The sequence below is a fragment of the Cervus elaphus genome, chromosome 20, assembly GCF_910594005.1.
Source record: "Cervus elaphus chromosome 20, mCerEla1.1, whole genome shotgun sequence".
NCBI classification, from domain to species: domain Eukaryota; kingdom Metazoa; phylum Chordata; class Mammalia; order Artiodactyla; family Cervidae; genus Cervus; species Cervus elaphus.
The window spans coordinates 128277951-128389184 of record NC_057834.1 but is presented as its reverse complement, the minus strand read 5'-3'; the positions used below and the strand labels follow the sequence as shown (position 1 = coordinate 128389184).

Sequence of the window (111234 nt, the reverse complement as noted above, 5' to 3'; positions counted from 1 at the left end):
TTGTAATAACTTATAAAGGAAAAGAATCTGAAAAAGATTCTATATATGTGAATCGCTTTTCCGTACACTTGAAAGTAATACAACACTGAAGTGCTTGCTTCGGCAGCACATACACTGAAAGTAATACAATACTGTGAATCAACTATACTTCAATAAAAAATTAAAATTCTAAAAATCCTACCTCTACCACTGATGAGGCTGTGCCACCTTGAGCAGGTAGCTAAATTTCACTTGTCTCAATTTCCTCATCTGCATAATGGAGGTAATAATAGTGCATACCTAATACAATTGCTGTAAGTCTAATGTTGTTATGGAAAGCTTGGCCTCTCCGTACACTTGTGCCAAATCAAATCTTGGGAGACAGAGTTTGAGTGAAGTAGAAAAGGATAGCTCTATCACTTTGCCAGGCAAAGGGGAGACAAACTGGTCTTCTGTCTCAAAAAACTATGTGTTCCACCCTGGGAGGATGTGATGAAGGGTTTTATAACAATAATTCAGAACTACTCTCTAATTGTGGTGCTAAGGCTTCTCCTTGTGGTGGCTCCTCTTGTTGCGGAGCACAGGCTCTATCTAGAGAGCTCAAGTTTCAGGAGTTGCAGCACATGGGCTCAGCAGCTGTGGCTCCTGGGCTCGAGAACACAGGCTCAGCAGTTGAGGCACACGGATTTAGTTGTCCTGCAGCATGTGAAATCTTCGTGGACCAGGAACCGAACCCGTATCTCCTGCATGATGAGCGGTTTGAGTGTAGGTTGGTAAAGAACTTCCAGACACACAGTATTCCAGCAGGGAGCAAGTATATTAAGAACAAAGAGCAGAGATAAAGTGGGTACTGAGAGCGCAGTGGGCCAACCTCCTGACAGACCAGGGAGAGTTGACAGCTTTTGTGGGTTAATAGCCAACTTTTATAGCCTCAAGCCAAAGAAAATTCCTCCTGGAAGGTTGGTGTTAGGTGATTGGTTGGGGTGCTATAGGGTGTTTGCTGAAGTGGACATCTTTGCCTAATTGGGAGTCAGGAAGTCGGGGGGCTTTTGGAAACAAAAGGGGCTCAGTTACAGAGGGGCTCAGTCAGCTTCAGAGGTGACCTTGGTTCTGGGCTCCACTTCTGTGGCCTTGGGGGCAGGACTCAACACTGCATTGGCAGGCAGGTATTTTATCACTGAGCCACCAGGGAAGCCTCTATTGATTTATTTTTGGTTGTACTGGGTCTTTTGTTGCTGCAGAGGGTTTTCTCTAGTTGCAGTGAGCAGGAACTACTCTTACTTGCAGTACACAGACTCCTCACTGCAGTGGCTTCTTTGTTGCCGAGCGCGGGCTTCCTAGTTTGGGCTCACAGGCTCTAGAGTGTGGCACACGGCCTTAGTTGCTCTGCAGCAATCTTCAAATCCTCCATTGGGACTTTTTTAAATAGACAGTCATTTCATCTGCAAATAGGGAAGTTCTTTTTCCCCCCTTTTCAATCTATGTGCTTCCTATTTCCTTTTCTTGTCTTACTGCGCTGGATAGACTTCCAGTACTCTGTTGAATAAGAATGGCCAGAGCAATAGCCTTGACTTATTCCTTAAGAGGAAGGTATTCAGTCTTACCAAGTTGAGGAAGTTCCCCTGCATTTCTGGTTTACTGATAGTTTTTTTTATCATAAATGGGTGTTGAGGTACTTTTCTGGTGGTCCAGTGGCTAAGAATCCACCTACCAATGCAGGGAACACAGGTTTGATCTCTGGTCTGGGATGATTCCACTTGCCAAGGGGTAACTGAGCCCATACCCCGCAACTACTGAGCCTGCGTACGCTAGAATCCATGCCACACACGAGAAACCCTTGTTCCACAACAAAACAGCCCATGCGCAGCAATGAAACCCAGGGCAGCCAAAGAATGGGTGTTGAATTTTGTTATTCAAAACTAATTGACATGATCATATGATTTTTATTTATCTGAAGCTTCTTGATACAATGGATTACTACATCAGTATATTTTCAAATGTTAAATCAATTCATTTTCACATGTTGAACCAGCCTTACATATCCGGAATAAACCCCTTGGCCATCTTGCATAATTCTTGTTATGTATTGCTAGATTCAATTTGCTAATATTTTACTGAAGATTTTAGTAGCTAAGTTCATGGGATATTGATCTGTAGTTTTTTGTTTTGTACTGTCCAGTCTAGTTTTCATATCAAAATAATAATGGCATTATAAAGTGAAAATAATAATGGCATTATAAAGTGAGCTGACAGGTATTCCCTACTTTTCTAATTTCTGGAGATTGTATAGAATGGTGCTAATTCCTCTTGTAATGATTGGTAGATTACTTCAATGAAACTATCACCAACTGGACCTGGATTTTTTTTTAAGTTTTTAAATTACAAATTCAATTTTTAAAATAGTTACAGGATTATTCAGATGATCTATTTAATATCAGGTGAATTTTGGTAATTTTATGGGTTTTGAGGAATTGATCCATTTTCTCTAAGTTGTTAAATTTACGTGCATGGATAATTTCTTTTGACCTATCTTCCTAGTTCACTAATTCTCCCTGAAGCTTCTGTTAAAGGAGTTCATTGATGGATTTAGTTATTATATTTTTCATTTCTAAAAAGGTTCTAGTTGGTCTTTTGAATAACTCTCATTTCACTCATTGCCATTCTTGTTCCCTGTGGGTATTTTTAAGCTTGTCATATATTTCTTTGAAAATAGCAACCATGAACATTTTATATATAGTACCTTGAATTCAAGTATTTGAAGCCTTTGACAATCAGTTTATTTTATCCATTAGTTCTGTTGGCAATAATCTTTACTTGCATACTTTAAAAAATAATTGGTTCTTTGCAGAGTAAGATGTGGAAATAACTGGAAGGGAGATAATATATCTCTTCCTCCAAAGACTAATTTCATTTATTTATTTATATCAGACATCTGGAGGCACAAATAGTACAGGGTCATTTTCTTTTCTTCTTTTTTTCCTTTGTATTTAGTACAGGGTCATCTTAAGCCAAGTTCAAGACTTGAGGATTTCTGAGCTCCCAGCCTGCAAATCCCTGGGAGGATTCAATTTCTGATCTGCTCTTTTATTCTGAAAGATATAGCCCTTTGGTGTGCCAGATTTTTGTTGGAAAGATGCTCTATTAGACTCATGCTATGTGTGCTCTGAGTTTTGATGTTTGTCCCATTCCATCCAGGGTAAGGTCTGATATGCTGGAATTGAGTACGGTTTGCCTTTATATTGAAAGTGGTTTCCAGGCGTCCGTGCTCCATTGCTGTCTGGATTAGTATCTTCACTTTGGGCTTGATAACTCTACTTGTCAGTTCCTGGATGCCTTAAGAAATTTTTTTTAAGTTTTTTTTTTTTTTTTTAAGTTTCTTTTATTTTTGGCTGCACTGGGTCTTTGTGGCTGTGCACAGGATTTCTCTAGTTGTGGTGAGTAGGGCATACTCTCTACTTGCAGTGCATGGGCTTCTAATTGTGGTGGCTTCTCTTGTTGCAGAGCACAGGCTCTAGAGCACTGACTTACTAGTTATGTCCTCAGGCTTAGTTGCCCTTTGGTACGTTGGATCTTCCCAGACCAGGGATTGAACCTATGTCCCCTGCATTGGCTGACGAATTCCTAACTGCTAGACTACAAGGGAAGCCCAAGAGATTTTTTTAAATTTATCTTTTATTCAGAAATTTTAGCTGTTTTCAGCAGGATTCATAAAAATAACTTAGGCAGTCATTAATAGAAACCAGAAGTCTCAATCACCTTCTTTCCCCTACTGAACTTCAAGTGCTTTCAAAGCCTCACTGAACACCTTAAGCATTTCTGAGTGCTAGTCTCTGTCTAGAAATTGTTGGTGTTGTACAGTCATTTCCGACACTTTGCATCCTCATGGACTGCAGCATGCCAGGCTTCCCGTCTTTCACTATCTCCCAGAGTTTGCTCAAACTCATGTCCATTGAGTCAATGATGCCATACACCATCTCATCCTCTGTTGCCCCCTTCACCTCCTGCCTTCAGTCTTTCCCATCAGGGTCTTTTCCAATGAGTCAGCTCTTCACATCAAGTCTAGAAATTATTTTCCTGTTTTGGCGTCTGCAAAATATAATGATAATAGAAGCCCTACTCCTAAGGTTATGTGGGTGAAATGAGTTAATGTATGTGCTTGTTGTGCACATGTTAAATGCTCCATCTAGTCAAGGCTATGGTTTTTCCAGTAGTCATGTGTAGATGTGAACACTGGACTACAAAGAAGGCTGAGCACCGAAGAACTGATGCTTTCAAACTGTGGTGTTGGAGAAGACTCTTGAGAGTCCCTTGGACAGCAAGGAGATCAAACCAGTCAATCCAAAAGGAAATCAACCCTGAATATTCATTGGAAGGACTGAGGCTAAAGCTGAAGCTTCAATACTTTGGCCACCTGATGCAAAGAGCCAGCTCATTGGAAAAGACCCTGGTGCTGGGAAAGATTGAAGGCAGGAGAAGGCAGCAACAGAGGATAAGGTGGTTGGATGGCATCATTGGTTCAATGGACATGAGTCTGAACAAACTCCAGGAGATTGTAAGGGACAGGGAAGCTTGGCATGCTGCAGTCCATGGGGTAGCAAAGAGTTGGACACGACTGAGAGACTGAACAGCAACAACACACACACAAATACACACACACACACACACACACACGTATATATATAATCTTTTTCAGGTTATTTTCCCTTATAGGTTATTACAAAATATTGAGTATAGTTCCCTGTGCTATACAGTAGGCCCCTGCTGGTTACCTGTTTTATGTGTGTGTGTATGTGTGTGTGTGTACAACTGAATCACTGTGTTGTACACCTGAAACTAACATTGTAAATCAAATACACTTCAACCAAATAAAAACTAAAAACAAATACCGTCTCTTTTACAAGCTGCATGGCACCTCCAACGTACTGCTCTAACTCAGCTGTACGCCAATTGCTAGCATAGGAATTTTATGCAATCATTGATTGGATTAATTCACTTTAACTTCAGTGTAAAAGTGTGAAAGTGTTAGTCGCTCAGTAGTGTCCAACTCCCCGTGACCCCATGGACTGTAGCCCACCAGGTTCCTCTATGCATGGAATTCTCCAGGCAAGAATACTGTGGTGGGTAGCCATTGCCTCCCCCATGGGATTTTCCCAGTCCAGGAATCGAACCCGCGTGTCCTGCACTGCAGATGGTTCTTTATTGCAGCCACCAGGGAAGCCCCAACTTTAGAGTAATATAAACAAATCAACTGTCTTTTAAAATTGTCTCCCACTTGATAAATATACTGGAAAGTTGACCCAGGAGACTGAATGAAGCTTTAAATTCCAAACATTTGATTTAAATCAACAGCACTTTTATATAAACTCACACATCCGGGAACCCTGAGGGTCCAGAACGTTCTCTCACAAGCAGGCATTACTGGCGTGTTACGTGCGTGTCACACTTAGACTCTGATTAACGTGGCATCATTTCACTCCTCGTCAACTACTAATTTCCAAAAATGGAAGGGTGTTAACAAATATACCCGTGTGTGTACACAAAAATAAACTCAAAATGGATTAAGGATCTAAACATAAGACCAGAAACTATAAAACTAGAGGAAAACATAGGCAAAACACTCTCCGACATGAATCACAGCAGGATCCTCTATGACCCACCTCCCAAAGTAATGGAAATAAAAGCAAAAATAAACAAATGGGACCTAATTAAACTTAAAAGCTTTTGCACAACAAAGGAAACTATAAGCAAGGTGAGAAGACAGCCTTCAGAATGGGAGAAAATAATAGCAAATGAAACAACTGACAAAGAATTAATCTTAAAAATATACAAGCAGCTCCTGCAGCTCAATTCCAGAAAAATAAAAGACCCAATCAAAAAATAGGCCAAAGAACTAAACAGACATTTCTCCAAAGAAGATATACAGATGGCTAACGAACACATGAAAAGATGCTCAACATCACTCATTATCAAAGAAATGCAAATCAAAACCACAATGAGGTACCATTACACGCCAGTCAGGATGGCTGCTGTCCAAAAGTCTACAAGCAATAAATGCTGGAGAGGGTGTGGAGAAAAGGGAACCCTCTTACACTGTTGGTGGGAATGCAAACTAGTACAGCCACTATGGAAAACAGTGTGGAGATTCCTTAAAAAACTGGAAATAGAACTCCCATATGACCCAGAAATCCCACTGCTGGGATTACACACTGAGGAAACCAGAATTGAAAGAGACATGTGTACCCCCAATGTTCATCGCAGCACTGTTTATAATAGCCAGGACATGGAAGCAACCTAGATGTCCATCGGCAGACAAATGGATAAGAAAGTTGTGGTACATATATACAATGGAATATTACTCAGTCATTAAAAAGAATACATTTGAATCAGTTCTAATGAGGTGGATGAAACTCTAGCCTATTATACAGAGTGAAGTAAGTCAGAAAGAAAAGCACCAATATAGTATACTAACGCATATATATGGAATTTAGAAACATGGTAACGATGACCCTATATGCGAGACAGCAAAAGAGACACAGATGTATAGAACAGTCTTTTGGACTCTGTGGGAAAAGGCGAGGGTGGGATGATTTGAGAGAATAGCATTGAAACATGTATATTACCAATTGTGAAACAGATCGCCAGTCCAGGTTCGATGCATGAGACAGGGTGCTCAGGGCTGGTGCACTGGGATGACCCTGCGGGATGGGATGGGGAGGGAGGTGGGAGGGGGGTTCAGGATGGGGAACATATGTACACCCATGGCTGATTCATGTCAATGTATGGCAAAACCACTACAATACTGTAAAGTAATTAGCCTCCAATTAAAATAAATAAAATACTTTAAAAAAAACAAAAAAAAACCATGTGTGTACCATATAAAATCATAATTATATATAAGAATATATAAATAACTTCTAAGACTTTAAAAACCAAGCTATACTGTGGCACCTTAACACAATAATACAAAAATTTTTTTTTTAATTTTTTAGATACACGCGAGGGAGGAGCTAGGATGGTGGAGGAATAGGACTGGGAGACCAATTTCTCACCCACAAATTCATCGAAAGATCATTTGAACACTGAGCAAACTCCACAAAACAACTTCTGATCCCTAGCAGAGGACATCAGGCACCCAGAAAAGCAGCCCATCGTCTTCAAAAGGAGGTAGGACAAAATATAAAAGATAGAAAGACAAAAGAGTTAGGGACAGAGATCCGTCCTGGGAAGGGAGTCCTAATAGAGAAAGTTTCCAAACACCAGCAAACCCTCTCACCGGTGGGTCTGGGGGAAGTTTTGGAATCTCGGAGGGCAACCTAACCGGGAGGAAAAATAGATACATGCGTATGTATCACTGAATCACTTTGCTGTAAAACCTGAAACGATCACAACATTGTTAATCATCTATACTCCAAAATAAAGTAAAAAGTTAAAAAAAATTTTCACAGTTATCTGAATTGATTACTCGGCTTTCCCTTATCATCAGGATACAATGAGAGTATTTAAAATTTAAATACTTTTAAACTTTCAAATAAGTAAAAGAGTATTTAAAAATACAGTAAGAGAATTCCCTGGCAGTCCAGTGGTTAGGACTCTGCCCTTCCAACGTAGGGGGGCACAGGTTTTATCTCTGGTCAGGGAACTAAAATCTCCCATGCTGTGCTGCACAGTGGGGAAAAAAGTTATATCACTGGTTACACTTAATGAGCTATCCTTTGTCAGCGTCAGAAAGAGGAAACTAGAAGATGATTGGAACGAGGCTTATGGGGGAAATCTGAAGATTCTGTCCCATACCTCGGCAGAACCATAGACCACAGAGGATTTGAGGGAGGGGCTCAGAAGCACAGAGTTGTTCTGCAGATGGCTCGATTTTGACAGCTGTGACTTGCAGACAAGGACGCCAGGGTGGAGAAAGGGTGGGGAGGAAAGCCATTGCCAACAGCTAACATGAACATGAGTTTCTAAGCAACGAATTAATTCAAGAAGAAAGCTTTAGAATTAGGTCCTCCCTGGTGGCCCAACCTCCAATGCAGGGGTGACGGGTTCCATCCCTGGTCAGGGAACTAAGATCCCACAGTGCTGCACCTCAGTTACTGAGCTCACACTAGAAATCTGGCACTGCAATGAAAATCCCATGTGCCAAAACTAAGACCCAGCCAAAGCTAAGTTGTGGGTTTTTTTCTTTTTTTAAAGAAACCTTTAGGATTAACTCATCAACTTCAGATGAGAGGTCTACTTGCTGATACCTGGCCTGGCCTCAGAGATGAGTAGTTTTTTTCTTTCACGCTCTTAAAAAAAAATGTGAGTATGGGCAGGAAACAACGTCCCATATATTTGGCATGAAACATCTCTTAATCCAGGAAGCAAAAGTTAACTATACAACTGGCACCTCTAATTGAAAAATATAAGCAAAGTGGTCATCGATCAGTGTCCACCAGGATGGTGCATGAAGTCAAGCCAAAAGCTGCCAGGAAGCAGAAGTAGTTGCACAGACTGAACAAGAAGGCCCTGGAATGAGATGTCAGGTAAGTACCTCATTCCAGGAGGAGAAAACCATTCGTCAGGATCAAGAGAAAAACTCACCCAAACATAACCTTTTAGACCTGCACGCATGTAATATGCACATCCACGGGCCAAATTAGAGCACTTTGGGTGAGGATGCTAATTGCTCCTACATTGCTTCTTCCCTCAGGTAAGCTTCTACCTAATTAACCCTTAAGTATTCACTCTTCAAAGGGGATCTTTTTTTTTTTTTTTTAGTTTTTGCCCCAAGTCATGTGAGATCTTTATTGTGCCCATCTTCACATGAAATGTTGCTTTGAGATCTCCAATTTTCTTGGAGATCTCTAGATTTCATGCGAAGATGGGCACAATAAAGGACAGAAACGGGGAAGACCTAATAGAAGCAGAAGAGATCAAGAGCAAGAATACACAGAGGAACTGTACAAAAAAGATCTTAATGACCCTGATAACCACAGTGGTGTGGTCACTCACCTAGAGCCAGACATCCAGGAGTGTGAAGTCAAGTGGACCTTAGCAAGTACTGCTGCCAATAGAGCTAGTGGAGGCAATGAAATTCCAGCAGAGCAATTTAAAATCCTAGATGATTCCGTTGAAGTGCAGCACTCAATATGTCAGCAAATTTGGACTGGAAATTTGGAGATTGCAGTAGCCACAGGAAAAGGTCAATCTTCATCCCAATTCCCAAGAAGGGTGGTACTAAAAAATGTTCAAACTATTAGACAGTTGCACTCACTTCCCATTCTGGTAAGGTTATGCTCAAAATCCTCCAAGCTAGGTTTTAGCAGTATGTGAACCGAGAACTTCTAGACGTCCAAGCTGGGTTTAGAAATGGCAGAGAAACCAGAGATCAAATTGCCAACATTCACTGGATCATACAGAAAGCAAGGGAATTCCAGAAAAACATGTTTCATTGACTACGCTGAAGTCTTTGACTGTGTGGATCATAACAAACTGTGGAAAAATATCTTAAAGAGATATTATCTTAGACAGATAATATCTTAGACAGATCATCTTACCTGTCTCCTGAGAAGCCTGTATGCGGGTCAAGAAGCAACAGTTAGAACCTTATATGGAACAACCGACTGGTTCAGAATTGAGAAAGAAGGACAAGGTTTATCTGTCATCCTGTTTAACTTATATGCAGAGTGCGTCATGCAAAATGCCAGGCTGGATGAGTTACAAGCTAGAATCAAGGATTCTGGGAGAAATAAACAACCTCAGATATGCAGATACACTTTAAATGGCAGAAAGTGAAGAGGAACTAAAGAGCCTCTTTATGAGGGTGAAAGAGAAGAGTGAAAAAGTGGGCTTAAAACTCAGTATTAAAAAAACTAAGAAAAAAAAAAAAACAAAACTAAGATCACAGCATTCAATCCCATTACTTCATGGCAATTAAAAGGGGAAAAGGTGGAAGCAGTGACAGATAAAATCACTGCTGATGGTGACTGCAGCCATGGAATTAGACAATGATTGCATCTCGGAAGAAAAGTTATGACAAACCTAGATAGCATATTTAAAAAGCAAAGACATCACTTTGCTGACAAAGGTCCATAAAGTCAAGACTATGGTCTTTCCAGTAGTCATGTACGGATGTGAAGTTGGACCATGAAGAAGGCAGAGTGCCAAAGAATTGATGCTTTTGAACTGTGGTGCTGGGGAAGACTCTTGAGAGTCCCTTGGGCTACAAGGAGATCAAGCCAGTCAATCCGAAAGAAAGTCAATCCTGAATATTCATCGGAGGGACTGATGCTGAGGCTGAAGCTCCAATACTTTGTCCACCTGATGGGAAGAGCCGACTCACTGGAAAAGACCCTGATGCTGAGAAAGACTGAAGGCAGAAGAAGAGGGAGACAGAGGATGAAATGATTGGACGGCATCACCGATTCAATGGGCATGAACTGGGGCCAACTCCAGATGTTGACGGACAGGGAGGCCTGCAGTGCTGCAGTCCATGGGGTTACAAATAATTGGACACGACTTGGTGACTGAACAATGTGGGATCTTAGTTCCCCCACCAGGGATAGAACATGTACTCCCTGTAGTGGACAGGAGAGTCCTAACCACTGGACTGCCAGGGAAGTCCCCAAAGGGGATCTTTTCTTTTGAATAAAATTAGTCAGCTGCTCCTCTCCACACTAGGTACTAGTCAACATTTAATGTTGAGTACATACAGGTATGAGACCTCAATGGAAATACAATGGTAAGCAAGATCAGCTAATGTTAATGTTGTCTAGTCACTAAGTCACTTGTATCCCGACTCTTTTGCAACCCCATGGACTCTATAGTCTGCCAAGCTCCTCTGTCCATGGGATTTTCTAGGCAAGAATACTTGAGTGGGTTGCCACTTCCTTCTACAGGTGATCTTCCCAACCCAGGGATGGAATCTGAGTTTCCTGCATTGGCAGGTGGAGTCTTTTACCACTGAGCCACCAGAGAAGCCCAGTAAGATCATTAGTTTCCACCCAAGAGGACCAGCTAGCAGCAGCACTGACTGACTTGCATCATCTCTCCTTCCCATTCTCACACCCCCATCACCACCTGAGGGTGAGGAAGCAGGGACAGGTGTCAGCGGTAGGAGGCCCACGATGGATACCCTGCCCCAACTCTGACTCTTCTGGGAAGGAAAAGCCCTCCACTGCCAACTCAGAAAGCGCTGCTGCTTCATCAGGACCACCACTCAAGTCGCTGAGATGTGAAGATCTGGATTCCAAGGCAGGTGTGGGCCCTATCACTCCCACAACACCCTCCACGACTGTCAACTTCTACTCCACAATACTGACTCAGAGATGTCCTTAGCACCAGAATACACCTGTGAACACAAGGTCTTCTGTGCAAGCAAAGAAGTACATTTTGAAAGGGGGCTATATTTACAAATTTTATTATTTTTTATTCCAAAAATACATATAAATGAAAACCTGCTCCTCAAATGCAGGGAGGCCTTTGCCTATAATATTGTATTACATTTACGTCACAAAACATTCTCATAGGAAAATCAGTATGCGGCTCTTTCACACAATTTTTTAAATATGTACATATATACATACACACAACAGATGTAAGCAGTTGTGACTTTTCTACTTACACATAGTCCTCTGGTGGAAAATGAGAAAACTGGGCAATTCCCATACTTTCCAGCCTTGGGAAGGTAAATACAACCTCTCTGAATGTTGTTTTAAAAAGATGAAACGTGTAAACCACACAACCGTCTTTTGACATGTATATGTTGTTAGGATAAAGCAAAGACCCTGCTACAAAAATGACTGCTTCTCTCAAAGAAGAAAGAATGGAGATAACCTCTAAATAAAAATGTGAAGTTGAAGAACAGCTACAATGATCAAAATTGTTCTGTACATGTTCCATGGATAAGTCAGAGTTGTCTCCCAGGAAACAGATCCACGACCCATCTCGGCCTCCTGTGACATGCAGTCAGCACGCGCTGGCAGTGGCCACGGTCCTCCTGTACAGTGGTGAGCTGAAGCAGGCTCCATAAGTATCTGTTTGAGTCCAACAGTCAATAATGAGGTCATGTGGTAAATCCCACCCACCCACCCAAACCAACCAAGTGCAAAATCAATTTCTATGACTCAAGAGCTCAACCAGGTCAAAGCTTTGGTATATTCTGGAGGCTATTTTGGTGATAACCAAAGCTTAGTAAGATTCTCTGTTCAGGGGTTTGCCCCCGAGATAAAAACAAACCCGGTCCATAAAGCTTAACAACTATATAAATAAAGTAACTGTACAAAGAAAACAAGCCACAATTCCCCCTTAACCAAGGGTTTATAGTTTCCTAGGCAGCAGTTCTGAAAGCACCAACTCAAGCCACGATGCTTCTACTAAAACACGATGTGTCGGTGAGACTGTTCGGGAAATAAATGCCCACAGGCATGTGGCCAATGTGTCACAGAAAGAAGTTCAACCAAACCTAAGTCATTTTTTTTTACACTAAAACATAAGCTGGTCAGCAACAGAAGAAAGACTTAAGGCAGTAAGAGGCATTACAGAGAGCACAGTGGTGCCCCGTGAGTCAGTCCCAAAGCCTTCGCACAAAGAAAAGGTCTCCCGAGAGTCTGGGTTGTTTTCAGTTTGCTAGCTGTCAGACACCTCCTCCTCTTCCTCGTCATCCTCGTCTTCTTTCCTGTCTACTTCAGAGGTGTCAGAGGACTCGTGGAGCAGAACATACTCTCTACTGCTGAACCCAAACTTAAGGACATCCTTTTCCTTCAGTTCATAGTATCTCTGTGGCTCAATTCGCTTGTTGTTCAGGAATGTTCCATTGCCTGAGCCAAGGTCAATGATGTAGGGCTTCACCCTGCGGCCAACTGTCCCATCAGCACGGGTATACTCCACAAGCCTAGTGGAGGCAAAGTAGAGAAATCTGTGAGGGAAATCCAGCCTCAGATCCTCCAGCTCTTTGCTAACAGTCTGGACAACGTAAATACCTGGCTTAGACTCAGTTCAAGTTCAAACTGTAGAAATCAATGGGAAGGCACAGTCATGGATTTTGAAATTGGGAGCAAGTTAAATCAGTGAGAACTGGTCACTGGGAGGAAGGGATTCATGGTAGACCAAAGCTTAAAATGCAGAATCCAAAGCCTCTTGCCATGGTTAAGAAATACTTTTTTTTTGTATTTTTAAAAATTTGACATTTTTTGTATTGTTAATAATCAACATAATGCTTCTTTTACCTATATTTCAACATATTTTAGCTTCTGTCCCAATAGGAATAAACCAGTGTATTTGGACTTCGGAGTCAAGGGGACAGATAAGATGATCAAAATTGTTCAGATCAAAACCAATTTGAGCCAGCATGCTACCTCAGTGATTATGTATTAGGCAGGCCACCTGGCTTTGCTGAGCTTCATCGTCTCATCTGTTAAATGGGGTATTAATACTAGTCCTCGCCTCCCCACAGGATTGTTGTGAGCATCCAACAATAACAGATGTACTACAGAAACTGCCAAGAGAGAGATTCGGCTAACATATGCCAGGCATTCTCAGCTTTATTTCCATTCTCAGCTTTATTTCCATTTACCTATCATAACAGCCCTGCGAGGGACGTAGAAACTGAGGCCCAGAAAAGCGGCTGGCCCCAGGTAAGTGGCATTGGCAGGATTCAAAATCTGGATTTCAGACACCAACTTCAATCCTCTTACACAAGTGTTGGCAATTATTTATATAAAGTGATTACACATTAGAGGAATAATACTCCTTAAGACTAATATTAGAAGGAATTCCCTGCCAGTCCAGGGGCTAGAACTCCACGCTCTCACTGACAAGGGCCTGGTTTCGATCCCCGGATGGGGAACTAAAATCCCATAAACCATGCAGGTTCAGCCAAAAAAATAAAAATTAAAAAAATACTATTAGGTATGAGGGATATGGGCTTCTTGTGCACACACACGTGCACAGATCTCAGTAATCCTAACTAGCCAAGACGGCGGGCTTCTGCTGGCACCTTGGTTTCCTCCGCAAATGGACACTTACCGGTACTGAAAGACGGCATGCTGCTTTGAGCAGGAGGGGTGATCGATGGGAATGTCTGCGATGCGGCGGTGCCGGCCCAGGAGGTAAGCGCTCTGTCGGTGGATGTACATCACTGGAAGCACTTCATCATTTTTAAAGGGGTAGAGACGCCACCGTTTTTTGGGGATACGTGCTTCCGGGGGCTCGCTGTATTTAATAACCACACCCCGAAAAGTGTTAGTGTCCTCAAGAAGTGCCCCAGAAAGTTCGAAGCTTGGCTTCTCTTTAACAGGTGCCTCTTTGTCCTTGCTGTTGCCTCCAGGTCCAGGCCGGGGCAGCGCGTCCTGAGACGCGTTACTGCCAGCGCTAACTTCATTCTTCTGGCGGTGCTCGCGGCGCCGGGCGTTGTGGAACTCCCGCTCGGCTTCCTGAGCCTGCAGGTTCTGAGCATCGCGATCACGCCCCTGAGGCTGCCCGCCGCCAGGCCCCTCTGCCGAGCTTCTCCTCTGGTGGGAATGGCCACGGTGCCTGTCCCGGTCGCTGTTCCGAGCTCGCCTGTGGTCCTGTCCTGAGGGGTCTCGGTGTGGCCGATCCTCCCGGCCTCTCCGAGGATGGTCCTCACGTTCCTGAAATTCGAACAGATTCAGGAAAGTAAAGGCAGTTCACGGTCTCTAAACAGAGCTGCATTCGAGAAGTCATCTGTGATTTGGTGTTCAGAGCAAAATGTCCCACAGAAATAAGGTTACCGGTGGTGGTCATGTTCCCCTTGCAAGGCCACCACCCAGTCAAAGTGTTAGCCGCTCAGCTGTGTCCGACTTTTTGCAATCCCACAGACTTTAGCCTGCCAGGCTCCTCTGTCCATGAGATTTCCCAGGCAAGAATACTGGAGTGGGTTGCCATCTCCTTCTCCAAGGTACCCCAGGCTGCTGCCCAAATATAGCTCTAACAGTGCACACCCATGTTCAGAGCCTAAGAAACAAGAATACCTACAGGCAAATTTAGGGAAAACACAACTCACAGAGAGAATTAAGTAGTCACATACAAGATAATTACATAAAGAAAAAAGCTACCTCTCTCTTATGCCAGAAATAAAAATGTATTAATAGTAATTTTGAAAGATCTTATTTCAACAGTAACAAAGATTACTCAATACCTAGGAATAAAATTAAGAACTATATAAGAAGAAACCTGTAAAAATTGACTGCAGCTGGGGCACAGGGGAACTGACCCTCCAGGCAGCTGTCGTTGGCGATCTGTATATGTGGTCCCTCTGTATATGTGGTCCCTCTGTATTTGAGGGTCTGCATCCGCAAATTCAACCAACTCGGGACACGGAGTACTGCAGCCTCTACTATTGAAAACAATCTGCATATAAGTGGACCAGTGCAACTCAAACCCATGTTGTCCAAGGGTCAACTGTAACAGATATATTTTTTAAAGATTTGAAGAAATGAAGAAACATACCACAGCTTCTTTAAAAACAGTACTGATAATCACCTAGTAGATAATGGGCAAAGGATAGTAACAAGCAATCTTCAGAAGAAGTATTAATAAATATTTAATGAACACATGAAGATAGGTTTATCCTTACTAATCTTATAGCTAAAGTATCAGAGTTCAAGAGGGAGCCCTGCCACTATGAAGTGAGGCTCCCCTCCTGGGAAGGGGTGGAGAGGAAATCCCGAGCATCAGGACTGGGACCTTGCCCCCACTTCCTCGCCGACCCTCATCCCTAGCCCCTGCCTCAAGGCCTTCTCCCTACCAACCACAGAGGTCAAGTAGGGGTATGCTTGCTCGGAGCTGGACCCAGTTTTCCTAGACTTCCTAACCTCCAAAGACAAGTACCAAGAAGAAGGGAGCCTCAGACACCCATCCCTCCTACCCCAAGACAGTCACAAGCTTGCCACCACCATCTGCCTTGAGTTCACCAGAACTAATCTCATTATGCCCTTTATCCCTGATTAAATGAGTCACTGTAAGACGTCACAGACTCCAGGCCATCACCGCCACCTCCCTTGTACTCTAATTCCCATAAGGCTCTATATATGAAGGATTCTGTCCCCAAATTCCACCCTTTTTCAACTCCTAAAGCCACTGTACTTTCTATTTCCTCTGGAAATGGGAAGCTTGGCAAAACCAACCTACATCCTCCGTGTCTTCTCAGATAGTTCCCGTCTCTGTTCCCCCCCAGCTCTCTCAAAGGAGCTGGTTTTCTCCTTCCAACCTCCCCTCAGCTCCCAGCATCTTCAGGCCTGGACATACGGCAGGCAATGCCCTTTCCTCTCACTGCCAATTCTAGAACACTCCCCACCTCTTCTTTCTCCCTGGAAAGATGCGGCAGTGACTCTCATGTAAGACCACTATCAGCCACCACTCTCACTGTTGCTGTCATTTACTAACCCTAAATCACGCCCCTTCAAGTCACCGTCTCACTTCTAGCTCGTCACTCTCTAAAGCACTGCCCTTGCTGATTTCAGTACCACGCTCACCTGTCCACTCTTCACGTTGCTCTCTCCCCATTATCTTATCTGCCAACTCCTTTCTCCTCAGCCACTCACCTCACGGTTACACAGACCTTTTCACTTCTAAGAACTGCAGCCCCTCTATAATTTCAATTTCAAGCAGTCCTCTTTCTGCCCATCTTTCCAGCTCACATTTTACCCAACTCTAACAATCATGCCAGTAAGACTCATCCAAGCCTTTGCTCCTCTTACCTCTGCACAGTCCCTCACTCTCTTGATGTGCTCTCTTCCCTTCCCCTCCAGCTGAACTTCCAGAGTCAAGCAGTAGGATCACTCCCTCAATCCCCTGTCCAATGCCATTCTTGTTGCACTGTCCCGGCAAAACCACAACCAGCATCTAGCACATCAAAGTGGCAAGAGAGAAGCACAAGCCATTCTGACGGGTCCCACTTCAGAAGCATGCCCTAAGCCTCCTTAATGATGCCCAGCAACCATCCTACATTTTCTTGATCTAGTCCTCCTCCCAGATGACTGTTTCACCCCTTCTCTCTCATCCTACATGGTCCTCTACATGTCTTATTTACTCAGAAGGGGTTTTCTATGTCTGCCCCCTTACCACTCTCTACACCCATATACTGTTTCCCTTCCTGTGCCCATAAGGAAACTATGTGTGCTTCTCAGTTCAGTTCAGTTGTCACTCAGTCATGTCCGACTCTTTGCAACTGCCCCATGAACCGCAGCACGCCAGGCCTCCCTGTCCATCACCAACTTCCGGAGTTTACCCAAACCCATGTCCATCAAGTCAATGATGCCATCCAACAATCTCATCCTCTGTCGTCCCCTTCTCCTCCTGCCCTCAATCTTACCCAGCATCAGGGTCTTTTCCAATGAGTCAGCTCTTCACATGAGGTGGCCAAAGTATTGGAGTTTCAGCTTCAACATCAGTCCTTCCAATGAACACTCAGGACTGATCTCCTTTAGGACAGATTGATTGGATCTCCTTGCAGTTCAAGGGACTCTCAAGAGTCTTCTCCAACACCACAGTTCAAAAGCATCAACTCTTCAGCGCTCAGCCTTCTTTATAGTCCAACACTCACATCCATACACGACCACTAGAAAAAACACAGCCTTGACTAGATGGACCTTTGTTGGCAAAGTAATGTCTCTGCTTTTTAATATGCTGTCTAGGTTGGTCATAACTATCCTTCCAAGGAGCAAGTGTGTTTTAATTTCATTGCTGCAATCACCATCTGCAGTGATTCTGGAACCCAGAAAAATAAAGTCAGGCACTGTTTCCCCATCTATCTGCCATGAAGTGATGGGACCGGATGCCATGATCTTAGTTTTCTGAATGCTGAGCTTTAAGCCAACTTTTTCACTCTCCTCTTTCACTTTCATCAAGAGGTTCTTTAGTTCTTCCTCACTTTCTGCCATAAGGGCGGTGTCATCTGCATATCTGAGGTTATTGATATTTCTCCCAGCAATCTTGATTCCAGCTTGTGCTTCCTCCAGCCCAGCGTTTCTCAAGATGTACTCCGCATATAAGTTAAATAAGCAGGGTGACAACATACAGCCTTGACGTACTCCTTTTCCTATTTGGAACCAGACTGTTGGTCCGTGTCCAGTTCTCACTGTTACTTCCTGACCTGCATACAGATTTCTCAAGAGGCAGGGGTCTGGTATGCCCATCTCTTTCAGAATTTTCCACAGTTTATTGTGATCCACAGTCAAAGGCTTTGAAATAGTCAATAAAGCAGAAATAAATGTTTTTCTGGAACTCTCTTGCTTTTTCGATGATCCAGCGGACGTTGGCAATTTGATCTCTGGTTCCTCTGCCTTTTCTAAATCCAGCTTGAACATCTGGAAGTTCACGGGTCACGTATTGCTGAAGCCTGGCTTGGAGAATTTTAAGCATTACTTTACTAGCGTGTGAGATGAGTGCAGTTGTGCGGTAGTTTGCACATTCTCTGTGCTTCTATCTGAAGCCAGTCCCCACACTGGGGAGCTCCCCTCGCACCCAGAGCATTGCTGCAGTGACCCCTGCCCCCCCCCCCGCGCACAGTCCCCTTTCCTGGTCTGCACTGGACCAGCCGTCAGCACCGGCATCTGCTCTTCCCAAAGCCCGTTTCCCATGCTGGCTTCCACTCTATCTCTTCACTCTCTGAGTAAAATTCCTTAAAGAGTTTGGTTTTAAACAGTCTCCAATTCTTTTTCCATCTTTTTCTGAATTCTCCAATTAGGCTTCACCCTTACTACTCCACTAAAATTGCTGGTCAAGGTCACCAATGACCTACATATTGCTAAATCCAATGGGCAATTCTGTCTTCGTTTCCAGTACATGTATGTATACTAGGCAAAAATCAGTAGAAGCTTTGGAGAGAATATGACAAATTACATAACCAGACAACACAAAATAACTAAGATTTCAACATACACTCTCAACTATTGATAAGTCAAGTAGGATAACAGATACAACATGATTCTTTTTGTTAATTAACATCTTTGCACAGAATACACACACCCACCAAAATATAAAGGAAAAGAAGAGAACATAAGCATTATAGAACGCTAAAGTATAAATACCAAACTATTAAAAAGGTGACCTCTGGGGACTGAGGTGGTTTTTTTTTGTTCATGGGGAGGGGTGTGATTCTGGGGCTAATGAGAGAAGTAACCATATACTATGTAAACCATACTCTCACTTTTTTATTTTAGACTTCTGTGTTATGATGATGAATAAGCAATTGATAAATTTTTTCCTCAGGTTTCCACAATCCTGTCCCCTACCTCCTTCAAAAAAAAAAAAAAATCGAAGTATAGTTGATTTACAATGTTGTATTCATTTCAGGCATATATGCAAAGTGATTCAGTTACACACATATACACATTTTTTCAAGTTGTTTTCCATATTAGGTTATTAAATTATATTGAATATAACTCTGTGTTGAACTTTTTTTTTTTTAATGGTGGCTGAATAGTGCAGAAAAGGATATCTCTAAGTACAAGTCAGAAGCTGTGTGTGCTCTTACAACCCAGGTGAAAGTCACTGATTTTCAACTGCCTGTCAAGTCCTCAATCCCCTCTGCTTGAGAGCCATTTACAAGTTTCTAGCTGATACAACGAAATCAGCTTTTTAAGAGATTATTTGAGGTCAGGAAGGAAGTTAGCATAGATAGGCAAACTAAGCCACTCCAAAGTAACAATAATCACAAAACAGTTCCATATGATAGGCCCCAGGATTTACTATAAGTTGCTGATTTAGAAACCAGAGGTAAAAAACTGCAAGCTGAAAAAAGTCTCACACACACACCTTTCTCCAGGGGATCTTCCTGACCCAGGGATAAAACCTAGGTCTCCTACACTGCAGGCAGATTTTTGCTGTCTGAGCCTCCAGGGAAGCTCCTTTATATCTATCTCCTATATATATAAACAGTCAGGGAGGAAAATGGTGGTCACCAGAGATGGGAGGCAGGAGGATAGACTGATGGTATTTAAGTGTACTAACAGTAACGAATAGCAAATAAGCCACAGACAGAGATCTAATGCCCAGAAAAATGAATATAGACAGTAGCACTACTCTATAATGATCTAACTTGGTAAATACTGCTTCCATGGCAGTCATATTACAATATATCAATGTATCCAACTAACAGGCTATATACTGTACCTTTTAAATCTACAAAATGAAAAATAAATAAATAAATAAATCTACAAAATGTTAACATGCCAAAATTATTAAATCACAACAGTGGCAAGCTGTACACACATACACACACACACACACACACACACACAAAGCTACAAGTGGTTTGAGAGGTTTAATCTGGGTATTGTGGTTCCAGTGGCTGAATTCTGAGATAATGAAGGTGATGGCTGACCAACTCATACAACAGATCATCAAGACTGGCTCTGAATCTTTTTAGGTAGCAGGAAGTTGGCTCAAATTCATAGGAAAATACATTTCTTAATGCCAGTGTCTCTATTTGCACTTTGTAACCCAGAGGCTCTTTAAAAAGAAGACTGAGGACTTCCCTGGTGGTCCAGTGGTTAAGAATCTGCCTGCCCATGCAGGGAACACGGGTTTGATCCCTGGTCCGGGAAGATTCCACATGCCACAAGGCAACTAAGCATGCATACAACAAGAGTATAGCCTCTGCTCACTGCAACTAGAGAAAGCCCACACGCAGCAACGAAGACCAAGAACTGTCAAAAATTAAATAAAACTTCAAGGAAAAAGAACAAGACGATGACTGAATGCCTGGCCATCAGGACTGAGGACACGGCAAAAGTGTCTGCTCTTACTACTCTTATTCCACTTAGTGCTAGAGTCCCAGCCATGCGGCAAGAGGAAATAAAATGAATATACACTGTAAAGGAAGACAAACAAAACTCTCTCTTTGCAGATATGATTATCTATGTAGAAAATCCCAAGTTTTAGGTTGGGATTTATTTAGGTAAAATAAATGAGTTCAGTAAGGTCACAGGATATAAGATAAACATACAAAAATCGATCATATTTCTATGTACTAGCAATGAACAAGTAAATGCTGAAATTCAAAATATCACTTAATGATAACTTAAAAAAATTACTTAAGTGTAAATCTAACAAAACGCATACAGGACTTGTACACTGAAACACTGATGAAAGAAATCAAAGATCTAAATAAAGAGAGACACATCTATATTCAAAGATTGGAAGACTATATAATGTTTTAAAAATTCTCAAAAAGTACAAGTTTAAGACAATTTCAATCAAAATCCTAGCAAGTTTTTTTTATAGATATAAACAAGATTGTTCTAAAATGTATATGGAAAGACAAAGGAACAAGAATTCCTAAAACAATTATTTATTTATTTGGCCATGTCCTGTGGCATGTGCCATCTTAGTTCCGCCCAGCAGGGATTGAACCTGTGCCTCAGAGTCTTAACCACTGGCCTGCCAGGGAAGTCCCAACAAGTTTTAAAAAGAAGAAAGTGAAAGAATCAGTCTGTCCAATTTTAAGACTTATTATATAGCTACAGTCATCAAGACTGTGGTACTGGCAGAATGACAGATCAATGACACAGAACAGAGGACCCAGAAATAAAGGCACACACTACTTTTGATTTTTGACAAAGAAGCAAAAGCAATTAAAGGGAGGAAAAATAGTCCCTTCAACACCTAGTGCTGGAGTAAATGGATATCCATGGGTGAAAAAGGAAATTCGATTTAAAGCTCCTGTCTTATATTAAAACAAACTCAAAACAGATCATGGACTTAAATGAACATTAAAAAAAAAAAAAACATATTTTCAGGTTCTAGGGCCAGAGAAGTTCTTAGACATAACACCAAAAGCATAATCTGTAAGAGGAAAAACAGACAAGCTGGACTCCAAACAAATCAGAAACTTTTGCTCTGAGGAAAACTCTTTTAAGAGAATAAACAGACAAGATACAGATGGAAAGAAAATATTAAAACCTCTCACTCCAAAAGGCCTGGTATCTAAGAATATATTACAAAAAAAAAAGAACTCTTAAAATTCGATAGTAAAACAAAACCAAAACAATCCAACTAGAAAATAGGCAAAAGATATGACGAGACATTTTACCTAAGAGGAAATATAGATGGCAAATAAACACATGAAAAGATGCTCAACATCGTTAGCCACCAGGGACATGCAAATTAAAGTCGCAGTATCACTATCATACTTGTCAGATGGTCAAAATAGTCACAATACCAAATGCTGGATCACTCACATTATAAAAAGGGACAGCCACTGTAAGGACTAAATTGTGCCCCCTCCAAATTTATATACTGAAGTCTCAACCCCCACATCTCAGACTGTAACCAGATTTTTTGCAGGTAAGGTCTTTGAAGAACTGATTGAGTTAAAATGACTAAGCCCCTAATCCAATATAGCTGATGTGGTTAAAGAAGATGTGAGTCACAGAGATGGGAGCGCACAGAGGGAAAGACTGTGAGGACCCAACAGAGAAGGCAAGCCAAGGAGAAAGGCCTCAGGAGAAACCAAACTGCTGAAACTTTCATCTCTGACTTCTAGCCTCTAGAACTGTGTGAAAATTATAGTTTCCACTGCTTAAGGCAACCAGTCTATGGTATTTTGTTACGGAAGACCTGGCAAACTAACATAGCACTCTGGAAAACAATTTCTTAGGAAAAAAAACAAAACACAACTACCATACCATCTAGAAAGTGCACTCCTGGGCATCTATCCCAGAGAAACGAAAACTTATGTTCACACAAAAACCTGTAAAGAAATGTGTACACAGCAGTGTTATGTCTAATAGCCAAAAACTGCTAACAACCCAGATATACTTTAATGGGCAAATGGTTAAATCCATATGACTGAATACCATTCAGCAATAAAAAGGAAGGAACTACAGACAGAAGCAACAATATAAATGAACTCCAAAAGAATTTAGCTGAGTGGAAAAAGCCAATCCAGAAAGGCTACATACTGTGCAATTCTATTTTCACAGCATTCTTGAAGAAACAAAATTACAGAAATGGAGAAGTGATTAGAAGCTGCCAGGAGGTGGAGGGGTAAGGGTGGGAGGGAACTGGGTGTGATATAAAAGAACTACTTGAGGAATCCTTGTGGTGATGGAAATGTTTTGTATCCTGACAGAATTGATGTCAACATTTTGGTTGTGATATTGTTCTATAATTCTGTAAGATGTTACCATTGGGACAAACAGTTACTTTTGTATTACCTTTTACAACTGCATGTGAATCAACAATTATCTCAAAATGAAAAGTTTAAGTTAACAAAGAAAGAACAAAAAAGGGAAAAAAAAAAAGCCCAGTTTTTGGAGAAGCCCGTTGCAGGTACAGGAAAACACATACATAACACTTTAGCTATGATGGAGAGGCTCCAGGTTTGGAGCCAATATGAAAACACCTCAATCCACTTACCTGCTTTACTTTGATTGCTGAGTGGTGAGGACTTCGGCTTCTCTTACTCCGGGGAGACTTGCTCCTTCTTCCTGAGGATTTGTTTTTCTTTTTGGCTGGGGACCTGTTCAGAAAATGGTACACACATTTATCTCAACTTTCATTCCCTCATACAAAACAGCTCCAAGTGTCAGGCATACTCACAAACACCATGTCTGTGTAAGTCTTTGCTGATCACACTAAAAGGATCAGGAACTTCACTTTTCTGGTCCTATGTCTTCCACATACGTAACTGCCTACTAGAACTTCTCACTTAGATAACAACTGTGGATTCCCAACCACCCAAGCCACTTTCCTCTGTTTTCTGCCAGCTGGGTAATTAGTGCCACCATCCACCCTGTTCCTCAGGCAAAAAACCTAGGAGTCACCCTTGATTATTTTTCTCCCCTTGATCAACAGCCCTCCATGCTCCTTCCCCACACAATCATAATCTATCAGCAAAGTCTCTGGCTCTATCTCCTCACTCGCCAATCTCATTCTTACCACTCTCCTTGATTACTACACTGGATTTCCCCTCACCCCGTTTTCTAGAAGAACACAATTAATTCCACTTCAGGTTCTGTGTATGGGTTGTTCCCTCTGCCTAGATCTTCAACAAGGCAGATTATTCCTATCATTCAAGTCTTAGGTCAAATAGTGGACTTTCCAGACAGCAACTCAGGGAAAACCACCTCCCTCCACTCTCTCACTATCACATTAACCTACCCCCAAATACTTGTTACTAACTGAGACTACTTTTCCAAATTTGCTTGTTATTTTGTCTCAGGGCTACAGCACCATCTAGGAGCACCATCTAGAGGCAGACCATCTAAGTTCACCCTTGCAGCCCCAGAACCTAGGACTCTCTTCTTCCCCAATCCCCCACCATTTTCACCATTATATTTCTGCATATAATTCTATACTATTTTAAGTCAAATTCCACATATACGCTTGTATTTTTTTAAATGTTGTATATTTTCCCACATTATTTTATAACCTAGAAAGGTCTTTAGCACATAATAGGTCCTCAGTAAAACTACGTCGAATGAATGAATAAATGAAGGTGTCTATAAAGAGACATTCTCCCCCCGCAAGAATATCAGGTAGATTGCCTAAGCCCTCGATATGTAAACTTCTGGGGACAGATAATTGAAAAGATAACGCCTGCACTCCATTTGCAGGCAGATGGGGGAAATCTTTCAACTTAAATTATTACTGCTATCAACTGGACCATACTCGGTGAAATGCTGGGTACACATAAATGAAGGGGCGAGAGACTGCGCAGCAGGCATTGAGCGCTTAACGTCCAGCTGTAACCCAAGTGCTAGGTGCCGGAGTAAACATTCTTCCACACAAGCACAGCTGATCACTTCTATCGCTTTAGGATTAAGTCCAAGCTGCCGCGTTAAGGTGTGTTTCTGGCGCTAGCCCTGTCCTCCCTTCTCAACCAGCCCTATCTAAGACTCACCCCGAGATGCTTCCCACTTACCGGCTACCTCCTCGGGCTCGGTTCCCGCGGTGACTTGGGCGGCCCGACTCGCCGGCCGGTGGGGACGGGCTACCGCCGGAGGAATCCGGACGGCGGTGGACCGGAGGCGCGGACTCCGGGCTGAGTCGCTCCTGCTTCACCACTACCGCCGGCGCTATCCCCACCACGTCCCCGTCCCGGTGCCTTCGCCGACCCCCCCGCTCCCGCTCGCTCTTCACCTCCTTCATGCCGAGAGATCTGCGGAGCCAAGAAAAAAAGGTCCGTTGCCCTCCTGTCCCAAAGGAAATGACGGACTTGCCTCCAGGACTTCCGCTTCCGGCTGCGCGCTCTCCCAGAAGTCCTTACAGCGGAGATAACGTGACAAGATTCCGGAGTGGGCGGGGCCTTAGTGACCCGTCTCGAGAGGCGGGAGATTCAAGTTTCAAAAGCAAACTTAGGGAAAACTGCTCTCGAGAACGGCTTCCCTGGTGGCTCAGACGGTAAAGAATCCGCCTACAATGAGGAAGACCTGGGTTCGATGCCTGGGTTGGGAAGATCCTTTGGAGAAGGGAACGGCTACCCACTCCACTATTCTGGATACTCCAGCCAGTATCCTGGAGAATTCCATGGACAGAGGAGCCTGGCCCGGCTACACGACTCAGCGACTTTAACTTCACTCACTTTCAAGGATGTTTAACTAGTAATTTACTAAACAGAGACAACCTGCACTCCTAGCGGTAGGAAAGATACTATGTCGCCATTCGCAATGCTATTTACAAGAAAAGTGAAAGTGTCCGACACTGCAGGAAGATTCTTTACCGCCACCGGAGAAGCCCATTTGAATTGCAGTTTGCTATTTACAGACTATATGACAAATGGAAAAAAACCTGACTTGTTAAACAAAACTGTGCACAGATTGTGATTACATTTACGTTTGGAAACACCAAGGAAAGAGGAAGAAAACGCAATCACAGATGGTAGCCCGTGGGCAAATCATTAGCATTTCCTCTGTTCCTGCACTGTCTGATATGTTGTCATTTCTCCATTTAATTAAAAACAAATACCTTTTATAACGTGAGAACTTCAGATGCCTTCCACTGAGAATCTTTCCCAACCCTTCGCTAAGGAGTCAGACGACTCCTCATTTTGCATATGACAAAATGGAGGGTCAACGAAGGTGGTAAGCATCTAATTGAAATTGCGAGCTAGACGCAGCCCAGGGATTCAGAACTGATGTTTTTCTCCCTGCTTCCAAGAGTACAGAGGGACCCTGTTGAGCAGGCGGTCTGATAAGCATTGGAAAACTTTCTGCGAAGGCAGAGTTTGAACTCGCGCGCTGCTGGCCCCACCCCGAAGCCCCGCCCAGGCCATGAGGGCGGAGCGGAGGTTTCCATGGCGACGGCAAACAAGGCCCTGACTGGAGGGCGGCTGCTGGGCTGCTACTCGCGCCGCCACCATGATTCCCCCAGCAGACTCTCTGCTTAAGTATGACACCCCGGTGTTGGTGAGCCGGAATACTGAGAAACGGAGCCCCAAAGTAAGGACGAGTCTCAGAGGGTGGGGGAGCACGAAATTCCGTTGGGGTAAGACAGGGGCTGCGCTGAAGTCGGGAGTCCCGAGGGACAGAGGCTGCAGTCACTGGGAGTAAAGGGAACTGGAACCTGAGGAGAGACGCCAAAGAAGACCAAATGCTGGGTGATCCCAAAGGGCAGATTAGTATGGGGAAGAAAGTCACAGGGCGATGTGACAAGTCTTTTTAGGGTCGCAGGGTCCCAGAATAGATCTGATAGTGATGCCCCATCACTAGAGCAGAGGCCTGAGCAGCTGGGCCAGAAACATCTGTTCAAGGAGATGCAAGCACTGGGTTGGGGTGGAACCAGAGACGCTGCATGGCCTCCTTCAGCTCTGAAACATAACTTCTGCTGAGAGGACAGATGGGGAAAAGTGAGCTGGGGTTAGGGGAGGGATGTGCAGGAAACCTGGAGCAATCCAGGGGCCCAGGGAGTGTGGAGCTGAGTGTCTGAGTTGCCTCCTGCCCCAACTTGTCCCTCCTTCTCAGGCTCGGCCACTGAAAGTCAGCCCCCAGCAACCTGGACCCTCAGGTCCCGTCCCACAGCCACCCAAGACCAAGCTCCCCTCAACTTCCTGTGTCCCAGATCCTACAAAGCAAGCAGAAGAAATCTTGAATGCCATCCTGCCCCCAAGGTAAACAAGTAGTGGCTAGGAGGAGGCCCAGGCTTTTGCTTCCCGGAACTTGGGAATGTGAGAGGAGGCACCCTGACTCTGTTTCTGACTGAGATTTCTTCCCAACATCCCAGAGTTTCTAGAACTTGCAGATGGCCAGATCCTGGGAGGGTCCAGGGAGACCTCTTCTCTATTTGCCATCATTTCCTGAGTGCTCTCACCCAGGCTCATGGCTTTAAATATCATCTGTATACTAATGGTTCCCACAGGTCTTTTTGCAGCCCTGTCCTCCCCGCTAAACTCCAAACGTATATATTCTACTACTTACTCATTACCTTCATGAAGATATCCAAGGAACATCTCAAACTCAACATGTTCAAATTAAATCACAATGTCTTTCTTCCCCTAACCAGCTCATTCTCAGTCTTCTCCTTTCCACTCGGGGATCAGGCAAATTTTCATTCCCCTTGATCTCTCCAGTCACATGTCCTGCCCTTCATCACATTCTCTTGTCTCCATTGTTCTTGTTTTCAGACACTAAGTCATATCTGATTCTTTGTAACCTCATGGACTGTAGCACGCCAGGCTCCTCCGTCCTCCACTATCTCCCGGAGTTTGCTCAGATTCATGTCCATTGAGTCAGTGATGCTATCTAACCATCTTATCTTCTGCCACCCCTTTCTCCTTTTGCCTCTACCTTCAAATTACTTTCCAAATCTGACTGCTTTTCACTTTGCTGCCACCGTCTTATTCCTAGTCGCTGTCACCTGCATTATTGCGATGGCCTCCTACCTGAAAATTCTGCTTCCACTCTCTGCCCCTACAATCTATTCCCCATGCAACCCCAAAATCACAAGTCAGACTATCCCTTCTCACTCAGACTGAAATCCAAAGTCCTTACAACAACCCAGAAGACCTGGCACAACCTGGCCCCTGAGGTATCCGAGATCGTCTCTCTGGTTATTCTCTTCCTAGTTTACGGGGCTAATGCCACGAGAGCCTCTGCTTGCTGTTTCTGAAACACATCAATGACTTTCCCACCATAGGACCTTCTCACCGCCAGGGATCCTCTTCCCCTGATATCCTCCTTGTTCCTTCACTCAAGTCTTGCTCAAATGTCCTCTCCTCAAGGAAACCTTCTGCAGACTCCTTTATAAAAGGAGAGCTCCCCCCAAAAAAAATATAAATAAAATAAATAAACAAAAATAAACAAAATAAACAAAAATAAATAAAATAAACAAAAATAAACAAAACATAAAATATAAATATAAATAATAAATATAAAAAATAAATAATAAAAATAAAACAAAATAAAAAAATTTTGTAAATAAATAAATAAAAGGAGAGCTCCCTTCTTCTTACCCTGCTTCTTTCTTCTGCAGCCACATTGATCGCAAACATCCTTTTCAACTATTTTTATGTAATAAGGTGATAGAAGTTCTGAGGGTGATTTTCACTTTCTTCCCTCTCAACAATGCATGGAATCCTCTCCCTCAAGGTGACTCTGCCCTCAGACTGCCCCTTGTGATTCCAGAACCTGGCTGGGTCTCTGATACAAGGTTCACTATGGGCGTCCATATAGGTACACCGCCCCCCCCAATTCATACCTTCACCTCTTTTTGCTGACACAAGGCTTATGGTCTCCTGTGTCTCCTACCCCCCAAGTCAGTGGGTATTGCCGCTGGGCCTCCCATTCAGATCAAGCAACATCCACCATAAATCTGTGCTCAGCATGTTAGGAGTGGGAGATCTGGAACGTGGGTGATGACTTCACAGAGGATCGTGGGAGAATGAAGACTGTCCAGCCCCAAGGTAGGGGCCCTATGGAGGTGGCACCGTGGGTGTGGCTTTGGAGCCACACCCTCTTCATGGAAGAGAGAGATGGGGGATTCCGGGGGGTCGGGGACAGAGCTGCCCCTCCCTCCTCTCAGGCAGAGAGTGCCAAGGGCCACCTCTGCTCAGGTCCTGAGGACCTTGTGTGGTGAATGGGGCTGGCTCAGCCTGGCTGTGTCTATCCCGCAGGGAGTGGGTGGAGGACACGCAGCTATGGATCCAGCAGGTGTCCAGCACCCCCAGCACCAGGATGGACGTGGTGCACCTTCAGGAGCAGCTGGACCTGAAGCTGCAGCAGCGGCAGGCCCGGGAGACCGGCATCTGCCCAGTGCGCCGGGAGCTGTACTCGCAGTGTTTCGGTGAGTGGTCCGAGAGGGAGGCTACACAACCCTCTACTGCCTCCTTCCCTTCCCTTCAGTAGAGACCCAGGCCCTGAGTCCCCCCAAGCTGAGCCCATCCCATCCTGGAATGTCTGTCTCCCCCCGCCTACCCCACCCAGCACCGTCTTCCCCCTCCTGCCCATCTCTCCTACCAGTCCCCACCTTGTCAGTCACCGTATTCGTGATGACTTGGTTCCTCACCCCTCAGCAACTGCTTGGAGTAAGATGAGAACTTCCCAGTTCCATGGGACTGCTTCCATTTGGTTCTTTTCAAAGGTTTCTATAATAAACAGAGATTAATTTTTTAATCAGAAAAATTTCATGTTCTATATTTATATCCACCTATCAACATCAGGCCTTGGTCCAGAAAAGTATTTCAGGGTGATTCGTTGTGACTCAACAGACCCAGGGACTTTTTGTTTTTTAGCCCATACCGTGTGGCATGTGGGATCTTAGTTCCCTAACCAAGGATCGAACCCAGGCTCCCTGCGTTGGGAGCATGGAGTGTTAACCACTGGACCACCAGGGAAGTCCCCAGACCCAGAGATTTGAGATCTCCCTCCTTGGGTGCTGATGTCAGATGACTGGCCCTCAGTCAAGTCTCACTGGCCCACGTGGACTTGGACATGCAGAGCACGTCCAAACCCTGCTGCCGGGGGGCCGGCAGGTTCACTTCAGTTTGAGGGTGATTCTGGCTTGTGCTCCCCATCAGCATTTATGGAGGAGATGTTTCCAGCCCCAAACCAGTCCAGCCAAGTGGGCACAGAGGATTTCCCAACTGCTTTAAAACAGCCACCATCTTTATATTGAAAAAGTCAGATTGCTTTGAATAGTACCCAGTCTCTGCCTAAGAGTGGACCAGAAGAGCCCCCTGGCTGTAGACACACACAGCTCTTGTCTCCGTTTGCCCTGGCCAAGCCAGGCCTGCTGATGGCCTGTGCTCCCAAGTGCCGAGTTCAGAGAAGTCATGACAGGGCCCCCGAGACCTGCCTGTCTGCAAGTGAGGACACACCATACTGCCCTTCCCGGCAGGAAGGCGGTTTGCAGTAGGACGGTTGGCATTTCCCCTCCCGCCTGCTTTCTCCCACCTCGCTGTGTGCACCTTGGCAGATGAGCTGATCCGCGAGGTCACCATCAACTGTGCGGAGCGGGGGCTGCTGCTGCTGCGGGTGCGGGACGAGATCCGCATGACCATCGCCGCCTACCAGACCCTGTATGAGAGCAGCGTGGCGTTCGGCATGAGGAAAGCGCTGCAGGCCGAGCAGGGGAAGTCAGACATGGAGAGGAAAGTGAGTGGGTTCACCAGGAGCCCCCCGAGCCTCTGCGACTCTTCTGTCCACCTCGGGGCCACAGCTCTCCAGTCACCTCAGCAAGGACCTTTGGTTCAGTGTCACGGCCGGTCCTGGGGTGACAGAACTGTCTCCCCTTGGACAAGCCCTGCCAGTCACTGGCCTCCCACTGGGTGGCAGCACAGATCCTGGCAATGCCCTGGGTCGGGCAGCTGTGTCCCAGGTCCCCTCTACCCAGGGACTCACACCGCCCCATCCACTTGGCGACGTCGCAGGATGACTGGCGCTTCTGTCCGCAGATTGCAGAGTTAGAGACGGAAAAGCGAGATCTGGAGAGGCAAGTGAACGAGCAGAAGGCAAAATGTGAGGCTGTTGAGAAGCGGGAGAGCGAGAGGAGACAGGTGGAGGAGAAGAAGCACAATGAGGAGATACAGTTCCTGAAGCGGACGAATCAGCAGCTGAAGGTAATCGTTGCACCGGCCCAGGTGGAGCGCCCCCAGCCCCAGCCCCAGCCCCTGCCCTTGCTAGCCAAGCAGAGCAGCCCAAGCATTTTGTCCTACACTGACTTTCAATACTGCCAAGGAGTCAAGGAAGCTCTTTTGGGGAGAGGTGAGGGATCAGAACGCAGATTCTCTGTCCATCTGGTTCTGGAGATGGGTTCTGTTCTCAACTCTGAACCCCCATGACTCCTCAGCCTGGCTCTCCTGTGGATTTTTGTTTCCCCTTGGGTAAAAGTTGCCTATCGTCTGGGAAAGGTGGGTATGTCAAAGGTGGAACTTCTGTCCTGTGGCAGCTGGCATTTCAGAGCCTCCTCAGAGGGGGCTGGGTCTCCCCAGTGGGCTTTAGTGGGTGTGCTTTCCTATTGCAGTCGCCTAGAGAGGAGGCACTGCATTTGGGAGGGTGGGGGGTAAGGGAAGGCCCTTTGAGAGGGAAGAACCAATCAAATCATGAAACTTCTCCTGGTACATGATCAGAGAACTCAGGTGTAGGTGTTTTTCATCAAAGCCCTTTTGCTGACAGTATACTTTAATCTGACAGAGCTGAAGGGAGGGAGGGGGACTAGTGAAAAAGGCTGGGCAGGGGGCCAGGCCTCTGAAACTCCAGGCTGTCTGGTCGAGAGGTTCTCAGAGGTTGGGTTCCAGACAGCATCATCCTCATCACCACAGCTTTTAGAAATACAAATCGTTGGGCCCGGTCCAGAGCTGCCCAATCAATCAGAAACTTTGGGGTTGGGGGCCAGCAAGCCAGGTGATTCTGATCCTTGCTAAAGTTTGAGAACCACTGCTCTAGACAAATGGCCTATTAGTGTATAACGTCCATCTCCCATGGCCCTGGCTCGGAGGGGCCCCTGGATGTATCTCCCTCTCCTCCCTAGTTTCACAGAAGCTTACATTCTTGCGATTGGCAGGCTTGTGGGTGCTACAAGCCAAGAAGGCCAAGCATTTGAGATAAAGAAGGGCTTGTGTTAATTGCTAGTGGAGGATGACAGATTTTCTCCTTGGCAAGTTGAACAAAACAAACTTTCGCAGCCAGATGTGAGTCTGTTTACTTAGCAGTCTCTGAGGCTGCCTCCCTTATCTGCCATATTCTTTCATCGTAAGCCCAAGTTCCCCGGTGCCTCCTATGGTACTGGCGGCAAGTGCAAAGCAGAATGCCTTGGCTTCTAACACTTACAAGCAACCCTGTTATCCCCAGGGCAAAGGGCTCTTTAGAAGTGCGTTACTTTTATTGGCTCAAAGCTGCACTCCAAATAAAGCACTGTTTGCAGTCCCCAGCATAGACCTACTTAAAGGTCTGTCCACACACTATGATAGTGAATTATTTTTCTGGCTGCCACAGGAGCAGAGTAACTCCCAAGCGTCTGAAGCTTCACATACAAGATGGACAGCTCCCTACTCACCGGTAGCAATTTTCTCTAACTGGGTGGCAAGTTGTCTCAGTGGCTGAAAATTTGCTGTTTCCCAAACCTCTTGTCCCAGCACAGAGCTCCCAGGCTCCCAAACGAGAGCCAAATGTTTAACTTAGCAGAAGTATTCAGGCCTGAAATGTGAGCCATGAAAAAACCACTATTTCAACAACTTTTATTCAATTTCCTTTTCAATGCCTTATATTATACACTGAGCAGCTATTGTATGGAAAGCAGGCCAGCTCTGATTTCTCCTAATGCAGCAAGACTGAATGCCAAGCCAGAAACCAGCTAATCCAGAAAACATGGAGTTGGGAATGAAGGGGAAAAATAATTGGAGTGGCGGCATTTGGATCATTCTTCCAGGAGACTTTTGTCACCTCTCGGCTATTTGTGTTAGGCTGCATGTTTCAAATATTAATGGAGTTTGTTTCTGTTTTTCAGGCCCAACTGGAAGGCATTATTGCACCAAAGAAGTGATAATTTCCATGTGGGTCTCGGCAAGCACCAACGACCCCATCATAAGCCCTGTGTAATAAAAAGCGTTTCCTGAGTGAAGAAGCCATACTCCCGCCCTTAGCACCACCTACATATCTGTCAGAAGTCACACCACTGCCCCTGAGTGGTGTTCAACACCTCAGGTCTGACAGCCAGGCTCCAGGCTGGACAACGGAAGGCAGTGCAGCCCAGGCAGTCTCCACACGCAGCCAACCTTGGGACTTGCCGGCTCCGACAGAGACTCAGAACTCACCCGTTTGGCTGTACCTGTCTCGGGCGGAGCAGCTGCTTTCTCATCGTCTCTCCACCCTATCACTTATTTCCAGTCATAGGAAGCTGCTTCTCTACCCCGTTTCTGGTCCACAGCTCACCTTGTCCCTTAACCTTGACCTGGGTTCTTCTGGACTCAGTCTTGTCTTTATTTAATGTCTTTTCATCCTCCATACTCCAATGAAGTTCTAAAACACCTCATTTTGGAGTTTTACTCTGCAGAAAATCAAACCCCAACCCTACAACCCTCTGACTAGCCCAGACCTCACATGCAGTTCTCATTATTAGTGACCGGGCCATGGTGAGGAGACAACTGCATTTTACTCTTCCTTATAAGCTAGACTCAAAGTTCGGAGGCTCAGAACTCTTCTGGTTTCACAGACCCAGAAGACTAAATTAGCGACATAAATCTGATTCAGGGCAGACTAGCAAAATGACTAAGTTCCATCATTCAAACTTCCCAAGTAGCATAACTAAGAAGGCACTAACATCTCCCCTCGTTGGAAGGCGTTAGGTGCTCAGTACTGCCATGAAGAGGTGCTCGGACCTGACGCCTGTCTGGCAAGGGCTTCCAGGCTCCCTCAGAGAACTACAGGCCAACAAGAACTGTGTTCCACTGAGTCCAACAAGCCCTGTACACTTTCATCTCAAATCTCGTCACAGCTTTTACCCTCATCCAGGTGTCCTGAGAAACTAGTCCCCAGATTCCACTGAAACAGCCTGTCTGTGCCCTGTCAACTTCATGGCAAAGAGCTGTGGTCATGGAGATGTGCTAGATCCACAACTCCCTGACTGTAGAGCAGTCACGTCCTAACTGGGTTCTCCTAACAGACCCAATGAGGAACATCGCAAGCTGCTGTGGCTTTTTCTTCATATTTTAAAGCCTAGGCTCTGTACACAACATCTACAAAATTAAAACAAAAATAAAACAGTTCCATTCCAAACTAAATCGCTCATTGCTAGTACAGAAGAAATATCACACTCCATATTTTCTAGACCTTGGCCCTATTTCTGTCAGACACCTTCATGCCAGGGTTATACTCTTAGGAACTCAGAGGACTAACTCATTTGTCAGGAGTTCGAGTGGACTCCATCACTGAGATCCTTGGGGGTGAGGAGTTCTCTTTACTTTCACTAGTACTGGTGGGTGGTTTCAACTGTCCAATCTCAGAATAGAGGCATTCTGGCCTTTGAAATGCCAAGTGGGCATGAAGACAATGAACAGCGTCTAGTTGCATGTTTTTGTATAATTTAATAAACAACGTTTAACACGTTACTGCTTCTGTCTGGCTTTCTTGTGCCTGTGTTTCTGCCCTTCTGGGTCAGTGGTCTTTCTGTTCCGGTTCCTGTTTTTCACGTTGTGTGTCTCATAGTAGCGGACACCGACTTTCTTGGATCTCTGCTGCCGTGCTTCTCGCCGCCTCTGCAAAAACAGCACACACACCAAGAGGCAAAAAACCAATCAAACAAACGCTGAAAGTCACAGAAGAGGCCCCTGTTTCTCTGTGCTCCGTTCCCAGACTGCTCCCACAACACCTGGCGGCAGCACTGACAACGAGCGAGGGTTCACCTCCCGGACTCAAGCCCGCACTTCCACGGCAGCTCCAAGTGACAGGCTGTCACGTGGCCCAACCCTCGGCCGGTGCCTGCGTCTTTTCCTCGGCACTCCTGCCAAGTGGTCCTCTGGTCTAAGGCTGGACACTCATAACAAGCTCTCCACCTCCCAAAGGGGACCCCTCCAGCTCTCAAGAGCCTGGTTACAGAGCTGAGCTTCACAGATGGCAGCAATCTGCCTGCACAACTCGGCTCATCATGTGTCACTTCCCCGAGGCCACATAAACCCAGCAGATGCCTCCTAACGGTAGTCCCCAAGTTTGAGGGCAGCGACTGGCCTTCTTGAAACAAGACATACACTCAGCTGACCTTCATGCAGTCAAGGTCAACTCTTAATCCTATTTCACTGACCTCAACCAGGTCACCTAGGACTCGGGTTCTGTGACTTAAACTCTAGAGCATTAATTTCATAAAGTGTGAGTTGTAAGAAATGTACTTCCCCTCTCTAAAACTGGGTGATGCTGAGGACCAAAACACGTACCTCCTTAGATGTAAGCGTCCTGCGAGTTTTGTCTGACTGCTCCTCTTCCCTCTGTGCTTTCCTCTTCTTTCCCTTTTTGGTCGGTGCTGGAAACAAAACACGCACACACAGAAAAGAAATGGGAATTTTTTATTTAAAATGTGCCTGTGAATCCTAAGGTGGGAAAGAACTTGATATACTGGAGGAGGAAGGCAGAAGGCTGGTGTGAATACAGTGTGGTATGAGACACAGATAAAACCAGGAAGACGCCAGAAGGCTGCCAGATTGGGGGTAGTAATCCCAGGCCTCCAGTTTATCTTGAAAACATACTTGATGTAGAAGTTATTAGAATGACTGCATAAAGAATAAATATATGAACCATCTGCCCACCCAAAAAAACTTGTCTTTGGATCCACGCGAATTACCAATTTAACCCCAAGAAATGTGCAGAATAAAAAAACGATAAGGACTCCCCTGAGAGCTCAGATGGTAAAGAATCTGCCTGCAATGCAGAAGACCCGGTTGGATTCCTGGGTCAGGAAGATCCCCTGGAGAAGGGATAGGCTACCTACTCCAGTATTCTTGGGCTTGCCTTGTGGCTCAGCTGGTAAAGAATCTGCCTGAAACGCGGGAGACCTGAGTTTGATCCCTGGGTTGGGAAGATCCCCTGGAGAAGGGAAAGGCTACCCTCTCCAGTATTCTGGCCTGGAGAATTCCATGGACGATATAGTCCATGGGGTCGCAGAGTTGGACACGACTGGGTTGAAGGGTTCTATGACTGATCTGGGAGGATCCCACAGGCCATGGGGCCATTAAGCCACCACAACTACTGAGCTGGAGCTCTGCAATAAGAGAAACCACCGAAATGAGAACCTGCGCATTGCAACCAAGAGGAGCCACCACGCGCCACACTAGAGAAAGCCTAAGAGCAGCAACAAAGACCCAGAGCAGCCATACAAAAATAAACGATAGATATTAAAAAAAAAGATAAAGACAATTTGTGTGATAAATAGTAAGTGGAACCAGGGTGATCTGCCAGATATGATAAATGTCAGGATGACAGTACAAAGATAATTCCCGAGATAAAACTTAAATTTCCCAAAGTTCTGAAGATGCATATTGCATCTACCTGATTTCAGTAATTTAACTGTACCTGTATTGTCTACATCTTCTTCAGCTTTTCTTTTTTTTTGTCCTTCAGATTTTGCAAAAACCATTTCACTCAGTCCCTTGGATATCCTGAAAAGGAAGAGTCCGGTAATGAAACTGTCTGACATTTCCCTCCACTGCCCACAGCTCACGCAAACGTGAGGATGGTGACAAGCTCCCAGATGAAAGAAACCTGCTCTTCTTCATGTATGTGGTTAACGCCACTGGTAGAAGCAACACCATTTCTGCAGCCCCTGGACATTTGTAAAAGACTCAACCACTAAGTTTCTCAAGGTTCAAGCAGCTGTACATTTTTAAAATGTATAGCGACACCTTCCCCTACCCTATAAAAAATTCCTTACGGCAAGTTTCTGGGAAAATGAATAAGCACACAGCAATCTGTGAGATCAAGAGGACGCTACCTGATTGCTGAAAACTTCTTAGCTTTGGCTTTGTTTAAAAACCTCTGGTACTTGGCGATCTTTTCATCCAGGGCTTGAATAACAGCCTTAGTGGTGCGTCCCGTGTGTTCCTCCTGAGACTCTGCGTAAAACTCGTCCTCATCGTCTCCTGGGTGCTCCTGTTCCTCCTCCTCCTCCCTCTCTGCAGAAAGGCTCTCCAGCTCGTCATCAATATCGGACATCTCCAGAGGAACCAGGTCATCCCCAGAAAACTGAGGTGTAACGTTGATCTTGCCAAAGTTCTGCCGGACCCGCGCCAGAATCTGCTGCATTTCTGAATCGATGCCACAGTGCTGGGGCTCCTCTTTTTCCTTCTCGAGGATGGATTCCGACTCCTCACCTACAATTTCTGTGACTTCCTCTTCTGGGTTGTTCTGGGTTGTTTCTGTGGCAACTTCCAAAGATGAGGAGGATGGAAGCTAATCAGGACAGAAGGGTGGGGGTGGGGAGAGAAATGGAATCAGAAAATGAAAACTGAATTTCTTTTAATTTTTATTTTGTTACATTGGAGTATAGTTGATTAACAGTATTGTGTCAGTTTCAAGTGTAGAGCTGAGTGATTCAGTTACATATATTCTTGTATCTCTTCTTTTTCAAAAATTTTTTTCCCAATTTATAATACTGTGCATTATCCCTGCTGAATTTCTAAACTTACACATCATGCTCTCAAATGAGGCAGTCCTCTTCTCAGGACTAAGGGAAAGTGTCAGAAACATGCACATCTCAGTCATGTTGTTAACGTATCATTAAGTCAGTGTGCATTAAGCCCTGAACCCAGCATGCAAGGATGAGAGGAATACAGCTACAATCCGAAAGGGTGCGCCAATCACAGTACTCTGCCATCAAAACCCAAACCGCTAGACACACTGCAGACACAGGAGGTCGCCTACACCACCCCTGAGGACTGGAGGAACGGGGGCTGCTGAGAAAGCACGTCACAGGGACCGCACACCCCGGGGGAAGAATGGAGGCCCAGCAGAATGCTGAGGGCCAAGGAGGCGCTAGTTTAGAAAGTGCTGAGGGTGGAGGAGAGGCACTGAGGAAGCGGCTCGAAAGGAGGGTGGGAGGAAATGGAGGGTTCAGAACCAGCCCCGAGGTGGTGAACACTCAGATGCCAAAGCATGTTTCGGGGAAGGGGCCGAGGGAAACGTGGGCTGGCAGTGCGAGGCCTCAAGTATGGACACTTACAGCTGAGGCTGGAACAACTCACGGAATTTTCCACAGGCGAGGTGGCTGCACAAAGCACTAAATACATCAGGAACCCATGAAATTCAGGAAACACTATACAAAATTCCTACGTATGTTTTCATACGTTTTTCTATTAAGGTAGTTTTTTAGCCTTGGGATTCTCAAGGGAGTTTCTGCCACCACCAAAAAGAGGGAAGGGTGAGTCACAGAGCGGGGGTAATTGCCTCAACTTAACAACTAGACACGGAGGAAGAGTGAGAGAAAACCCCGCCGTTTCCACACAGGGTCACCTGGGGGCAAAGATGGTCTCCTTGGACCAGAGGCCTCGGCCCCACCAGCCACAGTGCTGCCTACCCCACGGCCTCCCTCCAGAACCACGGCACATCAGGCTCACCTTGCCTCAGGTGTTGGGGGTACTGCTCCCAGCACCTGGAACCTCTCCTGTGACATCCACAGAGCTCCTGCCTCAGGTAACCAAGGTCTCCCCTAAAAGGCCACTTCCCCGGAGGCCAGCCCTAACCATCTCACTTACAAAGCACCCCTGTCTCCCACAAACCCCTCAACCTGGTTTAGTCTCCCTCATCGCAATCAGTACATCCTGACATCACATATTTATCTGTGCACTACATGTCTTCCAGCAGGGTAATAAAAATATGCATTTGGCCTTTGACCCCCAGTTCCTGGCACAAAAGCTCCTAAAACGTTTGGTGTCTCTTGTTATTCTTCCTAAGTCCCTCTGCCCCAAATCAGTTTATGCTATTGAGACGACTGTGCTGGGATCCAGCTTCAGACTAGGAGCTGGCCACCGAGAGCCCAAGCAATTGCTGAGAGGGCTGGAAATTGAGTTCAATCACCATGGCTAACGAGACTGTCAACCGCACCTGTAAGGAAGCCTCCGGGCTGGTGAGCACCCTGACGTGCTGGGAGGGTGGCCTGCCGGGAGAGGGTGTGGACACTCCATGCCACCCTCCACCCCACAGATGCCCTATGCACCTGACATTCAGCTATTCCTGACTTGTATCTTTTATAATAAACCAGCAATCACAAGCAAATCACTTTCCTGAGTTCTGCAAGTCCTTTCAGCAAATGATCACACATGGGAAGCACTGAATTCGCAGTCAGCTGGGCAGATGTGTGGGTAGCCTGAGAACCCCGTCTATGCTGGCACGTGAGGTGGGGGCAGGCTTGTGGGTTTTAGCCCTTAACCTGTGGGGTCTGCACTGACTCTGGCAGCTACCCAGCTGGTTCCGGAGCTTGTGTAACAGGTACAGAAAGATGAGGCCCATCTAGGATCAGAAACACCAGGTACTCCTCCACTGGCACGTGGACATGTGCATGTGTGTGCGTGTACAGGAGGGCGGGGCCTTGTCCTGCAGTACTGGTTGTCTGGTGGTTTTAGTGGAAGAGGAGAAAAGGTTGAGTAACATCAGTTTCAGGTATGTTGATTTTGAAATGCCAGATAAAATATTCAAATGGAAATTTCTAGCTGACAATGGAAACTCTGGGACTGGAGCCAGGTGAGAGGATATCAGAGAAATATGGACCCAAAAGACTAGCTTAAAGCAAAACTTAAAGCCATCTCTTCAAGAGACTTGGCTGAGCTCTGAAGAAGACCCTAAAATAGAAAGGCAAAGTACTCAAGTTGGAGCCTTGCGCAGTCCACTGCCGGGAGGGACATGAAACGGTTGGGAAGCTTCTCGGGGTAGCTCAGAGCCCCAAGACCTAAGACTTTCCCTGAGCATCCACCGTACCACTCTCCTTTCCCGCCTGATCACGAGCTTCCTGAGGGCAAGGACCATGTTACCTAATCCCGTGCTCCCAGTGCCCAGCACCTGATTGGGTTTGTGAAACAAAATAAACCTTGGAAACATCTCTGTTCTTCAAGCAGAACACAAGACACAAAACCATAAGCGAGCACTCACAGGTAACGAGCTCTCCTTTTTCAAAGCCCTGAAGACTGGCATTTACACTTAGTCTTCTATCACACCTCTACTTCCAGGTCACCCCCCCCCCAAGGTCACAGCCAGTAGCACTTGGGATGGGAGACACCGCAGTTGGAAGTTATACCCCAAAGGAAGATGATGGTAGTCCAAAGACATGTGGGTCCAGTAACCCCACTTCCAGAGAGGTGGGTCCACCTCTGTCTTACCTCAGGGGCTGCTGGGGCTTCTGCATTGGGCGGCTTGACAAAGAAAGGAATCCGGCCCCTCTGCCAGTCATTGAGGACCATCTTCCCCACAGTCCGCAGGTCAGGCTCTCCACCCTGAAACGTTGCAGAAAGATGCCCAATTCAAACCACAAAGCCGCCTCCCGCTTTGCTGGCACATCGCTGTCCCAGCTGTCCGTCACCACCTGCTGCCAAGGTTCATACTTCACACTGCTCACACACATGTACCAAAAAAAAAAAGGGCCACAGCACACACCGCGCACACAGGCCTGAAGCAGGTCCCAGTCTGAATTCTCACAAACCTTGGCTCACCTTTAGTAACTTCCCTGTCCGGAAAGCTAGCTTCTCCAGAAAGTCCTCAGCGTTCTCCCAAGAATCAATCTTGTATGTCTTGCTGATATATTCTGGTTTTGCTCGTTCAAGTACAGCACCAACGTGGTCTTCAGGAGTCTTAATTTTTTCAACTTGAACCTAAATATTGATAGGAAAGCTCCTGCTTACAAGCTTGACTATGGAAGGAGTGAAGCTCCGAGGGTTCTTTGTAATCGTGTCTGAAAATAGATTTCAATGCCTCAAAGCAAGCAGGGCCCAGAGGTGGCGAGACATGGTTGGCTGGAAGGAGTGCCATGGAAAGCCGACCGCAGCCGGGAACCCAGAACCCCTCTCTAAGCTGGCTCTAATCCGGCTCAGCACAAACGGACGGCATGGCTTCCGCAAGCACTTTAAACTCGGAATGCCCTGTGCTACTGACTTGCAGAAATGGTTAAAAGTCTGCCAATTACAGGACACAAAGAGAAGGGAATAAGTAGTTTAAGGAAGGAGGGGAGGAGCCGCCCAGGATGTATATAGCCAGAAACACTGGCGAAGGTTAAGTGGAATCATTTAAAGCTCTAGGTCGTCTTCAGAAACAAGTGAGGAAATGACCGAGTTCCAAAATGACTCAACCCATAAACCCACGAAGATGAATTATTGCTAAACATAAACAGGCCCTGCTTCCCTCTGGATCCCGTGTGTAAACGACAAACGCTTTTGTGGGATGACACTGACCAGATATGCCCCTCAGCCTCCTCAGACAGGCTGAAGTGGAGCAGGGAGGCCGCCCTGCTCAGTGTCACGTTCCTCCAGTCTGGTCAGACAGGCTGACCCCAAACTGCCTGCTGAATGAGTGAAAAGCAGAGGTCTCCAGAGCTCCCCACAGCACGCTCCCCTCGAAGGCAAACACAGAGCCTCCCGGGACCAAAACACTCACGACTCCTTTCAGCACAATGTCTGTCTCCGAGTCCTCGGAGGGGTAAACCACACCCGGACAGTCGATGAGGAAGATCCGACGCATCAAGGTAATGTACTGCCAGACCTAAAAGCAGAGACTTCTGTTTCTGACTGTTTCGGGTCAGTCCCGGAGAGGGGTTTCACAAAGCCCTGATGCTCATCTAACAAGAAAGGGGGTTGGGGCTGGGGGTCGGGTGCGGGGGCGGTCATAAGAGGAGCAGCCTGCTAGGTAGTGAAGCTCCAAGCCCCTCCTCCATATGCCGTGCACGAGGCACTTCCACGAGGCATAAACTATAGCTTCCATCAGCTAAGGGTCTAAAAATAATGCAGAGGCAGGCTCTCCATCTAGGATTGTGCAATAACGTCCAGTAAAGCGTTCTCTGACTTCTCGAAAAGTACTTCTGGAAGCTTCATGCTGCTTGGCCCCAGTTCCTTTCACCAGAACCATGCTGCACCCCACACTCCGTGTTCTAGGGTAGGCCCTCTAATCAGCACAATCTATCTTAAACTTGAATTGTTCTTTCTTAAGCCAGACATCAAATATTCTCCAGTTTTGTTTATCAAAACAAAAGGCTGGAGTGACATGAAAACAAGACTCAAGGGGCACACAGCAAACCGTGCCAAGATCAGGCAGTGGCACCCAAAGGAGTCTTATCCAAAGGGCAGAAACAGCTCCAAGACATTCCCACTTGAGACAAGGGGACTAAACGCCCAACGGAGATCTCATCCAAGAGAGGCAGACAGACGTTTCCATGTCCTGAGTTATCACCCTCTGTGGAAATAAGTCAAAGTAAGACAGACCCCCCGAGCCAGAGGTACCTTTGTTTCACCTGCGATGGGGGCCACATTGCAAACCTTCTTGGAGCGCAGCGTGTTTATCACAGAGCTCTTGCCAACATTTGGATAGCCAATGAACCCCACGCTGATCTGTTTCTTGTCTGTGTGCAACTGTTCAAAAAAAAAAATACACACCACACACACCTGGAGTGAGTATCTTTGGGACAAACAGGTTGTGTTACTTTGCTGCCATAAAGAACACAGTACAAACTACCAATACAACTTGATTTAAAGCCCAGACACGCACCACCTGCCTAGTCTGAGTGGGCTGCATACACGTCCTCATTAATAAATCAGAGGTGAGTCAGCGCCTCAGTCACTCATATGAAATTATTCTTGAATGTTTTAAGGTTGAAAGTATGTAGGTTGAGAAACAAAGGAAGAAATAGCTCATCAGTCATCAGTTTAGAAGAATGCTATCCACTGATACAATGTCTTCAGGGAAGAGAACCTTACCAGATGCACCAATCCCATGACCCACCCCTCCTCTTCTCTGCACACATTTTGCATACTCACTGCCAAAAACAAACGACAAGAGAAAAGAAAGGCAGCATCAAAAGCTAGATAGCTGGGTGAGAGTCTCACGGAGGCAGAGCTCAAGAAGAGTCTACAAATGAATGGGGGCTTCTGAGTAGAGACAGAGGACTGAACATCTGTGACTGCCCCACTCCCTCCACAAACCCCTGGGACCACAGCAGTGAGAATTCACACACACCCTGTCCCCACAACCACAGAGACAAAAGAGGGAATTCACACCCCACCCCCATCCCCAGAGAGCCAAACACACAGAACGGAAGCATAAGCTAGAGATGAGACAAAACAAACTAATGTGTGATGTCAACAGAATACTACCAGTTAAAAAGTAGTATCTAACTTGGCCCACTACAAAATGTGAAAGCTACATGGCTGCAAAGGTAGAAAGGCTAAAAATGCAGCAAATACACTGCAAAATGCAGTGAATACAGGCCTCGGGAATAGGCAGTACAGCCCGCTGTAAGGGTGGGCCTGAAATCCAGAGGACTGACCAGTGGACTGTCTGTACAAAGAGTCACACCTCTCCCTCCCCTGCCCAGCACAGGGGCCCCAAGTTCCGTGCCCCAGAGGCTTAGAAGACAATAACTGCTTTGGAACCCTACATCTTTGAAAATATTTCTAATTTTCAGGCCTGACAAGGACCCCAGATTTACACAGAACTGTTGCTGAAAGCAAGTGTTCCCAGAGAGCTGAACATCTAAATACTGAATAGTGCAACCCCAGGCCCCTACTCCCACTGCACTCCTAGAATCCTGGCAACCAGGTCCACACACCCCTGAGCTGGAGACGGGAAGACTCCCTTCTAGGGAAACTCACAGGTCCAGGAGGAAGACCTACAGACGGGGACTCCCATGATGATTCAGTGCTTAGGGCTCAGCACTTCCACTGCAGGGGGCACAGGTCTAATCCCTGGTCAGGGAACTAAGATTCTGCACGCTGCATGGGGCAGCTAAAATAAGACGAAGAATAATAGACCTGCAGATAGCGCCATCTAGAGTGTCCCCCAATGAAATCCTGGGTTTCTTCCCAGTCACCCTACAGTAAAGCCTCTCAACAAGCCCACCCCCTGCATAAAGCTTCTATAGCCTTTTGTCTGTGGCTCACTCTTAAAAATGAATGGAGAACCAAGAATAACCAGACACTGAAGTGTGACTCTAGTAGAAAAAACAGCAAAACAGCAACTTGGAGGACACAGTGTCAATGTAAGAAAATGTAGAGGAAAATTCCCAAATACCACTATCCTCATCGTCCTCAGAGACAGAGAAGCTAGTGCATCCGTGAAACACGAACAGGCTATAAAAGGGGGGAGGGCGACTTGGAGTTAAACAAGGGCTTTCAGAAATTAAAAATTAAAAGTGAGAGGCAAAACACATTTCGTGATAGAACAGCTAAATGACCGAATCAAGGTAACTGCCCAGAAAATTAGACAAAATGTCATAAATGTACTGAAGCAAAGAAAATTCAACAATTGGGACTTCCCTGGCAGTCTAGTGGTTAGAACTCCGTGCTTCCACTGCAGGGGGCATGGGTTCAATCCCTGGTTGGGGAACTAAAACCGTACAGCCATGTGGCAAGGCCAAAAATAAAAAATGAAGATGCAATGGGGTACCTTCAACATTCTAAGAACAAATGGTGTGAGGGTAGAATGAAGAAATTTGCAGAAGGCAAGGTCTCAAAAAAATGTTCCTCCAAAGTACTCTTCCTCAGAAAGCTTTTGGAAAACACATTCCATCAAAAGGAGTAAACCAAGAAAGAAAAAGGATTCAATGAACAAGGGAGCCAACACAGGGAACAGCCCTGTGAATTCTCAGATGATGGTGAGAGGAGATCCCAGGAAGACCCAGCCGCAGTCTGGGACGTGGCCCCACCTGGACGGGAGGTGCTGGACACTCTGAAAGTTCCCACGCTATCGAGGATTTGGTGACACATCAGTGACAAATAAAGCGGAGCTACTTAACACCAGATAAAACAGAAGGTCCTGCTGGAAAGGAATTATAATCATAGCAGTGTGGATCAGCAGGGACTGACACTTCGGTCGTAATACTATAAACACTGAACAAATGGTAGTTTAGCCAAACGCCGTACAAGGACACAGTAAGTGGAGAGAGAGGACAGGGGTAAGAAACCTAACTCTCATTTTTCACAGCAGGAACTTAACAAACACGTAAAACTGAGTGGGGTGGGGAATGAAACACAAACTCATAAGCGTGTACAAAAATATGGAAGAAAATGCCAGAAGTTAAGAGCCATGAATTTCTTCTGGAAAGCAGGGAAGGGTAGGACAGAGGTCATGTATCCTTTGTTAGAAGCCAGGTAAGAAAAAAAAAAAAAGGCCAGGTAAGATGAACTGAACACATGAATACACAGTTGCAGGTACAGAACAGGAAATTTCGAGGAGGTTTGCTTTCAGGGCCTCCCTGAGGAACTAGCGTCTGACCAGGCATCAGAGGCTGGAGTCCAGCAGGGTCCCTTCTAGGCAGAGGGGAGAGAATTGCATGGCCTAGGAGCCCAGAGTAGAGAGAGTGCTGGGAGGGGGCAGGTCATCAACACCAAGCAGAGGGTGGACCATTCGATGCCAGGGACAAGGCAGAAAGGAAAGCGACGTTCGCTGGGGAAGGGGGTACAGGCTGAGCATCTGAGGATCCCCTGTAATCCTGAGGCTCTGTGAGTGGTTACAGCTCCAGAACACACCGTTCTCACTACTGAGAAGATGTAGGAGATGAGACACACTCTGGGAAGAGAAATTCTCAGACCAACCCACAGCCCCCCAACTCCAGGAGGGGAAGGCCAGGTTTCGATACCTTTCCAAACTGCCGCAGAAGCTGAATAAATGCTCCTTTGCCAAAGGGGTTAGTAAGACTCGCGTGGAAAGCAAGTGTCGGGTAATCCTGGGAGAGGACGGCAACCCATCGTTTCTAAAGGGAGAAAAGAAAGAAGCTGGTAAATTGGAAGTTGTTTATTTACAGCACAGGAAGAACCAGAGTGTGAATGACAGGACAGTACTTCACACGTACAGCTGTCCAAGGAAAATGTTAGCTGTACTTCTTTGAAATACTTTTTTCAAGTATGACAGTTGATGCTGTTTTCTGCCTTATAAACACAAAACAGTATTCCCAAAATGCCTTCACTGTTACTAAAGGCAATTAACCTAACATAATGTGAAACGGGCCAGGGGCCGCAGCTGCCGCCCCTTCTAAAGGCCCACACTAGTCCTCCCGTGGGCACCGCAGCTGTGCCACTGCCAACAACCAGGGATCAAAGGTAACTGCCCATCATCAATGAAGCCCATTTTAGTTTTGCTTTCAATGAAGACACTTCAGTGACTACAACCTCAACAGTGCAACACTGCTGCCCCATCTGCTGCCCCAAACCCTATCACGACACCTACTTATTCATGGATAACGAGCCACGTGGCCTTGGTCATCTGTTTTGCATTAGCAGCTGTACTTACCGTTGCCCAGGTTGGAACAAGGTCACATTTGTTAAGAACAAAAATGAGATGTTTCCAGGGTTTCTCTTTTTTCAAGTAAGTCTCAATGTGAGGAGAACGTGTACCCATTGGATCTCTAGCATCAAGAACCTGAACCACGACATCTGATGAATCTATCACCTGCAAATTCAAAGAGGTGAAAGTGATTTGCTACAGTAGTACACAGGCAAAATTAAAGAGAGAAGGCATTTAAGGGAACCTGGGAAAAATAAAGCAATAACAGGGATAACCTCTCAACAGTCTTATGAGGAGAGCAGGTTGAGCCAATCTCAACACCCAGCGATCAGTATTCCAAAAAGTGTTTTTCACTCTGTGGGTATCTGAAACTTGTCAAAATTTCAAACAGAACTGGCTTGGATGAAACCAGTCTATTTCATGACTGCTATGCAATAGCGAGTAGAATCATTTACTTCTTAAACCTCTTAAGTTTCTGTGTTACAAGTGTTTTGCATTTTACCAAAAAACCTAAGAAATTTAGTTTGCTTTCATGGTACTAGTTTCCTATTACGTTACCGTTTGATTACGTGACTATGCTTGAAAGACTTTGTTACTGAGAATATTACTCAAATGCAACTCAGCCAGCTGAACAGCACTGGACCAGGACTCAGCAGACACAAAGCCTCCTGCACTAACTACCTGGGTGAGCTGGGGAAGGTACTCAAGCTTTCAAGACATGCATTCTCGTCTGTAAAACAAAGACAGCTGGACGAAGGAACTCAAAAATTTTCATGCAGCTCTAACCATGTATAATAAATCTCAGCAGAAATTTCATTTCATCAAGTAATCGAAAGAAATATCAATATAAACAGAGAATATATGAATCCATGTAATGTGGTTGTTACTGCTATGAGTAATAAAAAAAAAAAAAAAAAACGCGGTTATCTACAACAACAGTAGTATGTGCAAAGCCATATCCATCCTGGTTTCTCCATGGAAAAAGGATGGGTGGACGGACAGAGCATCAGTAGGTCCAAGTCCATTTTCTCACAAGATCATGAAGGCCAAAGGAACCACTCAACGAGAGAAAATTTAAAGTCTTACCTTGTAGAGCTCACCCCATATTCTTTTAGACTGTCCCTTTTTAAATATCTCTTCTTGGGCTTCATTTCTAAACGAGAAAGCAACCAAAGTGAGCAACTGATGCGCTATAACGATTAAAGGATGTTTTAAGGAAAAATCAACCATGTGCCCAGGGAAAGGGGTATAAAAAGACTAGTTGTTATCAACACGGCTGATGATTAGAGAAATGCAAATTGTAACTACAATGAGGTATATCTCACACCAGTGAGAATGGCCATCATCAAGTTTACAAAAAATAAATGCTGGAGAGGGGTTTGAGAAAAAGGACCCCTCCCACACTGTTCATGGAAATGTAAACTGATACAGCCACTATGGGGAACAGTACATGGGTTCCGTAAAAAACTAAAAAGAGAGCCACCACATGACCCAGCAGTCCCATTCCTAGGCATCTATCTGGAGAAAATCGTAATTCAAAAGGATGGATGAACCTCAATGTTCAATGCGGCACTACTCACAACAGCCAGGATGTGGAAGCAACCTAAATGTCCACTGGCAGAGGAACAGATAAAGAAGGTGTGGTACATACATACAACGGACTACTGCTCAGCCACAAAAAGGAACAAAACAGTGCCATGTGCAGAGACGTGGATGTACCCAGAGACTGTCATACAGACTGAAGTAAGACAGAAAGAGATAAATACTGTATAATATTGCTTGTGTGCAGAATCTAGAAAAATGGTACAGATGAATTTATTTGTAAAGGAGACACAGAGCCACACACACAGAAAGCAAACTTATGGTCACCAAGTGGGGAAGGGGGGTGGGATGAGTTGGGAGACTGGGACAGACACATATACACTACTATGCGTAATACAGACAACTAAATGAGAACCCACTATGCAGCACTGGAGAGGGAAATGGCAACCCACTCCAGCACTCTTGCCTGGAAAATCCCATGGACAGAGGAGCCTGGTAGGCTACAGTCCATGGGGTCACAAAGAGTCGGACACAACTGAGCGACTTTACTTACTTACTATATAGCACAGGGAACTCTACTCAAAGCTCTGTGGTGGGACTTCCCTGGTGGTCCAGTGGTTAGGGATCTGCCCTGCAAACTAGGGGACGTGAGTTCAATCGAGGAACTAAGATCCCACATGCTGTGGGGCAACAAAGCCCAGGTGACACTCACTGAGCCCATGAGCTGCAACCACTGGGGCCTGCGCGCCCTAGAGCCCGTGCTCCGCAGCGAGAGAAGCCACCGCAATGAGAAGCCTGCACACCGCAACTAGAGAAACCTCCACTCGCCACACTAGGGAAAGGCCAAGCGCAGCAACCAAGACCCAGTGCAGCAAAAATACATAATAAATATATATTAAAAAAATTTTAAGAAGCAGCTTTAACTTAGGCAGTCTGTCACAGAGAATTATGAAAAGGAAATCAGCAGGACCTACAATGTAATTCACAAGCCACAGCTCCCAAGGAGAGTGAAACTCTGCTGGTAAGGTTGAGAATCTGTTTACTAGCCTCAAAGATATCTACCCAATGTCTCTGACATAAAAAAACAGTTTTGTCTCCCCTATTGCTGACTGAGGGCTTCCCTGGTGGCTCAGAGAGTAAAGAATCTGCCTGCAATGCTGGAGACCCAGGTTCAATTCCTGGGTGGGGAAGAACCCCCTGGAGAAGGGAATGGCCATACACTCCAGTATTCTTGCCTAGAGAATTCCATGGACAGAGGAGCCCAGTGGGCTACAGTCCATGGGGTTGCAAAGAGTCAGACACGACCGAGAACTAACACTACTGCTGATTGTGCCTTTTCGAGGTGGAAAAGGAATGAGTGGTTCAAATCAGTAGAAACATACAAAGTTCAAAAAGCTCTAGGAAAAAATGAACTCGCTGCCTCTTCCTGCTTGGCCTCAAGTGGCTTGACTTTACCTCCAGGAGTCCCAGCGCTAACGATGGGCTGAGGACAGCACCGAGGCGGTGGGGCTGAGGCAGGGACAGCATGTCTCCACCAGGGCACCTGAGGGACACGGGAGGGGGAACCGGGAGCATCAAACTGGAAGACCCTTCCTGGAGGGCAATGGGGCAGCCACCGATCAAAAACCTGCGTACTCTTGGACATTGTCCTTTCCCCTAGGAATTTATCCTTGCGGAACAATTCAGGATAAGAAAGAATTAGTCACACTGACGTTTTACCCTACAATCGTCTACCACAGGGGAAAACTCTGAACAGTGTAAATGTCCAAACATGCAACTGGCCACAACAAAAATCTACTCTGACATGAAACATTATACTGCTGTTGACTAAGTACTGACATGGAAATATATTCTTAATAATTGAGAAAAATACATTAAAGTCAAAGCAAGTTAAAATACAGTCTTCAAGTATCACATTTGTAAGTAAAAACGCCACATTAGAAACGTCTAGATTAATGTGTATGTGTGTGTGTGCTTCCCAGGTGGCAGTGGTGGTAAAGAACCAGACTGACAGGGCTGGAGACATGGGATGCAGGTTCCGTCCCTGGGTGGGAAGAGCCCCCGGAGGAGGGCATGGCAACCCACGCCAGCGTTCTTCCCTGGAGGATCCCATGGACAGAGACACAACTTAGCATGCACACACACACACATATATATACACACACACATATACATATACCCTTGAATGATTCTTGATCTCCTTTTGGGTATGAATGCCTATCAAAGTATGATGAAAGTTACGGATCCTTTTCCTCTCCCTCCTCTTCCCAAAAAACAACAAAACCTCACTACTTTTATGTATGCACAAAAGTTTTCCATATTATCTTCAGATGGTCACAGAAACCTCAAAGGCCATCCATGAACCAGAGACTCTGGTTAAGGAAATCCTGATAGTCACCAAAATATTAATAACAACAGAGGTGGAGGAATTAGGAGTGCTTCTTTTCTTTCTACTGTATTTCCAATTTAACTATATTTTGAAAAATTGCCTGTGACAGAATATACTGCTATTATTACAAAGAAAGTGTCACTTATTTTTATTTGGGGGTATTAAGAGGCCAATAGTAAATCATCTATCTTAAATTAACTTCCATCTGGCCCCAACCAATTTCACTAAATTTTCTAGTATAAGGGAAGAGGCTAACTCCATCTATGAGATAAATTACTGAGCTTCTTGCAGGTAAATAACTGTACAGAAGATGTTTGTTTTACAAAAGAGCAAACGATGAGATGTGCATGAACTTCAAAACAGTACCTCACACCAGTGTCTTCAGCTACCAAGTCACGATCCTTGCCCTGGTCATAGCTCTCAGTGGATGTTTCTGCATTTTCTATAAGTGACTGCATATCACTTGCAAATAAATTTGGCCGCTTCCTCTGTGCTTTAGGGCCAAATGTTGTTTCGAAGCTTTCAGTATCAAGGATGTGCACCTTTGCATTCTAAAGAGAGAGGAAAATTATAGGTAACACCAAACAAAGCACAGAGCAAAAGCATAAAGTTCAAAACCTACCCAAGAAAGGCTTTCTGCTCTCATTTTTACAAAGCTCAACCCATACCAAAATATGTAACAGGAATACAGCCTGACTTCTCATCAAAAATGCTTATTTCAATAGCAAACACACTTGTTCCCCTCTTCTTCAAGTTCTGTAAGCTTCCTTAGAGAAATACAAAATACAAATAAGCAAAGCAAATATGAAGAGCTGTGTGTAAGACTTGCCAAAAACTCAGCTTTATTTCATTTATCATAAACTTTTAGTCAAATGTAATTAAGGTTACAATACTGAAAATTAGCTTCTCTTTTCTGACCCCCTCTCTTTTTTTAAGTTTTCAAGTAAGTGCATAAAATTCGCCAAATTCACAGATTTTGTCAAGGACGATCATGCTCGAATTTGTGTTTTTTTTTTTAAACCAACTGTAAATGCCAACTTTTTCTTGGAAGTTAATTTCTTTCATGGCTAAAAGGAATTGCTTGTTTTGTAAGATGCATTTTAGTTTCAGATAACATTTTCCCTAATTTAGGTAACATTTTTTATTAAATGCACATGGAAAGTCTTCAGATGAAAAACATCTAGCAAAAGTCCAAAATAATAGTTTAGATGTGATAAAGGGAACCTGATCCTAACTAGAATTTGATGTGCCTATAAAGCAGTTACGAGCAGAGGAATTTTTGAAGCAGGATGAAAGTCACAGTCTGAGTTAGGATCTATCACATAACAGTATGTTGTTAATAGCCGGCAGAGAATATCCTCAGTTTAAAAAAAAAAAATCACCTTCTGCCCTCAGTACAGGCTCCTCTGTAAGCACCAGCTACTAAACTCAGAAGACAGAACAACCCCATGGCTTCTAAACAGAATCCCCTCCAACTCCTAAAGATCCTTAAGATATTAGCATTTTCTCAGAGTCTCTAACCCATCTCTTAGTTTACTTTTACTCACTACACTCCAACAAGGGAACACCCCCACACAGAACAGTCATGTTTCACATGAGAATTAGGTTCTAAAGTCACTGGGAAAATCATGACCAAAATTATCCTTAAAAATCTCTTAGCCTATAAAATACAGTATACCTGGATCTGTGTCTATAAACCTATACCTCAGGAAGTACAATGTAGTAATATGCAGGGTACAATAAAATACACAGGCAAAGTAAGTTACAGTATTTTGACTGTAGTATTGCCATAGAAACACTGGTACTGAACGAGGGGACGCAACAGAGGCAGGCCGGAGCCGTTGCATGACCCGCAGTAACCAGCGCGAGCTCGCCCGCCAGAAGAATATGAAAAAGCAGAGCAACTCGGTTAAGGGAAAGCACCGAGATGATGGGCTTTCTGCTGCCGCCTGCAAGCGGAGGGACTCGGAGATCACGCAGCAGAAGCAGAAAAAGGCAAACGAGGAGGAACCCAAGTAGCCTTGTGGCTTCGGTCCAACCCTCTCGCCCGTCGCCTGTGTGCCCGGAGCCAGTCCCACCACGCTCACGGGTCCCAGCTCGGATGGCACGCCCTTCGCCCCGAGTCTGCAGCGGGTCCCTTTTGTGCTTCCTACCCCCCAGGTAGCCTCCCTCCCCCTGGGCCACTCCTAGGGGTGAGGGGGTTACCCCTTCCCAGTGTTTTTCATTCCTGTGGGGCTCACCCCAAAGTATTAAAAGTAGCTTTGTTAAAAAATAAAAACCACAGTAATTATTATGCACATACAGGTGAGTGTGCAAAAGTTAAAAGTATATTTGATTTGCCTACATGTGTGCATGCATGTGCGAGCTCAGTCATGTTCGACTGTTTGCAGCTCCGTGGACTGTAGCCCACCGGCTCCTCTGTCCCCAGGATTTGACCACACTGTGAAGCCAATCTCAGAATCAGATTTTATGAGCAGTGGATACTGAAGTAGTACAGTGGAAAGTAAAGAATCCACTTGCCAATGCCGGAGATGCAAACGACTTGAGTTTGATCCCTGGGTTGGGAAGATCCCCTGTAGAAGGAAATGGTAACCCACTCCAGTATTCTTGCCTGGGAAATCCCATGGACAGAGGAGTCTGGAGGGCTACAGTCCCTGGGGTCACAGAGAGTCAGACATGACTGAGCGACTGAGCATACACAAACACACACAAGGTTTTTCAAGGCCAAAGCAGAAAACTCATCAGTTACTCTGAGTACTGGCACCAAAATACAAGCCGGCTGCTGCAGTCGTGGACCCCCCACTCTACACTATCAGGCATTTAAGCGCTGCATTTTAAAAGCACTGAACAGCCGGCATGTGCAACAAAGCAATAAATCCACAACAGAGCTTCTTCTCTGTTCTTCTCATAAACAGGATTCAACAGTTTGTTAAAAGATGGCTTTAGGGAGAACAGACAGAGAGAACAAGAGAAATGAGCAACTTGTCTGTGTTTCACGAATTACACTCATGTGTTTCCCTGACAGAAAACAGTCACTCCACTAATAGGTGCCATTCTTCTAGTCCGTCATAAAACAAAGCATAATTGACAAAACCTGGGGCAATAACCAGGCCCTGGGTTTTATTCTGTTCTGCAAGTAAACACTTTTCTTTGAACTGTTTAATTCTTCTATGTATGTCAATGTTTTCTTCCCCTCCTGATGCTGGAACCAAAGCTCTATGCTGTAACTGATGGATGTTTGGGGAAATTATTATTCAGTTCATGTAAAAATGTGCAGCCAAGCTTTAGGCCACTTCTCTGGTTCCCTGTGAAACTCACTCCACTCAAGCCAGATTCAGTCCTTTCTGCACTTTGAACTTCATCGATTTTAACAACCAATCTGACAGGCACCCTTTCCTTCAGGGGACAAGACTCTTAAAGGAATTCACTGAAGCTGAAAGTACTCAACACCAAAGTCTCCTTTCCTACCAACCCAGTCCTAATTCTACATTTCCCCAAAGTTTGAAGGAATTACCACTTAAACAAGTTTGCCTGCAAAAACATTTAAAAATGGTATCGGTAATAGCCATGATCTATTTAGCTCTAATTAACTGGTAGCCTAAGTGCTTGCTTTGTGCCAAGAGCCTTAATGGATGTTTCATCTGCATCCAATCACCCAAGGAAGTGGCCCATCCTGACTTTAAGGCTGCAGAAAGGGCCACAGCAAAAAGGTTAAAAGTCAGGCCTGTACTCTGGTCCACCATGCTACTGAACCTCTCCGACAGAATTCGATTCATGCTAAAGGTGAGACCCTTAATAACGGCGAAAGGAGAAGTCTCAGAAAGCTCATCAGTACTGCATCAGACACTATTCTTCATAGAAAAAACAAGAGCTAAATACGGTAGAGAGGGATCTGTGTGGTCTGCCAGGGACATCCTCCGTCTTACATGAGGCCGGATTCGATCATGGAGAAGAGACATGGGTAACTTGCTTTGCTTCATGACAACTTTGTATGGATCCTTCAAGACTGTGTCCATTTCCTCTTGAAATTTTTGTAATGATGACTGCTTAATCACACGTGTATTTCCTGTTTTACAAAAGAATGTTACCATTTAATAAATTGCTCCTTATTGCTTTCGCCTCCATGTTCCCATTGACACAGTGAAAGGCAAGATTTTTAAATTGCCCTCACTTACCCAAACACCTGACACATTTACCCTAAAGCCATTTTTAAACTTAAAAGGCAAACACCAAAAAACACAAAAACTGCCTCTCCTGCATTCATTCACTACGAACTAAATCACCAACCCAGACACACAAAGGGTTTCAGTAGTTTTCCAAGTCCAATTTCCTGACTGGACAAAACTGAAAAATAAACATCACTGAATGGAACTGGGATTTGACAGATGTTCTACTTCCGGCAAGAAGTGGCAAAGAAATATGGAGCCAATCACAGCTGATCAGTTAGTGTACTCAGAGGATCCCGAAGCACAGCGTCTCCTAAGAGTCATAGCTCCTGTTCTGAGGATGATGAAAGCTTGAAGGGACTGTTCCATCAACCAACCAAGCCCTGCAAGGGAACAAAACAAAACTACGAAACACCTCCTGGAGCACACCTTGGAAGTGAGAGCCTGTTCACTAAAAGGCACATGGCAGCACACATGCCAAACTCACAGTGAAGACCACACCGGCGGGGACGGCGACAGCGACAGCAGTTAATGCTTCCACTGTACTTCTTACTGGACACTATTCTAGACACTTTACATCATGGATTAACTCAATTAATTACCACAGCAGACCTACAAAACAGGTGCTACTTTTGTCTTCATTTTGCAGATGGAAAACTGATGAGCACACTTAAGAACTTGCTCATGGTCCCAGACAGGGTAGAATGAGGACTCGCACCCAGGAGGTCTGGATCTAGAGTCACAGGACCTTGCCACCACGCTAAAGGCCTCTTGAAGGCCTCTCAGACACTTTCCTGTGTTGCAGTTTTCTAGGGGATACCCGTCCCACCCAGAGATGTTAAGAGATGTTCAAGTACAGTTCAAACAGCAGGCAAACAATGGGGTCTGACCACCTGACATGTCCACACAGCTGGCAGTGCTGAGGGAAAGGCTGGGAGCCCCGACGGAGATGAACGTGGGGTTTCCAAAGGAAGACATTCTGCCTTCCCACTGCCTCTGGAGACACACTACTCACTCCTGGGAAGGACTAACGAGAGGTCCTTTCATTTTCACTCAGTCCAAATACAACTGCACTAAGAAAAAAGGCTTCAGAGGAACTTCAGGCTAAAGGCACAAACACACCTCAAGACACCTCTCAAACAGTCATCTCTCCAGGTGATCAGAAATTAGAAGAGGAGCATAGGAGCGCTCCAAGGTCTGTGAATGCTAGTCATTCAGGACGATCTCATCTAAGAGGTTCACTCTCAGTGAACAATGATGAGCTCTTTTCAAAAAAGGAAGTCATTTATGAAAGCCACCGGTACCACTTTTCTTTGCATTTTCCCCATGGCAGGGACTTCTTAGCTCATTCCTTTCTCATACTGTCCTTGACAGGTTCCCAAAACCCGAATACCTTTTAGACACCTGAACATTCTACCCTTTCCCAAACAGTGCACATTTTCTAGGGCAAAAGTAGCAGAGGATCATACTCACCAAACCACTTAATGTTCGGCTCCACTCTTGCCACTGTGCCAGATGCCACCGTTGACTGAAACTGCAGAGGCTTAATCACTTTACCACGGCTGTTCCTAAATGGAGGAAATAACAGATTTGGTTTGAGGACAGAAGAAAGACAAGGGCAAATTTGGGTTTACAGAATACCCTTCCCATCAAAAGGACCTCTTTTTTTTCCCCCTTTTCCGGGTTTTAAGCAATCATGAAATGCAGATTTTGGTAACCAAAAAGTCCTTTGACATTCAAAACAGACTGCCCCAAGCCATTTAACCTCTTGCAACAGAGCACGTAATGATATTTGCTCGATGAATAACAACTAATTCCCATGTCTAAAAATCTGTTTACTGTTTGCTTTAAAAAAAAAAAATCACATACTTGAGCCTTTTGGGGATAATTATTTGAAGGCTGGTTTAAATGAATTTTAAGTAGAGGGTGATTTATGCTGGAACTCGAAATTTTAAAACAAACTGCAGAGGAGGTGACTAAGGCAGATTAAGTTCATTGACGTTTGTGTTTTAGACACATCTTTTAGAACGGATGAAGAATCCAATTACCAAACAAATTAAGACCAGTTCACAAAATGTCACACTCAGCAAGTCCCTGCGGTCGAGGCTGCCTCAGCAGAACTCTGAGTTGTGATGAGTGTCCAAGTGCCACAGTGTGGTGATCTAAAGTCTGGCCTTAAAAAACAACTTTTTTGGCTGCTTTCATGACACTGCTCTATATGCCTTGTTCAAGAAAAGCAGATTTCTATCTGACAGACATTTACCCTGAGATGTAACACACCATTCGTGGAGGCCGAGGCTGTGAGCAACAGGGCTGTTGTAGGGTAAGGACTGTGATACGATCACTATTTCACCACCCACTACTCATGTCTCTAACTCAAAATTGACAGTTGATCATATAAAACAGTATTTGAAAAACATGCTCAGTTGAACAAATGCTGAGTGCCTGCTCCAGGCAAAGCATCAGGAAGAGTCTGTATGATTCTGACAACTAACTGTTCCTAATGTACCAGTTTCTTAATCTCCTAATGTTTGATCTTAGTTTAATCAACAGCAAAATAGACAGTAATTCTTGCTTTACATCTCAGAGAGAAAGAGAAGGACAAGTTAGGATAGCAATGCTGGCTTGGCGTCACATTTGGGGATGCCTATTTGGGGAAAGTGGAGGTGGGAGTATCAAGGACTTCACAGGTACAGCTACAAGTCCAGGGCAGGAAGGGAAGGGGGAGGGGATAACAGTGTCCAGGCTCACCTGCGCTCCTTCTGTCTGTACATATTCAGGCGTCGAATTGTGGCCCGGTCCCTCATGTTGTGGCCTCCTGCTCCCTGCACTCGATCTAGGAAACACAAAAGTAGTCTGAACACTATTTGATAACCAACAAGTCTAACTATAGCCATTGGTTTAAGCACACCAACCAGTTCATTTAAAGTAGGCAAGCTTCCACCTCAGTGCAAAATCTCCACTTTCTCCACCTGTTGCTCCAACAGAATCATTCCTGGAAGCTACATGGTATGACAAAGCTGACCTAATCTTGACTCCTCCATAGGACTGTTTTGAAAATGATAACAGGTAAGGTTTCTGAGCACTAGTTATGGCACTGTGCTGTCCATACTACTTGTAATCCATACAACAATCCTATAAAGAGGGTCACATTATCCCCATTGTGCAGCTTAAGAAACTGAGGCACAAAAAAAAAAAAAAAAAAAAAGAAACTGAGGCACAGTGGGCAGCCATCCTGTACAAAGAAGACAAAGATGGCACAGACAGAATTTGAACAAAAGCACTGGATCACCATCTCTGCTGTTAACCACTAAGATGCCTAGCTCTGGGTTTCAGTGGAACAAATATTGAGTACCTGCTCCAGGAAAAGCATTGTGAAGCTTCTGTATGATTCTGAAGCCTAGGTGTTCCCAATGTACCAGATTCTTAATTTCCTAATGCTTGATCTTAGTTTATTCAACAGAAAAATAGATAGCAATTTTTGCCTTACATCTCAGAGAGAAAGAGAAGGACAAACTAGCATAGTAACACTAGCTTCACATTTGGGGATGCCTTCCCTACAGTCCACAGGGTTGCAGAGTCCGACGTGACTATCAGCTGCGCATCAAGTCGCCTGTCTGTCTACTCCTGAAGTCATGCAGTAGAAAAGAGGCTGAGACCACAGGACTGGTGGGTCTACTGCTCACTAACTTGTCAACTGTGAGAAGCCACTTCACCTATTTTGGCTCAGTCTCTTCACCTATAACATCATGATCTCTAAGGGCCTTTTCAGGCTTAATACTGTAAGATGCCCGTCTCCACAAATTGAATAATTTAGCAGCAGTCCAGGGAAAACATTCAACATGAACCAAAACCAAAACCTTTAAGCCACATTTTAATATGTTTTATTAACTAAACCCAAATGGAAAGGACTCTCACAAGGGCTATCTTGTTCACTCCGTGGTGGAACCTCAAAATCCATACACATCTCCAAAAACATCTTTACTGACACGACCATATTTATTTATCCGTAACGTTTTCTATGCACTTGGACGATTCCAAGAGCCAAATCTACAGTCCTTTTCTCATTTAAACGGCCAAAGCTAAGGTGGCAGGCAAGTGTGGCAAAATATAAAAGGCCAGTTGGGCTGGCCGACATGACTTTTATCTGACTTTAACTTACTTCTAGCAATTCCTTGAGCTAGACTTATACAAGACTTAACTATATTGGGGGAGGGGCTCCAACACCCGACACACACAGGAAAACAAGAAAAGGTCAAATTTAAGTGCCCCTTCCAACTCTGAGCTTCCCAGTCTCACCTTGGAAACGCCCCAAGGCTGCTAGGCCCAAGAGTTCGCTTTCCCGGCTTTAGACCTGGTGTCCGGCATCTACGCTTGAAAGGCGGGCAAGACTCAGCCCTCCTCAGTGCCTCTGAACAAGGAATCACCTTCGCCCTTCTCATACCCAAAGGCAACAGCGCTTGAAGTCACTTCAAGCAAGGCACTCGGAGTCCCTAACCCCAAGCTTCCTCCAAGCCCCACCCTCCGCAAGCCCAGCCGACTGTACCGGGATTTGTGCTGGCATTAGAGGGGTTGATGGTGCTCCGTCCTTTGTACTTGGGCTTCACCATCTTGCCGACAGGACTGGTACCAGACCGTTGGGCCCGGCCTGCGTGGGGTAAAAAAGCTCGTAACTTCCCAAGCCGGACCGAAAACACCCGCTCGAACCACGCTGGACCGCGTGTGCGGGACGACGTCACTTCCGCTCGCACTCCTTCTATCCCCCGCGCGACTTCCTGCGATCGCGAGGCGCGCGCCGCCGCACTCCTAGTTCCGCCCCCGCCCCGCCTTTTAGACATTTCCCAGCGTCGAGCCCCGCCCCTCTGACTCCCTAGCAACCGCCAAGCTGCCCTATGTAGCAACCACCCAGTTACCCTGGACTTATGGCCTAGAACTCCTAAGTCTAGGAGTCCTGCCCGCAAACGTAGATCCCCCTTCCTAAGCCAATGACGCAAACTTAAGTTTAATTATCTTCTGAATTTGTCCTCTAAGCCCTTCCAAAAGTGGCCAACTACCCAACAGCCAAATACCAATCAGATCTTGTCATCCCTCCGAAAACTCCACTAGCCTATCATCACTCTCAGGGTTAAAGGAGAGAAAGAGAAACTCAAACTCTTTGCTATCCCTACAGAATTTTGCATGATCTGGTCCCTGCCTACTTATTTAACCTCATTTGTACCTTCCTCCCTCTGGTCATTTTTGCTGAATGTTCCTTCTGCCTGAATCATCATTTTCCTAAACCTTTGCGTGGCTACTTCCTTTTGGTCATTCAGGTTTCAGCTCAAATTTCACCTACAGGTAAGGTTGCAAGAGTTAGCAAATAAAAATACAGGATGCTTAGTTAAATTTGAATTTCAGACAAGCAATGCAATAATACATTTTAGTATAAGTATGTCCCATGTAATATTTGGGACATACTTATACTAAAAAAATTCATTGTTTATGTGAAATTCAGATGTGATTGGGAAGACTTCCTTGGTGGTCCCAGTGGTTAAGAATTTGCCTGCCAATGCAGGGGACACAGGTTCAAGCCCTGGTCTGGAAAGATTCCACATGCTATGGGGCAACTAAGCCCATAAACCACAACTACTGAGCCTGCACTCTACAGCCCATGCTCCAAGACAAGAGAAGCTACCACAATGAGAAGCCTGCTCTCAGCAACTAGAGAAAGCCCACATGCAGCAATGAAGACCCAGGGCAACCAAAAATAAATTAATTAATTAAATTTTAAAAATTATTGCATGATTTAATTAAAAATATGATACGGTTTTTGTTGTTCAGTCGCTCAGTCATGTCCAGCTCTTTGTGATCCCATGGACTACAGCATGCCAGGCTTCCCTGTCTTTCACCATCTTCCAGAGCTTGTTCAAGTTCGTGTTCATTGAGTCAGTGATGCCATCCAACCAACTCATCCTCTGTCGTCCCCTTCTCCTCCTGCCTTCAGTCTTTCCCAGCATCAGGGTCTTTTCCAATGAGTTGGCTCTTTGCATCAGGTGGCCAAAGTATTGGAGCTTCAGCTTCAACATCAGTCCCCCCAATGAATATTCAGGGTTGACTTCCTTTCAGATTGACTGGTTTGATCTCCTTGCAGTCCAAGGGACTCTCAAGAGTCTTCTCCAACACCACACTTCAAAAGCATTGAAGTTGTTTAGCTTTCTTTATGGTCCAACTCTCACATTCATACATGACTACTGGAAAAACCAGAGCTTTGACTAGACAGACCTTTGTCGGCAAAGTAATGTCTCTGCTTTTTAATATGCTGTCTGGGTTTGTCATAGCTTTTCTTCCAAGGAGCAAGCATCTTTTAATTTCATGGCTGCAGTCACCATCTGCAGTGATTCTGGAGCCCAAGAAAATAAAGTCTGTCACTGTTTCCATTGTTTTCCCACCTATTTGCCATGAAGTGATGGCAAATGATTGGGTATCCTGTATTTTATCTAGCAACTCTTCCTCCTAGGGTAAGTCTTTCCAGTCTAATCTGTCTAAATCACAATCTCTCATTCTTCTGCAATTATTCCATTATGGCATTCTGTTTTGTTTACTTCATGGCATTTATTACTAGCTGAAATTATTTTATGTACAAGTTTATCAGTTGCTTCCCCAAAACTAGGATGTAAGCGTCTTGAGAGCAGGGACCTTGAAAATTTGTTCACCACTGTATCTTCAAGACTTTGAAAGGCATTTGAAACATAGTAAGGACTAAATAAATATTCACTGAAGTAAGGAATGAATAGATGGCATCTTAGCTGGGGCTGCTGTAGCAAAATACCATAGACTGAGTGACTTAAACCACAAACATTCATTTCTCACAATTCTGGCAGCTGGGAAGTCTAAGGTCAGAGTGCCCATATGGTTGCCTTTCTAGTGGAACTCTCTTCCTGGCTTATAGACAGCTGTCTTTTCAGTGTCCTCACATGCTGGGGAAAGGAGGAGGGCTCTTATTCTTATTATTTTAAAAAAATATTTATTTATTTGACTGCATGAAGTCTTACTTGAGGCATGCAGGATCTTCATTCTTTAGTGGCTGCATGCAAACTCTTAGATGTGGCATGCAAACCCTTAGTTGCGGCATGTGGGATCTAGTTCACTGACCAGGGATGGGACCTGGGGCCCCCTGCATTGGGAGTGTGGAGTCTTAGCCACTGGACCCCCATCTTTCTCTTCTTATAAGGGCACTAATTCCATCATGGGGGCTCCATCCTCACGACCTCATCTAGACCTAATCTTCCCCTCCTCCTCCAAATACCATCACATTGGGGATTAGAATATCAATGACGTGAGTTTTAGGAGGACACAAACATTCAGTCAATAGCAGATGGAAATGTCTCTGCATTCCTGAGGGGGAATGAAGGCAATAAGACCCAGCAGTTTCTGTTTTTTACTGGTCAAAATAAAGTCTCTAGATGTCTGTGCTGTGACCAAGAAGCCTCCCTTTTTTTTTTGGCACCTCAAGTTGTCAGGAAGTGTCCCTCGCTCTGCCTTTACAGGAGGATTACCTGTGAAGAGGTGGTTAGGCAGGAAGAAAGTGGACCCTGGGCTCTGGGGTAGCTCATTCTGTAAAAACAAACAACTTGGTATAAAGCGAGGTTCTCTCATTGTGGGATGGATGATTGAGTCCTTATTTCTCTGAGTCTGAAACAAACAAACCCCAACTATTCTTTCTAGAGGAAAACCAGGCTATGTCCTAGACAAGAGCGGGAAATACCTCCCTCCCTTGAGACTCACTTTTGTTCCCCCCGGGGCAAGTATTGTGAGCTTAAACACAGCTTTGCTAGAATGTCCCTACCTCTGCCATGGTGTTTGAGGAAAGTTTCTAAGAGCTGGTCAGAAGCAACTTGACACCCAGTGAAGACCCAAAGGTGTCCCCATCTGCCTCACCCTGTCCCTTTGGTCCCTCAAACAGAGATGCAAGAGCCCATTTCTGGAGACAAGACTAGGATAATGTGTTTCTGATGCCTCAATTTGGTTCAAACAAGAATAAACACGAATGGCAAAAATCAGCCCATGAGCTCATTCAGGCTTTGATCAGAGACATAATTTCATTATGAAATTTTGAATCAGGCTGTTGTGAAGTCTTGCCAAGGAGTTTCATTTTCCCAGATGATATGGTGGGTTGTTTCTCTCCTGTTCTCATACTCTACTTGCATTTAACATATGAACTTTCCGTCTATTTTTATCATGTGACCCATCAATTCTTTTGCAGCAGTATTTGCTGATCCTGACAACCAACTTCAGTTCTACCAGCAGATAAAAAGCCTCATCAAGGAAGGTCAGGCTAAAGTTATGGGTTTGGTGTGCCTGCTCTGCTCACTGCATGTGTAATACATTTTTCACATACATCCTTCCTGATGTCATGGTGACCAGAAGAGGCAAAGCATACCTCCAGGCCTATAATTTCTCAGCTTTAAAACTGACATGTTAATTTAACTACCCAGCAAGACTGCAGTGCAATCATATGAATTATAATACATGAAAGCATTGTATACCCAGCACGTGCCATGTAGATGGAGGCTTTCTCTTTCCCTCTGGACCCAGGGTTAGCTCCTCACTCCCTGGAGTCTTGCTCCCAGTAAGCACAGGTTTATGTGATTGGGAAGATCCCAACAGGAATAGAGTAGGAAGGTCGTTCAAAATCAAGCTTTGTGCCAAGTGCTGACAGGAAAAAATGGACTGGTGTTTTCATGGGAAGCAGAGAATCTTTTTTTGGTTGTTGTTGTCATTTAATTTTTTTATTGGAGTACAATTGCTTTACAATTTTGTGTTAGTTTCTGCTGCACCACAATGTAGATCAGCATACGTATACAAATCCCCCTCCCTCTTGAGCCTTCCCCTCATACCACCCTCTCCATCATCAAAGAGCACCCATCTGAGCTCCCTGTGCTATATACAGCAGGGAAGCAGAGAATCTTGACCTCACTTCCTCCTTCATTCTGTAAAAACTTTTTCATTGGGATCTAATGGACAAGTAGCAGCAGCTTTTCATGAGGTGTTTTTTTCAAAGCGTGATCTGAGGACCACCAGCATCAGAAACACTTGGGGGAGCTGATGAAAAATGCAGACTTTAAAAAAAATGTATTTATTTATTTACTTATCTATTTGGCTATGCTGGGTCTTGGTTGTGGCATGAGGGATCGTTAGTTGAGGCAAGCAAACTCTTAGTTGTGACATGTTGGATTTAGTTCCCTGATCAGGGATCGAACCTAGGCCCCCCTGCACTGGGAGCAAGGAGTTTTGGCCACTGGACCACCAGGGCAGTCCCCAGACTCTTTTTTTTTTAATTGAAGTACAGTTGATTTACAATGTTGTGTTAGTTTTTGCTCTACAGCAGACTGATTTGGCCACACACACACACACACACACACACACGTTCTTTTTAAATATTCTTTTCCATTATAGTTTATCATGTGTTCACATGCCAGTTGCTCAGGCATGTCTGACTCTTTGGGACCCCATGGACTACAGCCCACCAGGCTTCTCTGTCCATGGGATTATCCAGGCAAGAATGCTGGAGGGGTTGCCATTTCCTCCTCCAGGGGATCCTCCTGACCCTGGGATTGAACCTGAGTCTCCTGCATTGGCATGCAGGTTCTCTATCACTGAGCCACCTGGAAGCCCATTATGGCTTTAATGGATATTAAATATAGTTCCCTGTGCTATACAGTAGGACCTTGTTGTTTATTCATTCTACATGTAGTAGTCTGCATCTGCTAACCCAAACTCCCCCTCCCCCCCGCCAACTCCTTGGTAACAACACATCTGTTCTCTATGTCTGTGAGTCCGTTTCTGTTTCATATGTAAGTTCATTTGTGTCATATTTCAGATTCCACATATAAGTGATATCATATGGTATTTGTCTTTTTCTTTCTGATTTACTTCACTTAGTATGATCATCTCTAGGCCCCTCCATGTTGCTGCAAATGCCATTATTTCATTCTTTTTAAGGCTCAGTAATATTCCATTGTATATATATATATAATATTCCATAATATATATATATACACACACACATATATATATATGTATATACACCACAGTCCTTTTATCATGTCTTGGCTATTGTGAATAGTGGTGCTATGAACATAGAAGTACAAATATCTTTCTGAATGATAGTTTTCTCCAGATAGAAGCCCAGGAGTGGAATTGCTGAATCATATGGCAACTCTAAATTATGCAGACTCTTGAGTTTCACCCAAGAGCTACCAGACCCTCTGAAGATGGAGTTCAGAGAACATGTACCTTAAAAAACTTCTGTAATGATTCCTGTGTACATAAAAATTTGAGATCTGAAAAGCAAAGTCTTTCCCCAGAGTCCCCCTGGGGTTTTCCGATGAACTGACCGGAACTGGTAAGACCAGTCCAAGTAAGACCTAGTTCCTTTCCCACCTATCTTAAATCCTCTCTTTTTTCTCAGCAGAGCAGGGTGAGAAAGGCTACAGCAATGTCTCCTGCGCTCTGAAAATATATGTCTTGGCTCTGCCCCAAATGCCTTGATATTTATGCTGCAGCCAGAGGGTCGGTATCCTTTGGCAATGCTCCATTTTAAGGCCATTAGCTCTTAATTAGTGCCAGCTTGTTGGTGTAGGCTTCCCAGCTGAACTGAGAGCAGAGGCTTCTCTGTTCAGCCTCCTGTGTCTCTCTGGCAAGTCCTGATGAAGTGACTCCTGCCTCATGGGGCCAAGAGTTGGGCCCCTGGGGTGGCTGCTTCTCAGTGTGAAAGAGTTACCAGCCCCCCACCCCATGCAGATGCTCTGGGACTCTGGAAGAACAGAGAAGCACTCTAAATAGATTTTTAGGGTTTTGTTACATTTGCTGAAAACAAAAAGACAGAGTCCTTCTTCAGACACCCTCAACAGTTTACAAGGGAATATAAGAAAAATAAGGTGTGTTCAACTGGAGCTTTATGGACCAAACTGCCCCCCAACCCCATTTTCAGTCTAGAGCTCCAGGGAGGTTTTAGACAAGCATATAGCCAGCTGATGGGCTGGGTGGCTATGGAAAGGTATTAAAAGCTGAGAGATTCACCCCTGGGAACCCCAAGAAAATTCTCTTCATGGATGATGTATCTGGTCACCACTTCTAAGGCGGAAAAACAGAGTCTATATTGTTCTTGGCATTCATCTCATTACTGGGTAAGGAGCTCTTCAAAAAGATCCCTAGATTAAACTTTGGAAAAATAACTAGCAGCATTTTGCTCCTTCCTATCAGTGAGTCCCTGTGGTCCTCAGCATATTCCACTGAAGAAAATCCGAGAAGTAATTTTTCGAGATGCTATTAATGGCCTCTAACTTTCAGCCTGGTTTAGATAACTCAAGATTGCTGACTGCATCCTGAGAAGTGGACCCAGAACACACACTGATGTGGGAATCTGAAGGATAATTCCAAATCGTAGATAATTGTTTAAACTCCAAGGAGACTGGAGGGCCCATATTAAGTCATCTCCCCAGGATCAGTGTGTTTCCTATTACACTTGATATCTATCTGTCCAATGATCCTTTTGATTTTTAAGCTGTTAGACTAAATCTTTGTGTAATTCTTTCCCCATTCTTCTCCTGCCCACCTCCCCCCTTTTCCTTAGAAAAACACGTTTTTAAAATGTTAACCAGGTACCTTAGATTGTTTCCAGAAGAATGTCACGTTGAAGCATCTGAACTCTACTCCTAAAGCCTATGTGTCAGGGGAACCTCTGTCTGTCAGAAGGTCAGCCTTGCCCTGGGGGAAGCTTCTGCTCAGCAAGACACTGAGGTTTTCCTTGGCCTCCTGCATCCCTCTTGCTCCTTTGTCTAGTCTAGACGGGGAACAAAATCTGACTTCCAGGGAAGAAACACAGACTGAGGTATGGAAGAAAGTTAGGACAAATACTTTCTCAAGCAGCGAAGGAAGAAGAGGTCAAAACCTTGATTTATGTAATTTTTTAGAAACTTGATTAGAAAAAGATCTGCCAACTTCCTCATCTCAGGAAAAATCAATCCTTCCAACTCATTGTATCAAGGCTGGAGGAATCTTCTAGATGCTTTCTATGTCTATTAGAGAGAATTTAGAATTGTCAGTTTCACTTCCAGCCAGGGATGGACAAATCCCTCAGATGCTTGGCCACTGTGCCCAACACTTGGGGACTCAGATTTCTACTGTGCTCCGCCCTCCCTCACCTCACCAGTGCACTAGGCATAAACCAAGTAGCTTATTTCTGAGGGCAGGGATCTCCTGTCAAATCCGCCAGGTGCCTGTTTTCACAGAGCTCACAAGCTAAAAATGGTCTTCACATTTGGCAGTGATCGAAAAAAATAAAAAATAACAATATGTTGTGACACGTGAAGCTGCTAAGACATGCAAATTTCAGAGTTCATTAATAAGGTTTTATTGGAACACAACCACCCAGTTTGTTTAAAAATGGTCTGGGGACTTTCCTGGTGGTCTAGCGATTGTGATTCTATGCTTCCACTGCAGGGGCTACAGGTTTGATCCCTGGTTGGGGAACTTGGGTGCTACACGTATGGCAAAAAAAAAAAAAAATTTTTTTTTTAAATGGTCTACAACTGCTTTCGCACTACATCAGCAGAGATGAAGAACCATTCTGCAAAGCCTAAAATACTTTACCATCTGGGTCTTTACAGAAAAAGCTTGCCCACGACTCTGTCCTGGTCTCTGGTGTGTGTTCTGTGCATTGAACAGGCATCCAACTGACTAGAGCTGACTGTGAGTTTCCATTACCTTCCCAGAGTGAAAGCTGCCTGTCTCAACATGGAGATAGTTATTTTTTTTCTGCCCTGGGAATTCAAACGATGGGGTTCCCTACACATCTGAGTGTAGCTGATGCTTTAGTGGGCCAGCAGGGGGCTCTCTGCAGAGGTTTACATTTCAAGGGGAGGAGGCAGAGGGAGCCTGCATGGAGGTGAAACCGGAGTCTGGGAAGAGCAATGCTGGCCTGTCTTTGTCAGTCTAAAGGAGAAGCAGCTTCAGGCAGAAATCCGAAGAGCCCCTTTGTCCAGAGTCTTTATGAGACTTGTTTCAGCGATCTTGAGGCAAACACCACACAAGTAGAGAAGAGAGAATCTCTGCTTTGTCCAGGGAGATTTAGGTACTTTGGGGTCTTCAAGGTCTGCAGCTAGGGTGGGCAGTTTCAGGAGCATTCCGAGGCAGCCCCCCTGGGGCCCAAGGCTGGTGCACATGCTGGCAGTCCTGCGGGTCAAGGCTGCCCTGAGCAGCCTCACGGCAATGACTGCTGAGGGTATGGCCAGAGAGGCAGGGCCTGGTGGGTGCCTGTAAGAACCCTGTGGTGTTGCTTGTGAGCACACAGGGTCTGTGCCCTGGATCTCCCTCCTCGATAAACAAGTGAAACTTGAACAGGCTGGGTGGGGGAAAGTGCAAATGTGAGTGCAAAAATGCAAAATGTGAGTTTTCACACAGCTCAGCAGCAGTGCAGCCAAACTCCTTGAGTTCAAGTCTTGGCTCCATTATTAGCCGTGTGCCCCTGCTCACTCCCCTTGACCTCTTCATGCTCAGGTGTCTCGTCTATAAAATGGGCACAATAAAGGTACCCAAGTCACAGGGCTGTGCTGAGGATGAAGTAAGGCAATGCAAGCAAAGGACTTAAGATAGTCTAAGTGCTATATAAATGTTAGCCATTGTTATCTTGAGTATGTCTCCAACTGTACCCATAGCTTTGTGAGACTTGGGAAATGCAAGAACGAATCCCACAATCTCTGCTCTCAGGAGCTGACATTGGGCTGGGGACACGTGGATGTGATAAAGGTTTATAGACAGTCCATAGGAAACACAGAGGGTGGGGAGCACCTTCACATGCAGATTAAATCTAAAGATGACATATGAATAGATCCAGAGAGGACAGCGTAGGGATCACATTTTAGGGGGAGGGAACAGCAAGGACAAAGGTACTTACATTTTTGAAAATTTGAACTAGGTACCACTGAATAGTTCTGGGTAGAAGAGAAGATGGGATGGGGGAGGGGAGTGAAGGGAGGTGACTCTGGAGAACTGAGTTGTCACACCAGTGGTGGCCAATGACAAAGAGACCAAGGTCTGGTTGCTTTGGTCCAGTGCCCTAATGAACTTTGATGCTGGTCTTATTTTTCCTCCCAGAAGGAAAAAGGAGAAAACCCTGTTGATAACTACCATCTCCAGGAATATCATGAGACAAAAGACATTCAAATGAGACCTTTTCATTCATTCACTTTTTTTTTTCATTCATTCGACAAACATCTAGCATGCAATAACAAGAGACGCATGCAATTGGTGGAAAATATAGGGGACATATGGACTGAGCAAGGGCTGGGTGTGAAGAACGTGGGGCAGCACATGGAAGGGAAAGAAAGACACAGGGTAGGGGTGGGAGGGGGCCGGAAGAGCTGTGGGGGGAGCAGAAATGTCACAGTTGGTCATTATGGAGAGGAATCAGAAGGACCAAAAGAGGGAAGAAGGATTTTTAGAAAACGAGAGAAATAGGGAGGGGGAAACCATGGGAATGCAAAGAGAATGTGTTTGTAAGAAACTCAGATGCAATGTCTGTGGACATTTTGTTGGTTTGGTGGCAAGAAAAGAATTGTAAATATGCATGGTCGGCAAATACCTCATACAACAAAATACCTTGTGAGAATGGATGTGAGGCAGGAGAGAAATCAAACACAGTCTTCAGCGGTGGTTCTGCCCTTGGGAGACAGGCCAAGTATACATTCAAGGCAGTTGCTGTCAGTCTCCCAGCCCCGGGGCAGATCCGAAGTCTGAACCAGATGGGTTTTCTGTGAATCTCAACTGGCACACGCAGCTGATGGGCCTTCGTGAGGCTTTTTGGTTTGCTCCCCTCCTTCTTTGTGGAGCTTGGCCCTTGGAAGGTGGCCTGAGAGGCCAGGATTCCACGTGGTGGCCAAAGACAGGTGGTTCCAGCTTCAGGCCAGTCCCAGAGTAAGGCTCACTTTGGACTTTACCCTGCCTTTGACTCCCCAGCCCCGTGGCACATCAGATCAAATGAGTAGAGAGCAGGCCAGTGCCCTACAGGATGTGGTTTCCTCATGCCCCAGGCAGTGAAGAGCACAGAGGAGGGACACTGGCCCAAACCAGAAACCTTTATCCAAACATAAAGCCCTCCAAGATGACTCTAATGATAGAGATATTCAGGTGAAAATGCCGAGTTCCGCAATCATGAGCCTGCTCTTCACTGGGCCTGGGTCCTCCCCCTTTGAATCTTCCAGGATGAGACAGTGGGTTCAATGGCCTACATGGCCATCTGCACATGCCCTCCTGGCAGTCCTGGGGCCAGCAGAGCCAGAGCTCTTGAGGCCACCGTCTCAACTGCCCCAGCCTCTTTCAAAGTCAGTGTCTTACTTCAGCTCCCTTGAGAGGACTCTTCTCATGATCCCTGAGATTGTGACACCCTCATTGTCACCACCATTGCCAAGGGAGCCATCCAGGGCTGGCCTGGGAAAGCACTTTTCTTTGTTCCTTGAGCTGCCAGCTTGTTTGACAGGCTTGGATCTGGTCTGGCTGTTCCAGCATCACTTAACCCCCTCCACTGCCCCCGAATCCCTGTTCCCCCTCCTCCCATTCCCCTGCCCTGAAGGCTGCCGGCTTATTCCTTTTGGAGATGAACTCATTGTTGACTTTAACTCACTTCGATGTTTCCCAGGGAAGCATGCTGGCGAGAGGCCCACCCCAGCTCCTAGAAGAAGACAGCAGGGCCAGTGCCAAGACGGGGTGCCAGGGGCCTTGGAACTGCCAAAATGCCTCCCATTTTTATGGACAGGCCTGGATCGACCTGAAGACATTCCAAGTATTTAATCAGCAGCCCATGGTACATATTGGGTTGCAGAGGGAGCCCTCAGAAGCCAGCCCTTTCAGGAGATGAAACTCAGCCAGAGGAAGGAGCCGGCCTTCTCCGTGGGCCAGGCTGGTGCTCCGCAGATGGAAAAAGTGCCTCCCAATAACAATAATCAATAACCAAAGGCTGGCAGCTGCTGTGGCCTAGCTTGAGGGGCCCTTGGGGGCTTGGCTCTGCCCTCTTCCCTGCACAGGACTGAGTCCAGCCAGGAATCCATCTCACCCACCACCCTGCACCAAGCTCCGGGAGAGCGAACAGGCGAGGGAGGAACCATATTTCACATACTTTCTCTTTCAAAATGTAGCCCTGTTTCGCAATTTCCTACTTAAGTTCTGGAAGGCTCTAGGGTAGGACCCAAGCCACCTTCTCCAGCCACTGGCCGGGCCTCTCCTCCTCCTCCTCACCACCGATGTTGTAGGCCAGAGGTAGGAGAGAAAGGTGCGGATCCAAGTTGAGCAGCCCTTCCACCCTCCCCCATCAGGGCTGCTGATCCATGGTCTATTTGATGCTGAAGCCAAGCGAGGCTTCAGACAAAACCTGTTTATTCCTCACCCTGTGTCGGCTCCTTCCCTCGGGAGAGCCAGGAAGGATGCCACACCAAAGCAGGTGCACCCAGCTCAGGTATGCTGGTCTCAGCAGCCCCTGGGGCACCTAATCTCCAGATCTTCCCTACTCCCCTGTAACGAGGCTTTTGTTCCGGCTCACTTTTACTAGTCAGGCAGCACTCCAGCCCCTTTGCAATAAATCCATCTAATCCTTCAAAATGGAATCTGTTCTTTCTGGTGGTTTTTCTCCTTTCTTACCACCCTTCACCAGGCTTTCCACCTGTTGTCTGTTTCAATGTACTCTGGATCACAGCTGGAGGAGTCAGGAGCAAAAAAAGCCCGCACCTGGATTCCTGGCCCTGTGTCAGGGACTTGAATCGGGGCCCAGGAAGCTGACCCTTTCCCTAAATTCCCTCTGTCCTTCTAAACCAAACTAAACACACGAGGGAAGGGGGTGGGGGGAAACCTACTTAAAAAACAACAACAACAACAAATTCAGCAAACACAGTCCCATCACCCAAAATGTTGAAATGGAAAACAAATGCTTTCCCTGGAGAATTGGTCTGAAACCTACCAGGGCTGGCATTGGGCAAGGTGGACAGAAATGTGCTAGTCTGAGAGAATCTGTGACCCTGCAGAGGAAGAAGCTAACATTTTCCAAATGACACTATGGCCAGATAACAGCCGCATACACATCCCACGCTGTTGTTGCCTAAACCTAGTAGTAGAGTTGGCAATCCTGACCTGACTCCTCTCTCCAGCAGCCCCTCAATCTGAAAATCACAAAGTGTGACTTCTCATCCATCCTGATGGTCTCCAGCCTCAAGTGGGCTGCTTCCAAGGCTGTGAGCAGGTAACCACTCCCCACCTTGAAAGCCATACCTATCTCCAGCTCAAAAACACATTGTTAGTCTTGAAAGGACAGAGTGAGACAGACCAGGGTAAGGATGCACTGGAATTGCACCTGGACACACCAGCCTATCAGCCTCAGAATTTGCTCCTATGGGTAATTCTATAGATGTGGCAGCTCAGAACCACCTGGAGCCCCTATTAAGTTCCCTCCTTTAACTGCCTAGAGCACCAGGAGTGGCTCGAGGAGAGATGAAGAGGAGCAGAATGCCTCAGCATCACCCAGGTGATGCAGGAGATATGGGAGATCCAGCTCCTTCTTTGAGTCTAAGATTCTGGGTTTCGGTTTTGATGTTTTAGAGGAAAACTGAAGGCAATGCTTCTGAAGTGTTTAACATGCATGTGAATTACCAGGGGGATCTGTTTCAAGCCAGATTCCAATTTCTAGGTCTGGGAGGGGCTGGAGAGTCTGCATTTTTAGCAAGCTCCCAGATGAGGCTGACGTTGCTTATACACGGCCACCCTTTGAGAAGCAAGGACCTAGGTTCTAGGAGATGAGGACAAATCAGTGCCAGAGATGGCCAAGATGAGCCTGATGCCTGGACAGAAAAGCAGAAAAACAATGGTACACATACGTAGAACTAGAGGCTGGGAACAGAGAAAGACACAGTGACAAAAAGCAGGACAGAGAAAGGACAGAGTCAGAGAAACAGGGAAGGGCAAAAGCAGAGAAATCAAATGAGAGGTGGGTGAGGCATAGGGCCAGAGAGACTGACAGAGTTGGGGCAGAGAGAAAAGGCAAAGTAACAGGATTGGGTAGAGGCTGGAGCCAGCCGTGGTCACCCAGACTCCTGACAAGCAGTGACGGGGCTCAGAGATCTGAGTGGGCCAAGCCCCACAGTGTGTTAGGTGCACAGATCTGAGACCCCCACCTTCCAAACCTTCCAGCCTTCCCACACCGGTACTGCCATCTCCTTGCTCCTGTAGAACCATCCCCCACTCAGAGCCTTCCACTACTGATTTCCCCCTTCTCTCTCCTGCGTGTTCAACCTCTACCTTTGAACTGCACCCTTCCCAGCAGGCTTTAAACATTGTCACGTCTTCCCCATCTAAAACAAACAAACAAGACAAACAACTCTTTCTTGACAACATATCTCTTTCTAGCCCCTGTTTTATTTCTCTCGGTTTCTGAGCTAAACTTCCAGAAAGAATTTGTGCTGAATTCTGCCTCCATCACCCTCTCCAAAAAGCTCTGGGGGAGGCCACGGTTGGTGCATGTGTTGTAAGTCCAGGGGTCAGTTTCTAGGCCTCATTCATTTGTCTCTAGCAGCTTTTGGTCCTCTTGATCGTTCCCCCTGCTTTGCTGGCTTTTGGGATATGCCACTCCCCTGGTTTCCCTTTGCCTGCTCCTTCTCTGACTCCTTGGCCTGCTGATCCTCCATTATCTGAGCTTTATCCTCAGAGGGCTGCAGAGCTGGGTCCTGAGACTTCTCTTTACCCAGGGCACTTCCCAACCCACAACCCCAAGGATCTTCTCTATAGCAGCCAGCATTCCAGCTCAGATGTCCCCTGTGTGCTAGGCCTGCATTTGTGGCAAGGCAATGTCTACCTTGACATTTCCTTTCTGGGAAAGATTGAACATGGGAGGAGAAGGGGACGACAGAAGATGAGATGGTTGGATGGCATCACCGACTCAATGGACATGAGTCTGAGTAAACTCAGGGAGTTGGTGATGGACAGGGAGGCCTGGCGTGCTGCAGTCCACGAGGTTGCAAAGAGTTGGACATGACTGAGCGACGGAACTGAACTGAGTGTCTACCAACCACCGTCACCAGGACATCATTGGTTTCTCAAATTCAACTTGGTCAAAACCAAAGTTTTGTTCTTTCTCTTCCTGAACTGGTCTTCCTCGTGGATTCCCCATCTCAGAACACAGCATCATCCTCTGTCTGGATGTCTGAGCCAGAAATGGGGACTTAGTCCTTGACACCTCCCTCTCTTTTCTCCCCTTGTCCATGTCCAGTTTATCACCAAACTCTGCCAACTTTGCTCCCCAAATACCTCTGACTTTGTCCTCCTGTCTCCATTACCACTGTCACCTTCACCAACACATGTCAACTGGATGACGACAGCCTCCCAAACAGCTTTTTGAAAACCTGTCTTCTATACCACAGCCAACATGCTCAGTCTTTCAAAATTTGCAAAACTTCACATCTGATCATGCTGGCTTGCTGCTTAAGTCTTCAGAAGCTTCCTTTGGCTCTGAGAATAAAGTCCCTACTCTAGGTGGACCTTTCTGGAAACATCTCACCTCCTTTGCCCTCCAGGCCTCCCAGCTATATTGGTTTTCTTTCAGTTCATTGAACACCAAGCTCCTTTCTGCCACAGGACATTTGCATGTTCTGTGTCCTCAATATAGGACTATGCTGTCCAATATGGCTAGCAAGTACTTGAAACATGGCCAGCACAACTGAAGAATGGAATTGTTAACATAATTTCATTTCAATTAGTTAAATTTAAACATTTTAAATGTATTCAATTCAGCTATCAGAAAATATTAATCTACTTTTTAAACAACTTGGGTATGTGGTAGGTGAATCTACTTTTTAAAAATTTTTTATTTCGGCTGTGTTGGGTCTTTGTTGCAGTGCTCAGGCTTCTCATTGCGGTGGCTTCTCTTGTTGTGGAGCACAGGCTCTAGGGTGTGAGGGCTTCAGGAGTTGCAGTGCATGGGTTCAGTTGCCCCATGGCATGTGGGATCTTCCCGGAACAGGATTGAAACCCTATCCCCTGCGTTGGCAGGCAGATTCTCAACCGCTAGACCACTAGGGAAGTCCTGAATCTACTCTTTAATTTGAATTTTTATTCAATCTAAATACATATCATGTATTTCTGGTGAAAATTTAGTGTCTGAATCGATATGCTGTAAAGGGTAAATATATACACAGAATGTTGAAGACAGTTTAAAAAAAGAACGTAAAAGAGCTCACCAATAATTTTTTATATTGATTACATGTTAAAAAGACAACAGCTTGCATACATTTGGTTAAATATAAGATAAAATGAACTGCACCTGTTTCTTTTTACTCTTTAAATGTGGCTACTAGAAAAGTATTAAATTAGATAAGTGGCTCACATTGTATTTCTATTAGACAGCACTGGTCTAAACACCATTCCTTGTCTTTGTGTTAACTCCTCTTCATCCTTCAGAGCTTAGCTCAAATGTTACCTCTTCTGAAAAACTTCCCTGAGATAGCTTTTATTTTTATTTGTTTTTATTTACTTTCATAGTTATGTGTGTGTTTCAGTGGTTGTCTGCCTTTAACTACACCCATCTATAACTACACATTTATTGGAAGGATTACTTGATTCACGCCTGTCCCTCACCAACCCCTAAGCTCCACGAGAACAAGGCCCCTGTCCAGCTCCCCGCTGAAAACCAAACATCCTCCCAGAGCTTGGTGGCCAGATGGCTGCCAGTGGATACTTCAGAATGACAAGAAAGGATTCCATTTACTCTTCTGCCATCCACCCCACCACTGGGGTCCATTGGTCCCCAGCCATCTCAGGGTCCTGGACACTCCCTCCCACTAAAGTGCCATGATAACCCTTCAGTATATAGATTCTACCGCTCCCAGATGGGAAGTCTTCCTTTAGAGCTGACCAGGATCCTTCCTGCTGCAAGCTGGCCAAGACCTCTATTCCATCCTTCGAGGGAATGAGAGTGGTGCTTCTCAGGCTTGAATGTACATGCCCGTTACCTGGAACCTTGTTAAAATGCAGGCTCCGGTTCATCAGGTCTGGGATGGGACCTGTAAATTCTCATTTCTAACAAGCTGCCTGCTTATAATGTTGATGCTGGTCTGCAGGCCACCCTCTGAGTAACAAAGATGTAGAGAATCTGGTTACTGCCCCGCATATCCGCACCCCCCCCCCCCAATTTTCCTGCTGTTCCAGACCTTCTGTGGAGGAGGCCAGCAGGGGTCTCTTAAAATTCAGCCCTGTCTCTTCCTGCTCTCCTACGCACTCCACCAAACCCTGTACCCAGAAAAGAAACATAGTACCTGTGGCTACTGTGGTCAGTTGGTTTTCGTTTTTAATTTGAAATAAACCTTTAAGCAGTTTTCAGAGTCAGGAAAGCCCTGATATGAATGTGTAACAGTACTCTCCAAGGATAAAGTCACACAGCTGGAGATGCTGACCAGTCCTCAAGCTTTGGCTGCTGTCTGCCATGCAGGCTGGTCCTATGAACTCCTCCAGAAGGTTCCACTCTGCAGAGTCTGGGCTTGGATGCTGGTCAACATTCTCTCTGATGCGTCCACTGGTTGCGTCACAAACCAAGTGTGTGCCTCCTGGACCTCTGAGGGGCAGAGATGACCCCTCTGCCTCCCCGCCCTGCTCACACAGTGATGTCCGAGGGACAGAGGTGTCTGCCAGTAGCCTCGATGTGTGTGTGTGTGTGCGTGCGTGCATGCACGCACACATGTTTGCACGTATGTCAGTTACCTGTTTGGACATGGGGTCTGTGTGCATGTGTCTGTGTGTTCCTGTATGTATGGAGAGGGTGTGTACGCATTGCCCCCAGTGCTCAAGTTCAGTGAAGCTCTCATCACACAGAGCGGCACTGGACTCCTTCTGCATGGACCGGGAGGCTGAACAGGGTCCCTAGGTGGGCCCCGTGGAGGTGACCGGTCCCACTGTCCCTTGCTGCTGCTGCTGGCCTTTGCGTCTCCGAGCGCCGGTGCCCGCCTCCTTGCTCTCCTTGCGGCCGGGGTTCCTGTTGGCGTTCTCCCGCCGGCCCTGGCCGCCCTTCCTCTTCTTCTGCCCTGGAACCCCAACAGCAGGAAGAGTCAACCAAGGGCGTCCTGACCCAGCAGGAGGCCCTGGGCAAGGCCAAGAGCGGGAGGAAGAATGTGGTGAGGAAGCGGGGCAGGGGGGCTGGGGAGGAGGCCCAGAGGCGGTCGGGGTACCCTCCGGGCCTCCTTGGACCAGCGGGCGCGGCACAGGGCCCTGCAACATGGGTACTGAGGGGGGTCCCACATGAACCTTTCCACTCTCCACCTAAACGGAACCGGCTCCTCTTTCCTCACGGAGAGGCCCGAGGCATCTCCCAACCAGTCACTGCAGCTCTGGGGACAGGCAGGACGGCTCCCCAGGCCTCCATCCCACACCACTGCCACATCATTGCCACGGGCGGGCTATGTGACCTCGGCCAAATCACTGCCCCTCTCTGGGCCTTCGCACCCCACTTCCAAGCTCCCCTTCTAAGGGCCGGTCCGGTGCCAACATCCCCTGAATCAGAAGCAGTGGTGAGGGATAGGACCACACAAGCTTCCCGCCACCCCACGCAGCCGCGGGCATCCCTGTCTGCCTGGCACGGGTTTGCACAGCATGGGGTCCTGAGTTGAGGATGCCTCATCTGGCCCTGGCCCGAGCACTCTTCTGGGTCACAGGTAGGAAACAGAGGCGCTCAGACCTCCCGTAGCTGGCCCCTGACCCCCAGGCCGCAGCTCACCCTCCGGACAGGGCGTCCTCCGCACCGTGCACCTCCGCGTCTCCTTGGTGTCGGAGCATAAGGCGTGGTCTCCCCCGGGGGCGTGGAGCACCCTCCGCGTCCGCTCCTCCAAGCCCCTCCTGAAGCCACAGAGCTTCTTCTTCTTGGAGCAAGGCCCCCACAGAGACCACTCACTCATTTCACATTGTGCTGGTGGGAGGGGAGGGAAGCAAGGGGAGGAAGGGGTCACGGCTCCTCGCCTCGCCCCAGGGTGCGCCCCGGGGAGCCTCTCCCACCTGCTCTCGGTCTCAGCCCCAGGCCAGAGGCATCCTGATAGTCCAGAGGGCATAAAAGTCCCCAGAGAAACTCAGGGCGTGGTGGTCATGAGCTTTCTCTGCACCACGCTCTCCCTGGGGGCCGCTCCCGTCCGGGCCGCCCCTTCTCCGGCCCAGACCCTGCCCCTTACCCGGGCTGCTGCACTCCATGGTGCCGTCCGCAGGCGCAGAGCCCTCGGGACAGGCGGGGTAGCAGCGGCCTTTGTGCAGGTACAGGCTCTCCTGACACTTGGTGCAGAAGTTGTGGCTGAAGCAGGCCTCGCAGTGCTCAATCTTGCATTCTGAGGGGAGGGCCAGACCGGGGGTGGGGCGTGGGGTGGGGCTCTGTCCCAGCCCCAGACGGACCCCTCCCCTCATCCCCGTGCCCACCCACCCACACAGGGCAGGACAGTGGCCTGGAGCTGCCACTACCGCAGTGGAGTCTTGGGAGGGAGAGAAATGAAAGCAAGAGGCGGGGAGAGAGCAGGCCAAAACAGCCCCTCCTGAAGGCCGGCTGGGACTCTCCCCACCCCCCAGCTGCCCAACCCAGCCCCCCTGCAGGCCCGGGAACCCAAGGGGAGGCCCAAGAGAGCTGGATTCAGAGGACAGGAGATTGGTGGGGGCGAGAGGAGGGTCCTAGCATCTCAGGGCACCCTAAGGACCACCTAATCAGAGCCAAACTGAGGGATACAATGACACCCTGAGAGTGGCTGTGTGGTCTCCTCTTCCCCTACTGCTGGGCATCCACAACACCCCAAAGCCTGGTTCTCCTCCTGCCCAGGGAAGCAAGAATCTGCCTGGAGGATGGGGAGCCATCCCGGGGCAAATTCCTCTGCCTCTGCAAGATCGAGTTCCAGGAACCACCTTGGTCAGACTCCTGGGTCCCTCCCTGATGCCCTCCTGCCAGCTCTCCCTCCTGCGGGGAGGTGGGGGGTGAGGGTGGCTGGGCTAGGCTGGAAGCCGGAGGGGTCTTTCACAATCTCTCCCCTCCCGGACTGTGGGCGGAGCTGACTTCCTCCCAGTCCCCGCCCCTGAAGCCCGGGCTGCCAGTTTCCCAGGAGGAGGCATAGCAAGGAATGCCCTACCCAGATCCCCGAGGACCGAGAGGGCAGTCCTGGGGTCCCACCTACATCCTCATAAGCTCCCCACCCCCACCCCACCCTCCTCTGTGCCTCCTGGCCTCTGAGTCCTGGGTTTGGTGGCAGGCAAAACACAAACAAAAATAAGAATAAGAGCTGCTCCATTTATTTTGTGCCAGACACTCAGGGCTGACATACGCCTCTCACAACAATCCTGGGGGTAAAAATGAACACCCACATTTTGAAGATGAGGTTTGGAGAGGCTGCAACTTGCCCAAGGTCACACAATGAACAAGCAGCAGAGTTGGGATTTAGAACCCAAGTCGGCTGAACTCCCCTCAGACATTTCCCTGGGACCTTGCTGTTATCAGCTATGAAAAGGGTACCATCACTTAGGTCTGTCTCCCTCCCAAGGTGCTCATGTAGCTGAACCGATAGAAGGTCTGGAAATGCATGCTAAACTCCAAGGCTCTGAACAAAATGAGAGGGTTACTGGCATTGTTTACAGGAGAGGGTTCACCACGTGGCCCCCAGCTGAGAGAGAGGTGTGACAGCACATGCTTCGGGGCACGTGAAACTGTAGCTGGTGTGAGAGAGCAGAGCAGAGTGAGATGGGGGGTGGGGAGGATGGGGAGAGAAGGCTGACCAGGGCTTGAATTTCCCTGCAGTCAGTGGAGCCAGCAGCGATTTCTTTAGGTTATATGTCTCAGAAGCATCTTTCTGGCTGCAGGGCAGAGGGAGGGTCAAAGGGAACGAGATGAGGGTTGGGGGACAGATGGAGGTTATTGCAGTGGTCCAGGAAAGAGGGGATGGGAACCTGGATAAGACAATGGCAGTGATGAAGGAAAGGAGCTGGAGGAGGCACAATGTGGTTATTGAATGGCTAAGGTGGGGGCATAGATGAGAGGCTGGCTCTTAGGTCTGTGCCTTGGGTGATGGGTTGGGACACTGAGAGTCACCTGTGGGAACACAAGTCAGTGCAGGTTTGGAGGGAGGAGATGCAGCTACGTTACAGGCTGGAAATGTGGGTGGATGTCTGGGGAAATGTCTGGCCAGCAGTTGGATATTTGAATCAAGAACTCCCCTCCTCAACATCTCCTTCACTCCTCTTGCAGCCCGTCAACAGTTCCAAGCACCTCCGCCCCATATCCAGAGTTTCCAGCACCCTTCCCCAGCCCTGCCCACACTCACTGATGCACTTGTTCATGTCAGGGTTGCGGGCATCAAAGTATCCAGGTGGGCAGGATGGCAAGCAGACGCCCACTTGGCGGATGTCGTTCCTCTCCAGCAGGATGAACAGCTTGGGCGAGCACTTGAGGCAGCCGTTGACCTCCGAGCAGAGCTCACAGCCTTTGGCACAGGCCTGGCTTCCCTCGGTGCTGACTGCAAGGATGGAGCAAGGGTGAGAGGCAGCTCTGGGAGAGGCCTCCGTCTTTCCCAGGCTCCCACAAGGATGGAAAGTGAGTAGACAGGAGTTTCAGCCTACAGAACGAATGTGCTTCTCCGAAAGTGCAGGCCAGGCTAGCAGCTCTCTGCAAGGCTCCTTTATAGACCTTCCCAGCATCTGCTTTCAAGGGAACTAGCACAACAAGAGCTGCCATCCACCCTAAATGCCCCCTTAGCTCCAGGAGCAACACAGGCTCACCCCCCAGACTTGCTCCATCATCCTCAGAGAAGGTGCTGAAGCCTGAAATTTACACAGCCCTGAGAAAATTTTAAGGACAAGAGGGATAATGAGAAAAAGGCCACCTACCCTGAGACAGGAAGACAACTGGAATAACCTATGTCTAGAACAGTGGTCTCAACCAGACATGAGTCTGCTCCTCAGGGCAGCAGACTTTTTGGCAAAGTCTGGAGGCATTTTGGTGATCACACCGGGGAAGGGGTTGCTAGTGGCCTCTGGGAGACAGAGGCCAGAGATGCTGCTAAACATCCTACAATGTGTGGGGCAGCCCCCACAACAGCAATCTGGTCCAAGATGTCAAAGGTGCTGAGGTTGGAACCATCCTTTGAGCCAGTGAGGTCCCCAACCCCAGGGTTGAGTTTCAGACCTACGATCTCGTTTCCTCCTTCACTTGTTCAACCAACACTCACCTGGCCCCACCCAGGTACCACAAGCAGTGCAAGTGCTAGGGACATGGAAGCAAAGACCCCTGGCTATCCTGAACTGATCTCTCCAAGGTACAGACAGACCTACAAACAGACACATGCTGGCAGCCACGAGGATCAAGAGAATCCAGAAAGAAGGAAGGAGTCACAGAAGAGGGGCCATTTGGGTCAACTCTTCAAGAATGAATAAGGATTTGTCCATCGGGAAGTAGAGACTAGGGCCCTCTAGGGGCAAGACCACAGAGGTGTAAAGTGACCTGAAGGAAACAGGAAGATTGGGGGTATAGGAGAGGTGGGGAGGGGAGTGGTGAAAGATAAGTAGTCTTATTTTTAAGCACCTTTTATGTCATGGCAATGGACTTGACTTCTATCTTGCAGCATTTTCCAAAGAATATTTCTTGGAACAGGATTCCCCTAAATGTTCATAGGAAGATGTGGAGAAAAGGCCATTGCATTAGATATATCTGAGAATATATCTAAGAACCACCGTGTCCAACAAGTCTAAACTGGATTTTTTCTACTCCAGGGCTTTTTGCAGCCTTTGTGGATCCCCTGGAGAAGGGAATGGCAACTCACTCCAGTATTCTTGCCTGGAGAATCCCATGGACAGAGGACACTGACTGGCTATGGTCCATGGGATCGCAAAGAGTCAAACACGACTGGGAGTGATTAATGTTTCATTTCATTTCATTATGCTTCTGTGATTTTAAGTGACTTTCTAAGAGGGAGACAGCATGAGCTGCACTTCCAAGACATTTTGGCCACAGAACCCTTGTTTCACAATGTTTTAGGGGGACCTTTCTCAGAACTGATGAAATAAAAAAGTCATCAGCAAGTTTTAAGGAGGAGCAAGATCCAGTCTGATTTACAGGTTGGGAAGCCTCCTCTGCAGCCTGGGGAGAGACCAGAGACTGGAGGACCATTTGGGAGGAAGCTGAGCAGATCATCCAGGTGAGAAAGATGAGAGAGTCCAAAACCAAGTTCTGTTCAGTGGAGATGGAGAGAAAATGATTTGAGAGATACTTAGGAAATACAATCAGTATGGCCATTGTGACCAATCAGAGGCTGGGGTACTTCCCAGGGTTCTGGCTTAGGGGGTGGGTGGGACCAGTCATTAAAAGAGGAACCAGGCAGTGAGGAGTTGTACACAGGCTGGAGGCAGCCAGCCAGCGGAATCAGAGCAGAGATCACAGAAGATCGTGCAGCAATGGAGGACGCATGGCTTAGACTTCGCTGGTTGGACCTGAAGTCAAATGCCTAGCCTATGACCCTGGGCGAAACTCTGCATCCTGTGGGCCTCTCTTCCCACCACCTAAAAAGGGAGATGAAGATGCTTGCTCTGGAGGGCTGAGGGGGAGAGCTCCAGCTCTAGGAATGATCCCTGATTTCAGAACAAGAGAATGAGGATGAGAAAGGTGAGCAGAGAAAAGCAGAATAGTAAACACAATAATGATAAACAACAACAAAATCTTAATCATAACCTCTGTAGCTTACTCCTAAAGGCTGAACACTTATTCTGTTGCAGGCACTGCTCTCAGTGCTTTGCAAGTATTAGCTCATTTGATCCTTAAAACCCATGAAGTGGGTGATACTATTCTTTTTTTCCTCCTCTTTTTCACAGATGAGGAAATAAGAAAGGCTGAATTACTTAAACAAGGCTTCACAGCCAGTATGAATTCCAGGCAGGGAGAAAAAGTTTATGAAAACCAGGGGTGACAGGGAAACTGAAGATTTGACCAGACTGATTGTTCAAATAAAGAACTTATTTACATAGAGTCAGTGTTACCATTTAGCTAATCAACAAATTTAAAACTTAATATCACTCTTGTTGGTTGGGTCATTGTAAGAGGAAAGGACTCCAATGTGGTATCAGAGTTATGAGGGAGCCTGCTTGGGACTGGTTTTCTACTTTGGGCTGTTATTCAGCTATATTCCACATGAATAAGTCACTGTAGATTTTAGGTACCACTTCCACTCCAAAGATATTAAGTTGTCTATGACTCAAGGTTTTTATTCAATTCGTGGCTGAAATGAAGGCTCTCTCTAGGTTTTTGGCTTGCCCTGATGCTGGGAAAGGTGGAAGGCAGGAGGAGAAGGGAATGACAGAGAATGAGGTGGTTGGATGGCACCTCCGACTCAATGGACATGAGTTTGAGCAAACTCCAGGAGATGGTGAAGGACAGAGAAGCCTGGTGTGCTGCAGTCCATGGGGTCACAGAGTCAGACACAAATAAGAAACTGAACAACAACAAGAACCAAAGTCATCCCGGTGCCCCATTTGTAGGTGTCTATGGTTATATTCCCATAACTCATATATTCCTTCCTTATCACTTTAGTGAAGGGCACATTTGCAAAGGGCCTTCTTAGAATCCTGCTGTCTGCCTTGCACTCAACCAACAACAAATCTCTGTGTGCATTTCCCTGCAGAGGCCTCAATGGCACGTAAGAGAAAGTACAGCCCATGGGGCATCTGAAATTCATTCAGCATGGCTGGTGCGTGGAGTGAGTGGAGAGGAAAGCAGGGGGCAGAGGAGGAAAGGCCTTGTACCCGTTAAAAAAGGAGTATAGATATTATTCCAAAGGCCACAAGGAGTCCCGAGGGGCTTTAAAACAGGAGACATGGCCAGGGTTCCATTTTAGAAAGATCCCTCTGTAGTGTGGAGAATGCATTGTACAGATGGCAAACCTGGAGGGAGGGGGACTTCCAGGTTCCAAGAGATGGAGCTGAACCAGGAGGATGGAAAGGTAGAAAGGTATAGACGCACATAAGATATTCAGGCGGTAGAATCAAGGAGACTAGGTGATGGACTGGACATGGGGGTGAGGGCCGGGGGGAAAGCACAGGTCAAGGATGATGCCCAGATGTTGGGCTTGGGTAATGGGATAGCCACTGGCTCTTCACCAAGAGAGGGCCCACAGGAGAAGGAGCAGATTCAAGTGGAGGAAATGATGAGTTGGGTTGAGTTTGTGGTTCTTGTGGGATGCCCTTGGGAAGGTGTCTAGTAGGCAGCAGAACCTGTGGGTCTGGAACTCAAGAGAAACATTTTGGCTGGAGACTGACACGTGGAGTCCTTAATATAAAACAGTCATCAAAGGCCAGGACATCAATGAGATGGCTAGGGACGTGGGAGCAGACAGTGAGAAGAGGCATTAGACATTGAAGAGAAGGACAGAAGAAGAAGAAGGGTCAGCTAAGAGGTCGAGGAGAAGCACCCAGACAGGTAGGGACACTCAGAGCATGTTGCATCATGGAAGTCGAGAGAAGAGGACACTCAAGGGAGGAGAGGGGAGCCCAACGCCAAGTGCTACTGAGATGTCATGTAAGGACCCAGCCACAAACAGGCTGTTGGCATCCCTGGTTGAGGTGGAGAGGGGAGGGCAGTGGTTAAGGAGTAAAGGAAGGTGGAGAACCATCTCATTTAAGAGGCAGGCTGTGGAAAGGGGGAGAGAACTCAGGGATCCATGCTGGGAGCTGTCATTGGGGATTAAATCTGTGGGAGGGGAAAGCATCCTGGGGAAGAAGTGGTGCAGCTTGAGAAGAGGACCAAGAGCTGAGTCCTGGGCAGTACTCGCATTCAACACACAAGCAGAGGAAGGGCCTGGAAAGAAGCTGAGAAGGAATTGTTGGGGAGATGGGAGGACACTGGGGTGGGAGATGGAAACTGAGTGGAAGAGGGTGAGATCTGCAGGGCCCAGGCTGGGAGGAGACCACGGCCAGGACCTCTGGGAAAACCTATGACACATGCAGGAAGAGATGATTGGGTGACCTCAAGAAGGGCATTTCTGGTGGAGTGGTGGGATTCAGGCCAAACCACAGGGGGCTGAACAGTTAGTGGAGGGGATGGAGGTGAGGGATAAAGTGAGGAGAAGGTCAGAGAACACAGAAAGAGACAGTAAGGAGAGACCCGCTGGGAGCGGGGACTGTGATCACAAGACAGAGGCAGGGAGTGATGGTGAAGACCCAAGGATACGAGAGGGTCAAGACACAGAACTCAGCCAGTAGGACCAGCCTTGAGGCTTGAGACTGGGGTCAGGGACAGGGGACTAGAAGCTGGGCTCCGTGAGGTCTGGGGGTTCAGGAAGGAGAGGGGTGCTGAGCAAGGAGGAGAGGGGCTCCAGGATGGGCAGGGGCAGTTCAGTGAGGAAAGGAACACTTATCCAGGGGGATGGGAATCAAAGAGAGTTCTCAGCTTAGTAAGGCAAAAAGATAAGCAGTGAGGGGATGGAGAGCCAGAGGGAAGGGGGCTGTGTGTGCTGGGAGAGGGGGTGTCCAAGGAGATGCTGGGTGTGGGCAGAGGTTACATAATGATTCAAAGGGAGAAACTGAGGCTTATTCATTCCACAGATGTTCACTGCACACCTAATGTGTGTCCAGAATTGCTAGGAGCTGGGGATATGGAGGAACAGCAACAGATGCCCACCTAGGGCTGGCTGCACATTTTGGGGAATGGAGGAGCACTGGAGGATGAACCCATACCAAGCAGGCTAGGTGAAGAGGGTGTGCAGACCAGAGAAGCCTGGGCAAAAGCTCTGAGGCCCCAACCATCCTAGTGCATCCGTGAAATGGAAAATAGAGCTTTATTCTAACCGGCAATGGAAGGACCTCAGAAGGGCATGATTGGTTCACAATTTGAAACACTCCCTCTGGCTTCTCTGCCTATGATGGGAAGGCGTGTGCCTTGCAGGGACGGAGCCTGGTTGAGGATGGGTGGGCTCAGTGATGGAGAGGGTGCTCAAAGAGCTCAGGGGGCCTCCTTCCAACTTCTTCACAAAACTCACTCATTAAAGTTCTGCTCTTCTTACCCCCACCATACTCTCCACTCCTCACTGCCTCCCGCCTCCTAAGCACTCCATGGAGCCCACTGCACTGAGCCAGGAAGTCAAGGCTGTCTCCTCCATTCCCTGCTGTTTCTTGCCTCCTTCATCCTTGTGCAAACCCCTTTCAAGCTGATTTTTCTGTAATCAGGCATTGCCCCAGGGTGACAGCCCTGCCCCTTGAAGAATGGCTTCTGGCCACAGAGCCTCTTCTCTAGGGACTTCACTTGTTTCAAGTCCCCGAATTTCTCTTCTTAGATCTTTCCAAAACTCAAATTCATGGTGTCGTGCCCCTGCCTGTTGGTGGTCGGTGGTTTAATCGCTAAGTTGTATCCAGCTCTTTGCAAGCCCAAGGACTTGCAAGCCCTCCCAGGCTCCTCTGTCCATGGGATTCTCCAGGCAAGAATACTGGAGTGGGTTGCAATTTCCTTCTCCAGGGTATCTCCCTGACCCAGGGATCAAACCCAGGTCTCCTGAATTGCAGGCAGATTCTTTACCAACTAAGCTACGAGGGAAGCCCACAACCCATCAATAGCTCCCTATCTGCAGCAGAATTAAGACTCAGCTCTTCCACCTGGCCTAAAAACTTTCATGAGCTGATCCCACCCACTTTATCTCTTAACACTACCTCTAAGCAATAGGGAACTATTTTCGTTTCTCTGAACACATCACACTACTTCACATCTCTGTGTCTTTGCTCAAGTTGGTCCTTCTGTCTGGAACACCCTCTATCTCTTCCTAAACCTAACTCTTTCAAGCCTCAGAACTAAAGTCACCTCCTCCAAGAAGTCTCCCTTGATCTTGCCTCCTGGTAAAATGTGGATACAGAGTATTTCTCTGTGTTCCCTGCCCCCAGTACTTGAATCCATCAGAGTAGACACTGCCATGCTTCATTATTATCAGCTAATATGTCTTTTTCTCCCATTGGAAAGAGTTTTTGGAGAGTGCAGCCTGCCTTGTTTCTAAATGGGAGGCCAGTAAGGGGTGAGGCTCCACGAAAGGATAGGACTCTCCCAGAATGTAGGGCTGAGGATGTGGTGAGTGAGACAGAGGCTCAGGGAAGTGGCTATATGAGCAGAGCTTACTGGGTGTTTGATAAAGTATGGGGCGTGGGACAGGATAGAAATGAGTGGTTGGGGGTTGGGTGAGGATCAACGGCAGGGGAGGGAAAGGCTCCACGACACAGAGGGCTGACCGTGGTTTAGGGTGGTATCTAGTCTTGGAGGAATTAGTTTCCAGGAGAGACCCCTGAGTTAAGTGGGTGGAGGTGAAGTGAAGTCGGGGATGACAGGACCCAGGGCCTCACTGAGCAGGCAGAGGCCACATGCTCTCCATTCCTGGTGCCCTGGTGCCCGGGCACATCCCCCTGGGAAGACTGGCATTCTTCAACTCAACTGTTGAAGAATGAGCTAAGTATCCCTGCACTTTTTTCTCACCTGGGTCCAAATAGCCTTTAACTGGTCTGTTGGTCTCCCACCTCAAGCTCCCTCCCCTCACGCCCCACTACAGCTGGATCAAGCGCTACTCCTCTGATTCAAACCTCTCAGGGGGTGTCCTCATTACCCGCAGCTCAAGTCAGGGTCAAGGGCCAACTCCCAGCCTGGCAGGTACCAAGAGCTCCACCCTCTGACCTCTGCCCATTTCTGCAGCATGGCCCGCAGCACTCCCTCAGCTCCCGGGCAGCTTTCATTGCTCTACCCCCATGGGTGTTCGGCTTTTTGTTTTAAGAGCACAACCTTTCTTTTCTGTAGACAAGAGCCTCCATGTATAAAGCAAACCAAGCAGAGCAGTTCCAGTGAAAACCCCAGGGCTCCCGAGAACTGCACCCAGAAACCACTTCTCCATCTCCCCCCAGCTGCACCCCATTTCCTGCACAGTCCTAGCTCCTCACCTTTGGATGCTGCCTGGGTTCCCCCTCACTCCCCCCACCCCCACTCCCTGGCCTGCAGATCCCCTGTGCTGTGCTTAGTCGCCCAGTCGTGTCTGACTCTTTGTGACCCCGTGGGCTGTAGCCGACTGGGCTCCTCTGTCCATGAGGATTCTCCAGGCAAGAATACTGGAGTGGGTTGGCGTGCCCTGCTTCAGGGGATCTTCCCAACCCAGGGATCAAATCCAGGTCTCCCACATTTCAGGCAGATTCCTTACTATCTCATCGTTAAAATTACATCTCAAGAGTCACTCTTGGGGCTCTCACGAGCACACTAGGTTGAAACTGTCTGCTCCCCATCACATGTGGGTGCTTCAAAATCCATCTCTGCACCCAGGACCAGGCTCTGTGGGTTCGAAACGGACTCATGAGGAAGGGCCCAAGACATATATACATGACTCCATACAAAATGCATAACTAATGAGAACCTACTTTATACCACAGGAAACTCTATTCAGTGCTCTGCGGTGACCCAGACGGGAAGGAAGTCTAAAAAGGAGGGGATACGTGTATTCACATAACCGATTCACTTTGCTGTGTCACAGAGACTAACATTGTAAAGCAACTATACTCCAATAGAAATTAATGAAGAGAGGAGTGAATGAGGCTTCAGCCATGGAAGAGAGACTCTACAGACCCTCTTCTGGGGGAGGAGGTGAAGGCTTCAGATGCAGGATGGGGCAGTGAGAAGGAGCCAAAAAAGGGGAGTCCAGAGAAAGACAAATATCATATGATATCATTTATATGTGGAAGCTAAAAACATGGTACAAATGAACTTATTTACAAAACAGAAATAGAGTCACAGATGTAGAAAACAAGCATATGGTTACCAAGAGGGACAGTGGAGAGGGATAAATTGGGAGATTGGGACTGACATATACACATGACTACATATAGCACAGATGACGAACGATGACCTACTCTATCACACAGGGGACTCCACTCAGCACCCTGCGGTGACCTGTACGGGAAGAGAGTCTGGAAGAGAGTGGATCTATGTATACATGTGGTTGGTGCCCTTTGCCGTGCAGCGGAAGCTTACAGCATTGTAGATCAACTATGCTCCAATAAAAGTTAGAGAAACGGAAGAAGAGTCAGGATTCAGTGAAGGAATGCAGGCTTCATGGGGAGGTGGGGGCAGGACTGAGTAAAAAGGCCCAGGAATCAGATGCAAGAGGGTCTCAGTAGGAGGGGCACTCAGTGTGAGGCATGGTGAGAGCAAGTGCGATCCCCATGAAGGGCAGGAAGTCCAGGGGGAAAGGGGGTCAGGAGAGGATGAGGGGCAGTGAGGGTGAGTGGACAGAGGGCTCGGGGAAGGGGAGGGGTCCTCGTGAGTGGGACGGGGTGGGGAATACTCTGCCAGGGCTCAGGACTCAGGACTCACAGCTGCACGTCTCACCTCCTGCAGGGACACCATCACTCACAGCCGAGACCATATGCTTCTGGACTCAAAACTGGTGTGTGGTTCTAGATCAGAGCTCTATCAGGTGACTTCTGGTGGTCCCACCAGCATGCAGTCACACAGTGACAGAGTCGACAGACCTGAGGCTTGTATATACAGCAAGCCTACCCCTGGCCCCGAGGCTGCCCACTACCCTTGCATGTGGTGGGGACCAGAGCAGCCACACACGCTGTCTCCATCCTTTCATCCCTCCCCTAACTCCCCTGGAAACTCTGGGGCTAAATGGCCCACACGTTGTTTACACAACAATGACATGCATCTAAAAAAGAATGGATGTATGTACATGTATAACTGATTCATTTTGCTGTACCCCTGAAACTAACCCAACATTGTAAGTCAACTATATTCCAATAAAAATTGTTTTAAATGACATGCATCCCAGCCATACAGAGCTTCATATTTCACAGATGTTTCACAGTATGTCTATTATCTCATGTAACCCTCACTGTATTCCTATACAATCATACTTGCAGTTTTGTGGTTACAATTTCACGAGTATTGCCTAGCAACATCTAGGTTCCCAAGAGCGTTACCAAGAGGGACAGTGGGGAGAGGAATAAATTGGGAGATTGGGATTAACATATACACACTACTATATATAGCATAGATAACAAATTATGACCTACTCTATAGCACAGGGAACTCTACTGAATGCTCTGTGGTGACCTGTATGGGGACAGAATCTGGAAAAGAGTGGATCTATGTATACATGTGGTTGGTGCACTTTGCTGTGCAGTGGAAGCTTACAGCATTGTAGATCAACTATACTCCAATAAAAATTAATTTAAAGAGAGGAAGAGAAGAGTCACCTCTCTCTGAGCCTCTGTCCATTTTGGACCCTCGTTGCACCCTGAGTCTTACCCACCTCTCCCTCTGTCCTTGCATCTCACCATTAAGGATGTCTGTCACTCATACTGCTTGGTAATAGACACTGGGCTACGTGCTACCAAGGCTGTGGGATGTGGCTGTATCAAAAGTGGAAACATCAAAATGACTGCATTTGATTGGCTGTTGCTAGGACCGGCCCATTCTGATGGCCAGGCCAGTACTTTTTTTTTTTTTCCTAAGTACAAAAGATGAACCCAGGTCTCCTGACCCTCTGGTGTAGGTGAGTGTGTGGCTCAGCAGCAGAAGTGTGACCATTAATGCACATCACATGATGGTGAGTGGCCTCTCTCATTTTCTCTCTCCTCTCGGAAATAGAGGAGACTGATTATAAATCGCTAAACCGCATCTGGCCAGTGGAGACCAAAATACTGGCCACAACAGACGAGAAGGGAGGAAAATCAAGGCCTCGCTGCTGATTAAACCTAACCATCTCTAATTGTTTGTTAAGCCGGGGATTTTCAGCTTCACCAGTTCCCTGAGCGTCCCTCTCTGGGTTGGAGTCTGGCCTCGGCCACTCCCGTGGAGACCCGACAGAACTCCATTGCTTTTCAGCCCTTCCTGGTGGGCCTTGGGCTGAAGGCCTCAGAAGTGAAGCAAGAGGTGGTGGGGCTAGACGTGAGAGGAGCTGCCCACCTGGGGGCACGACATCTCTTCCGGGGGATGCTGAGAGACAGGCAGACTTGGGTCGGGCCTCCACCACACACCCAGGGGCCACTCCCATGACATGATGGCATGTCCCGAACCTCCATCCCTGAAGGTGCTGAGGGAAGGATGGGGGACCTGCTCTCAGGACGGCCTAGGGCAGGATCCTGGGAGAGACAGGGAGAATGGTGAGGACAGGTAAATACTCCATCAGGCTCTGTTGTCAAGAAGACTGGGCTCACAGGAACCAGCAGACCTAGGTTCCAACACTGACTGTGTGTCTTTTAGACTGCCGTCTCTTCCCTGTTCGTAGCTTCGGTTTTCCTATTTGCACAATGATGGGATTTTATTTAGGCCATGAGAACCCTCTTCTTCCAATGACACCTTATGTGGAATCTTCCTGAGAGCAAGGAAGAGTGCTCCCGCTCTGGTTTGAAGGGAGGCGGGGCCGGCCTTGTGCCCACTGCCTCCCATCGCCCCTCAGCGCAGCTTCCCGAATCCCACTGGGCGGGGTTAAAAGCCACAGTGCTGGACAGTCCCACGGATACTCGGCTCCACAGTCCCTGCCCCACGACCTGGGCAGTCTGTTGCCCACTGCCTGTCTGTGTGGGTTTCCTGGCCCCCAAGGAGCTGAGGGCTGTATTTCAGACCTCTAAATCAAAGGAACCCTGAACTCCTGTCTGTGAAAGAGGGACACTGAGGACCCCAGGGGCACCGGGCTGGGAAGCATCTCCATGGATACCACACAAAGCTGGTGTGATATCAAAGGGCATAATCCACAAACTGGATCCTCACAGGAGAGGGGTTAATCTAGAAAACAGCGTCTACAAAGGGGAAAACAGACAAAGTGAGTTATCTACAGGATGGGTAATCTCAATAAATTAATCCACAAACTGGATAATCTACTGAGTGACGTACAAAGCTGTAATAGACAAAGCAGAAATCTGCAATGGGCATCACAGAATGAAACGGCCGAAGGTTGCAGTCCCCAGACAGTGCCCTCCCCACCACCACTCCCAAGGGCCACGGTGGTCCAGCCCCATCCGTTACTCACTCCGCCTCTGCCTCTTCCCCTTGATCCCCCGGCTGCCGGCGGCCAAATGCATCCAGCTCAGAACCAGGGCCACCACACACAGTCCAAGCCGCATAGTCACTCGCCGGCTCCAGGCCCCTGGTAGGAGGGGTGGTCTCTGCGGGGGTGGACGGCGCAGGGCCCTTGCTAACGCCTCCGGGGCTGGGTCAGCAGCAGGATGTCCAGGCCTGGGCTGTATCCCAAATCTGCCCTGTATTCCAAATCCACCATAATCTCAGCTGGGGACAGAGAGGGTGTGGGGAGCCTACTTCTCCATCAGCCCATAAAGAGATCCAGAGAGCTTTCCTCAAAGGCACCTCGGGGTGTCACATGGGGAGAACTCTTTGTCACTTCAGCCAGGACACCTCCAAAAACCAACCTGTTGGGGAGGAGAGAGAAGGGTAAATTCTGGGGTACCAGTGGGCCCCCCCAACCTAGGCTTCTTGCCCTCCCATCTGGTGCACTACCAGGAGACAACTCAGAGTGTTTGAACATTACAAGTCACCCACCTGGCACCCCTGTAGAAGAGACTGACTCCTTTTCCTATCTGGCAAAAGTCCCTGATGTGGGATGGGAGTTGGCTACCCAAGTAGTTGGAATATGGTGGACACTCAAATCAAAGTTGTGGATCACTGGAAACTGGCTGCCTGGCTTTCGCCCTGCCCAAAGTGAGCCAGCTCTATCTGGAAGTCCTTCATTAGGTCTAGCCTACAGACTTCATGCTGCAGTAACATCATGACTCTTAAAGAGCAGCTCTCTCTGTCCTTCGGCAAGTGACCCCTGTGCCTTTCACCTGTCTGGAGCTAGAGCAATGGCCCCCGACAAGCTGGCAGACCCGGCGTGGCCCTCTGGGCTTGGCGGGAGAAAAGGAAGTAAGGCTTCCCCCAGCCACAGAAACTCTGACACAGCAGGCCCGGCGGGCCTGGCCTTTGTGAGAGGATAAAAGAGGCAGCGATGCCCGCCCTGGCCAGAGACACAGAGAATGGGGATAATCCCCCAGCCCAGCGAGAGCCAGGTCTCTGGACCCGCTGGCCCGGGTGATGGGGGCAGGGGAAACCGATCCCTCCCCAGCAAAATGTGTCTGGGAAGTTGGAGCCCAACCTGGGAGTCAGGAGATGAAAGCCCGCTTCCCACTCACAGCTTGCTTCACACTTTCACAATGAGGCCTGCACACGCACCCAGGCTCATACAGGGATGGGAGGAAACAGCAAGTCTTCAGGAAGCTTTGGAGACGCCAGGGCAGCGTCGCCCTCACACTGGCTGGTTAAGATGCCTTTGAAAGAATCCCTTAGCCTCTCCGTTTCCCCATCTATTAAATGGGGATAAATATGCCTACTTCACAGGTTTGTTCTGAGAGTTGTCTGCCTTTCGGCCTAACTGAGAAAGTTGAAACGCTTGAGTGAAAGTGCCCCTCCCAACCGTGTCCCAGTCTTTCCCCCTTCGCCTCCAGGGAGGCCCCAGGGGAGCCCACCTGCATGGGAGATAAATCATTATCCCACAAGGGAGTTCAGCAACCCCTCCTCAGTCTCTCCCACTGGCTTTGAAGGCCAGACACACTCAAGTGGTTAAGCTGCCTGTGAGAAGTGTTTACACGAGACTGATGGATCCCACCTGGAGCCGTGGCCGGAGCCTGTGGAGATGCCCCCAGCCACCCCCCAGTGCCCCGTCAGCTGCCAGCCCCCACCTGCCCCTCCAGTACTCCTTGCGTGACCTGCCAGAACCTTCTCATCTGCCCCAGCCCCCACCACACTCTTCCACCACCCACAGATTACAGACGTCTGGCTGAGTGTATCAAACTGGGGTCTTCAGCCCCCAGTCCCAGAGTCTGGCCATCGACCATGATGGTTAAGGGTGTAAACTTCAGAGTCAGGCTGCCTGGCTTTGAATGTTGCCTCTGCTACTTATTAGCTGTTACTTTAGCCTAGTTGCTTAGCTGGTTTGAGCCTCAGTTTCCTTAACTACAGGAGAGTGGTGGTTGTTTTTCTATAGCTTAAATGAGTTAATATATGAAACTGCTTAGAAAGGTGCTTGGCATACTAGGACTCAATAAATGTTGCAATTTCTTCGACCAAGACTATATTTTGTGTCTACATTCCAGTGGTCATCTAAAAAGCAATAAGACAGTTTTCATACCATCTGGATACCAATCGTAACACTGAGCACTATGATGCAATTTCCATATTTGCATTTATCTTTATGGTTGATTGCCTTGGCCCGAGGGATTGCTCAGAGTGATCCAGTTAACCTCTAATGCTGGACTTTCTCACACTAAGGTCTGAGGACCCCTGGCAGATACATTCTCAGGGTGCCCTGAGTCTTTCCACCTGACAAACATTGAAGGAGAAGACCACATTGGACAAAGCTGGTGTTAAATCCTGGGTCTGTGAGGCTTTGGTCTCACTTTATGCCTGGGGTCCTGGGGCAGAACAGATCTATGCGTCTCTGCACTCCATGTGCCTGCAGGGCAAGGCGCCTAGCACTTCCGAGTCAGTTCAGTTGAGTTCAGTTCAGTCGCTCAGTTGTGTCCGACTCTTTGCGACCCCATGGACTGCAGCATGCCAGGCTTCAGGGCTCAGCAAAGGCTAGCACCCTTCCTCCCCTACCCTCTACTTCCCTCTGAATTCCCCCTCAGTCCTCCCCGGGTCAGTCTGCCCCCTGCCAGGGAGGCTCTTCAGACCCACTCCCACCTGTATCCCCACCTATCTCAGCGGGGAAGTGGGGAGGAGGCTCCCGATCTGAATTCCACTGGAAAAGTGGCTCTGGCCTTCCTCGACCATCACAGGATGGGATGAGTTTCAATACACAATCAACTCTCCAAAAGGGTTGTGTTCACTCTGTCAGGGATACAAGCAACAGATGGGAGGGACGCAGAGTGTGGAGGGGGTGAACTGGAAGACAAATGCCCCATCTAAAGGGAGCATCTGCTATTCCATTCCAGCTGATTGTTGATGGGCTCAAAGACTGGCTCCACATTACTAGATCTTCTGTTTGTTTTTTTTTTTTTTTAAGTTGAAAACTCTGGATTGCATGTGATATCTGATTTTAAAAGCAGGACAGGTCTCAGACTAGAAACATCGCAGTAGCAAGCCTCAGAAGATCCCAGGTCTCTGACTCCACGTCCCTCCAGATAAGAGGTTCCCACCCTCTTCACCCCCACCCACACACATAGACACCTGCAGCGGGGCCACAGCTGAGAGAGGGGATAGGAGCTAATGACTTTCTTTTAAGCAGCCGGCCTCATTTGTATTGGTTCCTCTGACTGATTTCCTTTGCCCCCTGGGCTACAAGGCACAGGTAGGTTCTTTTGGGAGGCCCATCACTCTACACCGGCAGAGCCAGCAATGGGAACTGCTGGCAGTGATCACGGTCTCAGGCATCCGTGGGGGTGAGGAAGGGCACTTTGTCTGTGCCAGGGTTGGGGTGAGGGATCCACATTCATGGCATGCTTCCACCACCTGCCACGCGGGAGGTTCTCATTGACTCCTCACCACCAAGCTAGGAGGAAAGTACAGTTAGTCCCACTTTATGGAGACAGAAAGGTTAGGGTCTCGGGGTTATAAACACAGTCAGTGAGCTGCTCAGGGTTTGCTGCTCGGGCGGGGACTCTGGAGGGCAGAGCAAGAGGCAGGGAGCTGAGAGGTGTAGGGCATGACCCAGCTTGAGGAAGGAGTGGGAGGCAGGGGCAGAGCTGGGGCCAAGGAGAGAGGCCCGCCTACTAGGTGGTCCAGGAGGGGAGGACACACGGGGGAGGGGGACACAGCCGAGGGGTGGGGCGCAGGGCGGAGACTCAACGCCCCCAGAAGTTTGCAATAACTTTCACCTTCTTCCCTGCAACACTATTTGGATAAATTGGTACTCGGTCCGGGGCCGGATACAGACCCAAAAATGTAAACCATTCCGATAATTTCTCATTAGCTTTCCCCGGGATCAGCTACGGTGGAGAGGACCAGCCAACGGGGGCAGAACTGCTGGGTTGGGGGCGGGACCAAGTACGTGCCCGCCCGACCTGTCCGCCAGAGCCTGGCCAGGTGTGGGGGTCGAGCCAACCCCCGCCCCCCAACACCAAGAGGCAGCGGGGAAGTGTTCCTTCACGTCCCTGCAACACGACTCCAAGCGCTCAAAGTCTTCCTCCCTATCATCTAGAGAGGTCCAGCAGGTGCAGGGCGGGGAGGCGGAGGTGGACCTGAAGTCCCCCGCCCGACCCCTCCCTCCAGCCCCAAATCCAAGAGGACTCTCCAATTCTGAGAGGCGGGCTTCACTAGAAAATCCTTGCCCCAAGCGCGCGACCTAGCCCTCCTGGGAGCCCTGGGTTAACACACAGCGGCTCTCCCCAGCCAAGCAAGACGGTCCCTCGGCGCCCGAACCCTCGGGACAGTGAACCGCGCCGCCTCGCAGCGCCCCGAGGGGCGCAGCACACACCGTTTGCCACGTCGGACCCGGGCCCGGGCTGCGGCACTGGGGGTTATGGGGATGGTAACAGGGAGCCGTGGGATTCGGGGGAGTCCGAGGCGAAGACACTGGGAATCAAGAGCTTCTGCTTCGGGGGGTTGAGGTTGGGGGCGGTGGAGAATAGGTCTGGTGAATCTGGGGAGTTCGGAACTCCGAGCGAGGACGATCGCAGGGGGTTTCGGGGTTGAGGGCAAACGGGTGGCGGCATCGCCAGGAGGCTGCCTAAGAGCTTGAGGGATGCTAAGGGTGGGGGCGGCAGGACTTGCAGAAGGGGCCCCAAAAGGTGCCCTCTTCCGCTCTTGCTGATTCGAGAGCAGTCAGAAGTCCCCTGCCTCTCACGGTCTCCCCCTATCCCGGCACTCATCTCGGCCAAGCCCCGATGAGAGGGCCCAAAGCGCCCCAGGTCCCAGGGGAAGGGGGCGCTAAGGAGGAGGACGGGGCAGCTCCCGGGGGGACTCACCTCCGCGCTGCCAGCCGCGGCGGGGGCAGGCCCGGGAGGGGTGAGGGCGCGGCCGGCTCACCCGCCCGCCGCGGAACTGTCCTGGGCGCCCAGCGCGCCCGCGCTCCGCCCGCCGGTTTCCAAGTTGCTCAATCTGCGGGCGGCTCACGCCCTCCGGGGCCAGCGCCCCACCCGGCGCATCGGTCCTCTGGGGCAGCCCGGTTCGGCCCTCCTCTCCACAGTCCCCACTCGGGCGATCCGCGCCGGGCTCTCCGCCCGCGCTGGGGCTCTCCGTTGCGCTTCGGCTCCGCCGGAGCTCCCAGCCGGGAGAGGGGCTAGTCCTCCGCGCGCACGAGGGAGGGAATCCCCCCCCTTTTCAGTCCCACCCCCGAGCCGGCCCCCCTTCCCGGGATCCGCAGCAAAAAACGGACTGGAGCGCCAGGCCTGGGAGTTCGTCGCCCCCCTCCCGCACGCCCTTGCCTCCGCTGGGGCGCTGCGCTCGGAGCGCAGGGCTGGCAACTGCACCCTTGGTCTGGACTCTGGGGCAGAGCCTCTGTCCTCCCTCCTCTCCTTCCCCAACCCTGCATCCCCGGCGATTCCAAGCTGCCAGAGCACCGGCGCAGCTGCAGGCATCCTGGGGTCAGAACAGGCCCGTGAGCCTAGCAAGATCTCAGTTTCCCCATCAGGAACCTGGAAAGTGACAAGAACAGGCTCCGAGGGAGTCTGGGGTCCCGTCCACACTCTCCTCTTCTCAGCAGTCAACTCTTCAGAGCATTTTCCCAGTTCAGACGAAATGTGAGGCTCTAACCTCCAGGGAACCCAGGTGAGGACCCTCCACTGGGAGCTGGTGCAGGATAGCCAGGCAGATCTTGAAGCAAAGCCTAGACACCAAATCCCTGCTCCAACACTTACCAGCTGTGTGGCCATTCCTAAATTACTTAACCTCTCTGAGCTTCAGCGCTCTCATCTGCTTTGAGAGGTGGTGAAATGAAGGATGCAAATGCCAGGTAGAATGGTAGGGACCCTGCTAATGTTTGTGGAACGGGTCTTGAAGGGCAGCTGACACCTGTAGTGACCCAGATGCTGTTGAAGTCAAGCCTGAAGGGGAGAAGGAGGGAGACTCACTTCTTGGGGGTGGCAAACAGCTGTTCTTCAGCGTCACTTCAGATTGGGTAAAGGGAACTGGGCTTAAACTGTAGTTAGCAGGAGTTAAGTTAGAGCAGAAAAGCTATACTGATGTGGGGAGTGGGGTGGGGGTGGTGGTGAGTAATCAAGACAGGCTGTGGACTCTCCTTCTCCGGAGAGGAAAGGGGAGCCCTGACTATGGAGACAAGGTCACAGGGCCGTTTACAGTGACAGGGGGATGGATGGAATGACCTCTGGTGTATTATGATGGGCAGACAGCAGAGATGGTGGATGGATGGCCAGAGAAAGCAGAGCAGTACCAGGGTCTGGGCTCATTCGATCAGATCCTTGCCAAGTTTGCAGGGGGCAAACAGCCATTTCTGAGTTTGGTCCTGGGTCCCATCCACCACCACCCCAAGCCCCACCCCCTCCCCCCTACCCTCAGCCTCTCCCCCATCTCACCGGCCCTTGGCCCTGCTCTGTGCCTAATCAAACAGCCCCAAATGCCGAAAACTCAATGTTTATTTTATTTTATTTTTTTACACACTTGCATAACTCCCTGACAAGCCACGCCAGGCGTTGGGCTTTTTGTTTGGTTTTATTTTGTTGCATTTAGGGGGAAAAAAGAGAGAGAGAGAGAGAATGAATAACACAAACCACCCAGCCCTAGAAGCTGTCCCAGGCCAGGCAGTGGGTCGGGTTTCCTGCCTGAGGAAAAGTCTGTGGGAGTTGGGGAGGGGGGGCTCGCTACTAGGCTCAGGAATGAGCAAGAAAGGGAAGAAAGCCACCTGGGTCAGAGAAGATAATGAATTAGAACCATGTGACAAAAATGGATGAATAATAAAGACCATTTCTTGTGCACCTAATATATGCCAAGCACTGTGCTTTGCATCTAAATTCTGTTACCTAATTTTGCAACCATTTTACTTTCTTTCTTTTTCTCACAAATGTGAATTCGAAGCCTCAAAGACATCAAGTAATTTGCTCAGAGACAAACAGCCTGTAAGTGGCCAGTCCAGTTTTCACTATGTTAAATGACTTGTGATTTTCCTGGAAGTGTCATATTGCCCTGAGTTTGTCAATGCTGGTCTTTCTGCCTAGAAAGGCCTTCTCTGACCTTTCTCTTACCAGCCTTCAAAATGCCTACGTGAAGTTTCACCCGGCCACCTTGCACGTCCACCTCAGGACCTCACGCAGAGCTTTTCGTTACTCATCACTGGCCTGCAATTCTCTCTCCTGCTGCAGTGTGAGCCCTTTAAGGACAAATGTTGCATCTGATTCAGCCTTATGATCCCAGCACCACAAGCATACTTAACTAATGTTGGGTATGGCCATGATTGCATCTTTTACAGTTCCTACAAGCTTATTCAGATGATGTCCCAGGTCACTATTGCTATTAACCCAGGCCAAGATCATCATTCTTATTAGCAGACCTAAGGTCAGGTTATGGCAGTAGCTCCTAGAGATTAGTGAAGTTCTTCATAATTCATGTCATCCTCTGCCAGGCAAGAACCGTTCTACCACCTGCAGTGTCGTTATCAATATGCTTTCAGCTACAAGTAATAGAAGACCAGCTCACAATGTTAGACAGCAGGGTGGTGTATTATCTCATGTATCAGGAAGAGCTGAGGCGGGAATGATCGAGCAGTTGAGGAGCCACACACATCAGATTCTGTCCTCTAGTCTCATTCCACCACCCTCAGTATCTTGGCTACTATCCTCATGATCCCAAGATGGCTGTAGCAGCTCCAGACACTGCATCTCCAGCCAAGTCCAGCAATCACTTAAAGAGTTATGTGGCATTTGAAAATGTTTAAACGGATAACATTTGAGTTGTTTTATCCCAATTAAAAAAAAGTTAAAGGAGCTAACTGGATCACATGCCCACCACTGAACCAACCACAGACCAGAGGGATGATGCTACTAAAATTAGCATAGACCAGTCTGGATTTACTTGAACTATGAGGGAAACAGTGCTCACAGACAAAAGCAAAACTGACAGCTCTGAAGAAGGGGAGATAGGCTTTTGGGTAGGCAACCAACCTACACAATGTGATCACACTGTGACTCAAAGAAAAGATGACTTTGTTATTGTCAATTTATTGCAGACTTTCTTGCAAACCTTAGTCTCTGTGACCCCATTGTTCTCTGAGATTGTGTCTTCTGTCTCTCTTTCATGGAAGCAATATAGGATACTGCTTAAGTGCACAGACACTGGAATTAACCTTATTGGAGTTCAAACCCTACCTCTACCACCAACTAGCCCAATGTCCTTGGGCCAGTCACTTCACCTCCCTGAGCCTCAATGTCCTCATCTGTAAAATGGGTATAGAAACACTGTGCCCCACCACAGTTGTTATGGGCCTAATATAAGGTGATGCATTTAAATAAAGAGCTCATGGCAGGACTTCCCAGGTGGCCCAGTGGCTAAGACTCTGCACTCCAAACTAAGACATGGCACAGCCAAATAAATAAATCAGTTCAGTTCAGTTCAGTTCAGTCTCTCAGTCGTGTCCAACTCTTTGTGACCCCCATGGACCGCAACACACCAGGCCTCCCTGTCCATCACCAACTCCTGGAATTTACCCAAATTCATGTCCATTGAGTTGGTGATGCCATCCAACCATCTCATCCTCTGCCGTCCCCTTCTCCTCCTGCCTTCAATCTTTCCTAGCATCAGAGTCTTTTCCAATAAATTGGCTCTTTGCATCAAGTGGCCAAAGTATTGGAGTTTCAGCTTCAACATCAGTCCTTCCAATGAACACTCACAACTAATCTCCTTTAGGATGGACAGGTTGGATCTCTGCAGTCCAAGGAACTCTCAAGAGTCTTCTCTAACACCACAGTTCAAAAGTATCAATTCTTCGGCACTCAGCTTTCTTTATAGTCCAACTCTCACACTCATATATGTCTACTGGAAAAACCATAGCCTTGACTATACAGACCTTTGTTGGCAAAGTAAGGTCTCTGCTTTTTAATATGCTATCTAGGTTGGTCATAACTTTCCTTCCAAGGAGTAAGCATCTTTTAATTTCATGGCTGCAGTCAATATATAAAATACAGAGCTCACACAGTGCTAGGATTCGTACTGACTACTTAGTAATGCTAGTTTTTATAATTAGCTGTAATTTTGTCCTCTCGTTTATAAGTATTAACTGCTATTGTATCCCAAGCATTGGGCTGGGGATGGAGAACAGACAAATGAATATCAAGGAATTCCCTGCTGGTCCAGAGGTTAGGGGTCAGCACTTTCACTACAGTGGTCCCGGGTTCAATCCCCGGTCAGGGAACTAAGATCCCACAATCTTCATGGTGCAACCAAAAAGAGAGAGGGAAACGGGTTTTATACTATCTTTCTAAGGTGTTTCTGGTCTAGTCGGGGATACATTTATGAGACCAGGTAGATGAGAAAGACAGATGGCACAATGAAAGGGGCAATCGTGACTCCTTGAGGACGTCAGAGAAGCTTCTCCAAAGAGGAAATTCTTGCTTGAAAGACTTGGCATTTTCTAATCATGTGGGAATGTGAGATTAAAAAGGTGTTCTAGGCAGAGGGAATGGTATGTGCAAAGGCCCAAAGACCTGATGGGTCATGGTGCCCTTAGAGGCATAAGTCATCCTGCTTTGTAGGGATTTAGGATGAGAGAGGTGAGAAGTAGGGCAGCAGGTAAGATCCTTCTGGAAGGGCCTGTGTACCAGGCTAAAGAGCAGGGACTTCGGCTCAAGGGCAGTGGGGCTTGTGACATGGATAAGAGGCAGGATGGAGTTGTACTTTAGAAGAAGTGCCTGGCAGCTCTTTTGCAAAAAAAAAATATTTATTTTTTAATTATTTATTTTTTGGCTGCATGGGTCTTAGTTGCAGCACACAGGATCTGTAGTTGTGGCATTCAAATCCTTCGTTGCAGCATGTGTGATCTAGCTCCTGACCGGGAATCGAACCTGAGCCCCTTGCATTGGAAGCCCGGAGGCTTAGCCACTGAACCACCAGGGGAGTCCCTGATAGCTCTGGTGAAGGCTGGATTTGAAGCTGAGAGCCTGGAGGGGATTAGCAGCCCCAGTGAGAGAGGGTAAGGAGGGAAATGCCCAAGAACACAGCTCTGCTCCTCCTCTTTCCTTGCTCAGCCCTCCCTGCCTGAGGGCCAGTGTGTCCTCTGGAAGCCCGCTCCCACCACAGGCCCACCCTCCCAGAGTCTCTGACTTGTGGGGAACTTGGGCTCCCCTAGCAAACCCCTTGGGATGCCGCAGCTCTCACCCCTTGGGGTCTGGAAAACCCACTCCTTCATTCTTCCCCTCGGCCGCCCTTTGTGGTCATCGCTCTACCGTCCTGGGAACTTCCTGCTCTTCATTCTTGCTGTTCTGCCTCCCTCCTCTCCTCACTGGGGTTTCCCACCCTCCAGTGATGTCTTTGGTTACCCAGGACTTTGATGTCTATCTCAAGGTGCTCTTTTCCATCAGAGGCACAACCAGCATCTCGGGGACTTCATGCTCCATGTCAATGCCACTTTCAACACCTCCCAGACCTCCCAATGTCAATAGTCCCTTCAGCCTCCTGTCCACAGGACCACTCCCTCTTGGCCTCACCTGAACTGCTCCATCTCTGAGATCCTAGACACCCCCCCAACCAGGCCCCCATGAGACCCCCTTCCCCCTAATTCAGATTCCTGACATTTCAAGTACTTGATCATGATTTCTGCCCTGTCCTTGCCTCAACATCTCCCCTGCCCTGCAAACCCTCCATCCTTTCCCGCTGAGTTCTGGAGGAGAATCTTCCCAGCTAACCTGCAGCTTCCACTGGGCACACAGCCACAGGTATCCACCCCTCAAGCCACCCAGCCTCATCAAGACAGCTGAGACAGCCAAGAGTGACTCCTTTAATTTCCCGTCCCTAAAACTAAACTCGTGGGACTTCCCTGGTGGTCCAGTGGCTAAGACCTCCTGCTCCCAACACAGGGGGCCCAGGTTTGATCCCTGTTCGGAGAACTAGATCCCACATCCCGCAACTAAGAGTTCGCCTGCTGCAGCTGAAAGATTCTGCATGCCACAACTAAGACCCAGCACAGCCAAATAAATAGAATAAATATTTTTTACAAGCACACACATAAAAAACTAAACTCGTGACCCCCTACCTAGAACCTCTTTCTCTGCAGATTTCCCTTTGGTAAATAGTAGTGAACCTGATAAACAGGAAACTGGGAGTTGTTTTTCATTCTTCTCCCTCTCTCACCTCCCACATTCACTCCATCGGCAAATTTTGTCGGTTCTCCCTCCAGACCATTTCCCAAACCCATCCACTGCTCACCTCTCTCTACCGTTTATGCCATGTTTGCGGCTTACCTGGCCCACACGTACGTATCTCTGACAGCCTCCCCTCTGTCCCCACCCCACCCCCAACACAGCCTTCACACAGTAGCCAGAATAAACTTTAAAAGTTGTAAAGCAGATCCCATCACTCACTCCCCTGCTTAAACCTTCCAGTGATTTTCCATCGCACTTAGAATCAAACCCAAACACCATCCCTTATAAGGCCACATCCCTCAGCTTCATCTATCGCCTCTCTCCTGGCTTCAGTGTTACCAAGCTTCTTTCAGCTCGCTGATCACTCCAAACTCTTTCTTGTCTCAGGGCCTTTGCACAGGCCCCTCGCCAGCTCACAGTTCCCAAAGCTCTTCACGTGGGCAGCTTCTTTTCTGCCTCCCAATCTCAGTTTAAACATCGTTTTGTTCAAAGGGCCTTTCCTGACCACTCTATCCAAGTGGTTCCCTTACTAGCATTCCCTATCACAGTTTTCTTTCTGTTTTAGTGGATGCTGTATTTTTTAAATTTATTTAAAAATTTTAATTATCTATTAAAAACATTTTTTTGAAGTACAGTTGATTTACAATGCTGTGTGAGTTTCTGTTGTACACTAAAGTGGATCAGTTATATATCCAGTCTTTTTTAGATTCTATTCCCCTTTAGGTCATTACAGAGTATTGAGAAGGTTTCCCTGTGCTATATAATAGGTCCTTGTTTGTTACCTGTTTTATACAGTAGTGTATGTACATCAATCCCAATCTCCCAATTTATTCCTCCCTACCCTTCCCTCCTGGGTGTTCACTGGAAGGACTGATGCTGAAGTTCATTGGAAGGACTGATGTTCATTGGAAGGACTGATGTTGAAGGACTGATGCTGAAGGACGCCAATACTTTGGCCACCTGATACGAAGAGCTGACTCATTGGAAAAGACCTTGATGCTGGGAGAGATTGAGGGCAGGAGGAGAAGGGGACGACAGAGGATGAGATGGTTGGATGGCATCACCAACTCGATGGACATGTGTTTGGGTGGACTCCAGGAGTTGGTGATGGACAGGGAGGCCTGGCGTGCTGCGGTTCATGGGGTCGCAAAGAGTCGGACATGACTGAGCGACTGAACTGAGCTGACCCTTCCCTCCTAGTAACCATAAGTCTTTCTACATCTGTGACTATTTCTGTTCTGTAACTAAGTTCATTTGTGCCACTTTTTTAGATTCCACATGTAAGCAGTATCTGTCTTTTTCTGACTGACTTCACTCAGTATGACAATCTCTAGTGGACGTTCTATTTTGTAATCATTCACTCGCTGCCTCCCCTGTGGGACCCAAGTTCCCATTGCTCGCATGTGAAGAGACTTCTTCCTTTTGTAATCCTTGCTTTCCCCGCATGACCCATTGCTAAGGTCACCAGCAACCTCCTAATTGCCGAATTCTGTTAAGTCCTTTGTCTTCCTCTTCTGTCTCTTCTGTCTTATTTATTTATTTATTTTTGGCCTCACCATGTGGCTTGTGGGCTCTTAGTTTCCTGACCAGGGATCAAACCTGTGCCCCCAGCAGTGGGAGCTCAAAGTCCCAACCACTGGACTTTCCTCTCTGCTACTCTCGTGACCCCCTCTTTCTTAGAAGGTTTCTCTCCAGGTTCCTGGCTCCCGTTCTTTGTCCTTTGCCAACCTTTCTTCCCAAGGCTTAAAGTAATTCCTCGCCCTATGTTCTTCTCTTTGACTAGGAACTCATATAGATAAAAAGCACAATGTGTGATAGTTAGAAAAGTAAATGTGAGGGTTAATTTTGTGCATCAACTTGGGAAGGCCGTGGTGCAAACATTATTCTAAATATTTTTATGAAGGTATTTTTCATATGAGATAAACATTTAAGACTTTTAGGAAAGCAGATTACCACCATAATGTGGGTGGGTCTCATTCAACCAGTTGAAGGACTTAATAAAATAAAAACTGACCTCTACTGAGCAAGAAGGAATTCTGCTATCCTTTGGAATTGAACTACAACAGCAACTCTTTCCTAGGTCTGCCTCCAGCCTACCCTGAAGATTTTAGATTTGCCATGTCTCCGCAATCATGTGAGCCAGTTCCTTATACTATACACACACACACAGAGAATACATTGGTTCTGCTTCTCCTGAGAGCTCCACTAATAGTGTTAACTAAATGTTAACTAAAACATCTCCCAAACTCTTTTCCTTAGTGAGATCATCCTCACAGGTCCAAACATGTTGGGCCTGAGGGTCAGCGCACCCAGGTTCTAGTTCCGGGTCTCCCATTTTCTGGCTGGGTGACCTTATCCGAGTCCCTTGACACTTCTAAACTTATTTCTCCCATAGCCTTTCCCATATCAATAAACAGCCCCTCCAGAACCCAAGCGCTAAAGGTAAAACCCAAAGCATCCTAGGTTGCCATCTCCTTACTCCCTCCATCTGATCCATCAACAAGCTGTTGCACTTCCACCTCCAGATGGTGTCTGGATCCAGGAACTGGGCTCCATCTCTCCTCCCATCACCCTGGTCCAGGCACTGTCATCTCCTGTCTGGTGGTGTTGGTCTCCCAGCTTCCCTTTTGTCCCCACAATCCACAGCAGCCAGGGTGATTTTTTTTTTTTTTAAATACAAATCAAATCAGGGACTTCCCTAGTGGTCCATTGGCTAACACTCCATGCCCTCAGTGCAGGGAGCCTGAGTTTGATCCCCGGTCAGGGACCTAGATCCCACATGCTGCAACAAAGAGTGCTCATGCCAGAACAAAGACTGAAGATCCTGGGTGCTGCAACCATGACCTGGTGCAGCCAAATATATAAATGTTTCCTTTTAAAAATCAAATCATAGCACTTGTATGAGTTTCCTATTGCTGCTGTAACAAAGTACCACAACTTCAGTAGCTTAAAGTAACACGAATGCATTATCTTACGGTTCTAGGAATCAGAAGCCCAATATAAGTGATTAGGGCTTCGTTCCTTCTGGAGGCTCTGTTTCCTTGCCTTTTCATCTTCTAGAGGCCACCCACATTCCTTGGCTCATGGCCCCTTCCTTGCATCACTTTGACCTCTAGTTGCTGTCATCACATTTTGTTCTCTGAGCCTCCTGCTTTCATTTTATAAGAATCCCTGTGATTATACAGGGCCCACCTGGATGATTTGAGATTATCTCTCCACGTTAATCATAGCTGTGAAATCCCTTTTTCCAGGTCAGGTAACACATTCACAGTTTTGGAGGATTATCAAGTCGGCATCTCTGGGGGGCTGTGTACCATGGCACTCTTAAATCTTCCTACTGCACTCAGAATTAAAGTCAAACATTTCCACCAGATCTTTGGTGGCCTGCCCCTGCTTGCTGACTCTCCCTGTGGTGACCTCTTGCTATCCTATGAGAGCCCCAAACCTGATCCTGCTGGACAGTCTTTCTCTTGCTTTTTCTTCTTCCTTGAACATTCTTCTTGCAGTCCACATGTGGCCTACTCTTCTCGTCATTTATGTCTCGGCTCAAATGTCACCTCCTTGGAGAGGCTTTCTCCTGCCTAAAGGAGCTCTAAAAGGCCATTTTGTATCATTTTCTTCATAGCACTTCATTTCTTTATTTTCTCTCTCTCTCTCTCTCTTTTTTTTTCCTCTTCCAATGAGTCAGCTCTTCGCATCAGATGGCCAAGGTGTTGGAGCTTCAGCTTCAGCATCAGTCCTTCCAGTGATTATTCAGAGCTGATTTCCTTTAGGATTGCCTGGTTTGATCTCCTCCTTTGAGGACCTTTAAGGCTTCGTTTTCTCCCACCCAGTCCCTCCCAGACCCCCGAGAACTCTTATCTATCTTCCCTTCCCGACCACCAGCTAGAATCCCCGGATACATCACTGGACCCAACCTCTTGCCTGTGCTCTCAGCATCCTTACTCCTTTGGACATTCTGCTGCACCAGCTCAGCAAAATCACAACCCACATAGGTCCAGATGTTAACTTTCTTTGCTCCAAACCCAGGCTGAAGTGCATTACCAGGGGAAGTCACCCAGCCTGGAGACAGGCGCCACTGGGTATTCCTGGTCTCCAACCTCTCCTGGGTCCTCAGCACTGCCCAGCAAACCCTCCACAATCCCAGTGACTTGTCTGTGACATCCAGTTCCTGGCATGGCCTTAATCCACCATGCATACATTGCTCTGAGACAATTAGAACCTCAGATGCATGGCATTTTATTTCTGCCTGATGGTTTCTTATTTCTTATTTATTTGTTTGTTGTTTGTCTCTCCCATGGGAATATAGGCATCTTTAAAGCCAGCCTTTGTCTCTCCAGTATCCCCAGCACTGGAACTCAACTAGTATTTGTAGAAAACATCCGTTAGCCCCAATTTCCTCATCTTTCCAATGGGTAAAACAGGACCTTCTGTCTCATCAGTTTACTTTGAGGAGTAAATGAGATAGTAAAAGCTACCTTTTTTGTTGTGCCAATAATGTGCCAAGCACTACATTAGGCACTATACACTTAAGACAGAATGTTCTTGTGTTAGTTCAATGTCATTTGGTGGCAAAGAACAGAAACCCTCTAAAGCCAGCACAAGGGAAACGAGACTGATCGGAATGCTACCTCCAATAACCTCATGAGGCTCCAAGGAGAGGAATAAAATGCAGGAGATACAGGATGTCTCCTGGGAACCAGAGGGTGATGGTCATCACGCTCCCTCTGTCCCTCTATGGGGCCACGTGGCCCCTTATTACCTCTTCTGTCTGGGCAGCTGTGTCTTCTTTCTGAAGACTGGCTTCCACAATGCCACTCATGGCCCAACCCAGCCTCAATATTTTCTCTTGGCTGAACCATCTGGCTTGCAGGATACCAGGGGCAGAACCCACACTCCTGCAAAGAAAGCACTGAGTCCTAACCACTGGACCACCAGGGACTTCTCCAAACTTTGCTAATTTGATAGGCAGAAGTGTTATCATTGCTTTAATTTGCCTTTCTTTGATGATTGATAGGATGGGATATATTTTACAAATGTCTACCACTAAATATGTGTAATTTCCCTCTCTGTGACTTGATAGCGTGGCTGCCCAGTATCTACTTCTATCTCCCAGGGTCCCAACCCATTCCAGGGAGAGGTGTTTACTGCCCCTCAGTTGAATCTGTGGTTGACCCCTGGTACAAACCACAGATGATGAGGTCGGATGATGAGGTCATAGGGCACATGTGCCTTCAAGAGGAATTGTGGATAGAGGACAATTCTTAAAGGGGTATGATTGGACAGGCACCCCAGTACCCCAAAACACAGCTGACATAAAACAACACATAGCACATCCTCAGCAAACACTCTCCCTTCCCCAAGTGCCCTGCCAGCCTCCTAACCCAGCGCCCTGGGGCTCCTCCATATATCTCTCTCCAGCTTGGTCCTCCTCGCCTCACATGGGTCAATACGTCCAGCTACCTGCCATCTCTTCAAATCCAGCCTACAAAGAGTCAGATCACTCCTCCTGGAGAAACGAGCTCATGTCCCTAGCGCCCCTATCTGACTCGCCGACCTCTTGCAGGAAGCCAGGCTCTGCGTTCCAGTGCCTCCTGTATCGTGTCTCAGGCCTATGGAAGTAGTATGTGCCTTCCTCTACTTTTCCTGCTGCAGTTAGTCATCTCCCACCTCTGGTCTCCAGCACCAGAGAATAAATGGGTGTTTGTTCTCTCACAGCATGGCAGGGCAAAGTGGCTAAACCCAGTGCTTTGGAGCCAGACTGAACTGGGTTCAAATCTCAACTCTGCCTGGTTAATTTTGTGACCTTGGCAAGTCTCTTGAAGTTGACAACTTCTGTTTCCTCATGTGTAGAATGAAAGTAATTATAGCTCCCCCACTTACAGGGTTGTTGGGAGAAATGACATATAAAGGATGCTTGTAAAGCAGGCAAATACATAGTTTCTCAATGACTGATTGATTAGGATCAGCAGTGTGCTAGGAAAACACAGATAAGCAGGAAATGATCCCTGGCTTTTAAGAAGCCTGAAGTTTCTTCATGGATCGGCGTTACTCACTGTGATAGCCTTTTGACTCCCTGCCTGACAGGTCCTTCTGGCAATACACCAACTGTGAATTATAGTATGTAACATTAATTACGTATAACTAGTTCCTGGTTATGAGAGCAATTATGATCATTTAGAAAACAAAGCAGGAGTAGACTCATCCTTAATCACCTCATTGTGATAGAACTCATACCTTCTGGGGATGCTGTTTTGCAGCAATTATGTCACTTGTCACGTACCATCAACTGACATTTTGCAAGTATTGGGCTATGTCATTAAAGATCTTTTGCTGTACCATTTTGAATGGCTTCTATAGGTGATGTAGTCAATGGAACAACATATATTGGCCCCTCTTCCATTTTTAGACACTTGGGTGGGTATTTCCGCCCATGATAAACAATGCACAGTGGACATCACATGTCCATAGGCTCTGCCACCCATGGGGAAGTCACTTGAGGTCTGATGTTGTATGTTTGTTGGCTTTCTTTAGTGCTCGACAATGCTGTGGGCTGGATATGATCATCCTCGTTGCTGTTTAGTCGCTAAGTCACGTCCAACTCTTTTGCGACCCCACGGACCATGGCCTATGAGACTCCTCTGTCCATAGGATTTCCCAGGCAAGAATACTGGAGTGGGTTGTCATTTCCTTTTCCAGGGGATTTTTCTGACCTAGGGATCGATCCCACGTCTCCTGCCTCGGCAAGTGGATTCTTTCACTCTGAGCCACCAGGGAAGCCCATCCTCACTGTACAGACAAGGTCAGGGCTTGGCCACTCAGGTAGCTCTGCTCAGGTGCCACTAACAACACCCAGGTTTGTATCCACCTCTCTGTGACTTAACACCCGGCTCAACTGGGTCAGTCAGCGCTGTGGACACGAGTTCTAGCTGCACTGCTGGTGTGCCTGCTTTGAAGGATCCTCATGGACACTGTCAGCCTGCTTTCCAGCACCCACCATGTCGCATGTGCCTGAGAAGTATTGAATGATGAGTAGAGAAAAGGTGGCTGTGTTTGAGGCTGTCCTTCTCATTATGATTTTACCTCTACTGGGTATTCTCTTTAAAGGAAAAAAAAACTTTGCTAATTTGATAGGTAGAAGTGTTACCATTGCTTTAATTTGCCTTTCTTTGATGACTGATATGGACAGAATATATTTTACATATGTCTACCACTAAACATTTATAATTTCTCTCCTGTGAATTAAAAAAAAATTTTATTGAGTAATAGTTGATATACAGTATTATATTCTGTCCTGTAAATTTTGTATCCGTATCCCACTAATGTATTGAGGTCTTTGTGGGGAGTTTCCCCCTTAGGTTGAATGAGACTAATAGACGGCAAGAATATTCATTATTTGTCATATCCATTGCAACTATTTCCCCCAGCCTGTCATTTGCCCTTTACTTCCAGTTACATTATTTTTTCCCATGGGGTTCCTGGCTATGCATCCATCCTCTTGGTTAGATCATGAGTCCCCCAAAATTGGCAGCAACTTTCCCAAATCTCTCAGCTCCTTGTCAGGGGACTGAGCATGAGGCAGGTTTCTAATAAATCCTTCTTGAGGGTCACACAACATTCAGTGTGCTTCACGGACACTAGCTTCCTTGGATCAGAAGCGTCCCCACAGGGAAAATATTACTGTTTCCAACTTTCTGATGAGGACACTGAGGCACAGAAAGGCTAAGTGCCCTGCCCATGAGTGCTCAAGCCTGGATCTGAACCCAAATCGTCTGACTTGATGGCCAGTACCTCCTCCATCACACCGAGATGCTGCCAGCAGGTACGGGCCCAAGCCCTTTTTTTCTTGTGAGTGTGTTGTTTTGCCCAATGTCCATGAGAGAGAGAGAGAGTGTGTGTGTATGCATGTTGTATGGGGTGAGGGAAGGGAATGAAATAAGGAAGAAGTTGAGACTGAGACTGGATGGTGAAAGGCCTTGAATGCCAATCCAGGGTCAGAGTTTATTCTTTACGGTAAAGGATATTCAGATTCCCCTCTCATGTCCCTGCCCCTCCCAGAAAACTGGAGCCAGGCCACCCAGACGGCATCGCCCATGATTGGTGGCAGAGCTGGAAAGATGTCAGGAAGCACCTGGCCATCAGCTCCCCTCCACCTCACAGAGGAGGGGACCAGGCCCAGTGAGGGGAAGTGACTTGCCCAAGGTCACTTTATCACTTAGAGATTAGAAGCCAGGTGTCCCAACTCCCAGCTAAAGGCCCCACCTTCTAATCACCCAGCCCCTCCAAGTAAAACCAAGAGTACCTGGGAGACTGGGCTGAAGCTGTCATTCATTCATTCACTCATTTCATGTATTCAATTAGTATTTATGAAGCACTTACTATATATCAAGTTCTAAACTAAAACAAGGGCCTCGCAGGTGGCTCAGTGGGTAAAGAATCCATCTGCCAATGCAGGAGACATAAGCGATATGGGTTTGATCCCTGGGTCAGAAAGATCCTCTGGAGGAGGGCATGA

At 47.2% G+C, this 111234-nt stretch overlaps 5 protein-coding genes across 7 annotated transcripts; 2 read left to right on the top strand and 3 right to left on the bottom strand.

Annotated features, from left to right (window-relative positions):
* Window positions 1-11361: 11361 nt before the first annotated feature.
* On the bottom strand, window positions 11362-25138 carry SNIP1 (Smad nuclear interacting protein 1). Its single transcript, XM_043876648.1, has 4 exons — window positions 24848-25138; window positions 23341-23443; window positions 13984-14588; window positions 11362-12850 (listed from the first exon to the last, which is right to left on the bottom strand). The coding sequence occupies exons 1-4, from the start codon at window positions 25072-25074 to the stop codon at window positions 12586-12588; spliced, it is 1200 nt and encodes a 399-aa protein (XP_043732583.1). The 5' UTR covers window positions 25075-25138; the 3' UTR covers window positions 11362-12585.
* A 983-nt stretch (window positions 25139-26121) lies between these two features.
* Window positions 26122-33393, top strand: DNALI1 (dynein axonemal light intermediate chain 1). The gene is made up of 6 exons (XM_043877264.1): window positions 26122-26363; window positions 26886-27031; window positions 29033-29202; window positions 30334-30512; window positions 30812-30976; window positions 32863-33393. The coding sequence occupies exons 1-6, from the start codon at window positions 26283-26285 to the stop codon at window positions 32896-32898; spliced, it is 777 nt and encodes a 258-aa protein (XP_043733199.1). The 5' UTR covers window positions 26122-26282; the 3' UTR covers window positions 32899-33393.
* Window positions 33394-34418: 1025 nt separating this feature from the next.
* On the bottom strand, window positions 34419-59159 carry GNL2 (G protein nucleolar 2). 2 transcript variants are annotated; one of them, XM_043877262.1, is made up of 16 exons: window positions 58954-59159; window positions 57159-57243; window positions 55881-55975; window positions 54168-54307; window positions 50608-50792; window positions 47397-47463; window positions 46317-46475; window positions 45667-45780; window positions 42314-42442; window positions 41475-41579; window positions 40538-40696; window positions 40208-40321; window positions 36832-37289; window positions 36414-36499; window positions 35282-35367; window positions 34419-34609 (listed from the first exon to the last, which is right to left on the bottom strand). In XM_043877262.1, exons 1-16 carry the CDS (start codon window positions 59015-59017, stop codon window positions 34460-34462), a joined length of 2196 nt encoding a protein of 731 aa, XP_043733197.1. In that variant the 5' UTR covers window positions 59018-59159; the 3' UTR covers window positions 34419-34459. The 2 variants fall into 2 exon arrangements, with proteins under 2 accessions (XP_043733197.1, XP_043733198.1); XM_043877263.1 differs by lacking the exons at window positions 54168-54307; window positions 57159-57243; window positions 58954-59159.
* Window positions 52054-52261, top strand: LOC122677302 (small EDRK-rich factor 2-like). Its single transcript, XM_043877265.1, has one exon. It carries the CDS (start codon window positions 52087-52089, stop codon window positions 52258-52260), a length of 174 nt encoding a protein of 57 aa, XP_043733200.1. The 5' UTR covers window positions 52054-52086; the 3' UTR covers window position 52261.
* Window positions 59160-75740: 16581 nt separating the features above from the next.
* RSPO1 (R-spondin 1) lies at window positions 75741-96752 on the bottom strand. 2 transcript variants are annotated; one of them, XM_043876968.1, is made up of 6 exons: window positions 96381-96752; window positions 91454-91850; window positions 79748-79939; window positions 77630-77779; window positions 77185-77373; window positions 75741-76495 (listed from the first exon to the last, which is right to left on the bottom strand). In XM_043876968.1, the coding sequence occupies exons 2-6, from the start codon at window positions 91545-91547 to the stop codon at window positions 76335-76337; spliced, it is 786 nt and encodes a 261-aa protein (XP_043732903.1). In that variant the 5' UTR covers window positions 91548-91850; window positions 96381-96752; the 3' UTR covers window positions 75741-76334. The 2 variants fall into 2 exon arrangements, with proteins under 2 accessions (XP_043732903.1, XP_043732904.1); XM_043876969.1 differs by lacking the exons at window positions 91454-91850; window positions 96381-96752 and adding an exon at window positions 90391-90551.
* Window positions 96753-111234: the final 14482 nt, after the last annotated feature.

Excerpts from the sequence above, each read along its gene's own strand:
- SNIP1 (XM_043876648.1), bottom strand. The coding sequence starts at position 25,074 with ATGAAGGAGGTGAAGAGCGAGCGGGAGCGGGGGGGTCGGCGAAGGCAC. Across the intron at positions 14,589-23,340 it reads CAGCAATCAAAGTAAAGCAG|GAACGTGAGGACCATCCTCG; the intron begins GTAAGTGGATTG and ends TTCGAATTTCAG. Across the intron at positions 12,851-13,983 it reads CATGCCGTCTTTCAGTACCG|GCTTGTGGAGTATACCCGTG; the intron begins GTAAGTGTCCAT and ends TGCCTCCACTAG.
- DNALI1 (XM_043877264.1), top strand. The coding sequence starts at position 26,283 with ATGATTCCCCCAGCAGACTCTCTGCTTAAGTATGACACCCCGGTGTTG. Across the intron at positions 26,364-26,885 it reads CTGAGAAACGGAGCCCCAAA|GCTCGGCCACTGAAAGTCAG; the intron begins GTAAGGACGAGT and ends CCTCCTTCTCAG. Across the intron at positions 30,513-30,811 it reads AGTCAGACATGGAGAGGAAA|ATTGCAGAGTTAGAGACGGA; the intron begins GTGAGTGGGTTC and ends TTCTGTCCGCAG.
- LOC122677302 (XM_043877265.1), top strand. The coding sequence starts at position 52,087 with ATGACCCGCAGTAACCAGCGCGAGCTCGCCCGCCAGAAGAATATGAAA.
- GNL2 (XM_043877262.1), bottom strand. The coding sequence starts at position 59,017 with ATGGTGAAGCCCAAGTACAAAGGACGGAGCACCATCAACCCCTCTAAT. Across the intron at positions 50,793-54,167 it reads ATGATCGAATCCGGCCTCAT|AATGCAAAGGTGCACATCCT; the intron begins GTAAGACGGAGG and ends CTCTCTCTTTAG. Across the intron at positions 35,368-36,413 it reads AGAAGATGTAGACAATACAG|CACCGACCAAAAAGGGAAAG; the intron begins GTACAGTTAAAT and ends TTTTGTTTCCAG.
- RSPO1 (XM_043876968.1), bottom strand. The coding sequence starts at position 91,547 with ATGCGGCTTGGACTGTGTGTGGTGGCCCTGGTTCTGAGCTGGATGCAT. Across the intron at positions 77,780-79,747 it reads TGACATGAACAAGTGCATCA|AATGCAAGATTGAGCACTGC; the intron begins GTGAGTGTGGGC and ends CCCTCCCCTCAG. Across the intron at positions 76,496-77,184 it reads GAGGACGCCCTGTCCGGAGG|GGCAGAAGAAGAGGAAGGGC; the intron begins GTGAGCTGCGGC and ends TTGGGGTTCCAG.